The sequence below is a fragment of the Pseudopodoces humilis genome, chromosome 7, assembly GCF_049639895.1.
Source record: "Pseudopodoces humilis isolate 2021_Gansu_Grassland_sample_001 chromosome 7, ASM4963989v1, whole genome shotgun sequence".
Taxonomy (NCBI): domain Eukaryota; kingdom Metazoa; phylum Chordata; class Aves; order Passeriformes; family Paridae; genus Pseudopodoces; species Pseudopodoces humilis.
The window spans coordinates 53,031,317-53,174,525 of NC_142206.1; the positions used below are offsets into that span (position 1 = coordinate 53,031,317).

At 46.3% G+C, this 143,209-nt stretch overlaps 3 protein-coding genes across 5 annotated transcripts; 2 read left to right on the top strand and 1 right to left on the bottom strand.

The window, feature by feature from the left end:
• Nucleotides 1-42,930: 42,930 nt before the first annotated feature.
• EXOC3L4 (exocyst complex component 3 like 4) lies at nt 42,931-64,813 on the top strand. Of its 2 annotated transcripts, XM_005520106.3 has the most exons (12): nt 42,931-43,253; nt 44,732-45,122; nt 48,078-48,729; nt 51,260-51,377; nt 52,335-52,460; nt 53,691-53,791; nt 55,157-55,252; nt 57,235-57,349; nt 59,284-59,406; nt 59,677-59,829; nt 61,222-61,343; nt 63,453-64,813. In XM_005520106.3, the coding sequence occupies exons 2-12, from the start codon at nt 44,789-44,791 to the stop codon at nt 63,613-63,615; spliced, it is 2,103 nt and encodes a 700-aa protein (XP_005520163.2). In that variant the 5' UTR covers nt 42,931-43,253; nt 44,732-44,788; the 3' UTR covers nt 63,616-64,813. The 2 variants fall into 2 exon arrangements, with proteins under 2 accessions (XP_005520163.2, XP_014105206.2); XM_014249731.2 differs by lacking the exon at nt 59,284-59,406.
• A 12,362-nt stretch (nt 64,814-77,175) lies between these two features.
• Nucleotides 77,176-94,106, top strand: TNFAIP2 (TNF alpha induced protein 2). The gene is made up of 12 exons (XM_005520105.3): nt 77,176-77,236; nt 82,450-82,801; nt 84,450-85,077; nt 86,355-86,469; nt 87,698-87,823; nt 88,410-88,510; nt 88,599-88,697; nt 88,875-88,998; nt 89,939-90,061; nt 90,927-91,082; nt 92,157-92,278; nt 92,638-94,106. The coding sequence occupies exons 2-12, from the start codon at nt 82,462-82,464 to the stop codon at nt 92,777-92,779; spliced, it is 2,076 nt and encodes a 691-aa protein (XP_005520162.2). The 5' UTR covers nt 77,176-77,236; nt 82,450-82,461; the 3' UTR covers nt 92,780-94,106.
• A 23,030-nt stretch (nt 94,107-117,136) lies between these two features.
• LOC106628060 (tumor necrosis factor alpha-induced protein 2-like) lies at nt 117,137-140,094 on the bottom strand. Of its 2 annotated transcripts, XM_088057894.1 has the most exons (12): nt 139,740-140,094; nt 137,805-138,399; nt 136,033-136,150; nt 132,408-132,482; nt 130,153-130,253; nt 129,398-129,490; nt 127,956-128,088; nt 126,889-126,999; nt 125,035-125,190; nt 121,968-122,089; nt 120,246-120,431; nt 117,137-118,308 (listed from the first exon to the last, which is right to left on the bottom strand). In XM_088057894.1, the coding sequence occupies exons 1-11, from the start codon at nt 140,023-140,025 to the stop codon at nt 120,251-120,253; spliced, it is 1,971 nt and encodes a 656-aa protein (XP_087914020.1). In that variant the 5' UTR covers nt 140,026-140,094; the 3' UTR covers nt 117,137-118,308; nt 120,246-120,250. The 2 variants fall into 2 exon arrangements, with proteins under 2 accessions (XP_087914020.1, XP_087914019.1); XM_088057893.1 differs by lacking the exons at nt 129,398-129,490; nt 130,153-130,253; nt 132,408-132,482; nt 136,033-136,150.
• Between the last annotated feature and the right edge of the window lie 3,115 nt (nt 140,095-143,209).

Below are 143,209 nucleotides of genomic sequence, written 5' to 3' on the forward strand. Positions count from 1 at the left end.
GAAGCAAAGACATAAATTCCCCATACAAGTTCTTTGAAAACTATACCCTTTTTGATTCATTGTTTTTGAAAGCCTTTCTGAGCCAGAAAATGCACACCTCTTTGGGATATTCATTTTAAAAGTTGAACAAAGGATAGAAGCATCATTTAGGAAGTCCATTCAGCACTCCAAAAGATGAACAACCTAATATATGCAACTGCATATATTATCTTCCTTCTGACCGAGTGACAGCAGCCTCTCCATCACACAAAAAAAATGCACATGAATACTTCAACAGGGGCCAGCACTCAGGAACAGGAATGTTCAAGTGCCTGTTTCAAGAAATTGGAACAGCTTTTGCAAAATACATTCCAAATTGAAGATACCTGTATCTGTGCAGATATTTGCAAAGGCTGGGTGGTCTAGGCACAAGGACTTCTGAGCCATAGAATTGTCATCTCCAGGTGTTCAAAAGTTCTACAGTTTTAGCTTAAAAGTGCAAGACTCAAAACAAGTGAATCTTGGCTCCCTAACTGCTTTTTACAGCAGGGGAACAGGAGAGATGCTTCATATTCAGACATTACTGCACAAAGGGTTGAGAACTACCTTTAGAAAATTACCAAACTGTGATTCTCTAATTTGCTGAGTTGCTAGACTTCCACAGAAATAATGTGATCTAGAGAGCAAAAAACCTTAGCTGGTGATACTGCCTTGCAAATTCATGTTCTGTCACCATTTCAAGCTGACTCTGTGATGCTGGGCCAGTGCCTGAGAGCCTCCGTGCTAAAGAACACAGGGACATCAGCCTCGGGGCCAGACTCCTGCGCATCCTGCAGACTCACCAGAGGGCTCACAGCAGCTCCCCAGGAGGCACAGGGGAAGATGCAGTGCCTGGGAAGCAGGACTCATTACAGCCAGCCTCATACACACCAGGAAGCTCAAGTTGTGCTGCAGGAAATCCTGAGGAAAGAGGTGGTTCTGGTCCAGCCTCTCACAATGACTTACACTGGTGTCAAGGGGTGTTGCTTCTGCTCAGCTCCTGCAGCCAGGAGCCTTCGTGGAGCTGTGGCAGCCTTCCCCACTTCCCAACCTGACAGGGGGCAGCCCTGCAGGGAAAGGAATCCCAGGGCCTCCCCTTCACCAGGTCAGCTGGAAAACATAAAGCTCAGGGATTGGTGTCTGGAGAGATTTGGAGACAAGGGGAAGTGAGACTCCAGGATTTCAACCCTTGCTCTAGGGAATCCTCACTGAAAAATATATTTTAATTCACATTTACATGCCAGCTGGCTGCCCTGAGCAGCAGCATACGGGGTCTTTCTTTTCCTTTTGCAGATGAACAGCTGTTTGTGTTGCGTGCGAAGTGTAGCAGGTTTTTTGCTTTTTAAGGTAGAAAATAAACTGCAGCCTTGCAACTCCCTAGTGTTTTGCAGAGAAATCTGAGGCAGGAAATGTGGTCAAATCCCTCAGGCAGACATGAAAACTCCTGAGGCTTCTTCACATTCCAGTGTGTGCACCAAGCAGCTGAGCCCCGGCTCTGAAAGTGATGGCTTTATCCTGATGCTGCCTCCTGAGGACAACACTGAGCCACTCAGGCAGAGTGAAGAGCACGCCAGTGACCTTTTTCAACTCAGAAAAACTATGGAATAATTTAGATTGGGAGGTATCTACAGACTTTATTTGCTCCAAGCATGGCTACCTTGGTGGTAGAGCAGGCTGCTCGTGGCTGTGTCCCATTGAGTCTTGAACACCTTAAAGGAAAGAATTACCACATGAAGATGTCTTTTTTCCTTATGGTCCCATCCCTTTCTAGAAGATGGGATTGTTACCTTAAACCTTTTCACTGCACACACCTGAGAAAAGTTTGCCTCCACCATCCTCTGCTGGTTGGATAAGATGAGAAGGGAGCCTTCTTTAGCCTTCTGTGGGTTGGAAAGGTGGGCTTAATAAAAAGATTAACCATTGTCCTAGCCTGGTGTTCAGGATGTCTTGGCTTAGTGACTTATCCAGCACCAACCTTCCTGACACAGGAAACCAGAGGAACGTGGCTCCAAAGTGTCTTGCTCTCAGGGGAACCCCTTTGTGTTACTACAGGAGGTCAGTTTCTCACTGCTGACATCTGGACACTTCAGAGTAGATTTTTTCCATGTAGTGATCACCTGCCATGAAGACTGTGCTTGGAAATGCAGGTGTTTCTTTGACAACTAAATAGAAAGTTTTTTAAAAATATGCTGGATCTGGTAAGTATGGGGCAGATGGTCTTTGAGGTCTCTGTGCATAACCTCTCCAGCCATAAACTGGACAATAGAATACTTTTTGTTTTTCCTTTATCTGTCTTCTGCAGAGACATTTTCAAGGTCTTTGTGAATGAGCTGTCTTTCCTGAGTCCATACAATATTCAGCAAATGGCAACTCTGATTCTATTTGAGTCTTGTGTGACATAAACCATAGAAAGAAAGCAGGTGGGACTTTCTCTCCGTGGTTGTTGCTGTAGCTGTGCTACCGGTGACTCACAAATCAATACGCTTCACTTCCACCAGAATTTCCATGGGTAAGGGAGGTGTTTCCACAGCACAGATGTGGAGGAAGCCATGGTGACAGCGTGTGTGGGAGGGGGACTCTACAGGTGCCTCTGCTGCTCCTTGTCACACCAGCCACACTGTACACTGGCATTGCTAAAAAGTGGTGGATGACAATAGCTATTTCTGTTTTCTCCTGTTGGGACAAGTACCCCCTTGTTTAAAAATCCACACTTCTGTGCACACCTACACAATACTCCAAATCATTGCAGTATGTGGACTGTGATGATATGAATAACATAAATATTCCTTTGTACTTGTTAAAAGATTTAAGTTCTCCCCTCCACCCACCCACCCCTGTGTGCCTCTATATATCTGATAATATGGGATTATAAAACAGTGCTGTTATTCCTGTGGGGTTTGGTTATTTAACATTGTACTGAGCAAAGTTATCAGAGCAATCCCAGCAGACCAAAATAACTCTTTGTTTCTGATGTGGTGTTTGCAAAATGGGAGCCAAAAATAGCTATTGGCTGGTTGACTTGAAACATTGCTGACCTTTCAGCACACCCAGCAGAATGCGCCAGCGCAGAAATCCCTGTGCGCTGGGTGTGCAAGCAAACCTCTACTCATCTCTCCAGCATCTGACTCCTAGAGAGCTTGGGTCACTCATGTCCAGCCCCATTTGCTTTCAGTCCCCTTGTGACATGTGCTGAAGGGGACAGAGGTGTCAGCCCCTCCCGGGAAAGACTGTCCAGTCTTCCAGAAGGGGAGAGGTCTGCAGGAGTGCACCACTCTGTGATAGCTTTAGGGAACCCAGAGCCAGTCACAACTCTAAATATCTTCTGAACAGTTCCCCCCTCCACACACAGACACAGATCTGGACCTGGATTCCAGATGGAAGTCAGAAGACCATTCATGATTATGCTCATGCACAGTGTCCAAGTTTCTGCCCTGTATGCTCCTTTTTCCTCCCTGGTTTTCACTCCTCCATCCAGCCGAAGACTTTGCTGGCCAATGCCTTGATGAACACTTAACACCCCTTAAGAGGCAAAGTGTGTTCATTAAAGGTCAGTCAAAGTCTCATGAAGCCCCAATCTCTGTAACTCTTTCATTCCTGTATAGCCAACTCTCTAACTGTTCTTGTCTTCTGTGATTGAAGAGCCTCCCATGATGGTCCTAGAGTGATTCAAAATTTGCCCCAAACCAGGACAGTGAACAAAGGCCATTTTATCCTCTGTCTCACTCTGAACCTACAGTCCCACACCAAAAGTCAAGGGCTTTGGAAATTCCTGCACAGACGCCCTCTTCTCCTCAGCCATGCAGATGACTGTGACAGAATTGCCTCCTGCTCATCTCTATTCCTTCTCACAGTGTGTTCTGTCCATTATTACTCCTTCTCACCGTTCTCCCACCTTCTCAGCTGAGAGAAAAATCCCAGGGCACACAGGAATGAAGGCACCTGATAAATCAGGGACCCAAGTGAATGTGCAGAGACATCAGGAGCAAGTAAAGGCATTACCCAGAGATAAGGGGAGATGTGCTCCTTTTCCAGGGGTCTGTTTCTGCCTTGACCCATGGAATCACCAGTGGGAAAGTCCAAGAGGCGGGGACGACTCTGCCAGGTTGATGGGGTCACACTCAGAAGAGAAGCCTTGCAGCTCCAATTTTTTTCCCAACCACTCTTCCTTGACTTGACACAAGGCACAGCACTCAGTTTGCAGGATATAAAACAATACAAGACATCATCACAAGGCACAAAGTGGAAAATCCCTTTGCTGGCACTGTTGGAAGAAAACATCTGCTCCTGCTGGATCTTGAGGGAAGCTCCAGACTGGACCCAGAGCACTGGTGATGTGTAGAAGTGATTGTGAGGAAGTGAGACTGAAACACTGCTTTGAGTTTTGAGGCAGCCTTCCCTACAGTGCACAGAGCTCGTGGAATGGAGAGGCTTGAAGAAATCACCTGTGAGATACATGAAAGCTTGTCCTGTGCAAACTGTGAATATTTGAAAGTTCACAAATTTGGGTTTATTTAGGTGATTTTTTTTACAGAGTAAGACCATCCTGATACAAGACACCCATCAAATTTCAAATAACTCCTGGCATTCACAAAATGGGCAAAACTTTATGATTTCTTATGTTTATTCTCGGAATCTGCTACTTTAGGCTAACATTTTTAGGTATACAGTAAATATATTCTGACCCATCTCAGTCAGAATGCTCTTAAAGTTACATTTTAGCCCAAACAGGAAAAGACTGCAAACTAAACAAAAAGAAAAAAAAAAAGGTCTTATAATCAGAAGCATCAGCCAAGCTTTGAATGAAAAATAGCCTTAGCAGGACAGCCCAGAGCAGAATGCTGCTGGACCTTTCCAAAGACAATGCTCTCAGCAAAAATATTCCTAAACCTGCTGTAGGAGTACAAGAGTAAGAAGGAGGAACCTGAAATTATTAATAAATTCTACTGATTTGGATATTATACACTCTTCTTGTATTCTACAAGAAATGCACAAGTACTGGCAAGACATTGAAAACTATCTTACTGTGTATCTGCTGGGAAGGACTAGTCCTACTTTTAAATAATTTTCTAGTGGTGTTGGGATCAGACTGGCTGTATAAGGGATGTTACATGTCAGCACCAAACCCACCAGCCCACCTCAAATTTATTTTTATGTAAAATAGACAAAACCTGTGGGAAAAGAGGCTGAAAGCAGAAAGAGATCAGCATCTAACCTGTGAAACTCAACCAGTTTCAAACCTGGTTTGATCCACATTGCTGCTCTGGATCACTGTGCAAAGTTATTACTCCCCACTTGACCATCCTGCTGATAGCAGCTGGAGTCTCACTTGGTGAACATAAGCAGAAATGGGCAGCAGATAGATCTTCAATAGTGACTGGCTCTTCTATTAACCCTTTCAATGGTTATGACAAATTCTTGTTTTGCTACTTGATCACAAGCTGTTTTCAGGAATTATCTGCAAGGCAATCTGGCTCAGGCAACATTGATCTCAGATTTGTCCTGCTTGCCTTTTGTTACTTCACAATCTTATTTTATCATCCTTCAAAGACAAGTGTATTTTCCCTGTAACAAGACCATCTAGTAGAGGGTTAGCACACAAAGGGCAGATTATTGGAGAATCAGGAGCAAAGCCCTTTGGGACACTTGTGCAAATTGCAGCTGAGGCAGATGGTATTTAAACAGAACGTGTGGGCACAATTAGGGGAAGAACAGAAGCCACAGAGGACCTGGAAGGCAGACAGACAATATCTTGTAGCCTTGACAACACCTCCTCCTGATGGCCCACATCAAATGTAGAGGATAGGGCATGAAGGGGGTCGCTAATCAAGTGCCATCTTTGACAACCTTCTTAATTTCTGTCATTCTGTTCTGAAGGGCTCCTGCCTTTCTCCCAGACAATGGAGAAATGTTGTGCACTTGCCCAAAGAAGCACTGAGCAGCTTAACTACCACAACAAATGACTATGAAGCTCCAAGTTGCTCCATTAAATATACAGGACACACAAAGTTTTCAGATGTACCTGTGGGCAGGGAGGGCTTCCTTCCACTTTGTTTGCTCACTCCCTGACCCATGGTGATGTGCCAGGTGACACCAGGCTATTCTTTTTGAAGTCATTGAGGAAAAAACAGATGTTTCTATAGGAAGATCCATTTATATTTGAGATTCTGGGTGTTCAAGATAAACAAAACATCTCACTGCATAAGATATGAAGAAAACTACATGGAAAACTTGTGGCATCAGAGTCTTGAGGGATTTCCACAAAAAATGAAGAGAGCATAGAAATATTTTCTTTCTACCCTCTCTGGCATAATCACATTGGGTATTGCATGGAAAAGCATTCATTTATATGACAGAGAGATGATGTTTTTAATTTGATGTCACTACATTTCAGAGTAAAACTTTCTGTGACACCTGCCAACTTACCTAAAATGTCAAGTTTCAGTATTTTACTTAAAAAAGTGCTTCTAAGGTTTGTCAGCTAAAGAAAGCAGCGAAAAAACAACCTGAATTCTAATGTTTGTGATTCTTATTACCCTGGAATTGTAGGAAGAGTAAATAAAAAAGAATATCTACTGCAAGTGTAAGCATTTAAAGGGAAAATGGGTAAATATGGAGCTAAAAAATCTGAAGGGGAAAAAAAATCAGTTATTTTCAAAATCCTCCTTAACTTGCACAGAGCAATTGCAGGGAATATGAATTCAGCTCCCTTTTGCAGGCTGTAGTCCCTGCAGGACCAAGCAGCCATGCTCTTTACCTCTGCTCTGGTACTTACAGTCCAGAACTTTCTGACCAGCACAAGGATAAACCTTCTGCATGAGATTTCCCCAGACATTTGTCTTTCTTCCTTCAGTGACATCTGCCCCAGTCTGCTCCTTTTCCTCCATAAGCAGCACTTTCTCAGCAGTATGGATGAGCTTTTTTGCATTCCACATGTCCCAGTCACGAAATCTTGGTTGGCATCTGAGCTCTGATCTTCATTGACACTTTGGCCTCACCTTTTAGGACTCTCCTGCTGCTCAGTTTTACATGTGCCTTAAGGCTGCTGGGGGATGCTCTGAGCACACCTGTACCCCTCACCCTCACCTCAATACTTGAATGCTGAGCAGCCAGCTTCAAACAAAGCCTTGTAAACATTCTCTAAGAGCCAATATGGCTGTAAACAACTCTTTTTCTCTCCCATTATGGTCTATTGACACAGCTGTTCTCTTTCATCATTCGGACTATGGAGAAGAAGTATAATTTCCACATGAAAAGAACGCTAATAAAGTTTTCACCTCTCCTCACAAAACTGCTCTCCCATGCAGGGACAGATTGGAACAAGTGTCAGTGCTTGCAACATCTGGAGCTTGAAAAATACAGGGATCCCTCCACAGGCAGCTGGGAAGGCGATGGGCAGGACAGCACGGGAGCAGGGGCAGAGGACAAAAGCCTGGAAATATCTCCTACAGCTCAGGGCCTGGCAGTGCAGGGCTTTGTGTGGCTTAAAAACCAGGGGTGAACTGAGGGGCTGTGCAAGCCAGCACTCAGTCCCTGTGTCCAGCTTGACTTGATGTGAGCTCAGCTTCTCCCTCGCAGGAGCGTTCTGGGGCTGTCTCACAGGGATGGGGTAAGGATGTGAGCTCTGTCAGAGCAGGCACTCTGCTGGCAGGAGGAGCTGCGCCAGACCCAGAGCAAAGCTCACCAGGCAGCTGGCAGCTCATGATCACTGCAGTGAGGCCAAGCCACAGCTCTTTTTCTGCAGGAGGAGGATCCAAGAGGCCCCATGCACCCCACTCTGCCTTCTCTCTCACAGCAGCTCCCTTGCAGAGAGCATCCCTTCGTTCCCCGGGCACCTGCCCTGCCACACACAGTGCAACATCTGTGTCTCTGTCCCCAAACTGGGGTAACGTGCTGGATCCCCCGGGAGCAGGAGCAGGGCCGAGCCGGCACCATTTTCTTGATATCTTATCAGACTTTTTATTTTTAAAATATGAGAATAATATTTCTCTTTGCTTGTGTCGTGAACATTCTGGGTGGGTTTGCAGCACTGCTTCTGGGAGAGCATCCAACGTCCTCGGCCGTGTTTGGAAAGGGTGGCTCCCGCCAGCCCTGCCGTTGATGACATTGGCAGCTGCGGCAGATTTGGCCCACAGACCTTGCTCTCCTCGCTGATTTTCATCCCATCTCTCATGGTTTTTTCCACCCGACCTCCTCCCTCCAGGACAAAGACAATTGTCTCCCTGGCTGCTCCTTGCGGTTGCCCTCGCTGTCCCCCCAGCAGCTGGTGCCACACACGTGTCCCCACCACAGCCACCACGGCTGCTGTTTTCCACACTGCCACCAGCCCAGGGACACAACCTGAAAGCCTGCAGGAAGCTCGCTGCTGTTCCCATCCCTCCCCAGCTGGGAGTCTCCTGGTTTTAGCGGCTTTTTGCACAGCGGTGAAGGTAAAGCACAGTCTCTCCCCAGCCCAGGACTGGTTTGGGAACCCCACATCTCTGGCTATAATGGAGTGAAAACTCATGAGCTGGAGGTTCACAGCAGCCAGAGCAGCCCCATCCCGGCAGTGGCTGGGCAGGGAGACAGCTTCCCTAAAGCTCTGGGAGGAGGCAGAGAGCAAACTCTGATGGAGCAACCTGCGGCCTGCCCTGGCCAAGGAGCGGCAGGGAAGGATGGAGATGTGCTCCCTGCAGGTACAGAGCAGGGAGGAAAACCAGAAAAAGTGAGTTAGCTCCTGCACCAATGGCTCTGCAAGCCCCCTGAGAGAGCACGAACGTGCTGCCTTCCCGGGGGGCTGGATTTGTGTCCAGGCCAGCTCTGACCATGTCCATGCTGGTGGCAGAAGTGTCCTTGCAGCCTGGCTGCCCACGGGGCTCCCAGCCACCCCTGTCAGACCTGTCTCCACTGGTGTCAGCACCTCTCGTGACAGACATGAGACAGACAAATCTTGAAGGGACCCACCTGGTCCTTTTCCCCATCCTGAGGTCTACAAATACACAAAATTTGAGAGCCAGGTTTTGTGAGCAGAAGAGAACAGAAACCCCTTTGGTGCAGAAAAACAATCAGTCAGCATAGAAGTAAATGATGTTTTCAGTTCAGACTGCTGCTGCAAAGATGTTTTTTTTTCCCTGGGTTTCTCCAGTCCAGCTTTGTCTTCCTGCATGGAGACCAGTGCTTTCTGGGGATCAGCCCTCTCTCTTCATCGCCTCCAAGGCTGGGCTGTGTGCTATCCCTGTCTGTATCAAGCAAACAGAAAACTCTGCTCTGTGTCCTCCCTTATACAATTTATAGGACAGACAATCCCCTATAAAGAGACCATAAATCTCCTGTCATATATTTTCTGAACCTCAGCACAGATTTAGCCTGGTCCCTCCTGGTCACTGAGTCTCCTCACCAGTGTAAGCAGTTTCCTGCATTTGTTGCTGCTTTGAAAGCACCTAATTCTCAGATGTCTGTATTTCCCATGATAGCAAACCCAGCTGCTTTCTTTCCCCACTTTGGCACTCAGAGCTGAACCAATATATTGTCCAAACAGCTGAAGTCAGCAGCGCTGTCCCCCTGTTTAAGAGGCAGCCACTTCTTGCCAACTGCTCAGAGCAGCTCAGCACCTCCAGGCTCATCCCCATTTGATGTGCAACAGCAGCAACACTGAAAGTCCCAAATCTGTCCTTCAGAATTGAGGAGGTGGCTTGGAAAGGTCGAGATATGCTACACTGGCGACTCAAAGATACATTTGAGTTCTTTTAAGTTTCTTTTAAAAAGATGTGAAGCTTCTGCATCTAAGATCTGAGACTTCAAGAAAACAGGGAATATTAAAATCATAAGACCTAGCAACACTGTCATTATTAACATCCATTTTCTGAGAACACCCAATGGCTGGGCAGCCAAAGGCCAGGTTATGAGATCTGTGTAGCAAAGGCGTCACCCTACTCACAAAAACATGTCTTTCATAATCCCTTTTTGTGTGCCAGTTGGAAGAATGCTCTTGTAAGGAAGATACTTACCTGGATTGCTCTACAGCTCAGGATCTGATTTCCAGCTCTGCTGTGGTTTTTATCCTCGGGCTTAAAGAATTGATGTTCAAATGCTCTCTGTTTCAGTTTCCCCATGTGAAAACTAAGGAAGCCACCTATCTCTCAAAATGGCCAAGATACTAAAACTTTCTTTTCTTTTATTCAGGCTTCCAAAGAACTTAGAAAAGTCACATAGACAGAACTGTAAATTACAAAGAATTATTTTTATATCAACTTTTTCTTGAACCAATCTCTCCACTTTGACTCACAGTCCTTAATTGACACTGGCACATTCTTTCCTTCATGCCTTTTAATTGCTTCAACATAAATTAATTAAAATGTAAATTAAATGATAGCTTGCAGGGAGATTGCAATTACCATTATTTCATCTTTCACTGCTGCATCCTGTGGTACCAACAGGTCTGTGCAACAGGTATGCCAGTTAATAGCAGACAATAAAGATGTCTGCAATCACTTACCTCTCTGTTGTAGGTTATTCAGTAAATGTTATCTTGCACAATCACTATATGAGTATCTATCCCAAATCTCCACCTCAATCAGATTGAGAGGTGAGAGGATGAAGTCTTCACTCAGCAAGAAAAAAGAAAGGTGACCAAAACATTGGACAAATCTTTAAGAAACCTTACAAAATGTTTTCCACATGGTTGTTGAGATAGTTAAATTAAGAAGAATATTTAAAGTTTGTTTTTTTTACTGTGCCTTCACCAGGGTCTAGCTGAGAATGGATCAGCCTCTCCACTATCCCTGTGTGTTCAGAGCCATCGAGCTCAGAATGTCTTTAGGCTGAAATTACCAAGTATAAAGAATGTCAGCCATTAACTTGATTATTCCAAATCTGAAGACAGAAATGGGAGAGTCATGTTCTTGCTGGCCTACCTAGAAAAGGAAAACAAATTATTTCTAACAGGGACATGAAGAAAAAATCACCAGGGCATTTCCAACAAATAAAATAAGTGCAAGTTATCTGAAATAAGTGCAGTTTATCAACAGCCATCTTGAAATCCATCAGGTTGTTTGAAAAAACAGTAGTGGAAAATCAAGCTGTTTATTTTCAGAAAAACCCAGGGCTTATGATCTTTACTGTCTGACAAGCCCTAGGGACAGCCACAGATCTGGCAGTGAGCCTTCAGCAGGGCAACAGCCACAGCCAGGGCATGGAAAGTGTGTTACTCAGGGCCACTCAGGTTCTAAACATCTCCAAGGATGGAAACACCACCACATCCCTGAGCAGCCTCTTCTGGTTTTCAGTCACAGTTGAGGCTGAACTCGTGGGAGAGTGGGAAGAAACAGCTGCCTTGTGTTCAAGACATGAAGAATCATAGAATCACAGAACAGTTTGGGTTGGAAGATCTTACAGATCATCTTGTTTCAACCCCTTTTCATGCCAGGCACACCTTCCAGGCCTTAAACATTTTCAGGGATGGGACATCCACAGCTTCTCTGAGTAACCTGTGCCAGTGCTCACTGTAATGAATTTCGTCCTGTTTCAATGTGGCAAGAAGGGTCTTGACATCCTGCCACCCCCTACAGTCATCCTGGCAGCCAGGGAAGTGTGGTAGGTTTTCCCTGTGGGATATGGGCTGTAGGCACAGCTGCAGCCTTTAATGCAGGGTGTGCAGGCAGCTCCAGCCACAGCTCCAACAGGTCGCCCAGAATAAGCCCTCGGTGTCTCTGGGTGCATGTGGAAAAATCAGTTCTTGTGCCATGGTGCTACCTACATATGCTGCAATTTGTCCAGGTCCTGCAGTCAAACAAGCCTATTTTTGTAGGGCTGCTGAAAACATGGCCCTTAATTACTGCCTTCAGCAGGGAGTGGGATTATCCTGCAATGAGAGAAGCAGCCTTGCTGCTCTCAGGGATGACACATTGGCCAGCTGAACTCCAGTCAACAGTCCTGCTCTGAGTCACAACTTGTGCCCTCTCCAAAAGTAATAGTGCTGTTTTTTAAATTTATGGAAGAGTTTATCCCTTGTACTTTTGTAATCAGTTCTTTCTTGGCTCTTTGCATGAAATGTTAGGAAAAAAAAAATAAAAGGACTGGCTTTCATCCTGTGGCACGGTCACTGAAAATTCTTACTGCTGCTATGGTATGAAAATGATACACCTAGTCCTACACAGATGAGACAGAAAGCTACAGGGAGCCTCAGAACCTACCTGTGTCACAGGCACCCCCATGGGAAACAGAACCAGACTGAGGGGATACAGCCCATCAGAACCTGCTCAGGGCAAAGGAAAGAAGGAAAAAGGGAGATTATCAACCCTTTTCAAATGGTGAATCTGTTCAGGCATTGCCAGCTCAGAGCAGAACACCTCCCCTTTCCAGCCTTTTAATGCATTTTGCTTTTGCAGTGCTTTCCCTTCTTCCCTGTTGCTTGCTCTCGGCCACTGAGTGACGTTAATGCTAGTTTTTCTTAACTAGGACTCTCCTACTCGTGTCCCTGCACAAGAGTGGCTCCACACATGTCCTAGAAAAACCAGCAATTTTTGTTTACACTGTTGGTTTTTTTTTTCCGTCCTTTAACTTTTCCAAATTGAAGTTTTGAAAGGTTAGACAGTGGAAAAAGGAAGATTTGGAAAAAAAAATCTGAATATTGTACTTTCCCTGGCAAGCATATAGAGGAAAAGTTGAGAGGAGGTGGTGATGTGGGTAGGGAGCAGAAAAGAAAAACTTGACTGAAAGGAAAAAAAAAGAATTTTTTATTTTGAAAATTGACAAGCGGAGACAAAATCAATATTTTCATATTTCCTGAAATTTCTCATTAAATTGCTGTTTTGCCAAAAATGAAACTTTCCAGTGAGTCCCCTCCCTTTTGTCACAGTTAAGTATATTTCCATTGAAAAATATATGTGTTACAAATCTAGGATGAAGAACAAACTAATGCTGGAGTGCCATGTCCAGAGCACAGTGTAGTGGGAGTAGTGGGGAGCTGGGATAGAAAAGATGCTTATTACATTTGCAAATAGCTCCAGCATGGGACAGGCAAATCCATGCTGGATCATAAGCGAGTGTAAAGTTACCTCCCAAAAATCAGAGAAATAGTCTGGAAAAAAGTAGGATGAAATATAATTAGGACAAATTCGAACTCTCAGCTACAGGAAGAAACAAGCTTTTCTGCTTCTGAGAGATAAGAAGCAACTCTGGTATCAGCTGGGTAGGAAAGGACCTGAAGGTTTTAGTGGGTCACATTAAAGAAAAAAAATCAATGTTGCTGTTGTAAAAAAGTCAGATACTGTACTGTGAGATACAAACAGGATTGCTGCTGATAAGACACATGAAGTAATTCAAGTCTGTTTAACATCAGTAAAATTTTAGCTTCAACTGCTGCATTCAGCTGGGAGGCATTTTAAGGTCTTTAATTCACTGGAGGGAGTTCAGAGTAGACAACAGTTGGGATGAGCAAGGACCCAAAACCACAACTTGACCTTGGGAAGGTCAGAAGAGGTGAGTATGTTCTTCCTGGAGAAGAGAGGAAGAATTCAAATGATGTAAAGAAAAGAAACAAATACATTTTTCCCCATTACAGCTGTGGGTAGGACAACAAAAAACGTGCTCAAGTTACAGCAGGGAGATTCAGACAAAACCCAGAGGAGCTTTGGGTTGGTGCAGCTGGAGCTGCTGAGCAGAGGCAAGTGGGGTCTCTGGATATTTAACAGATGATTGGACAAGTACTTTAAGAAATAGTACAGCTATGGCATCCAAGATGGCATTTTGTCTGTGCCCTTCCACTCATTTTTCTGTGATTTTTAACAGTTCAGCAAGTAATGATTTAAACAGCTCCCAAAAGACTTGGAGCTTCCTGAAGACACCCAAACCTTCTGTTGTTCTGCAACCTTTTCCCACTGCCTTGTATTTCCACTGGCTTCACTGGAACGAGAGTTTGCTGGCTGCAGCTCTTGGACCACATCAATGACTGCTCACAGTCAAACATTTAATTTACCTCCCAGCCACACTCAGAGCCTTGGGAGTGAACAGCTATTTTTAAAGCCACCAGCCTGCCACACTGGAACATTTGGTCGTCAGTAGAGAGTGTGCTCGAAGACATAATGACTGCCTTTTTATCCAGACTATTATAACTTATGTTTAAAGAACACTAAAAAGCATGTTTCTGTGTATTTATATGGAAGGTATATTTAAGGCAAATGTCCCTCCAACTCTACTCAATAAGGAAAGAGCACACAGCAATACTCCACTCCTGACATTTTAAAAGCTCTCTGATGTTCTTTTCTTCCTTTAACAATGGGGCAAATTTTCCTTTCCTGGCTGCCAGCCTGCCTCCACTTTTTCTTTTAGCATCTCTTGAAATTACCTTGACCTCACCTTTAAGCACTCCCTTCTCCAGGACACTGAGCTCAGTTGGTGTGGGAGGTGTTGTTGATGGAGAAATGAAAGAGCAGACATCACCATAAGGATGAGAATATTATCAGCACCTGCTCTAATGAGGACCCAGCAACACCCTGAAGCTACCATTAATATTGATCCTGGGTCTCTCCTCTGCCCTGTCCCTTCCCAGGACTGCAAATCTCTGATGCTTTCTGGCCATACCTCTCCACAAAGGACTGAGTGACTGACTGCCCCTGGGCTTGGGAGGGGACAGAGTATGGAGCACACTCAGTCTAAGCACCTTTCCAGCCATCATCTTCATGGCATGGCTTGGTCTCTTGATGTTTTGCTGCTGACCTGGCAGAGACAGATACAGATTGCAGCTGCCACACACTCATCCTCACCAAAGAGAATGTACCCCCTTTCTCACAGCTGAAAAGTAAGCAGTCTTCTCTTCTCACCTGGAGGTTTAAGCACACCCACAACAAATAATTAAGAGCCTCCCCTTGACAAAAAATAGAAAAGTCATTTACCAGTCCAAAACTCTGAGTGTGTATGTGCCAGGGGAATTGCATTCCCAGTTTGTAGGTACAAGGCCAGAACAGCTCTCCAGCTGCATCAGTTTCATTTCAGGCCAGGTCTAAAACAAGTTTGTCATGCCCAGGGACACCTGGGTGATGGACTTTGAGACCTGGAGCAACCAGCCATGCTCTACCCATAACTGCTTCAGTAAATCACTGCCCTGAGCTCATCTCCTCATCAGTAAGTCCTGACAGAGCTAAAAAAAAAAATTGCTTCAAAAAAAAAAATGGCATAGCCCTGAAGCTGGTGAAAGACTTCTCTTTTACTATTGCTGTGAATGAAAACCTCTGTTTCTCCCTCTGTCAGCAAACACCACTGATCCAACCCCATCAGCATGGCTCACTGCTGCTACAGCAAAAGCTTCCCTCTGGGGCAACCAGCCCCACTGGCTCCTGGCCTGATTTTTGGGCCATGCCTATACTTGAAAGACAAATCAGATTTAAGTAGGGTGATACAAATAAGTGCAATCCCCATGCTTAAATATCTCAACTCATCTCAAGTGTGTTATGCTAAAACAGAAAAGGGCATTCAACACAGTATAAAATGTTTCATGCATAAAAACAGGTAACTGCTATGGAAAAAGCTATTTCTGGGTAATTCCAGACCAGCTCTGAGCACACCAGTGGCCTTGGAAAATGGCACATTTGTGAGGTGCCAGGACACCCAGCCCATATCCATGAGACTGAAGAAACTTTGTAGGCCTGGAGGAGAAAGTTTCTGCACCCTGTTAACTCATAGCCAGTGCACTTCTGAAGGCACTCTCCTCACAGTAATTAGTGATTCCCCACCTGGTCAAAGCTCAGACAAGTCAGTATTCCATTATTTTAACATCCTGGCCCTTCTGAATTACAGCCTAGGGACATTGTCTACAGGCAACTCCTACAGCTGCTTCACCTTCCAGCTGGTTCAAAGGAGCAAGGAGAGCTGGAAAAGCAGCAAAGCCACTTTGCTTCAGCTGATTCAGCAGCTGTGGTGTGCCAGCAGTAGGACCAGGGTAACTCTCCTTTCTAGTGGGAAATCCCTGCACATGTGGCTGCCACTGATTTGGGGCAACTTTTAGAGTCAAGTCAGCTCCAGAGGGTCCATAGTTTTGCTCCCAGGAGGATGTGTGCCAGCAGTTAGCACAGCCGTGGAAGTACAGACGATGGAAGAGGAGAGAGGACAGACCCAGAGATGCAGACAGGACTTTCACAGCTGCACAGTCACATTGCCATGCCCTCAGCTCTCAGCAGGTGCCCGAGATGCACACATAAACACCGCCAAACACGCACAGGGGGAGCAGTCCCACAGAGAGGAAGACAGACCTTGAGAGACTGGCAGATGCACACAGGATGTGTGGTGTGGGGTAATGTTACACTGTGGGTGACAGCAGAGACATGTTTTGAGGAGATTTGAGCAATGAGACTTCGTAGGTTGATGAATCATCTCTTTTTCCTACTTTTTCTGTAGACAGAGGCAACACCCCACTCCTGAGAGCTCAAATTAGGGCTGTGAAAATAGCTGAGGTTTTTTGGCTTTAATCCCAAATCAAAATATTTTAAGAAATCAGAACAACCTGAAAAAAAATTGTTATTCTTTTGGGCTAAGTAGGCTGGTTTGAGCCACCCATCCCTCTCCTTCTGTATGGCGATACTGCAGAAATATTTGTGTATAGAAGCACTTATTTTGGTTCACTTGAAGAAAAAAAAAATAAAGAAATAAAGAAAAGAGAGGGCCATCTTCCTCCCTGCTACAAATAACTTCAGGAGACTTTCCTCCCTGAGCTCTTCACTGCAAGTGGTTGGTGTTCTGGAGCTCTCAGCCCTATCAAGATGTTACCACGGTGCAGATCAGTGACAGGAGCACTTGAGGCAGGGCTAAACTCACAAGTACACAGAAGGTAATGGCAGCCTTGTAGGGTGTCCAGAGAGGGGGAGAAATCAAGACTGACTCCTTAGAGGAGTCCCTTGCTCACTCATCCAAAGGCCAGTGGGGTTTGTACTGCCATCACAAGGTGATTACACAGGAGCACTGCTGTGGAGTCAGAATTGAGCCACCTGAGGAGGAGAGCTTGTCAGTACTGGGCAGGAAACCAAAATTCTGCTTTATAGCAAATGTCCAACTTAAAAATCTCAAAAATAGACCAGATTTCAATCAAAAATTTCAGCCAGATTCTTAAAAATTGAATTTTAGAATTGAATTATTTCTTAAGAAAGAATTTTAGGGCATCTGTTTTGATATAAAATTCAAATTTGCCAAATTCAGGAGCAAACCTTTCTGACCTGTTCTCCATTCTCAGCAATTTCATTCAAGTAATATCAGTTAGATTATCAAAATATAGTCATTAAAAAACCTGTTCCTGCAAAAAAATTCATCTTTCTAGTGGAAAATCATCTATTAGTACTTTTTCCAACTTGATCTAGAGCTAGGAGTTACTTGGTGTTCTCTGTGATGAACTGGGAACCCATTACAAATGCAAGCATATGACCAAGTCCACAGGAAAATATTACTAGGAAGAGGGAAAAACAGTTACAAATTTTATTTGTTTTATCATGAGTTCTGGTTATTTTTATGGAGTAATAGGATGCTGGCAACATGATTTTTTTTTTTTTTACATTATTAAAGCAAAATCCAGAAAGCAGTGCTTAACTGGTATTTATTAAAACTTGTTTTAAGCTTCTGCTTTAAAATGTAATTGACTTTTCAATTTGAGATCTCTCAAAGAGGAAAAAACCTCTTTAAAAGCTATTTACATTGTTTTCACAGAAGTGTGATTTCTGCCTTGTCAGCAGGCCCTTATGCTCTCAGGCAAGGCTTGCTCCAGTTGGAGCTTTGCTGTCCTGTCTCTTCAAGACTGAAAAAGGGCAGTTTCTTCCCTTCTCACCATTCCAGTTGTGGTAGTGGATGGTTAAAACTAGGGGAACAAAAACGTTTTTCTTTTAAAACCCATCATACTCTGGTGCTGGAGAATGGTGTGAGGAGCACAAACAGCTTCATGCCTTCCCCTAAAGCAGTGTCCCTCTGCACTGGTTAAATTTATTTCCCCCTCAGGGCCCTTTCTAGCTGCATATCCATCACCTCCTCTTCTCCCAAGCATTGCTGTTCCCCTCATATCTTGAATGGTCCATGCACCTCCTCCCTGAACACCAAAACCTCCTTCCTGGCCCTTCATTTCCTCACCTGGAACCCACATCCACACTCTGCCTGACTTGGCCTCATTGATGTTGCTGTATTTGGGACTGCCATGGTGCCACAATCATCTGTCCCTCTTCTTGGCCCTTGGGGGACCATGTTGGGGAATGCACATCCCACCTGGGGCCATCTCGGCTCCTGGCTCCTCTCCCCTCACACAAGGAGCACATCAGGAATGCCTTTCTGTCAGGAGACTGCCATACACAGCACCATTACAGTCTGAGCTACAGATAATTTTGAATTGGAGGAGAAAGGAAAAATATTTAGCAAAATTATGTAACTGAAGTTCAAAAATAGCCTATTGCCATCTGGTTGTGCTATTTTGACAACCAAAAAAACTCTTAAGTCTTTATAGAGCTAGATATACTGTTTGCAAACTCAGCCAAATTTTTAACAAAATCTCGAATTTTACATGCTTGATTTACCCCTGGAGTTTTTTGAACCAGCTTTGCCTATGCACAAGCCATACCCAATCATACATCTCCATTCCAAGCCTGCTATGAATATTTAAACTCTCTGTCATATTCCTATAAAAGCAAGCACACAGTGTCAGGAGACTCCAGAGGAAAAAAAAAAAAAAAAAAAAAAAGCTTTACAAAGAGTAAAATATAAAATAAAATAATAATTTAAAAAAAAATGCAACCCTCTGAAACATTGTGGATTAATCCCCAGCCTGCTGCCCTGCCTCCATTGGCCATCAGGAGACAGCTATTTTAGCAGCCCAAGTTGTAATGGAAACATCATTCTCAAGCTGTTCCATGTGCTAAAGCAACTGGGAATTGCAAAGAGCCTGAAACAGTGCCCAGACATGACCTTCCCTGTTAAACAGAGGACAGCTTCATGCCATCTGCACCCAGCTGAAATGTCAGCATGGAAGGGAGCATCACCCTTAAACTCCTCCAGGCCGGCAGGATGGGGACAGAGCCGAGCACGGGTGGTGAAACAACGCTCCAGGAGGTGTGGAGGTTACCCAGCCTGTCCTCCATCAGACACACAGCAGCACTGCTTAGGTCCACTGTTCCTGTGACTACCAACCTTACCAAACCCCAGGAAACTGCCTTCCTACAACTGCAACTGCATCTCACAAGTGAAGGTTAATTATCCCCAAGTTGCTTCCTCTGTACCACCTGGCATTGCACACCTATTGCCTGTCCTGGTGCTTGGCAGCCCTCAGCCCTTTTCACACTTGCCTTAGCTAGGGACAGGGAGTGGTGTCAGCATAGACCTCTGTCACTTCTGGAGACATCACCCACCTCCACTGATGCTCACAGGTGCCAAACGTGGCCCAAGGCAAGGCCTGGGACCCACCCATTTGACTCCAGGAGCCTGACTGATGTGGCGAGTTCAAGATGAGAATTCCAGTTGACAAGAAGTTTTTAAAAAGAACAAGGTTTTATGCTGGTATTTCTGACAAAAAGCACTAAGCAGCATTTTTAAGTCAGTTTTTAAACTGCCAGATTTTAAAAGCAGTTTTAAACTGATTTTTTTTTTCCTTAAAAAGAGAAAGGCAAGAGGTGAAGAACCACACAGTCAGACAGAAGTTTCTCTCCCTCCATCTTCATATCATGCAGCCTTCACAGTACATCACCCTAAAGGCAGAAGAAGGGAGAATCTGAATAATAAAATGTTAAAATTAAACAACCAAGACCTGACAAAGCACATAATGTTCTTATGGAGCACCATCTTCCCAGCAAATGCTCCACTGCTGGTGGGGATTATTAAAATTCTTGATGAAGTTTCTCCTTTGGTCCAGGACAAAATTTTCTGCCAAAGCCAGATGGCTTGGTCACTCTCAGAGCTTTCTAGTCCCCTCTGCTTTTAAAGGGCTTGATTTTGTTTCAGGAGGGAATCACCTTTTCCCTCTGGTTTCAAGCCAGGTGGAATGCACATCAGCCCCGTGCTCTGTCACCACAGTGTACAGTTCTGTAAGGCACCATCATCTCCTGTGTGTGTAATTAAGACAAACGAGCAGCAGTTAACAGTGCAGAGGTTAATGGCAATTCAATTCACAGCACACCACGAGCAGCGCAGCGGCGGTGGAGAAATGCAGTCACACACTCACTCATCACCTCCAGCCTGCTCCCAGGGAAGGTGGACGTGCACAGAGATGCTGCCTTCCCCTAACTGCTTCGAGAGCTTTGGGATGGGTGCTGAGCAGGGCACCACAGCCAGAGTTCTGCCTTAGGGCTGAGCAGAGGGGGATCCCTCTCTCTCTTAGCCAGCTATACAAGGAACCCTGCTCCTGCCTTCAAGACCACACTTTGGTGACTAATACTAGGCAGGATGATCTCTGAGCCTTGTGCATGGCCTGTCTCCTATCTATCCCTCTAATTCCCAGCAGGCAGGATAGATCAGGAACCCCAACATTTAACATTTAACTCCAAGCTGTCAAGTTTTACTTTACCAGCTAATCAAAAAGGTCAGGTCTCCAGGGCTGTTCTAATGTAGTTACCAATGTGATTTCCAGAGAACAATCACCTCAGGAAGGCAGCAGCCACCACCTCCAACCTGCAAACTCACAGAAAGCATTTCTGGACATGCACTCTTTGTACAGCCTTTGTAATGGGGAAGAAAGGTCCTACCATTGGTGTAAGCTATCAGTGATGGGGGCAGTTTTCACCTATCCTTCCTAAAGTAATGAAATTTCTGTACAGATTTGTGAGTTTAGCCTGGAGGCTTTAGGGTGGCATCTGAGCTGTCCTGGAACAGGTCTGGATGACATGGGATGTTTGTCAGGTTGCACTGTTTCTTGTGGAAAGGTCGCAAAAGAAGTCAAGCTTGAAGCAGGTTTCACATAAGTGGGATCAAAGGGTAATTGAGGAGAAATTGGAAGAGCAGGGGGTGCTGACATTTCATTTTCCAGTGGATTGGACATGTGCTGAATTCAGAGATGTACCAGGACTCTGCATTCCCCTGATTACCAGATACTGGAGATTTTACTTTGCAGCACCTGATGAGTGTCTCATAAGAGAATCAATTCACAATACTTTGTCAAGAGCTAACTGGAAATGTTGGTATTTCTTGACCATCAGTCAAACTATGGCTGCAGCTGCCCATGAGGCAACAGTAGCAAGACAATGAGTTTGTAAAGCAAATTCATAGGAGTGTATCAGAGATTTCTCATGCAAGAAGGCATCCTACAACATCCTCCTTCAGGATGTCTAGAGACTGGAAGCAATGTAGAGGTGAGCCCACCTCCCAGGCAAATCTGCTTTAAATTATCCCAGACAGTACCTGCAGCTTTGGCAGAGACAAGCTGTGCAATGTGAGCAAGACACCAGAGCTGTTGCTTGCTTGTGGCAGGTGAAGTCTGGAAAGAGGTAACAGCTATCCTGGAAGCTGTGATCTTATAGGTAAAGAAACTTGTGGACTAAAAAAAAAAATTTTAAAAAAATAAAATTTTTACGGTCTTCTTGGAGCTGACACTGCCTACACGTCAATGGGAACAGACTTGGCTAACTTCTCATGTGTGGCAGGAAAATAGACAGCTTGGCTGCTGTTAGGGCTTAGGAGCCTGCAATGAAGTTTCCCAACTGATCAGCAGGTTTTAAGGAAAAGAGTTTCTAGACAGGAAAAATAACCTCTTTTAAAAAGACTACTATTCCATTTTCCTCCTGCTGCTGGCTCTGGTCTGGCATTTGCAGGCTGCTGCCCTGCAGACTGCCCAGTGACCCTGGCACAGGCACTGCCCCACACCAGCCAGGGACATTACACAGGGCTCATTCAATTGTCCCAACTGGGACCTCACCCACGGGCTGGCTGGGAGCCTGGGCTGGGAGCCTTTTCCATTTCCTCCACGCAGACTTTGCCCTCAGTGGAACAGGAGTTCTGTTCCCAAGCCCTGGGCACAGCCCATTTCACTCCAGCACAGCCTCTCCCTGATCCTGTCAGGAGACTGTGGGGCAGATGCTCCCTGCCTGCCACCTCCTGGGAAAGCCTTGGGAAGCCTGTCCATGCTCCACTTCTAAAAACCCTCTACACCCACAAATTGCATGAGAAATGGTCAATGCCTGTAGAAACAATGCCTACAAGGAGGAACCAGAGTCTTCACTGTGGGCTGGTGTCATCACTGAGGAGTGTGTTTCGTGCTCACAAAGACAGCATCTCCTTTGTGCCAAACATTCAGCAGCCTGGGAAAGTCCCTATTTTGATGCCCAGCCTAAAGAATAGAGGCACATTGGAGATAGCTTGATACAGAGAGCCGCAGCAAGGCTGGTGGATAGAATTGTAGCAGAGAGCCTTGGTTGCTGCTGGGAGAGTACACATTCAGAAAATATAGGAAGGGAAACAAGTTGGACTCATGCCCTGTTCTGATTCTTTGTGTATGAGAAGCTGGAAGTATTTTGTTTTCTGCTTTTCATACTTAAAAAAAAAAAAAGAATTCAACATCAAGTTGTGTTTTGGCAGAGGTCTCCTTGGAAGATCTAGAGAAGTAGAGTGGGAGGTTTTGCAGCTTCTAGTGAAATGGGGAGAGGAGGAGGTGTTGAACTGCAAAGATTTTTTTCTTCCAACTGTTGGATGGGAGTGGAGTTAGATAAATGTTAGCTAAATACAGATTGCTTAAAACATTTTGTAGGAAAAGCAATTCAAGTTGAAATTCATCAGCTTTTACTTGCACTGTCATAATACTATTAATTCTCCAGTGAAGAAAAAACAAACAGGATAGACAAGACCTGAATTGCTAATGTAAAAACAAGAAACAAAACAATTTTTGTACCATCTTCACAAAGAAGATGACTGAGTGCCCATTTCTCCTTAACTTTGCACATTCTTTGCTACTTTTCTTCCAGTAAGCATAAGAGAAGTAGCACATGGGACTTAAACGTCAACCCATTGTGTACAAGATGCCTCACCCTCTTCTCAGTGCACTCACAGTGCGCAGGACCAGGGGGATTTCTGACCTGACAGTGGCAGGGGTTTAGGAAATACAAGTATACAGTCTGGGAAAAACTGATTTCTCAGGCCTAAAAATGTGGATGAGAATTGGAGGCTCTAGGTGGAGGACAAGGCTGACAGCTCAGGCTGTCAGAAGCTATCAGGAGTCTATCAGGAGCCATCTCTTAGATGGAAAAGAAAGCACACTGATGCCTTATGAGCTAGTTAGTGGTCCCCTACTAACTCATCTTAAACAGAAGTCAGTATGATGAAGAGCAAGCCTAGAGAAACAGACTGCAGATTGGATTCCACTATGAGCCTTCAGGAACACCAGCTGGAAATCCAGCTTGAGTCACCAGCAGGATGGAGAGAGCAGTGACCTGCTCAGCACCGGGGAGCACGGCCAGGAACAGCTTGCACGACACTGAGGAACAAAGAAGTGATGAACCTCTGAGACACTCTGGCTGGAGGAAGAGGGGACACTGCCCTGCCTCTGAGAGACACCAAGAAACAAAGACCAGCAAGAGGTGAAAGACCCTTGAGATGGGCTGTGCTGTTGGAATCATGCAGCAGTACCCATTAACAAGAAGGTGCAGACAAGTGCTGACATGTCATCAAAGACTCTGTTACAGCGAGGTTCCAATACCAAACCTTCCACACACAAGGTGACTGCACAAGGAAGTACAGGTAGCAATGAACTAAGCAACATCAATGGGCATCAACAACAGGGAATTGTTTCACACATTAGAAATAACAACAGGAACTTTGCCAGTCAATCATTGGCAACTTCTCACTTTTCTCCCCAAGAAAAATTAAAAGTGAAATGTGTATTACCAGAAAATTTTTCTTATAATTTCAAAGAGCTTGCCTAAGTGCACAAGGCAGGTCTGGGCAGTGTTACCAGGTGCCCAACTGCTTCTCCTGCTCCCCAAGTAATTGTCCAAAAGAAAATAAATAAAACTTCTAAGATGCGCAAGAAAACTTGAATTCCAGCCCTCAGACAACTTATCCGCATGGGATCCAGTTCTCAATAATGTATGCCAGGCACATGCATGTGAATATTGCAGAGTTTTGTGATTTCCCTAGGACAGGAGATAAAAGGCAAAAATTATGTCAAAATACCATAAAAGAAGTTCTCATGAAAATAAACAGGCTGCTCTGAATTCCATCACTATTAATAGAGAGAAGAAAAAGACTGATGAAAAGTGTGCTCCAGATTGAAGCTGCAAAGGATCAGCTAGAGAAAAAGCTAAATATTATTGACAGCTTTGTCCCAGGAACATGAGATAACAAGCACAAAGGAGTGTGATATCCCTCCCAAACCTCCAGTTGCAACCACAGTGACTCAATCACCACTGACATGGAAATACTCTCTCTGCCTTTGAAGGACAAATAATACTTTATGTAGACCTTTTAATTCATTATGTTGAAGAAATATTACTTGAATCAAAATTCATTTTTATCATCATAAAGGTAGACTTTTATATTAATCATGAGCAAATATCACTTTAGAGGATTTCAAAGTGATTGTCAGCAAAGTAGAGACTTAAAGAGCAACACACCATTATACTCCTGCCATTTTCTCTCAGCAGCTCTGTAAAGATATCTTTTTCACAAAGATAAATCTCCTCAGTTGAACCTGGGAAAGGAATCCACCCCAAGGATGGGAAAATTAAAAATTTCCTCAGCAGCTTTAAAATACAGCAGCCATCATAATGAAGGCATGCTGTTGCCTCTTCCAAGACCATCCTTCTGGAAAACCAGCACTAAGCAAAGCCCACAACACTGTCAAGAACAGGCTTCCAATGCAACTTGGGGTTTGTCCTATTCTTTCATTGAGCATATTTTCCACATCCTTTAAAGAAATGGAAGAACAGCAGCTATCATGTGACCATTTCTTTTTGGCTCTCAGAAAGCCTTTGTCAGGGCAGACAGAGACTTCACCTGGCAGATGTTGTCCAACACCAGTCCCAACAGGGCACGTGGAAGGTCCATCCAGCCTAATGTCCTGGCTCCAACAGCAGCCAACAAGATATGTTTAGGGAAAGAGCACAGGCATGGATCATGCATACAGCAATTTATCTTCCCTCCCAGGGTATCCTACTCTCATTTCCCACCCCAAACACCTATGATTTAAAGTTTCACTGAGCCAGAAAACCACCCTCTCATTTAATTGCCTTCAGTGGATTTTAATTTTCCTTGACTACCTACTCACTTTGTGAGTCCTCGTAAAATTCTGTCATCTACATCCCTTGGCAACACAATTCACAGATCAACTGTGTGGAAAAAATTAACCTCTTTTACATTTTGAGGCAACCTCCTGTTAATTTCAGTTGATGGTCTACAGTTCTCCCACTGACAAGAGAAAGGGTATGACCCTCACACATTCAAGTCTCCCATTGCCTCCTGTGATTTCATAGATCTCTCCTATATTCCCCATTTCTCTCTTTCAGGCTGACGTTTTGTGGTAAGCTTGAAATATTTAGTTATCTAAATCTAGAGGAACCATCCAGACACCTAGAAGTCTTCAGTGCTAGTACTGTGTAACAAGATCAAATGCTTCTCCTTCCCTGTGCTGGAACCAATACTCACTCCTTGGAAGGAATTGGCCTTTCTCATGGCAACTGCAGTTCCAGGTTTGGAACAGTGAGCTGGGCTTATCTAACAACATTTATGTCCTGAGTTATAAACAGGATGCAACAGCATACCAACAGCCTAGTTTGAACCAGCCAGCAGCAAACAAAATCTTAAAATCAGAGGAGAAAAAAAATCAGTTTGTCCTCAAAGGACCTCCTAGAAACAGGATTCTTGAGATTTTCTGATGCATTTACTTAGCTTTGCAGCAGTTTTCCTAAATCTGGTAGCTTCATCCACTGCAGATAGCACTTTTGGGTTATTTTTTTCACCCACTATCAGTAGTGGAATTCTAGCACTAAGCTGCAGCTCTTTAGGAGTAGTGCACTAAGCAGAGGTCAGAGTGCTAAGAGGAAAGGTAAATCTGGACAACAGCAGTGAAATACCTTTTTCCATGAATGCCTGCTGCAGATGTTGAGTGGCCAGGCACAACAAAAACTGCTCAGATCTTACAGTGCACATGTCCACACACAGCTGTATGGGCAGCAGGGGAGGGAAGGAAATCTTGGGCAACAGGGTCTCTGAACAAACCCTGTTATAGGCAAACCCCAAGTGAGAACCAGCCTAGTGTCATCCCTGCAATATAAAAGCAAAGACGTCAACACTTTTATACAAGAACATGTTGAGAAAATAAAAAGCGTTTGTCCATTGTAGGACTGCCTGGCAGGGAGAAGCTCTGCATCCTACATCTGGCAGGTGAGATACGTGTCGAGGGGGTGGGCTGGAGCTCAGCAGGCTCATCAGAACCAAACTGATCTCAAGTAAAATGACTCCTGCAGTATCAGTAAGGCTCTTACACGCTGCCTGAACTTTCTGGGTTCTGGCTAGAGCCTCCTTGTTACAGCTTTTGGGTTTTGAGATGCCTCAATCCTGTGTCCAGTCTCATGACACTCAGTGTTAATGATACCATAATAAAAAGAGTCTCAGCTGTTCATATGGCCAAAGAAAAGGCCTAATTTTATCTATCTGCGAAGTGTTAAATATAATCCTAAAAACACCTATCTTTTTCCCTTTGAATTGGAGCATTGATATTAGTTAGACTTCTATCTCCTGGTATAGCATTAAGAGAGCAAAGAGAGACAATTTTTAAAACATTTTCTATTGCAAACTTATATAACTTCACAAAATAATGTTGCTAGACAACTTTGTGCAATAGTTTACAGATTTGTAGGCTTTTTAGAAGCAGTCCAAAATTATTGTCTCCCAATATTGCCTGATTTTGGAGGAGCCTTGCCAGTTTCTATCAGCCAGAAAATCTGTTCCTTGGGCTCATTCACAGAACATTCTGAGTATCTTTGGCAAAACATTTGGATTTAGGAAGAAGTAGTCACTGTGAAATAAACTCCAAAGTATATAGGCAGCAGTAAGCAAAATTCTACAGCAAATTCATTTTTATGTGGATAAACAGGCACCAAAATGTCTAGAACCTGACATTTCAGCATCCTCACGCCCCTAACACAAATCAAAATAGAAACTCTTGTTTTCTCACCCCAAGGTCCTCTGTTCCAGCTGCCCTTTCACACCAGAGCTTTCGGCATCTTTATGCACACACCACCCCAGAATTTAGCTTCAGTTCTCCTTCCCTCTGGCTCCTCCTGCCTTTACAGAGGGTCAGAGAAGAATCACTCTGGTCTCCAGAAGGTTGAAGGAACATCACAGCTCACTTCACTCTAACACTGTCACAAAGCACAAAATAAAGCCATGAGAGATGCCTCTTTGTTGGTTTGCTTTAATAATTACTGCACACAGCTATGGAGAAAACAGCAGTGCCACCACAGTTAGGGAGTTTTGTTGGCTCACATATTTCAGCTGCAAACCATCAGCTGATCATCATTAGCACCAATTAATAACCTCAAGGAGCTCTTAGTGACACACACACAAAAAAAATACTGTGAGGGATTTCATCTGCTCTGTATTACGTCTCACCTTCCAAAAATAATGTGGCTTTAATGAGTCCTCTTCAGTGGGGCTCTTTGCTGCCCACTGCCAGTTACACTCTGGCTTTTTACAGATGGCCCATGACAAGAGAAAGATGATTTTTTCCTCAGACAAAATGAGAAGTAAAGCCCCTGGGCAGAGCTGTTTCACAGGTTACCTGTGGAGCAGCAGTCCCTACCAGAACACCCCATCAGAGGCCCGTCTCCATCCCCATCCCCAAGGTCTGACACCTCCCTCACCCCCTCCCTCGGCAGTGGTGGGGCACAGCCTCGTTGCTTGCAGCCTCTTTCCTGCCTTGTGGAAGGAAAAAGAGCACGGAATAGAGTCGAGCTTCCTTTTGTTTGCCTCCCCCAGCATCCCTGAGTCACCAGTGGAGAGCGCGTGGTGCCTGCGGTGACACACCGAGCCCAGCACGGCAGCCAGAGCACGGATTGCGCACCAGCAGCGGGAGGAGGCCCCATACCAACAAGTCATGACTGTTTTCCTTGCATTACAACGTGATCCTCACAAAAGTGACATAAAGGACACTCTCTGTTCCAAGCCTGTTTACAGCACATTCTGCAACAAGATCCCAGAGAGCAACCAGCGTTCTCAGGGCCTGGAGCACACCACAGGAAATACTGGTGATTTAAGACAAAGGAATGGGTTCCCTTTTGGCAATCCAACAACTGGTTTATTGAACACAGCCTCCAACAGGTGCAGGGATGAGAACCAAGGATTGGGCTAAGGGCACAGGGTTCAATGAGGGGCAAAGGGGGCAGATCTGAGGGTTGAGGTCCAAAAGGGACAAGGGAAAGTAGTGCAAGGGAATGGATAAGGGTTGGGAGATCCAACGGGATAACAGGGATGGAACAATGTGGCAAAACAGAGCCTATGGGGGTTAAGGGAAGGAGGAACATTCTAGGAAGGGTACATGAATGGTAAATTGGGGCTGAACAAGGGTGACATCAATGCCCACACACTATCAAAACACCAGTACACAAAAGGCACCAACATGTGGCTGTAAAAGGCCCATGGGAGGGAGGTCTTTTCTTACACTATTCTACAGGAGTGTCTCACCCCTTTTGCCTCTGCCCCTCCAGGGTTGAGACATTTTGGTAACAGTCCCCCGGGCCTCTGCACAAGCCCACATTTTTCTCCAGGTTAGCAAATCCATGCCATCACCCAGTCTGTCAGCAGTGGCCCAAGGCCATTCCCCACTCCTGCTCACCACATCCCACAGGGATGCTGCGGGAGCCTTGCTCCGCTGCGTGTGTGTCACTGCTCCCATCAGGGTGACCCTGGGGGATCATAGGACAGGACCACCTCACAAATATCTCTGGGGAGGAGTCAGGTACCAGAGGGTTTGCCACCCACACAAGGTATAAACACAGCCTCATCATCCTGCATTTACAAAGCTCATCTGGAAATCCTGAAACAAGTCTCAGAAAACCCTGTGTGCCTCACACTTTCTTTAGATACCATAAAAAAATAAGTAAAATGTTTATGTGGTATCTTCTTTTGGCTTTTGGTAGCCGGTTTCTCCAGTATAGATAGAAAAAATAAACAGAGATCTATAGGGAAGAGATTACATTAAAGAATTTTTCTATATCACTGATCAGTGAAGGAAGTAAAGGGCCTTAGAGATTGTTGTTCACTTAAAGCAAACAAACAAACAAAAAGATCATTGATTTTACTGGGACTCCTCTAGACAAAGCATTTACCTAAAGTACAATATATTTTTATTGTACCACTGGGAGCTGGATGCAAATATTTATAAATCTTCCTTTGAGGAGGTTAGCACTCAGCTGTTTTAAATAGCTTTTTGTGTTACAAAAATCTTTAAACCAGACATCCCTCACATTTAAAAGATGCCTGCAAAGAGGCATGAGCCCGCATTTGGAAAACAACACATGTCCTCATGGATGAAGCCATCCTCCCCAAGAGGAGGCTGAGGCTGAACTACCCTGCAGCAGACCCTCAGTGATGGTGTGTGGATGAGGACCCACTGGGTCTGGACCAGCCCTGAAAGGGCAGAGCAGAGCTGGGCATCAGTGGAATCCCCTGGGGCAGGCTGGGGAAGCAGCTCCCCAACCCAGGTGCACTGGATGCTGTTCCAGGCAGAAGCACAGGGGCTCAAGGATACTGCAGCCTGGTGGGGTTAGCTGCTGGCCACTGCTAACAGGAACAAAGTTCACTTGTTTAAAACTCATTCAGGTATCTCTGCACTCACCATGCTCTCTTTGGGACTGCAAAGCCAGCACACTGTTGGTAACATGCAGCTGTGCTAAGGCAGTGGCAGACCCAGGCTGCAAGTGAGGTAAGGAGTGCAGGAAGATGTCATTTTATATTGTAACAGCTGATATGTTGGAAGAACTCTGGCCCAGAAACTATTTGTATACCCTACAACTTGTCTTTTTTGCAGTTGTGTTAATTTATCATCAAGGATGGAGCCAGCAGAGGCTGTGGAGAGCACACAGGGCTGTCGTGAAACCTGCTTGGTGCTGCTTAGCTGCACTGAACCGAAATCAGTGTCACTGGGACAGTATAGCCCACTGTTCAGGCCACACAGTAACTAATAGGTGTCTTTTGAAACCATTTTCTCCTGTACATTAAAGGAAATATTCTCTGTCTCTTCCAGTACAGGAATTAGGGGCAGAAATTGAAGCCCACTTAGTAGTGAAGCCCAGCTTCTAAACAAGCAAAAGCAAGTTGCTCTTCAGAGAGCAGATGGCCTTATGGGACCCCTTGCTGCTGATGTTTTGCATGCTAAAAGTCTGCATGCATTCAGGAGGAAGCTGGAGAACTTCCTGGGAAAGGAACCTACAGAATGTTGCTATATGCACACTGCAAACCATGTTTAGCTTAGGAAGCCCTGAGCTGAAAATGGTTGGAGGCTAGAGGAGTATCTGATGCATCTGTTTTCTGCTTGCTTTTCTCTGTACACCCATTTATGATGCCCTTCAGAAGTGCTAGGCTGGATGGACCTATGGCCAGGACTGGTATTGCCAGATTTGTGGTCTTTTAAAGCAAGCCACCCTGATCCAAGTCATCTTTTCACCAGTATGACAGTGTCTGTACATTGGGACAAAAATAAACTACGTGGGACACATGAAAAGGAAGAGCTGAAGGATGCAGGAATCTAAAACAAGAAGTGAGAAGAGAAGCCAGCTCCCAGGATCAGCCATACCACGAAATGAAAAGTTTTCTCTGGAAGATGGCCTGGCCCTTACCTTTCATCCCTGGGCCCTGATGAACAACTGCAGCTCATCAGCTCCTGGACCAGGATGGTCACAGTCCCCCTACCAGCCCAGAAGGAAAGCCATCTGCAGGGACATAAAAATATGGAAAGAAAAGAAGCAATTCTATTTTGGTCCAGGGTCTCACCACTCCCGCTGTTCACAGGCAACCCTTTTTCTTTGCACTGGGCATTTTGTCCGTGTTTGTCTGGGAGAACCTGCCCTGGGTGGAGGAGCAGAGGGGCACATGGATGTGGACTCCAACCATACAGCTAATCCACAGCCACAAACATCAGCAAAATAAAGCATTAGGCTGGTTTCTCTTGGTTTTTCAGGGTTTTTTTTTTGTTGTTTTTTTTTTTTTCTTCATCTTTTGAAACTGGCAAGAAGAAGTATTTTCCACTTCTTCTGCTCCCTGTGCTGCTGCTGCTTCCACTGAGCTTTCCACACCTCAGCTCTCCAGGGTAGCAGTGCACATGCCCCATTTGGAGGCACTAAAGGGAGAATTGCTTGGGCAGCATCCCTGTGAGGGTGTCTGTCCTGCCCAGAGTGGCTCAGCAGGAACACTGGAACCTCCTGGCCTGCTCCCATGGGCAGGGAAGGCTCAGAGGCAGGAGTTACTGGGAGTTACCAGTTGCCATGTTCAGCAGCAGCCCAATGGTCCGAGCATGGGCACATTTGAAACACTTTGACCTTTCAGGAGAGTCTGAGAATAACAGTGATTAAATGTAAACCAGCATATGCACATGTCCAAATATTGCTGGCCTGAAGGGCGTAATGTAGGAAGCCAGCAAATGTGTGTCTTGGTGTCAGAGTAGCATGGGTCTGTCCCTGCACCACAGCGAGTCTCACCAAGGTCACCGAGCATGAGTGAAGCATGAAATCCAGGTGACAATAGGCAGTCAGTCACAAGGAGGCATCTTCCTGGGGGCTGTTGACATTATTATTCTAGATCAAGAAGCAAATTCTACATGTTAGTTACTTAGCAGATGAAGTTACCATGCCAACTCATATGCTACCTTTTTAAAAAATTATTATTATTGCAAGAGTAGGCAGCGCTCCCTTGAGATTTCACAAAAGGGGAGGAAAAATGTCAAAGTGCCAAGAATATAATGGAATTTCTAGCCTCAACCCTATTTTCCATAGATCTGTTTTTCAGCTTGCATCCTGCTCCTTCTCACGGCAGCAGCAAGGCTAAGCCAAGAGACTCTCTGAATGGTAATTTAGTGGCCAGCCCACGATATTGTGGTGCTACACTCCAGTAATCCACAGTTCTCTACCCCCGCTTCACACAATTTTCAGGGAACTAATGCAAGGAGCTGATGCCAAATCATTGCACAGCCTTCCCCCAACCTCTCTTTGACTTCTCTGCATTTCTTTCTTTGTTCACTGTTTCTCTTTGCCTTCCCATCTGTCTTTATTCCTTTGCTGAAATGATTTTTATTTCTGGCAGCTATTTTAATTTTTTTCCTCTGTTGTCTTTACATGTTTTCCTTCAAAAAATGTATTATATTCTTGTCTCTTCCCCCGACTCAGTGCTGCCTCTTCTGCTCTCCATCATCTCTAGGGCCCCCTTGCAGAGAGTGGACCCTCCAGGGGAGCAGATGTGGGGGCCACCAGTGGGATGCTGGGAAGCAGGGAATTAGCTGTCCATACCAGTAACAATTTCAAATATGCAGTAGTTCAGCCAAAACACGAGAAGGCCTTTGCCTAACAGACTTGGTGTGTTAAATCTTCCTGGAGGTAGAGCAAAAAGTCTCCCTAAACTTAGTGCACTTTGCTTTCTGTCTTGGGATTAAGAGCCACCCAATTCCAAGAAGCATGGGTGCTGTAGCCTCTCCCAGGGAAAATCCAGTGGTGGAGGATGTATGAAAGGAGAAGGGCTGCAGGGAGGAGGTTGGGGGCAGGATATGACTGCCAACTTCCTACACCTCTTTGGGAACACGCCTAGGATTGGTGTGTTGAGGCACAACAAGACTCTTGAGTGTCTCCAGAAAGAAGTGGATTCAGCTGAGTGCAGCCTCTGCTGGCAGTGCCTGCTGGCACAGCCGTGAGTCCTTGGCACCGCGCTCCTCTGGATCAGCGCAGGAGCCACTCGTGCCCGGCGGCTGCTTGTGTCAACATTGCCGTGTGTTTGCTCGACACGTGGCGGCCATGGGAAAGGATTCCTGGCAGGAGCTGTGCAGCTGCTGGGGGGACATGGGAGGGGTCTGGAAACTCGCTATTCTTGCAGCAGACATGGGCAGGGTGACACCAATCAGCACTGTCAGATCTTGGTCCAGACCTTACACCTTTTGTAAAATGACATTGAACCCTGGGTTCACCTTCACCAAGGGACAGCTCCACCTCCTAAGAAGCAGAAGCACTATACCTGCACTAGTTTCACACCCTATTTTCTTTAAGACCTCTATGTGAACCAGAAAAACGGGGCACAGACCTTTATCCCAAGTAATGGTTCTTTCACGACTTGCCTTGCATGGCTTTATCCTGCTTATCTGTCCACAGTTTGGGTCAGTAAAGTTCAAGGATGTGATATGGGCTGTGACTCAGCAGCTGGCTTGTGACCAGAACCAAACAGGATGCATTCATTTGTCCTGGTCAATATCCATGGCCAAGTCCTGCTTTTTATCTTACTGAGAGATCTTGGCTATTGACCATTGTATTCAAATGCTGTCAGGTGCACCGGCCATCCAGAGATGCTCCTCAGTTGTTGACAGTCAACACAGCAGGTAAATATGAATAATTACTGCACTTCTATCTTTCTACAACATATTCTTATGCTTGGTTTTTCAAGGTCAGGTTTTACACATCTATTTGAATGTTTCTGTTGCCACTGGACTCCACAACATGCAGAATCCTGATTCAGTGATCTGTAACAGGACTTTCCAAAAATGCCCAGTGTCTGGCAGCTGTGCTCCCACCAAAGCTGCTGGGCATGAGGCAAATCCATACTAATTTCATGCCACCTGCTCCTCAAAGATATAAAAAATACTTTGGAAGTATCAAGCAGAAGCAGGAGTAGTCCTTAGACTTTGGAGAGGCTGCTCACAGGGATGAGGATTATCCCCACGCACCAGTGCTGCAGAAGGCATGGAGAGATTGGAGGCTGTGATTCAGTAAATTATACCAGTGCAATTACTGGTTTGCGCATAATGACCCGAGTCATGGCTTGTGCAGGAGATTATTTTCATCTCAGTGCAGTGCTGTAGCACCGTGGGTTGTACAAGGTGATGCAGTGTGTAGTAAATCTGAAACCAAACTGCACTTGCACTGCGTAACTCAGAGCCCACAACTGCAGCTTGAGTGGAATGTGAATTGCATGTCAGAATATGATGGTGAAAAGAAACAACAAACGCCTAACAGGGAAGGAACAGAGAAACTAAGTAAGGAAAATCCTAAAGGCTAGTTGGTTGTATTCTTTCAATCTGATAAAAGTCAATAATATATTAGAGACAAGTGCTTAGTAGGTCAAAGAAGAGGAGATGACTGACATTCCTCTGTGATGTGGTACAAAGATAACCACCACGAGGCCAAATTTTCTAAACATCAGTCTAGCAGATGAGGCCAGAGAGGCAATTAAAATGCAGGAGACAAAATGGGCCATAGCCATATAAGCAATACAAATTTGGCTTCATTGTTTATCCTTCGACTTTCTAGCAGGCTGGGGAAGATATTTGTGCTAGGACTTCAAATGTGATTTACTGCTCCCATACTATTTTGCCATCATAGAGAGGGAGGATTTACACAACTTAGTGTGTCATCTTCTCTCATCCTCATTCACACCTTCCAAGAAAATGTATCTCAAATGGCTGATTAGAAAACAATGCAGAAGAGTCAATGCCCTTGGAGTCTGGTTAATTTAAACACATCTATGTTTGCTGTTCTAGAGAACTGCTAGATATGGACTAAAATCCAAATTCCTGCATGAGATAGGACTGAAGCCTGATGCAGAGCAAAGCTCTGTGGTTCCAGCATGCCTGCCAGGCACTGCCCTGGGGCAGTGGTGCCAGTATCCCTTTTGGAGCCAACAAAGCAGTCCCTGGTGCAAGGGCAGGCAGCCACCTCTGCCTGGGCAACTTAGTACATATCTGGGTGAGGGTCTGGCTGCCAAGGTGTGCTTGCATGATGGGGGACGCCAAAGAGGACACGAGGCATCATCTGCCACCTCCTGCTGGCCAGTTTTAACCACAGAATGAAAGTAAAAAGTGGAGAGGAGCAGAAGAGACAAAGGAAGATTTTGTGTAAAACACTTGGAAAAAACCTAAGCCAAAACAATAAAACAAAACAAAACATTGAAAAATTTAAAATTTGGTTGAATCATAAATTGATTTCTCCCTTTCCCCCATCAGATTCCTCAGAGTGGCTGCTGGCCTGGGAAATCAGGGAAGAGGGATGTCCCCTGCTCCAAGGTGTCCACCTGCACCGCCAAGGCAGAGCTCTGCAGTGCTGCTCAGTGCGTGGGAAGAGTGTTTGAAGCAGCTGGGTGCTCAGGAAAGAGTTGCTGCTTCCCTGCAGGGAGAAAGGAAAAAGTCTCCCTCTGGGAAGGGATGTTGCTGATAGCCACCAGGAGCCAGGAACTCATGTGGGGCTCCATAAAAACAGACAGAGCTCAACTCATTCCCCTCTGATGAGCTCAAAATTGTTTTTTTAATTATTCTTTCTTTCCTGTAGTGTCAGTGGAAAAGCTGTGTGACACTTGCAGCATTGAGAAGCAGACAAGAGTCCCAGGCTCTGGGCTGGGGACTCTGTCCCTGGGGTGGTATGGGTGCTGTGCCCACAGCAACGTGACCAGCAGGGACACAGGCAGCACTGCAAACTGCAGGGCTGGCTCCAGGACAGTGCCCAGGCAGTGGGAACAGAGCTCCCTGGAGATCCCAGCTCTCTGGTGGCACAGCTGAGAGGGCTGCATTGACAGCACGGAGAGCTCCATCCATCTTCCAGCTTTCCAGCTCTCACCAGACCTTCCAGCACACCCTGGGCTCTGCAGAGGCGAGTTTGGCTCAGTCCTAGGAGGGATGTGGAGTTTTCCGCATACCAAGGCTGTGCTGTGACTTGTAGGGCATGTTGTGTCCTCAGAACAGTGTCAGTAGCATTAGGTCAAATTGAACTACATCTGCTGGTGAAAGAGGAAAGAGGTTGGCAGGGTTTGCCCAGCTAGGAGGTGTCACAGATGATGCCAATTGCTCAGTCTCATCTGTGTGTTTGATGCTGCAGGAACCTCACAAACACTGCCTGGAGGAATTTTCTGTGGGCTCGGGGATAAAGCCACGGCTGTGTTGCCTTGAATTTGACCCCACCTCAGCAGAGGGGTACAGAGTAGTCCAAGGCACTGTTGGGCACAAGGATGAGGACAGCAGTAGGGTCTGGGCTGTCAGGTCCCTGAGGAATGTGGGTCTCTGCAATCTGTACCATTTACTCTCATGCCTCTGCAAGAGCTGGATTTTATCCCTTTTCCACAGAGAAAAGTTTAGTCTTAAATTTGTATTGTGGTTTGCTTCCATTCCTGCAAGATTTGCTGGGCAGAGTCAGACTGACTTTCAGTGACTTTCAGACTCAGAAGCAGAAGATGTCTCATGAACACTATGCAGAGAGTAAAATAAAAAATTATTTTTTGCTTTAATCCTCACCCTGCTGGCAGTAGAGCATTGCAAAAGGAAAGAAGCAGAGAGGAACACTACAGGGGGGTGAAATGTTCACTGCAAGAGCTGGAATAAAGGGAGATGGGATATCCTGGGTTCCTTTGCTGTCCCCTGCACAGACACACGTGTGTGAACACAACCACCTCTGTGCAAACACACGCAGACAGGTTACAACTACAACTACAGCATGCATTCGGGTGATGTAGTGGAGGTAGCGAAACACTGTAAATCTGAAGCCTTTGTTTCCCAAGCTGGAAGAAAGTCAGCTTTGTCTCCCCAGGTCCAACACCGCCTCACTGATTTTTGATGCTGGAGCAGATAGAGGCAATTAAGCCGATCGTTTATTTTCAGGTTCCGGCTCCGGCATTGCGAGGTTTCTGCAGGAGCACCCTGGGGGCCGGGACACCCACACATCCCAGCGGGAGCTCTGCCCTCCCAGCGGCACCAACCCCGCGGCGGGGGCAAGGCACCCCCAGCCAGCTTCTCCTTGTTTCACCCTGGATACACCGCAGCTTCCCGCTGACATACTCACACAGCCAGCCCAGCACCGCACAATTACATCTGCTCCACTTGCCTTCTTGTTTTTTCCCCTGGGGAAACGGGATGTATAGGCTTTCTTAAAGGGCCAGGCGGCACACGCAGATCGGAGGCCGGGTTGGTGTGACAGCCTGCGGCACCTGTGGGCTCATCGCCACAGGTGAGGAAGGGCCGGGGATGCGGAGACAAGGCCGGCTGAGCGGTTTGCAGGGTGTTTGCCAAGGCAGCGATGCCGGAGGAGCCGGGCTGCTGCCGCCCTGCGGGAACAGAGCCCGCGGCCGAGGGCGGAGCACGGCTCCCCACAGGCAGCCAGGGTGGCCCACGGCCACAAAAAGCCTGTCCCCACCCGGGTCCCTGAGCACGAGTGGGCTCCCCTGTGACCCTGCAGCTGGAACTCGATGGAGACCCGGCGTGTGGCTGCTCCGACAGCCGCTCCAGTGGCACACGGGCTGCCACACACTGCCCTTGCACCCATTCCTGCGGGAGCCACGAGGAGGGGGCGTGAGCAACGCTCAGCGGTCCTGACACTGCTTTAAAACAAATAAGACCTTACAAAAAATAAGATGGTGGTTTTTGCTGCAGCACCTGGTATGCAATTAGGGATCCATTATAGGTGCCACATTATGGCTAATAAATCCTCTTGGACTGGGGAAGAAAAACACTGCCAGTGAACCGTCCCACTCGAAAGGACGAGCAGGATTGACAGACACCTGTCAGGGCCAAGTGCTTTGGGGCTATGCAAATTACACGCCTGCATCACTTGACTGCCACAATTACATGCGGTTTCCCACCTATCTCCTTGGCAGCTGCCCACACTCCTGCCGCTCCAGGGGATTCTGGCACTGTTTTCCACTGGCCTCCAGTTTTCCACAGGGATTATACATTTATTAAAATGAAGGACAAGCTCCTAGGTTTACAATAGCATCATTAGACAGGTTCCAGTCAGCCAGAGGAGGTGCCCAGTGTTTTGCAGCAGAAGGAGTAAGGGTTTGCAAACATTCTAATAACTGGATACTGCCTTTGTTGGCTTAATAACCAGCTATGGCTTAACCAGTTCACTCTGAACAAAATGACATCATGATTTCTACACCAACTGGTTCCACTCACCCCAGCATCACACAGAAATGATGCCCAGCTCTCTCCACATGATGGCAAAGATTCTGAGGGTCAGACTGATGGACTGCACATGAAATAGTCTGGAGCAAATCAACCAAAAAAAGTGACTGGGCTCTAATGCTTGCCCTGAGCATGGCCCAGTTATAAAACCTTCAGCTGCCTCACAGAGATGAGGCCCCTCTGCCACCACCGACCACCCACCCTCATAGGGGCAGCTCCCTAAGTGAATTCTCTCTGCAATGATGAGCCCCTGCAAGCATTCATTAGCACAATAGGTTTGAGCAATTTTAGCAGATTTATGCGTTTAGGGTTTATGGAGTCATTGATATGTGAATTAAGCACTGACTGACTGAGACTAACTCTTCAAAAGGAGTCATTATAATCTCTATAGAAATATAATGATTACAGTGACAACATCTTCAATGAAACTTCAAAAACACTCATTTTAAAAAAAATGGTACAGAAGTATATATTTAAATAAAGCACTAATTCTCAGTTTTTTCCTTTCACCAAAGGTAAAGAAAAATCAGATTTCCAGAGGTCAGGCTTCATCCAGGGAGATGTTCAGTAAAAGTTGCTTCCCTCTTCCCTGGGGCACTGCTATGGGCACCAAAGATCACACTGGTGTGGGCAATAAAAAGGTGTGATAAAAGAACCCTTCAGCACTGGAAGAAAGCCAGGAACTCAAAGTGTTATACAGATAAGAACCAGCCTGCACCTTTCCTCCCTCTATCAAACCAAGCCTGGGATTAATCTGGAGAAAGTTCAGCCAGGAAAAGGCCAAAGAGGTTTCTCCCAAGGCTCCATTGGTTTTTCTCAAGGTCCTTGTGCTTTAGAATGTCCTGCAGCAATGTGACAAACAGATGTTAATCTGGCTTTGGTAAAGATTTTGAGCACTGTAGAGTGGAAATTTTGGTGCATTAAAGCAAAACCCCACAAAGGAGAAGCACGAGCTCCTGCTTTATGCAACCTCCCCATCATCTGCAGCAAAGGCAGTGCTGAGCTCCCAGCTCAGTCCTTGGCCTCAATGACACATTTTCAACAGCAGACATCTAGCTGTGGTGACAGGCACAGCAGGCAGGTGCCTTGGCTCCAGAAGTGGTCTGCTCTTAGTCACCTAATTTAAATGACAGAGTAGTCTAACTTTTCTTGAATTGCTCAGCAGGGCTTTATTCCTGCTCAAAGGTTGCTATCCACCGGGAACATTCAGCCCTAGCCAGCTCCAAGGGGAAACTCTCACTGTTAAGTTCGATGCCTCATCTCCAGGAGATGGGGTCGGTTAACCCCTGCCCTTTTGGCCATCAGACTCCGTCCCACTGAAGGCAGTGGAATCGCACCACAGTCAAAAGCTGTGGCAGCAGGCTGGTGTTTTGGCAAAGCATAGGGTGAATTAAGAGCTGAAGCACAATCACATAGATAATCTGCTGTCAGTGTCACAAAGAACTTCTGCTCTTTGAGCTCTGGTTTGGCAGCTCTTGTGATGAGAGGGATGAGGGCACCCTGCTCAGTAGGACACAGCAGCTTCCTCCTGAAACCTGTGAGCTGTGACATTTCAGTCTCGAGGCTGGGGTGAGGGACTCCACCCCGGCCTTGCTGATGCTCACTGCAGACTAATGGGCTACATTAGGAGTGCACAACCTGCACGGCCAGTTTTTAGCAATTACCGTCCCTCTACTCAACAGCTCACAGCAATCACAAACAAGCAGAAGGAAATGCTCAGCAGGCACTGCCACAGTGCATCCCTGATGCACCAGCTGAGCATCCCCAGGAGCAGAGCTGCTGCCAGGCTGGGGGAGCACACAGGCACTGCCCCAGCCCTGGCTGCACCACACAGCTCCAGGGCTAGTGGGGGCTGGTCTGTGCCTGCTGGCAAAATGTGCTTGTGGGGCTGTTGCAGCAAGAATCAGGAGAGGGGAAGCCTGTCTCCCAGATCTGCCATTCCTCTTGGGCTCACATGGGTTCTGGCATGCTTCTGCACGGCTGGCACTGCACATGGGGCTGGTGGCTTGCTGAAAGCGTTAAAACAATTTCACTTCAAACAAGGAAAACCAGTGTAAGAGATCCTGCTTGAACAGGCCTGTTCCAGACCTATTCTAGGAGGAGAAGAAAGAAAACTTTGATGCTTATCTTTCAAAAGCACCCAGGATGAACTTCCATAGCAGTGGCAGCTCTCATGGAAAATCCTCCTGGGCCACCTTTCTGCAACAAAATGAGGACTTGTGATTTTGTTCCCTGGTGTGATGTATACTAGTTCAAGTGGTCTCCTCCCATGGCTACACAGGAACAGAGTAGGACACCATCCTTAGGTCTGGAGCACATCCTCTCCCAGATGTGGTAACACTCTTGTGTTTTGCAGAAATGCACCTTCCAAATTCTTCCACTCAAACCTGGGAGCCAGCATCCCTTCTGTAAAACCCAGCCTCCAAATCACAACCTGCTTCTTTCCTGCAAATGGACTTTTCAGCTTAAGGCTCAATCCTCCTTCAACCTAAAAGCAGAGAGAAAAATATTTCAGGTGAAACAGTATCTCATTTCCCTGAAATCACCCCTCAGGAGGAAATGGCTGCATAGGCTTGTGCAGCCTCCGAGCAAGTTGTTGTCTCATCCATCATCAGTGATGCTGTTAAAAATATCAAGCCTCTCTGCTGCAATAAATCACTGCAGCTCTGGGGTCTCCTCCACCCACACAGGCTGAGATTTCAAATGAAACCTGCAGAAAGGGAGTGGGTCGCAGCATGCCCCACCAGGGCTGTGCCAGTTGGGCTGCCGAGGCTGTGAGGGGGCATATGGCACAGCTTTCTCAATTTGCATCACAGCAGCATTCCCCTGGAGCCCCAGAAATATGTTTTTCTCCTGGCCTTTGGAGCTGATGGAAATCTCAGTGCTATAGAGGGAATTGCAGGGCCCCCCCAAACCACTCTCCCTGCCCCTCACCTCTGCCAAGGAGCACTGCACCTCTGGAGTCTTACACTGCCCCATGTGTTATTGCAGGAAAAGAAATAAGAAATAAGACAACAAATATGAGCAAAAGACACAGGGAAGAGATGAGGGATCAAATAAACCCCAAACCAAATATTCCAAAGGAGTCAGGAGGAAAACAGCAGTTGAAAGCCTCGCAGAGGTTAGTGGGTGCAGGGCATTAGGGAGCTGTTAGACAGCAACACCCCTGCAGATTTTAATGCACCTACAACTTGACAGAACATTTTGCAAAATCAATAATTGAAGAAAAATGGTAAACAACTGCAAAACCTAGTACATTTTTAAATTCCCATGACCTTCTGTGGACAGACACCTAGAAACAGTATTGCCCTGATGGCATTTCCAAGAACAGGAGCATTCCTTGAGAGCTGCTGCTGGGACAGAGCACCAGAAAGGGTTGTGGGGAGAGAGGTGACCTAGACTGTGAGATTCAGAGATCCCTCAGGATTGTGTTTATTAATATCCCAGCAGGCCAGGATAGCCCAGGCTAGCTGTGGTTTGGAGTAGCTGAGAGCCCCAGAGAGGCTTAGATCAGACCCCATCCGTGCTGGACCTGCTGCCTGCTCTGGCAGCACCACAGTCACAGTGAGCCTGTCTCTACAAACCAACACCATGTAAATATTTTGTGGATGAGGCAATTAAAACCTGGATGGAAAGAGGTTTAGTTGGACTTTGTGTCCAAAGGGGCTTTCCACTCCTCAACCTATGCCTGAATAAATAGCTCCTTTCTTTGTTCACATTGTCAACCTGCCAGGTAGCAGAAGCATTATCAGTAATGTTTTACTGATTTTCCCCAGTACAGAAGGGCAGTCTCTGGCTTACCCATGACTTTGAAGAGCTCAAGGACAGAAATCTCAGCATGACACTGCCTGGCAGAGGGAGGCTTCAGGCAAGACTCCCCCTGCCCCATGGGGCAGGCACAAATGATGCTCTGCCCAGCTCCATCTTACCATCAGGGAAATTTCACACCAAGTCCATGCTGCCACGCTTCCCTGTTTGACATGATCATAATTATTCCCATCCTGCACATTTTCCATCTCGTGGACACACAGTCTCTGTTAGCCTCTGTCTCTCTCTCCCTCTGTTCTCCTCTGCACAGCACAAAGTCCAGATGTCATTTATTGCATCTACCCATCACTAACCCCTCCAATGTCCCTTATCACACTGACAGGTGCTATGTTGGCAGGCTCCTAAAGCAAAGAAGTGCACACTGCCTATGGCATGGTGGCACCTCCTGATTTACCCCTTTTGCTTTACACCAGGACCTTGGACACCTGACAGCCTGACTTGCCTCTGTCTGGGCACTAAAGGAGCCCCAGGGTTAAATCATCTTGCACAACTCAGTGACAAAACAAGTGACTGTGTTTAATGTTGTTTAAACCTTCAAGGCCCCTATTTTTGTGTTCTTTTGCTTTGAGTTCCCTCCAAAGTTCCTAAATGCTCTGAGAATGGAAGGATCCAGAGCTAGCAACCCCATGGAAATAAGTGCCCACAGGGCAAAGTGAGGATGTGAATATATAAATATTTAACCAGGGGACACATTACTCCCTGTCCCTCACCCACGTCTGGCAATCATTACTGGGACCAAGCCACCCGTGACCTGCAGAAACAGTGCAGAAGGGGGTGAGGCAGCTCTGGGGCTGCTTTTGAACCCCTCTACCCAGATAGTGTGGGGCTTCAGCCCATCAGGACAGGACCTCATCCTGAAATCCTCCTTCCCCTCATTGCCCCAGGCCATCTCAAGGGAGCAGCTCAGCCCATCATAGAACTTCTGGTTCAAGGCCCCATCTCCACTTGTAGGGTAATAATTAACTTGAAATTATTTTCCCCACCTCTTCTTTTAAATGCTCAGACATAGTGAAAGTGAAACAGTGGTACTGAGTCTTTTCCAGAGATCAAACAGGTGAAGGTGCTGGAGCTCTTGGGCAGGTGCAGACAAGGCTTTTTTTACACTTTTAGCATCCCTTCTCAGAGGGTAAAGGAGGATGGAGAGCAGCATTCCCAGAGGGAGCCCCTTAGCCGGCACATGTGTGAGGGATGGTGCTCCCAGCTGAGGTGGGTGAGCTGGCCCAGACCTCTGTCCTGCAGCACTGCTCACCTGCCACTGCATCTGCACTGGATTTCCTGCATCACGGAGCTGCTCTCTCTTCTGTGGCTCACACCCGTGCTATCCCAGCTTGCTGCGGCAGGGATCACTTCAGTCAATACTGGGGTATGTATTCCTTTCCTTTCTCATGGGCTCACCTTTAGTTCCTTTTCCTCTGGATCTCTCCACCATGTAGGTCACCCCTTTGACCACTGCTGCTGCTCTGCTCTGTCTGCAGAACCCCCATGGAGAGCCTGAGCTGAGATCTCAGCCTCCTTTCACTGAAATCCCTGGGCAGTGGGTGCCCTCCTCTCCCTCCCACCCTCTGTATGGGCTGTGATGGGTGAGCTCCTGAGCAAGGCAGTGAATGGCTAAATACTCCCTCCTGTGAGAGTGTCTGCGGCAGGCTCTGAGCCCCACTGGGGGAGCAGCTCAGCAAACCCATGGGAAAATGCCATCCCTGCAGTTCACAGCCTGTGAAATAACCGTGCACAAGGGAGAAAAACCCTGACTGAGGCAGGATGAAATCTATTTCCAGAGTCCCAACATGTCTATTGATTGCAATCATTTTTCAAGCTCTGGATTCTATGGGCTGGACAGACCCAAGACAGGCAGTTCCTGTGTCACCTCAAGCAATAGCTGTTTCTAATAATTTTAACTGTTCACTCAGCTGCTTAAGCCTGCTCTGGAGAAATGTGGCATTTTCCATCCTCGGGGCACTGCAATGTACAGTGAATGGGCTGTAACAGCTGGTGGTCCCTTTGCAAGAGAGGGAAGGCAAAACCTCTCTCCTCCCTCCTCCCAAACACCTGGGCCAGCCTTCAGGGTGTGCAGAGGGGAGTTTGTCTGCAGCAGGGCAGGAGCTGAGCAAGCACAGAGGCTGTGGCTGCAGCCCAGCAGCACTGACAGGAGCACTTCTGCTGGAATCTGGAATCTCCTGCAGCATCCCCTCCCAGCTTGTGCAGAGGCTTGTTTGGCCTTGGAGATACCTGTCTTTGGCCTGTTGGGATGCAGTGCTCTGAGGCCTCATATTGTCTCCTGTGCTGTAGTCATGATGATTCAGAGTGCAGAGATAGCTGTGGCTTTGGTGGAAGGGGCTAAAGCAGAGCTCAGCCACCTGCTGGGATCCACTCACCCCTGGGCCACCTCCAGCAGCAGCAGCTCGGGGTTTGAGCAGGGCAGAAGTAGCAACGAAATCCACAGTTGCCATACTCACATCAGGAAGTGGAAACAACACAGTGAGATTCAGGAATTTCTGCAAGTCTGGAAATGCATCTAGAAGAATGGAAAGTAAAACCATTGAAATAGTACATTTACACAGATTTTAACATCTCTGACATCTCATGATTCCTTGGTGCTGGAGAAATAGTTGCCACTTGCCTGGTTTATGGAGTAAAGTGAAGCTTTCCAGAGTACCAGGCCAGCATCTGCTGTCTGTGGGTAGAGAGATTGTTTCAGCAGCTCCAGGTTACAACATCTTGCTCTGTCCTTGTATTTAGGCACAGGAAAGGAATGGGTAAGACTTTCAGTCTAGGACTCCACTTTGGGGACACACTAATACCCTGTTAAGGACATCTCTAATTCTGATTTTTTATGCATTTCAGTGATTGCCATCAACCTGTTTGGGAAACCTCCTGTTGAAAAACAAGATAAATAGAAATATGGAGTTAGACATAAGGAGTGTGACCTCAGAACCAGCCTCTCCAATGAGCAGTCCAGGGGAGGAAAAGATGGAGATTGCTTCTGAGCTGAGCACCTCAGATTCGCAGAGGAGGGACAGTGGGTTCTTTGAAAGAGGTATTAAAACAATGTTAAGTATCCAGAAATCAAGACTAAGTCTGAAAAAAGAGAGAGGGAAGGAAGGTACTGGCACTTGGAATGCAAAAAGACTTCTGCAAACACTCAGGAGCTGCGAGGAGAACAAACCCACAGTCTGTGACGGCGTGGAGAAGGTTGATGAGATATGTGAGCCCATTGAAGCAAAACCTCTTTCAGGTAAGACACAAAACCACCAGTGCCATTTTATTGCCAGGATAAATATAACAATAATTTACAGTGTGCAAGGCTTGGGCCCAACAGAGGTGCTAAAGAGCCAGGCATCCCTTCACAAGGGAGAGGTAACTGCACCCCGTGCATGGACCCACTGGGTGTTACCTGGCCCAGCCTGGGCAGGCCTCTGTCACTGAACATGCTGCTCTGTGGCCTCCTCTGCGTTAGCTTAGCCATACCAGCAGCCTGCATCAACCTGTCAGAGTGACATTGCCCATCACACATATCAGTCACCAAGCTGCTGAGCACGGTTTGGGAGCTGCTGACAATACCTACGAGTGCAGTGTGCTACTGCCTGCATTGCTGTCCTGGACAATTTGTGCTCTTCAGCTCTGTAGGGTGCTGCAAGGCCTAGAGGGGAAGAAAGATGGTTTGGCTATGATCTGGTTTGGAAGCTCCACTTTGGTTCCTAATCTTAGAGATTGCCTTGCAAAGAGACTTCCACAGATATTTTGCTCTCTTGCATTGACTTTCCGCCTGTCCTCACAACAGCAGTGCTCCAAGTGTTTGATTTCTGTCTTCCTCAGGCTGGTTGCCTCATGTGTTTTGTCAGTATTTTATAGATTGGTCTCAGACAAATTATAACAATTCCCTTTAGCATAGCTCTCACCTTTCCCCAGGTGTGAGCAGACTGCAATGACTTTGATCATGGTACTGTCTTCCACCTTCTCAAGGCAGAGGTGCTGCAATGCATTCACCTGGAGACAGACTGAGGTGAAACAACATCACTTGGCCTTTCCTCAGTCTGAATTTCTATAAAGAAATTCTTGGTCTACAGATAGTGTGCCACAGGGATCAGATGCATGGGCTGACACAGCCTCACTGCTGTAATACACTTTACTGTGCTGGGAAGTGATTTACTGCTTTACATTGATACCTTGTGAGCTTGGTAAACTGCATCTGAGCTCATCTCGTAAACTTTGCTTGTCTGATCTCCAAGGGTCATAGATGAGGAGTGGCAGAAAATGTTACCACAAGCTTTCTGATCTCTGAAATAAAGAAGCTGAGAAATTGCACAAATAAGGCCCATTCTCTGCCCAATAGCTTGTGTTTGGCCTGGACTAGAGCAGCTCTGTTGGAAACATATCCCATCCTGAGATAATATGGCAAGTGATGGAGATTCCACCACGTGCACCATTAAGCTGCATAATAGTTAATTGCCTTTCAATTGTCTTCTTTCCACCACCAGCTGGCTGATCTTGTATTGCGGAATTAAAGATCCATTTAGCACCCAACATCACCTCCCTGAATAATTATCCTAGATGGTGATTAAATGGTGTTTTCTCACTTTGATAAACAGAACAGAATGTATTCCTCTAGTCTCTCACTGCAAGCAATTGTGTAAACACAGGTTTTATATTAATTTATCTAGAAGAGACTAATCTAATTGGTAGAATTTTCCTCCCTTCTGAGTGCAGAAGCAACTGTAGCACCATATATGCACTCAAAGATCTATGTGTTTTGTGATGCATCAATAGTTGGGTTATTTGGCATATTTCTGTCTTCATACAGATACTCTTATGCTACAAAGATTACTTGGTACATATGGTATAAAACCTGTGTGCAGACAAGCCTACGGGCAGAAATTATGTGCTATGAACCAGCCCTTCTTTGAGTGCTCTCCAATTTTTCCACATAAGTTTGTATGTGTATGCCCCAGAAGCAGTGGTCACACTTGCCTAAAGGACACCCTTTCCCATCTCTAATATTTTTCTTCTGCCCAGTGTCAGAGTGGGATCTCCTGTTCAGAGCATCTGTTACAACACTGGAGATGGTGAGAGCTTCGCAGGGTCTCTCAAAATCTAAATGCTCTTGGATCTCCTCAACACATGGCAAATATTTCTTACCTTACTGGCAAATAGGCAGTGGTTCTTGCATGAGCAAGACTTTGCAAAACAAATGGGAAACTCAGTAGACCTCAGCCACTTTGGGGGTAGCAGTATTGGGTGACTTCTCCCCAGCCAACACCAGCCAGTTCTGGCAGTAGGTGCCAAAAGCAAAGGAGGTGGAGAAAACCCACGTGAGACCTGAGCACCAGGAGCATCACAAATCCACAAGTTTAGGCCCCTACAATGCCCACATCTCCCCAGACCACTGAAGGACAGCAGTGCTCAGCACTTGGGAGATAAACATCACTGGTGTGAGGCTGTGCTTGGCACCTGACTATGGGCATACATACAGGAGGCTCCCTCGGGGCCCCAGCATCTCTGAGGACATGCTTGTGGGTAGTCTGGGACAGGCACAACCATCCAGAGAGAGATCTGACCCAAGAGGTCAGGACACCCAAAGGGGTCTGTCCTGCTGTGCTCCCTCCCACTACCCCAGCCAGAACCCTGGGCACTCTCCCTGCCCTCTTGGGCAGCACACTGAAATGCCCTTTCAACCAGACATGCCTGAGCTGGGCTACACCACCATGGCCAGCACAGCAGCTGAGTTGTGCTGAGCACAGTGGTATGCAGGGACATCCATGCTAAAGGAAATCCTGCTGGTAAGGAATATCCTGAACCATTCCTGCTGCCAGTTCCACCTCATCTCCACTCCAGAGGCAGTTTTATGCATCCTGAGCCTCCAGCATCCCTCTGTGCAGCCTCACCAGCCATTGCTTGGGGCCTTCCTGCAGGGCTATCAGCAGGTTTTTTTGATATTTCCTGTCTCTGTAACCAGCTGTTTAGGGATGTGCCTCAATTTGCAGTGATTGCTTTCCCACTGTTTTTCTCTCCTGTGTCAAACGGGAGCTGGAGAGATCAGGGAGGCCCAGGGGCAGTCTCAGAAGCACTGCTGGGACCTGACTACTCTGAACAGCCCCCTGCAAGTTTCCCTGTCAGGCATCTTATCCTGTTACCAACCTGTCAATAGCCTAATGCCTGCTTTGTCCCAACCCCTTTCCCCCTGTTTCTGCAGTAATGGAAATCAATGAACTTATTCAGAAAAGACAACTTTTGGAAGCATTTGCAAGTATCAAGTTAATGGAAGACGAGACTATCTCTGAATGGGATTCTGAGAAATACAGTGATAACCCCCAGGAGTTTGTACGGAAATCCAAGGATGTGGATTTACTTTATAACTCCATCACAAATGCAATCCAGTCTATAGTGGAGGCAACACTGGAGGATCCCACTTTACAGCATACCATGCTGACCTCCATGGTGACTTTAATTGCCCACGAAGAAGCAGCTCATCCCAAGACAGACAATACTGCTCGTCCTGGGTCGGATTTGCTTGGCAGGCCCAGAAAGTGGAGGGAGCAATGGAAGCAAGCTGTCAACGAGAGTGCAAGGAAAAGAGTCCTGAAGGCACCCATGGCACCAAGGGAAGACGCAACTTCTTGGCTTGATCTCCATTTACATTTTCTCCAGGAACACCTGAGGGAAGATTTACTGAAAGTCAAGTCATCAGTGAAAGAATGCTATCCAGAGGAGTACCAGGTGTGTGACACATATGTGGAAGCTTTTCACAATGCCATTGCCTCACATTTGCAAGAACTCTCCCAGGGACCACTGGACTTCCATGAGCTCTACACCTTGCTTGACTGGGTAGCCAACACCTACCACAGGTGAGCTGCTGGGTTTGCCACAGTGCCTCTGCCTCCTCCAGGGAGCCATGGGGCTGTGGGGTACTCCAAAATCACCAAGCTGTTCTCAGTTTTCCAAGCAAGTGGAGTCAGATAGCAAATCTGTTAATAGGTGGGGACAAAGGTCTGTGGATAAAAGTCTTGCTGTTTTTTACAGATCTACATCACCCCATTTTCCCATCCCTCTCCCTCCTGCTGTTCCCATTCCCAGGAAGCTCCTCCCTTCATTTGATAAATCTGCTCTGATAAACCTGTTCCTTTCTGTATATATTTTGCAAGATCTAACAGCTGTTCAGTGACTTTTCCAGGCACAGGCAGGGGCCTGTGGGGGAGGTCTTCTTCCTGTTTAATTAAAATTGTCATGCATTTGGAAATGGGCCACGTTAATCCCCATGCATGGGATCAGAGTCCCCTTAAAGAGGAGTCAAGGCATCATCGAGGGTAATTAGACACATGAAAACAAAGGCTCTGTCTCAGATGTGTCCGCTGGTTGAATGGGAGGGGTTTAAGAAACAGCTCCTTGCAGTTCAGGGTCTGGAAAATAAGCATGTGAAAACAGTTACGTCAAAGAAAATTGGTGTCTGTCCTGGTAGGTGACTTCCAGATATGGCCTGAACCAGATGTTCAAGGCAGGGACAAACACAAACCCATTGGCAGCCCTCAAATAAAACAAAGAAGGAGCGAAGGCAGGAGAATCAGCGCTGAGCCAAACAGTGGGTCCAAATGGTCAGAAAGGGGGCAGTGGCAGAGCAGGGCAAGCAGCAGCACCCTGTTTCAAGAACACCCCTAGCCTGAGGCTGCTTTTGGGTAAGAAACATTTGCACTGCAGGTGGTCTTTGTTTTGAACAGCCCTCAACAGGTTTCTCCTGTGAACTTACCCAGTTGTTCTTAAAACCCCACCTAGAGTGTGGTGACCATAGTGATGTATGTAACCCTGTCAGCATCAGAAATCCCTGCAGATCTCATCTGAAGGGAACTCATGCATGGCCCCACCCTGGCATCGCAGGAGAGCAGGGAAAGAAATGAGCTTCAGCAGCCAGGTTCTGTACCAAAGAAAAGTGCCCCTACCATATTTCTCTAAATTGCTGTGGAGGGTTTATTGAGAGTTTGCAATTGTTTTGGGCACTCCTTGCAATCACCTGGCTGTTCTAGGCTGCCTCCATTTGATTTTCCCATTCAAAAAAACTTCATTGTCTCTTGGAATAAATAATCAAAAAGGAAGAGATTGATTGACCCAAATTCATTATTGATGATAAAATTCAAACAAATGAAAAACAAGAAAAAAAAAAAAGAGGTGGGAATAAGCCCCTTGAGTACACATTTGAGACTGTCCTTTGAGTTGTGGTGGAGAGTTTGTTGTCCTTTAGAATGAGCAGCAGGCTCTGGCAGCAGCTGGGTTGTGCAATGCTCCACATGTGGAGATGTTCCTCTCTGGGAAATCTGAACCATGACCATGGAAACACTGACTCCAGGACACTATCAGCAGGCTGAACTTATCTTCTGCTGAGCAGTCACTCTGCAGCAGCCTGACCTTTTACACTACAGTCCTCACTTGTATCTGAACCTAACTGTGGGTGCAGTGCTGCTGTGGCAAGGGGAACCCTTTTCGGTGGCTGAGCAAATGTGCAGGCTGTGTGCAGGACACTGCAGCCGTGTTCCCAGATTAACAAACAACGCCTCAAAACTTTGGCCCCACCTTCATCAAGTGCACAAATATTTTCTTCTTTCTCTTTTCTGCCTTCACAGCCCTCCAAAATGCAGTGCCTCCAGAGTCTGCAGCAGGTTGCAGGAGTAGCACATTCAATTGTACAGGCTAATAACGCTTTTCCTGCCCCAGAGAGAGGAACACATGCACTCCCTCCCTTCCCTTGCTTCTGTGCTAATCAGCTGGCTTGAGTAAATGTCAGTCCAGAGGAAAGTGAGCAGCAAAGTCACATGTCAGCTGAGCCCTCTTTGGAGTCAGGCTCTGTAGCTGCACGTCCACCCACCCCTTCCATCTGCAGGGGAACATGGCTCGTGTCCCAGGCATGGCAGTGCCTTCCAGGTCCTGCTCTGCCACCTCCCCTGGCTCAGGATAATGCACGGAGACAAATCACAGGCTGACACGAGCTGTGACACCGCAGAGGAGGCAGGGAGATGGGCTAACTCCAAAGCAACGCACTACTACAGGAATTACCCTGAAAGGCATTTTGCAGGCTTCTAGTCAAATGAATCAGCTTCACGTTGTTTACTTTAAAAAGTAAATTCTCATAGCACTTTTCATGTCCAAACAACTCAGAAGTCTCATGATTTCTGAAGTGGGCTGGAACCTTAGATCATTTTGGGTTTGAATAATTAGGATTTTGAATAGAAAGGAAAGATTTTATTGTTAAACCTTGAAAACAAGCAGCACAATTTAAGCTTTAAGTATATTTCTCATGGCTTAATAATTATGTAGCTCACGCTGCATGAATATTCTATCAGTTTATTCACACTCTGAGCCATTATAATTTGTTCATTTGATTCTTTCCAGTGAACACTTTCTGGGTCATCCCCAGCTCAAACCAGAGATTAAGACAGAAAACCTGTCCTTGCTGTTAACACCAGCTGATTGGGATAAGCTGAAAAACGACTACATTGCTTCTGCAAAGGTGAGAGTTTTGACCTAGTCCCCATGTGCCCCCCAGGGAAGGTACAGGAATCCCAGCCTCCCAGACTTGGATGACTGCATTGTGGTTTCCAGCCCCAGCAGGTGCTGAGTCCTACTGGCCCCACACAGAGTGGACTGTACTCTAAAGCAAAAAATTCCTGAATACCACCTTGGGGACCCAAGCAGAGCCAACAGGACTGTACCAGACCCACTCAGTATGGCAGACACTTACTGAAAGGTCATAGCTGGGCTTCAGCAGATTGTACACGTTGCAAAGTTAGGGGCAAATGCGTTTTAGCAGCTACTGCCACTCTGTGGGATCTCCTCCAGGACATCTGAGGTTTCCTATTGGCAGACTTTGGGCATCCCCACCAGGGGACACACTCATGGTTTGTGTCCTCAGATGAAGCCACTTCCCCATTGTCTTTCTGCAGTCCTTGTCTGGCATGCTATGTAAGACTTTCCTGGCTCTTTGCTGGGCTCAGACATTTTCCTGCAAATCATTTCTGAATCAGGGCACAGCTCAAGGTGAGCTCAAGGTACCCAGCTGAATGAAATCAGTATTTCTCCACTGTGCTTTGTTTCACCAAGCAACAAGATTGATTTTTTGGCCAGGACTGAACAGTGCTGCTGCTTATCTGACTGGCTGTACCCTGGACAGGACTGGTTTGATCTTTAATCCTGACCTGGTGCATTCCACGTGCGGGAGGACTTTGCAATCAAACAGCTGACACAGTTTCCCTGCCAGGAGAATGACTGCTTTGGGAGTATCTTGCACAAACATAGCGCAGCTCCTGATTTCTCCTGAGGTCTGGAGCAAGGCCTGTGACTGCTCACCTTTCCATGTGGTGCATGGTGCCTCACCACGTGCTGATGGAGCAAAATGCAGCGAGGTACTGTACTCCTGCTTGCTTCATTATCCTGAGCTGCATGTTTCCTTCCTATGTTTAATGTTTAGGGGAAAATCGAAAGTTATTTTGGAAACATCCTGACACTAGAGGTCACAGAGAAGTGGAAGAAGGAAGTTCATTCAGAAGAGAAGGAAAACCTCTACCACACCTCACTCTCTTTTGATATTCAAACGGTATTTAATTATCTGGGGGAAAGTGGTGGTGGTGGGGGGTTCTCTGTGGCTCCATAGAAGCTGGATCTTTTCCTTCAGGGGTGGAGGTACTGCCTCCTGTGATAATTTATGTAAGTCACATACTGGCAGAATACATTAGAGCAGAAAATGCCATTTATTACAACTTTTAGCTCTCCCGCTTGCCTTCTAGCTGCAAATTAAACCTGCTGTCAATTGTGTCAGCAACATAATAGGCAACTGATTTTAAAGTCCCTAAACCTCTTTGATTAGGAAGAAGAAAGAGAATTGGAAAAAAGGTGGAAAGAAAAGGTTTCTTTGAAAAAACCTTTGGCTTAAAGAGCAACTTTGTCCCAGGGCTGTGGAAGCTGGGGAAAGGCTGTAGGCAGTGACAGCCACTCCAATTTAAGCAGTACAAAAAACAAAAGCCCCTACTAGCTTTAGGGACTACGGGGTAATAAAGGCAGGAAGGGTTTGGATTAATTCTCATCACTCAATTGATTGAGTCACTTCAATTAAATAATACTAGCAGAAAAAGAGAGGGAGAGAAAAAGAAAGAAAATCAAAGAGTTTTTTCTGCTAATGTGACTCTTTTTCCACAGAGGAATATTACACATTATGCGATCATAGGGAAGGCCGGTCTGAATTGATTTAGCAGATGGATAGAATGGCATGGGATATACCAGAATAGGACTGCAACACACCTCAGTCCAGAAGTGTAGCTGGAGTTGTGGGAATGGGAATCTGGAAGGAATTCCAGTGCAAACAAGAGCTCAGGGTGATGTCTGACGTTCTGTGCTTTCCTGAGAATGGAGCTTGTGTGGACCCTCAGGGCTGGGGCTTATAGTCACCTTTATCGTGGGGTCATACACAGGGACAGCTCAGCTCCCCTTGGGCTTTGGGTTGGGATCCCTCCAGCAATTCTCCCCAAAAGAGGAGGATGACACCAGGACACCTCAGAACTCCAGCCAACACCACCTCTAACTCACACTCAAACAAAAAAAGGGCACGAGGCACGAGGGGTGAATGATTACATCACAAATCATTTGGTGCTCCTTGGTCCATTCTGCATTATAATTTTTTTAATTGCCAGAGATTAATGAAAATCTCCTGGCAACAAGTTGGCTGTTTGCCCCTTTGCTAGGTGAGCCATTCTTACTGACCAAAGCTGCATGAGATCCTTGTGAAAGATGCTTGTCCCACTCACTGGAGTTTCTTCATCCCCTTTTCTAGATCATCGGGCAGCACGTGAAGTTATCTGGAGCTATCAGCAGAAGCCTGGAAACAAAAATGCTTGAGTTGTGCATGGCAGAGCTGCTCGAATTCATACCAAGGTCATCACTGCTCTGGGCAGCACTTTCTTACTAAATGAGTCCCACATTGGTAAAAATAGAGGGAAAAGATCCAGGCACTGGATCAGACACTGGCTGCTCCTGGGGGAATTAGAGATCACAATGAGCCCAGTTATAAGCAAGCTGCAAAACAACTTGGAGGGAGTCATAAATAGACCCAGATGGGACTCTTGGAGTCCAAAGATCTAATGTCAGAGGTCTGGGAAGTGTCTGCTATGTGGAAAGGGACAGGACCACTGCAGTCCCATCCACCCAGGACTTTTGTGACATTGGGTGCTAGTCACTTGCAGCTTCAGTTGTGAGCAAGCAATTGTTATGGACCCCTAAGACCAAAAGCCTGTTTGCCCAAAACATCATCCAGGTATCCTGGGGTGAGTCCTGCTGAGTGGTTTTCTCTGGCATCCCATGGCTGTGGGCATAAAAAATTGCTCATGAGACCCTCTCTGCTATACCCTGGCAAAAATACAGCTGGGCTGCCTCCTGAGTCCATTAAAATTTGCCCAGTATCCAAAGGAAATTGCTGAAATAATGATTTTTCTTTTTTTCTTTGTTCTTCTTTTCCCTTTTCTTTGTTCTCTCTTTCTTTTTCCCTTATTTTTTTTCCTTTTCTTTCTTTTTTTTCTTTTTTTTTAAAAAAAAAAACTGTGTGAAATGCAAGCTGGGGCAGCCATGGCTCTCAGATTAAGTGAACAGTGAAACTTAAGCTTTTACTTAAACAAACTTGAGATGCCAGTAGCTGGGGCCAGTTCAAGCAGGTTTCTTTTACCCTAACAAAGAATGGAACCACCAGACAAAGCCTGCCTGAGCACACTGCCTTCAGCATGGACCTGGCTGTGAAACAGCTGTTAACCCCATGAAATTGGCAATACACAAAAAACAAACCTAACAGCCACGCTGAGGTTTTGGGGTGGGGGGGAGGGAAGGTAGGTGTGCTGCCCTATTCCTATAAACCTGTTATAAAATCAGCCCTGTGTGCTTAAAAGGCCCCAATATATATATTGCCCCAAAAGCCAGAGAAATTAAGGCTCAGACTTATAAACCTGTGTACCATACCTGCAATTAAACCCTCAGCATGAGGAAAAGTCAGAGATTTGGCCTCCCAACATCCCTGGCATCTCTCCAGAAGTGCTGCATACCTGCTCAGGCGAGCACATCCTAAACCATAATTATCTGCCATCTATTCCCCTCCACTGCACACACATTATGACAGCTGGAAAAAACTTGTCTGCATACAGAGGGGACAGGTTGGGCCAGCCACGGGTGTTTCCTGGCACCACCACGTACACAGAAGATGAGGCATCCTCAGTGCCCCCACTGTTAGTGATACCTGGGTGTATTTTCCTACAGGTTTGAGCAGGAGTTCATGGAGTGGAGCACTGCCCAGGACAGCCCCATCTTTGTGCCCTATCTTGTTGCCTACATCAACAGTTTCCATGACCTGGTGTAAGTCTGCTCCCGCTGAGCTGAACTGCGGCGTTTCTGGGGTCTGGGGGAGGGTGGCTGGAAAGACCAAGTTCTCCTTGAGGTGCCCTAGTGGGTGCTCAGCCTCCAGACCTTCTAATCTTATGGGAGGATTTCCCCAAAGGGATGCGAAAAAAAGCCACAAGGATGAAGAGACAGAAATTTGGATGGATGCAGTGCTTGCATGAGAGTTTTGAACTCATTTTCAGAGCATCTTTTTCATCCTTGGGGGCAGTTTTTCCTTTTTTTTTTTTTTTTCTGGAGGTTAGCAGAATAAACTCAGAATCATGGCCTCAAGGCTGCCTTTGGCACTGGGCTACAGGAAAATCTATGAAAGCACTCGACCTGAAAATAAATGCTTGCCATTGCCACTGGCATCTGGAATTACAGGGCTTTGCATGAATTAGTTTTTCAAGCCACGTGTTGGAAAGTGCCTCTGATGAACAGGTATCATCAGGCTGGCTGTGAAAGGTCTATCACTCACCCCATAAGTAGGATGGTGCCAGTGAGTGCATGTCCCAGGGTCTGGTCCATCAGCCCCGTGCTGAGGCCCAGAGGCTCAGCAGCATCATCTCAGCATCATCTTTGCCGTGCAGATGTGGTGCTTTTGTTTGTCATTCTGGCAAATCACCACAGGACTAGCGCATGGGCTCTGGCCACCAGAAAGATTGGGTTGTGATTTGCAGCCCCTGCTCCGGCTGGGAATCATCTATCAGGTATTCTTCAGGGCATGGAGGGGATTTCGTGCTCGGTGTCTCCCAGGAGCAGACGGCTCCAGCCGCAGCGAGCACTACCGCCAGGAAGGCTCTAGATGGCACGGTCTCTCCAGCAATGCTCACCTCGCCGAGGAAATGGCTTTCCCTGCCTCCTACTGCCCCCGCGGGACATTGCTGCCCCTTCCTGCTGAGCAGTGCAGAGGGGGAGAAGGGAGACGCCAGCCCCGGGCAGGGAGCTGGCAGTGTTTGGGTGATGGCTTCATCCCTGACTCAAGTTAAACGTTTATCAGCCTGGGGTGATGAGTAGTGGGGCAGAGGTAGGTGTCCTAACAGCACGATTTTTGGCTGCTGGACCCAGACTTCAGGTGTTCAACCGGAGTTACAGTCCTGAGCTCCAGCCTGGAATGACAGGGAATGGTGCTGGGTTCTTCATAGTCCTGCCAGGGCAGCCTCAGACACATAAATCTGGGCAGTGACAGGAACCTTCTGGTCTCTCTGTTTACAGCAGTGGATGTGGCACATCCAGGGATGCTCAGGCATCACTGGTGATGCCTTTTTTTGTGGTGGTGCTGCCTCAGTTCCCCCCCTCACCAACACTGAGCATGTCACAGTCGGACAGGGATGGAAAGTGAGAAGAAAGTTAGGAGGTCACAATGTCCCTAAAGTGCACACACACACACACTGGGTATTTCATTAACCTCTCAGAAGTTTTCTTTCTCAAAAGGTGAAACATTGCAGAAGTATGCACTGTCCTTAGGAAATTCCACAGGTTTCCATCCCTGTAGTTACCATCCCAGCTGCTGCTGATAGACATTGTATGGAGTGAATCAGACAGGCTCTGGGGGACACAGTGTCAGCAGCTTTCCCTTCTATGGCTTCATTATTTACTTTTTCCCCACAGCCCTCAGTTCTCACCCAGGTACCAGGAAATCATTTCACAGAGGTGTTGCTCGAGTGAAAAAGCAACTGGCCTATGCAACTGCTCCACATGGCTGCACTGTCCCCCCTGATGAGGAAATCTGAGGGGGCTTTTAACCACAGTTACTCATCTATGATTAATTTTCAGTGTACAGGATTGTGCAAAAAGAGCCATTACTTTGACTCAGCAAGTGTTTCCAAGAGGAAGTAGTAGAAACACAAGTTTATTTAAAAATAATATCCAACATGCCAATCCAGATAACACCCTTAGAGCTGTGTAATAGTTTATATTTTAACATTAACTCATTGGTGATCTCTGTCCTTTTGTAGGTCAGGGTTAGAAACAGCGTTTAAAGTCAATACTGAGGAACTGCAGAAGATTTTGGCAGCTCTGACAAGGAACTTCACAAATCATTTTTTAACAAAATTAAGAACAAAAACACAGGTAAGGGGATCTTGGCCACATTATTTCTTCAATATAAGGGTTATGTGCAGCAGCTGAGGGTCATTGTCCTTCCCTTATCTCACCAACTAAACCTCATTTTGCAGCATATGACATTATGGTCCCTCCAAAATGCATTTAACACTTGTGGAAATCCCCATTAAAAATCAATACTTCCAGCATCCTGGGAATTTTTTGCCATGAGCAATGACACATTTTTTAAGCTGTTAATAACAATCAAAAGAAAAAGATATTTAGCAGCTTCCAGTCTCTCAGGCAAAGCAGCGGGGAAAATCTTATCCAAAGTGAAGCACTGGAGAGGCAAGCTGTACACCACCAATGGGACACTTTTCCTTCTGTCAAATCATTGGATTTTTTTTGGACTTTGACTTACTGATTCATAGATCTACCGTCACAGTCTGTCAGAAACCTCTTTGGATAGGACAGAATTCATTCTGGCAGGGGTGGTTTTTCTCGGCTGTTCACATGGTGACAAAAGACTGATTGTTCCAGAATGAGGATGCTAAAGGTCTTGTATCAACTGATAAAACTCTGATAAAATTTGGCTTGTGTTAAAAGAACACTGTGCTGCAGTGGAGTTTGTGCTTCTCAGAGCCTTTCTGCTCTCAGCCAGCTGGGGTCTGCTAGCTCCAGCTGGTATTATAGAAGATGGGGGAAATCAAGCCTTTGGTCCCATCCCTTTAATCTTATCCTAATTCACTTTCTAAATCCCCAAATATAACTTCCAGAAACCAAGACAGTCATGGAATTTCTCCAACCTAAACCATGCCCTCCTAGCCAAGGGGACTTTCCAGTGACTGCAGATCTTGTCTTGGAGCTAAACAGCAGGCAAGGAAAGGCCCCAAGCCAAGGCATTGAGCAAGAAAGCTGAAATGTCGTGAGAACTGAGAGAGGCAGAGTCAAAGCATTTCTAAACAGCTCTCCAGCAGGCTGGGAACACAGCAAGGGGGGAAATAATTGGGAAGGAGATTGCCAGGAGTCTAAAAACAACAATCATGAGAGTTAGTAAGAGAAAAGGGGACATGCTAGAGGAAGGATATTTTGCATATGGCCTTTAGGGAAGTCTCCTCCAGATGCCAGAAGTTTTTTGCAGATATTGCTGTTTCTGTATGAAGGTGCATTAGCTCTAGGGACCCAGCAAAGGGAAGTACTCTTTTGAGGACACATGGTCAGAGTACCTTGTATCCAGGACAGATGGGAAACAGTGCCATCACTCCCATGAGGCATAAAGCTGGAGATGCTCCCAGCTGCCATTCCCCCCACCACCACATCAGAGCAAGGAGCAGAAGGAAAACCTCAGCAAGACTTCATGCAGGTCTGCAGGAGTACAGACAGCCTCCTGGAAGGGCTGTGAACACAAAGAGCTTGACTTCCTTATGGAGAAGGCTGTAGAGGTGGTGGATTACAGGGCTAATTTCCAGGAGATTTACTATCAAGTGACTTCTTGTTTCCATAGCTGGTGCAAACCCATGTAACAATGGCTTTCACAGTTGCTCACCACAGCCTGTTCTAGTCATGCCTGAGTTGCTTGTGATTAACATTCTCATCTCTTTCTTCCCCAATACCTTAGAGAAACAAATTTATTTACCTAAAGAAATAGAGCTGGTGGATCAGAAGGTGGCACAGAGCAAGGAAATGAGGTATCCCAAATAAGGCTTTAATGTCAAAACATCTGCTCAGGGTGTGATGCTTCTCCTCTCTGCACTGGGATGCCTACCCAGGAAGGGGAGACATGGGTGTGAATTCCCTGGGGTGGAGAGAGAAACCCAGCCTGCTCCTCATGCCTTCATGCAGAGGGGGTACTCTGTGCTTTCAGTTCAAGCTTGAGATCAGGTGTATAGGTGGGTGCCTTCAGCTAGGACATCATCATCTAGTCTGAATATACCTGTGCCATCAGTGAGTTGGTCTTTTTTCAGCCACTCCTTAAGAAAATCCTGACCAAGAACTGGATTTTGGAGACAGAAAGGCCGGTCTCACTGGCGTTGGCAGTCTCGCAGTTCTCTGAGCACCTGCAGCACATGAGGGAGCCCCTGGGCCAGGTAGGCAGCCGGTCCCACACCTGGGCACAGGGATGCTGAGGGGTTACACCATCATTTTCAGGCTGTGGTAAGACCTGCAGACTCCTCTGCAACAGCGGTTGTTCTTTATAACTGTGGGGGCTGCAGGTATGAGTGAGTGTGTGCTGCCTTCCTGTACCTCCTCTATGCCCTCAGGTGCTGCCGAAGACCTGAGGGCTTTCCCTGCCCTCTCTGACTGCCTTGGCCTTGAATGGACAAAAAAAAACGTGAGGTTTGCTTCTTTTTAACCAGGAGCTTCTACATGAAGTTCATAAATACATGGTGAAGGAATACATCACACAGGTCATCAAACCCAGATGGAAAATGAACAGGGAGACACGTCAGCAAGTGAGCAGAAAGATGAGCCTGGAAGCTGAAATCATTCACAATACACTCATGGATCAGGTATGTGAGCTGTCTCCTGGCATCCCCTGGCTGCCCCACTCCCAGAGGTTCCCACTTGGCTTCACAGAGATCACTTCTCTTGAGGAGCACAAGCCTCAAGAAATAAAAGTGCTGAAAAGAGAGTGAGCAAAGTGGTTACTTGCAGGTTTATGGTGTGGGTTTCCAGCCTGGCAGCCTCTCTGCATTGGCAGCTTCTGCATGTTCAGCCAGCAGCTCTCTGATGGCAGCACCTGGTTTCAACATGTTCCCAGGGAGCTTTGCACAGGGTGGTTCATGTGCTGTAGGACCACACTCATCCTGTGGCAGCTCTTCCTGGGCCTCTTCCCTCAGGCCATGGGATGCACTTTGTCACCAAAGGATCCTGAGAAGTTCCATCTGGGTACACAGTCTGTGTACAGCAGGGTGTAGGGAGAAAGTGGTGGCAGTCTAAGTGTTTTGTGACTGGACAACTGTTACAACCCACCCCTGAAGGTGGGGTAAGTGAGGTACCTGTTAATAAATCCCTAGGGCCAAATTAGAGTGGCACAACACTGAGTGACCAGTGTGAGATATATAGATGGAAAGAGAGAGAGAGATTAGACAGACAGACAGACAGAGATAGATAGATAGATAGATAGATAGATAGATAGATAGATAGATAGATAGATAGATAGATAGATGGATGGATGGATGTGTGTGTATATATGGCTGGTTTATTTTAAAACAATTTGATTACAATGGAAAGGAGGTATGTAGCAATTTTGGTTATTACTTATATTAATATAACAATATAAGAGTATAAAAATATCACTTAGGAAAATATATAAGGAAAAGAAAGAAAGGATAAGAGCATATAGCAGAGGGGAAAGGTATCACCACCTGTGGATCCAGCAACAAGACTTGATTGCTGCAGTTTAGGTGTCTGTTGTTCAAAACAATGAATGCAGTTGGTTGATTCATTATCCCTTAACATTTCTGTCTCTCACAGCAACATCAGTCAGGGATTTTCAGAAAAGGAAGTAAAATTTTAATTAATTGGGTTTTGTGGAAAGTCAGGTATCCAGGGCACTAGTATCCCACCTCAGAGATGAGGCACATGAAACTGTGAGGCAGCAGGAAGTATCTGGCTTCTACTGCTATGCTGGACCAAAGCCACAATGCTGTGCTCAGGGTCTGGCTTGCTTGGGTGCTTGTGGGTATCGGGAAGTGCAGGGTCAGGCTTGGGAGAGCTCCCAGGGGTGCCTTGCCATTGCTACCCAGCACCCTGCTGCCTGCCTGAGGCATCCTGTCCTGCCTGCAGCAGTCCTGGCTCACACCAGTAAGTACATCCTGCTGCTGTGCTCTCGCTGCAGGGAAAAAGGCATTTAGCAGGTGCTGCTGTCTCTGAGGTCCCATGGGATTCTTTGTTCACAGGGCTCTGATGCCAACTGGCTCCTCCCTTCCATAGAGCACATTGCCAATATCATTGGGGAGAAGACAAAAGACAAGATCAAGGCACATGTCAAGGAGCTCTGCCAGGATTATCCAGATATCAGGTATGTGAAGCAGCAGATGCCAGAACTGTTGGGCTCCATCCCAAAAAGCACCAGCTTGCCCTGTGCCTGGGTTGAGCTCTTCAGCTTCTCTTTGTTCATGGCCACATGTTAGAGATCAGGATGCCAGCAATTGTGGGAATCTCAACTTATTTTTCTCCCTTTATGGCTGCATACTTTTTTCTCCTGTGTGCTGTGTCTTAGAATGCAGACAAATTACCTTCAAAGCCTTTTCATTTTGGAATGGAATGGAATGGAGCTATTTCAGTCTATTAGGAAGGAACTTACACAGATAACCCATCCAACTTCCTGATCATTTCAGGCCTGACCAAGAGTTAATATAAATTATTAAGGGCATTGTCCAAATGCCTCTTGAGCACTGACAGGCTTGGGACATCAACTACCTCACTATGAAGCCTGCTCTAGCACCTCATTAAAAAAATACTTCCTAATGTCAAGTCTAGAGCTCCCCTGACACAGCTTTGAACCATTCCCATGCATCCTATCACTGAACTTCAATTTTATTGCTCCAAATGATCCTTATTCCACAGTAAAGCTCCAGTTCGCTTTCCACTGCATCACCAGTGTCAGCCCTGTTTGCCAATTTGCAGGCTCCAGATTTGGAGCAAATAATTTTTCTCCTGTTCCCAGGCTCAGACCTCAAAGCATGGCAGCCAGTGACACTGTTCAGCTGCAGTTTCTGAAATGGCCTCAACACAACCATTAAATTTTGGAATAAATTACAAATTCTTTCTTTTGTACTTTCCGTTTGCTGTTCCAAGGCTGCATCTGGAAAATTTAAAACTCCTGGAAAAGTAAAGAAAGTGACTAGCTCTGTGCATGGCTAAGCAGCCCTTCTTCGCCTTACCTTCTCTTCTACAGCTCTTCTTTCAACCACTGAGAATGAATATCAGTGGTACAGACTGCAATAAATTCCATTTCATCAGAGTAATTTCAGAAAAAAAAAAACACCAGAAGTTTCAGCACTGACATTTATGATGATTTAGGATGACATTTATGCAACCAAAATAATCTATAAGATTTAGCTAATCGCTAGAATACTGAAGTAGACACTCAAATATTGAGAAGAAAGATCACATTAAATATATTCACGTCTCCCCAAAACTGAGGCTCAAAATTTTTCATAACTAGATTTACTTGGGTGGTTCAAATATTCTTCAGGCTTGTCTGTGTGGGGGAATTCAAGACATGGACATGTAAAGGAACAATTGTTCCTGAGTAATTCCTAGGTGAACATACCTACCTTACAAAAAAATTCCCTACAAACAAAAAAACAAACAAAACCAAACAGATAAATAAACCCCAATAAGGGTTTAATTCCGGTGGCCAGACTAAGATGAAAGAGGTTCTGGGAAGGATAAGGGAGGTAAATGATGGCTAGTCATCAACAATGGCTATTTGAAAACCATTTTCCAGTCAGAAAAGCCATTTACAAGGCTGGGATTTGTGGTACTTTTTCATCATTAGCCTCAGACCCAAGCCAGGTTTTAAGGCTTGTCCTCTTGGTTTATTTAATTTCTGATTTTCCATTATTGAGTAACATTATTTTTAACAATGAAGTTCAGAAAATGAGGCGGAACCTGCTGGACCTACATTTCTTCCTGTTCAGGTCCCTGTTAATTTTTCCCCTGAGCTCTCAGAGACATCACTGAATTTGTATACACTGAGATTACTGGAACAGGTTATGTTTCCAAGTTGGCTTTCCAGCTCTAACCTAATTAGTGCCTATCAGCTTCCTAAATATTAGCACTTCCATTACTCATCTCAAAATAATCATTACACAAAAGGTCCACAGGCTCTCTGGAAAACATACAAAGGGCATCATGGGTGTGGAGGGAGAGGAGGAAATTCCCCGAAGCACCAGCAGCAGGAGGCTGTCTCAGCAGTGTGGTGTGGCAGGAGCTGCTGCTCGCTGGTTTGGTACCTCCAGAGGCTGCCGACTCCCATCCTGGTGGCTCCTCGGGTGTGGTGAGGGGCTGGTCCTGGCACTTTGCTATAGCCTTGCTCAGTCTCCAGCACAGCTGTTGGTTGCTCACCTCTGGGCTGGTTTTGCTGGTCAGATCTGAGCCAGGTCTTGTTTGGTTTCTGCAGGAAGGAGCACGTCCTGGCCATCCTGGCGCTCCGGGGGCTGGGCCGTGCCAGGAGAGCGGCGATCTTTCAGCAAGTGCACCATGCACAGGAGAGCTCTGATGGAGGGCAGGGCTGCACACTCTTCGCTGAAATTGATGTTCCAGTAATCATCAGCTGCTTCTAGCACAGGCCCAAAGTCAGCATCCTGCCTCCTCCCCCACTGCCTCTACATATGATCCAAAATCTGCTAACCAACCTTGCTTCTCTGCAAACCCAAATTTTTGACTGCTGTGGAAAAAAGAGAAGTTTCCTGAATTTGCTACCCCAAGTTCAGAACCCAAAGGCAACGGATGCACCAAAACACCAACCTCCTGTGAGAGGTCCTGGGCAGCAGCTCCAGCCCAGGCATGGTGTCCACCTCACATTCCATATGGATTCTAGTGCTAGGAGGCTGCTCCACTATTTGGTATGAGATTGAATGTATTTTCAAAGAACTGGAGAAAACCAAAAGCAGTTCACTCAGAGCTATATTAAGGCCTCAGCACTATATTAAGGCTTGGATTGTGCTCTTCATAATTATACAGCAGCAGAGCAAGATCCTCCCTCATAATTAGTGCCCATGAGCAACCAAGGGGCAGAGCTTGGGCAGGGATGTGGTAGCACCCAAGTTTTATTTCCTCCCCCACAAACCAGCTGGCTGAGCTGGCATGACACAAGGTCATGACGTTGTGACCTGAGGCCACAAACCACTCTCTGCCTGGGGAGGAAAACACTGGGAAACCGAGCCCCATGGCCGGGACACGCAGCACACGGAACACTCCCCTCCAGACTGGCCCCCATGGACCCTCTGGCATTTCAGCAGATCTTCCTCACTCGAGGGCTGCCTTGCAAAACTCCTGTTGGACTGAAGATCTGTTCATTCGATCACATGTCTGTGTATACAGACATGTCTGGATCAGATATGCCATGTGGAGGGAGGCTCCAAGTTCTCCTTGACTTGGGAAAAGTGCCACCATGCCTCTAGTCTATTTTCTTGTGTGTTTCAGTGCATTTTAACAAATCTGTTACAATCTGACTGCAGTATGAAACCAAATGTGAGGTGGACAGACAGTGCTAGAGATGAGATCCTCATCTGATGTAAACTAGCATAATCCCTTTGATGGGCATGGATCACCATAGGGTTAACTCCATGAAGGATCCAAAGCATTACATCCAGCATCTGCAGGGGAGACTGAAAGAGACATTCAGCAGCCTAAACCTGTATAAATTGGATTTCATTTAATTCAATTTATCCTTTAGCTTGCCCTCCACAGGATTTAATCTAAGACTTTACAGAGATGTGTTTATGATCTATTAAAATGATAAATGTGGACATGGCATAACCTTGAACACTATTTTTTTTCTGGCAGCTGAGCTTACAGCATCAGTAGTGAGGCTCTTTTGTTTCCTTTGCTTTGGGTTGTACCAGCATAAATTTCAGCCTGTGTGAGCAGCAGGTGCTGGTGACAGGCCAAGGGAAATGTTCTGATGGATAAAGAAGCATAGAGTGCACCTTTAATTCATAATCATCATATGAAACTTTTTCTAAAAGGTAGACTTGTTACCTCCACAGTCAAGATAAGGTGTTTTTCTAAAGGTGGCTTTGAAATATCAGGTACAAATTGAGAGCTTGAAGCATGAAATCCTGGGAGGAATTTCTGGCCTGAATCATTCTTCAATACATCTCATGACAATTCCCAAAAACCCTCAACTTGGTGACTCCCTGTATTTGCTGTGGAGAAGGAAAAGTAAAATATCATCTGATTCTCCCATTAGGTGTGCAGACCACATGAACTCTTCGGAGCTCCCCTCCCCTGTCCTGGGGACGTGGTGCATGCAGGCAGCCCTGTGATTGCACCTCCCATGGGTCTGTAAGCTACGTTTCCCCTCCCAGCAGCAGGGAAGGGCATCAGTGCTGAGAGACTTACATTTATTGTTAGAAGGATTGACTGAGTGGGAGAGATACAAAGAGGATTTAAACCTTTGCATGCTAGGTCTGAGACTTCTAAAACTGCACTCCTGGAGTGCAGGATTTGAGGCACTAAAGCCTCAGGGAGAGATTTCATGCAGCAGAAATTTCTCTCTACAGCATATGCATCTCTCATCCAAGCACCTCATGCAGACAGCTGTGGCATTTTGCTAAGCACATTATTTAAATGTATACTGGGGTTTTCAATCTTGTATTTTACTGGCAGACCCTCCACAAAGCCTCTCCTTGGGCTCCAGCTGCCTGTCCGTGGGATTAGATAAGGTGCTCAGTTTCCATTTCTAATAAAAGCAAGTAACTCCCTTGAAGTCATGGAGGAAAGCTGGGCACAATGGTCTGTCTTTTGTCACAGCCTCTCCTGGGACACTCAGATCCTGCAGCCTGGCATCCTGTGAGTGAGTGGCAGGCACACGGCCAGCTTCCTCTGGGAGCTGCTGCTCTGTGGCTGTTTGCTCCTGAGCAAATCAGTTTAAGGTTAACCCCATTATGGCCAGGCCATGGTTCAGCCCTGCCCCAACAGCTGTGCAAGTGGAGAGGGGGCTCCAGGATAGGTGAGGAGCAGAGGTGCCTCTGGGCAGGGGGATGCTTGGTTGGGGCTGCAGAGCAGACCCTGAAGCCAGTTGAGCAAGCAAAAAGGAAGAGATGTGCTTTCCAAAATGAGCTGCTGCTGTCCAGCTGTCTTCTGTGGAAGACCCAGTGTTCATTACAGGCATATTTCACATTCCAAAAAAAAAGAAAAGAAAGGCCTCCCAGGGCTCTTAAATGTGGAATATGTGGGTCTTGTAGGAAAGTGCCAAGAAGCTCAATTATTACCTCGTTAATTCCTTCTGCTTGTTGTTTCTCTGTGAAGAAAAACATCATCCCTCTTCCTATCCCAGCACAGTTACATTCCCTCCAGGACACACTTCTCACTTTTACCCCAAATGGCCCAAGCTGCTACGTGCAGAAGCATCTCCGGTGAATAATGCTACTTCAAAAGCGTCAAACTAAATGAAAAAGCCAAACTCTTTCCAGACTTAGCTTCTCAGAAGTGAATGTTGCATTTGGGAGGTGAGGAGGGAGGCAGATCTGGCACAGCTGACAGTGCTGTGTGGGTGGTGAAAGACATTTTATGTGTTTCAGAGGTCTCTGATGTTTCACAATACTGTTTGTTTCTGGTTTGGGGTGAAAAGCAAAGGTCACTGACAGCAGCCAGGGTGCACGAGCTGGCATTTGCCATCTGACACCAGCCATCAGGAGCCACCATTTCACCAGTTTTACTCTGTGAGGTTGTTCTTTCCTGGAAGGAAGATATGGGAAACAGACTCACTTGAAACAAGAAAAGAACAGTACCAACACATTGCAGTGAATGCCCAGGAGTCTGTCCCTCAGCTGGGGACCATAATAAAGCAGTAAAAATATTCCTGAAAAGAGCCTTTTAGTGCAGCACCACTATAATGTTTAGCTCCCTGTCATGTGGTATCTTTCAGAAATTATCTTCCAGTTGGTTTAAAATACTAAGGATGATCAGTAAGAAGAGGAATGATGTACTGCATCCACTTTACAGGCTGGGTGACGTGGCCTGACACCACCCCAGCACACACAGCTGGGATGACAAGAGGTGCCAGGGCATTATTATCTCAGAGATGGTTGAAAAGCAGTTATATTACTTTTTGGGTTCAGTGCTTTAGTAGTTCTATATCACGCTTCTCCCAAGTTCCAACGTTTAGCAAACATTTATCTTCTGTATTTTGCATCTTTCTCCCTGAAATCTTGTTTTGGTTGGATTTACTGCCCCAAAGCCAGTCATTTTCGTTCTTTGGTACTGGGCAGATACAGGAGTGCTCTGCTCAGCATCACTGTGATCACCTGAGGACTATTTTATGTAATACTGCTAATGACACCATAACATTACTTCTGGGATTGGCCCACCTCCCCCAAAAATATCTGAGCAACAGAGCAGTCAGGTTGCTGGAGCATTGATTTAAACAATTTGTTATCACTGTTACAGCAAAAAGACAGTACTGGGAAAAGGCAAAGGCTGATGTACATTAATGGGTAGCAAAAGTGGATTAACTTTTAAAAATTACTAGAATTTTCTCTAGTCTTAGCTTGAGGACACTGAGCACATGAACTTTGCTTGCCTGCCTTCATCCCTGTCACACAGAGCACTGCAAATAGCTTCTAATACTCTTCCAGTGTAGTACTCTCAATTTGTATTTGTAAATTCATATGACACCATCAGAATACATTTTCCCAAAAAGAATATGTAAGGCAGAGAAAACTCTGGGAAAAGGCTGTTGTAATATTTCTGCCATCTTCATACTACCTGAAAGTCTTGAATTGTTAGTGTAAGGCTTTCCTGCAAGCTGCACAGAGATTGTAGCTTTTGCTAAATAAGGCAGAAAGAGTGAATGGCAGATTAAAGGTGAGCACCTAAGCTCCAAGACATTTGACCTGGCATAGTTTATGTTTGGCCAGGCATGAAATTGTGCCTGGCAGCAGAGCAGGCCCATAGCCTGAGCTCCATAATGAGTATGGGACTGAAGACATGCCACGGCTTCATTAGGGGATTCAGGATTATGCCTCATTTCCCAGGACTGTGGGGAAACTGGCATCAAGTGAGACAGAACTGCTTTTGTGTGAACAGTGCTACACAAGTGCAGAAAAAGCAAACCAAGCCAGAAGGCAGAAAGGGGGCTGCACTCAGCCCCTGGGAAGGGAATGGCAAACTGCAGCTGGGAAAGAGAGGCTGAGAACCAGAAGACAGCCCAGAAAACAGGAATGATTTCACTAACTGCATTCACAGAAAAAGAGTGCTTTGCTTAATATTGGTAGGTGCAGAGCAGTGACCTTCAACTTTTTTCTGTCTATGGACTAAGGAAGTACTTCCAGGGGAGGCACAGAACACAGATGTGATAATTGTCTTTCAGCTGGTTAAAAAATGGCTGCAAAAGGGAAGGAATGTGCTCCTCTCCATTTTCTGTGAGGGTCAGGCACAGAAAAGCTTCTACCGAAGTAGATCCAAGTTAGCAGCCATCACTACTGCTGGCAGGTCTGGACTGCTGAGAACAGTGTCATCCCTACCAGCAGGGACTTTTACAGAATCACAGAATGGTTAGAATTGGAAGAGATGCCAAAGGTCAGCTCATTCCCTGCCATGAACAGGGATACCTTCCACTAGACCAGGTGGCTCATCTCCAGCAGCACTTCCTGGTGAAGCACAACATGGCTAATCCCAGAACTGGAATGAAGGGAAAATTAAACTAATCACAGTCTGGCACTTTGAGCAAGGCACAAAGTGCTGGGGATCATTTCCTGAGCAAGGGAGCTCACAACTTTTCAATACTTTTTTTCCAAAACTTTGGGGAAAAATATTTCCTGAAAGAACTGTGCTATGAATAGAAGCTCATTGAGTGCATAAGAGGCAATCATGGAATTAATCATCAGGGATTCATGAGGAGGCACAAGGCCAAAAGTCTGGTGGCTTTTGTCTCCAAAAGCACGTCACGCACTTGTGGACCGTCATCTTCCCCTCATAGCCCCAGCTAGAGTGCAGGAATGAAGGGCACATGCTTTCATCTTGAGAGCTCTTTAAACAAAGGGGCCTTGAGCCTCCAAAGCACCAGCCAAAGCCCACGGTGCCTCTTTCCCTCTGATCTCAAGGCTGAATCCACCCTGTGCCTTGCTCAGCAGCTGTTAGTCACCCTCTGAAACAAAGACCATTCCCCGGGATGACGGGAGTGCTGTCTGACAGCAGATGTGGAGAGAAACAACAGCCCAAAGCCCAGGCTGGATTTGCCTGTGGCAAGATGTTCTCCCAGTAAGCTTAAGAAGGAGCTGTTATTTGGAAACACCACAAGGAATTCCACGTGAGACATTTCAGCACTACCTGTGGGGAGAAGGCTGAACCTGAACACATCATTTCCTCTGCTTTTGGCCCTGACCCTTGGGTCTGGGATTCCTTATTTCCACCAAAATGCCTTTTTCAAGTGATTAAATACTGAGACAGCTCAAGGTTGTCTCATTCTCCTAAGTGAATTAATTTTTTAGAAAAGAGGATTTCTTTGCCTTGCAACGGGGCAGGAATAATTGAATGGGTATCTAATTGTGTTCTCTTAAACATCCAAAGCAGAAAAAAATCTTGAGTTAAAAGACTGCCTGCAGCTAGGCATTACAACTCACAGCAATATTGTTCCATTTCCCAAAACTATTCACAATCCATTGCAAACAAGAGCTGCTATGTCTCCATAATCGGTCAACCTTCAGTCTTGGTGTGTGGATTTAGATGCCATTGTTTTAGTCACAGCAAGAAAAATGAATTGCACTGTTGCTGTTCCAGCTGTATTTCTGGGAAAATGTTTGCATGGGGTGGACCAAACAGAACCCTCAAAGGAATATTATTTTCCCCAGTTAAAATATATATATATATATATATATATATATATATATAACTGCCCTTTCAACCTCTAATGAGTGAAGCAGCTTCTTCCTGATGCAGGTAGAGAGAAGCCTGAAGGAGTTAAAAACAGACACACAGGACGTACCTTTACATACTTCATCCAAATTATTTGGTTTACATTGCAGCATTGAATTTCATATCCAGCACTCATTTATTTACTTTAGATATTTTTCTCTATACTCTGAAGGTGATGTTCAAAATAATTATGACAACCCCATCCATGTAGGAAGTGGTTTAGGAAGGATTCATGGATTCATGTCTAGCCACTGTGTTATTGGGAAAAATCCTAGGAGAAAAGCACCTTACCCAGCCCTATGGTTCAGGCTGTGCCAAGGCAGGGAAGGCAAAGGAAAAGGTTATTGCCCTGAAAATCCAACAAGATTCTTCAGATTTCCTTTTGAGAAAAGGAGTATTTCATTGCATGATCTGTGAGAATTTCAGTCAGCAGGAGAATTGTAGATCTTGTTCAGAAATATGCCCCTATTTACAAGGGCTGTTCTCTACTGCCAGTAAATTTGGCAGCAACAAACCTGTTGATTTCAGCAGTGAAATATAAAGCAGTGAGCTCCTTACTGAGTCAGAGGGCTTGAAACACAGGCTCATGGCTACTTGGATTTCCCCTGGAAATTTCCCTCTGTGCTAATCATCAAACCCAAGTTTGCCTGGGCACATGGGCATAATGCCACAGCAGAGAGGCCAGGAACAGGCAAACCTTGCAGACCCACAGGGAAATTCAAAACAGAAGAACTTCTTGGTGTTTCACTTTCAAGACTTCAAACAGAAGTATTGCTTTTGCAGTTTCCTGGGTGCTTTCCCCCAGTACTTTCCACTGCCCTGTGATGGGGAGTTTATGGGCAGCCTTTCCTGCTGGGCAAAAAGAGAGTCCCCAAGGGAGACTGCATTGGGGCAGGAGAGGTACCTGGGTTAGGGTAAAACAACTGCAGTGAAAAGAGGTCATGAGTAGTTCCACCAGGCCTAAACACGCTGCTGCCATCATGACAGCCAGATGGGATTTAGTCCCATCCAGTGACCTTTCCAGTGTTGCATTCCCTGATCTAAAATTAGGTCTCTCATCTCTTGCACACAAGCCCTGTGCCAGCCTGGATACAGCCATGGGTGACGGGAGAGGATCCACCAGCTGAGCACTGGTGAGGACAGGCATGGCCCAGCCCCAGCTATTAAATATGGATGAGCACATTCCTCCCACACCATGGGAGCTGCTGACAAGGATGCCACAGGGTGGTTTTGGCAGTTCCTGGGCTCAGCTGACAGAGCAGGTCTGTCAGGACACCCAGCCCTGTGCTGTGCAACACAGCTGTGCTATCACATCTGGAGCACTGAGCCACATTGCAGAAAGCACAAGTGTGTGCTGCTGCCACTCAGGATGTGGCTCCTTGCACCATTTCTTGTAGCTTAACTGATGAGACAGTTCCCATTTGCCTCCCCTCAGCCCATGGCTATGCTAGCCTTTGAGGACATATGAGTAAAAAGTGTCCCCAACTTAGAGATCCCAATTTAATGCAGGAGCACTGTAAGAAAAGCGGCTTGTATTTTGGAAGCACACATACAAATCTCTCTGGCTTCACAGAGAGCTGCCCCTTGTGTTGTCATGCTGAACCTCAAAGTCATTAGGAAGCTGTAAACAGGGAAGCAGTGTTATAGAAAGAAACAAGAGTAAGCTGGTATAAAGAAAGGACTATGGGATGCTGGAGTACCTTGAAAATGGGATGCTAAAAGTAATGTAGCTTTTCTGTCAAAGGATCCCTGAACTATCAGAAAAAGAGCACTTGTGATTTTCAGAACATCTGTACTACAGGCAGTTGTGAATCCCCCACAATGGCCCCAGTCAAGAGCTCTTCCAGATCTGCTCTGAACCCAAATCCCAGTGCTGTAACCCCCACAACATGCCCTCCATTTCCCAACAGGAGTGGAATAGCAGGAAGTGTGAGTTCCTGCTCCTCTAGGGTGAACTGTGCTTAGATGACTGAACTTCCACAGAGGAAGAACACTTCTGCTTTCCTTCAGGTGAAAAGCAAAAAGCTACACCCTTCCCTCAACACCTGTTGTTCCTCCCCGAGTCATCACATGCCAGATATTGAGGATGCCCATCAGACTGCAAGCAGCATCAAACACAGGGACATTATCACTCCCTCCAATCCATGGGGGAGGGGTGGCTTTTCCCAGGCTATGAAGATGCCTGGCTGAAGGTCCAGGGATAGCAAACTGGGAACAGCTGGCTGCCAGGTCAAGGGGACTTCCCTTCCAGCACGTGATGTCTCCTGCCCACTGAGATCATGTCAGGGACAGCTGCCCCCAGCCAGAAATCGCTGACATGAATCCCTCCTCCCTCTCCATGTCAGAGCAACCACAGAAATGCACACCTCCCTCGCTCAAATGCCAGGGGAGGGTGCCAGGGCAGCCTCAGGGGCAGATGCCTCCTCCACCAGAATATCACAGTAAAGGTGTCAGCAGCCTCAGCTACAACCACTCCTCAAGAAGAAATACCAGGATAGGGATGCAGACCATGCTTGAATACAAGCCCTTCCTTTGATGAAGATTTAGGACATTCCTGTTAGGTTTGAACTCCTGGCTCATTACTCAGGCAAGTAGTATCTCTAATGCCAAAAGAAACCCAAATCAGGAAAGCTCTCTGTGGCTAACTTAGTCCAGATGTGGCCAACATAAATAGGGGAGAGGAAGACACCTCAATCAGTTGGAAATGATGTTGCTGCAAGCTGACTCAAGTGATCAGAGTCATGATGCCAATAGTCTTGAAAGCTGGATCCACCTCCTCTAGACCTCCAACCACTTACTGGCTGCTCTGCCACAGCTGCTGAGCAGTGACAGGGCCTTTGAAGCCAGCAAGTTCCTCCACAGCTTACTGACCTGCCACATCCCTGCACTCAAGGAGAAGAACTGGACCCCCTCATGACCTAGCTGATATTGCTCTGACCTGCAAAGCAGAACCTAAACTTCCATTATTTTGCTGACCTCAAACTCTATAAAATTTTGGAAAGGGTCAGAGAAATGTGGCAGGTGTGATTTCTTGGTCTTTTACATCACATTTTAATGAGGACCCCAAATCCTCTTCTGCTACCCCTTTTTGCCCATGATCCAACTTCTACAAAATTATCCCACAGTGAACAGAAATAAAAGAGCTATTTCCTAGCACAGGAGGATGAAAAGCAATCAGTGAGCAGCTCAGGTCACAGCACATGCCTCCCCCAGCACAGCAGGGAGGTCAGCCACCCTAGAGACATCCTTCCCTATTCCCCTCCTCAAGCTGCTGGATACTACCTGACCCTGATATTCCAGTCCAACCCCACACTGAGAGTATTTTCTGACTCTCCCAAGCACCAACTTGGGCACCTCTGCTTGGGCTTTGTGTGCCCCACCAGCTCCAGGAGATAGCCACATATTCCCAGCAGAAGGCAGCAAGGAGTGCCTGCTTACCCAGAAAGCTGCTTCCTGCCACCTGCACCCAAACCTGCTGCTTTTCTATTCTGAAACATGCACAGCTGGAATTGCTTAGTGCAAATGAGATCAACTCATAGAAAAACCCACAGGAAAATTACTATCTTCCCTGTCTGGAAATAAAGGTAATGGGAACAACTTTGAACAAAAATCTCAAATACCATTCAATGAATAAGCATATTGAATTAATGGACTCCAGGAAGAACATATTTACCCTCATGACAATCTGCTTCTTGACACACCTTTAGCTGGTAATGAGGATAACAGCTCTTCAGCACCCTGAAAGAAGAAATTAAAACTGCACTTCAAAATTAATCTCCTTGTAAATTCTTCTTGTTGATAGTATCTTAATTTTTACCATCCCAAACTGCAAGATTCTCCTACAGTCAGGGCCCACAGTGCTAATCTGGGGATGAGACATTTGTCTGAGCCAAGTGCAAAGACCCTCTGAATATTTAAAAAGAGGCTTCAGTGGGTCTGAGACCCATCACTGAGCCAGTTCCCAATGCAGATTCCCAGAACATCTGTCATAGACACCCATGCATCCTTCAGGAATCACATAATTGAAGATGTGAGGAACCAGCCCCAGGTTCCCCCCGCATCCAGAACAGCATCCTCTGTTTTCAGACAGTCACAAACACTGCCTTTCCAGCCATGCCCAGAGCTGCATGTGTGTCTGTGTGTGTGTGTATGTCTGTGTCTGTGTGTAAGCCTTGAACCACACCAGGCACCCTGGTTCCTCCCAGGAGCCATATCCTTTCACCTCCTGCATGAAAAGGATGCAGCATCAAGCTCACCTCCAGCTGCCCCAAACCAGCTCTAACAGCAGATTTCAAACTTTGCCTCCTCTCCCTTTCATACTGGCATTGGAGGAGGTGATGAAATACAGGGGAAGTTTCAGCACTCCAGGGCAAAATCTTGCACTGTTACAAATTTTCAGGCTCATGTGGCACCCAGAGTTTCCATCCCATGAGCATGGTTATTTCTGGTCACTGGTTGTCAAGGAGCAAGGGGACCCAACCCTGGGGCAATCCCAGAGGGGAATCCTCCACGCAGCACAGCCAAAGGCTGGCATGACATGAATCAATGTTTTCAAGAGACTGGAGACCATGGGTTTGCCCATCAGGGCGGCCCCTCTGCTTCTGCTTCCTGTCTTGGCAGACATTGCTGAGGGTGACGTTTTTCCCTGCTACCATGGACTTTTTAGAAAAAGAGTGCCAGGGAGGAAAGTGGCAGTGCCAGCAGATAGGTTGCCTGCCAAAAAGCACAGACCAGGAGAGGCATCTGTTCTTCAGCACTGTGCCAGCGCAACTGGGCACCCTGTTCCAGCACAAAACATGGCCCCAGACCATGGGGGATGTCCCCACACAGGACCTGAATAGCCCCTCCAAAAGTTGTGCAGCCACACAGGTGCTGAGTGTGGGCATCAGGAGCACATCATTCACACTCAGCTTTAAATTCCTAGACCATTTTTTTACATTTTGCATTAGACCAAAGCTATCAGATGCAAAACAGAAATTGTCCCAAGTCCAGTAACCAGGCTTTTGCATTTTCTACCTGCTCCACTCCCTGCCCCACAGCAGCTTCCCTGCAGGGAAGGGGGAAGAGGTAGGCTCTGCAGGACCACAATATTTTGATTTTCTGCCTGCAGGGCAACTGCTTCAACCCAGATCTCATCCAGATGTGTACAGAAGATGCTTCCCATTGAAGCTATCTAAGCAAGGGACAGCACAGCCCTCATAGCCCTCACAGCCCCTCTGCAAAGGCCCCCCATAGCCACTGCTGTCACCCAGGCATCCCCTGGCTGCCCTGCAGCATGCTTCCCCAGATAACAGGCTCACCACACTCCATGGCCAGGGATGCCAGTGGCTAGAAATCAGGAACAGAAATAAGGAAAACAAGTCATATAATCATGGAATAGTTTGGGTTAGAAGAGAGCTTTAAAGGTCATCTGGTTCAACCTCCCTGCAGTGAGCAGGGACATCTTCAGCTACATCAGGTTGCTCAGAGTCCTGTCCAACCTGACCTATCCAGGGAGGGAGAAACTCACCTCTCTGGGCAACCTGTTCCAGGGTTTTACCACCCTCATCATAAATCATGTCTTCCTTTTCCACAATCTAAATTGACCTCTCTTCAGTTCCAAACCATTACCCCTTGTCCTATTGCAGCAGGCCCTGCTAAAACCTTTGTCTCCATCTTTCTTATAGTACTTTCTTATAGTACTTCAAGTACTGAAAGGCTCAAGAAGGTCTTCCACCCACAAATAGAACAGAATTTCAGAGGCTTTGGGGTAAGGAAGGAAGCCTGTCTCTTCCAGTCTCTAGGCAGCAAGTCCATCCCCACTCTGAAGGTGCTGGAGGGTATTCATGTCCCCTGGGAGTGCCGTGAGCCCTGCTCTGGGGAAGGCACGATGCAGGACACAGATACAGAGAGCTGGGTTTTCAGGCATGCACCTCACCCCCAACAGCCTGCTGGTGGCAGTGCCCTGTTGCCCTGAGAATCAGGCCTTTTGATATTGTTTTCATAATTTCTAGCCATTTTCCCAGGAAAGTAACTATAAACATAGGTGTTTATACATTCCATTAAAGATATACCTTTTGATGGACGTGTCTCACTGCCAGTGTGGTTGGGAAGGTGGTAACCTGACTATCCAATCCCTGGTCAATGTCAAAAACCTATAAATACTAAAAGAACAAATAAATTTATCTTCTTTTTCACCACACTTTGAGCTGCGTCCATGTGAATCACTTTGTGTCTGACAGTGACAGTGCCCTGCTCAGAAAGCAAAACTTTAAAGAATCATGGAATATCCTGAACTGGAAACGACCTACAGGGATTAGGAAGTCCAACACACATTTCTGCACTGGAGAACCTCAAAAGTCACACCATGCCTCTGAGAGCATTGTCCAAATGCTTCTTGATCTCTGGCAGGCTTGATGCCATGACCACTGCCCTGGGGAGCCTGTTCCAGTGCCCAACCACCCTCTGGGTGAAGAACCTTTTCCTGCTATCCAACCTAAACCTCCCCTGACACAGCTTAAGTCCTGTCACTGGTCACCACTGGGAAGAGACCAGTGCCTGCCTTATCTCTTCCCCTTTGTGAAGGGGCTGTAGGCTGTGATGAGGGCTCCCCAACTCTTGACTTCTCCAGGCTGAACGAGTCAAGTGACCTCAATTGCTCCTTGGTATGGCTTCCCCTCCAGACCCTTCACCATCTTTGTTGCTCTACTTTGGATGCTAATAGCTTTATGTCTTCCTTACATTGTGGTGCCCAAGGTGCCCACAGAATTGGGGGTGAGGCTACTCCAGCTCAGAGCAGAGCAGGACAATCCCCTCCCTTGCCCGGCTGGTGATGCTGGGCCTGATGCCCCCCAGGACAGGATTATCCCTCCTGGCTGCCAGGGCACGGCTGGCTCATGTTTAATTTGCCATCGAGCAAGAGCCCCAGGTCCCCCTCCTCACACCCCAGGCTGTTTGCACACCCAGAGATGACCACCGCAGGTGCAGAACATGGCATTTTTGGAGGCACCGGCTCTATCCCAGGCGGCTCGTGTCCAAGCCATCACCCAGCCAAGCCCTCGGGCAGCGAGCCCAGGGTGCCGCATTCACCGGTCTGTCGCGACAGGGCGCCGGGGCTCAGCTCCTGTGGACCCTCGGGACTCCGAGAACTCGGCTGCCGGCCGCTGAGGGGATTTCTCGGTTCGCTCCGCTCGCGGGGAGGTGCGACTGGAGTTTCCCAGCAGCCGGGTCCCGCCCCCGCCCTCCTCCCCTTATAGCCGGGCTGCCCCCGCCCGGGCCAGGGACCGTCTGACAGTGCCGGTGCCAGGGTCGCTGTCCCTCGTCCAGCCCGGGAGCCGCCGCAGGGTAAGTCAGTCCGAGCTCCGTGCCCAGTGCCGCCCGCCCGGAGCTCGGCTCTTTCCCCTTCCCCTCGGGCCGGCGCCTCCCGCTTCTCCCGAGCCGCTGCCCCGCTCCGGGCTCACTCGCTGGGGAGCTCGGGGCTCTCTGCTGGGCCCGAAAGCGGGGAGAGAGTGGCAGATGCTGGACGCTGGGTTGTCGGACTCAGGGACAGGTTTCAGTTAAAAATTTCATTGTAATTATCAGTATGGGCAATAAGTCGGACCGCTGGCAGGACAGCAGCTCCAGGCATACTCCTGGGCTGGGCGCCACAAGGATATGTGCCTGATAATTCCATTGTGACATCTGGGTCTGATTTCTGCTGCTTTTCCCCTAAATTTCAGGGCACAGGCTTAAGCAGTGACTACTGCAAACCATTCCCCTCCTTCTTGCCCCTCTGCCTTCCAACACCTTTCTCAAAATCCTGATGTAGGTATTGGGCACCAAAGCATCCTAAACCCAGATGTGGCACTGGGTTCCAGATACAGCGTGGCACTTCTGCCCCCTCCTCTTTGTCTCTTTTTAAAGGAAGCTGTTTTCACCAAAACCACGGGAAAGTAATTCCATTGTGATTCACTCTGTTTGGCTGCACTGAAAAAACATCGTTTCAGGGCCCAGACCCTGGATGGCCCCGGGCAGCCCCTGTGACTTGCACCCTGCTGGGGTTACTGTGCCAAGCTGGCACATTTCTGCATTGCTGTTCTTGCTCCTTTGTGACTGCTTTTTCCTAGTCAGGGATGTCCCACAGTTCAAAGGACTTGCCTTTTCCCAGAGCACTGAAAAACCTGTAGAAATTCCCTTCTATCTTTGTGCAGCAGTCCCATATCCACTTCATCAGCTCATCAGCACAAATTGAAAAATTCAGCCCCAGGGTTAGGATCCTCAGTGTGTTCAAAGTAGAATTTCTTTTTGAGGCTGCTGCCTCAAAAGTGAGGAAAAGACTTTCTGTGACTGGAGCATATGGCTGATCTAGAAGCCATGGTGCCTCTCTTTGACACCCAAGTTCAGAGCAGAAAACCTGAAGAAACACTCATTCTCCAAAGTATCAGCTGCCTGACCCACCAAGGGACTTTGAGGCTTTCCAGCTCTGATAAAGCAAATGACAAGGGAGCAGAGAGCTCAGGTGTGGGTTTGCTTCATTCACCCTCCCTAAAAAAAGATGCCTGGAAAGCCAAAGAATTTGAAAGTGATGAGACAAGCTCACCAGGGAACTTGTTTATCTTCTCAATCACTGTTAGCTCTAGCTGTGAACTGTGCAAACTATGGGCCTTAAAGAAGGATTTGGCTTTGGAACTGTATTATGAAAACAAAACTCTAGACAGCAGCAGCTGGTTGCTCTTTCAGCAGCAACAGTTCAAAATCATGCTGCTCAGATTTGAATCTAGAAGGAAAAGTGAGGGTACTACGTGCATTTTCTCTGCTTTTTCCCAATAACAGTGTATATATATAATTTTCTCTTTCTCTGCCTCTATCCAGGCAGAGCCAAGTGGGAGCCCCCAGATTAGTGGTGTCTGCACTCAGTACTTAACCCAGATAACAAAAATGGTAGGAAAAAACCCCTCACCTCCTAGGAGGGCTCCCAGATTGCAGAGGTTGCGTCTGGCATCTCTGTGAACTCTGCTATGATGAATTAGCAGAATCGGCATCTGCACATGGTCTGAAGTACACTAAACTCAAACTGTCTGCTCCACTCTACTGATTCAAAGATGGCCCAGTGCAATTTTCTTGTGTGGGCAGGGATATCTACTTCTCCACAGGGAACGGATGGGGAGAGACATGGCTGATGCAAATGCAGAGAATGAACTTTGCTAGATTACTCTGGATTTCTGAGAGGCTGTGGGAGAATGGAGGATATCCACTAAAATGGGGTATAAATCCTCATGACCTAGAATGTCAGCAGGCTGGAGAGGACCAAAAATCCAAACAAAGGCTTGTTAATACTGGCAGCAGCTCAGGAAAAAGAAGTCAAGAAAAAGTTCAGCAAAAAAATTCAGAATAGGGATAATTAACAAATCTCTTCCCATATGTGCTCTCTGGCACACCATGAGCTGCCCCTCACCAATGAAATCATTCTGTATGAAATCTGTTTACTTTGAGGAGGAAAAGGAGAAAATGGGAAGCCACAGTGCCCAGAGTCTGAGCTGGGTCCTTCTGTGCCTTGGCTCTGCTCCAAGAGTTTCCCTTTCCCAGGAAAGCTCCAGCTCTGAGGTAGGTGCTGTGATCAGCAGAGAGCTCACCGTGTCGCACTACAGCTACACCAGCAGTCACAGCACCACGGTCCCAGGATGTCTGGACAGGGTGGCAGAGGATGCTCTGTGAGCTGTGCTGCTCTTCTGGTTCAAAACCAGAAGGTGAATATGCCATGTCAGAAATAATTGGAGCTAAAAGCTCCCCTGGCACATTGCCACATAACAATAACGAGGATGATGATGATAACAGCAAATTAGTAGTAATACTGAGTTGGGAACAATGTCAACTCTTGACCTCAAATCATTACATTTCCCAAGACTTGAATTTGAGTTCTGTGTCTGGGAAATTATTTAGCATTACTCCTTCTAAAAAAGTTAGGAGCCTGCTGGAGTTTTAGCAAGCTGTGATTTGTGAGAAGAGCACAGGCACAGAGGAGCAGCCTGTGGCCAACCAAGCCAGAGCCAAGCTTCTGACATGTCCTGTCTGCTGCATTGGGCAGGAGCACATGCTCATAGAGGCAGGAGATGCAGTGCTAGCGCAGCATCTCCTGCCTGTGCCCCCTATATATAACCAGGACCACCTCCTTTTAGCTATTTCTTGTAGAAAGTGTTGTTATTTTTTTCTTTAAGTTTCTGAAAAGCATTTCTTACAGTAAGAGGTAAGAGCTTGGCTATCTAACAATAAAGAGGAGATGGACAGAGAATGTTTGGTACCCCCTGACATTAAGACTGGGGCTGCATTCCAAGGTAGAAGTGGGAGCTGGGGTTTACTGGTATTTCTTGCTGCAGATAAACAGGCCACCCAGCAGTGGCACATGATAATCACTGGACAAGAGTTCAAGCTGGCCAAATGTGAGTGAGCATGACAGCCTTTGCATTGACAGCCTTACCTAGGCACTTGAGGCTGGCTTTTTTTGAGCATTACTAGGACAAAGTTCTAACAGATGTTAAAAACTCAGCTTTTAACCAGCTTAATCATTCCCGTATGGACTCTTGTATGTGTAATGTCACTTCAGTGCTTTTCAAAGATACATTTTATTCATCTTGGCATTGAAGAAGAACCAAAACTGTTTGAAGTCCACCTTTGTGATCAGCATTCATCAAAATGAAAGACGTTAGCCTTTTGGAAAGGAAAAAGTAGAAAAGTTTCTTTGTTAGAAAACGTGCAAACAAAAAAATAAAAACCAATAATGCTTTGTTTGAAATAATAGGAGAGAGAGAAAGGACTCAGCTGAGTTCAAGTCTGTGCTTGAACAAACAGGAAGGAAGGGATTTGACAGACTTAATCTAAACACAATGTTGTATTGGGAAATGCAGGTTACGAAAAGAGCCCTACAAAAATTAAGAAAGTCCAAATCACTAACAGAGCATGCCTGTTGCCATTTTCTTTGATTGGTTGGTTGTTTTTCTGGGTATTTTTGTAGTGTAAATGTAAAAAAAAGGAGCTATTTTCCTCTGCTTTCAGGATTCCAGTGGGGCATCCTTACTAGCATAGCGAGTGAACTGCAGGGAGTTTCCTTCCCTGCCCCGTCTTCAGTAAATGTGCTAGGGAGACGTAGGTGCACAGATTCGGCCATGGCACAGCTGCTGGCTAGCCTGGGATTAGCCCAGTTAGTTAAGAGTATGGTGCTAATAATGCTTTGGTTGTGGGTTCATTCCCTGTATGGGCCATTCACTTCAGAGTTGGAATTGGTGATCCTTGTGGGTCCGTCCCAGCTCAGACTATTCTGTAACTCCTGTCAGCTGAGCTCTGGTGCTCAGGCCCCCTTTGCTTGCTCAGGCAAGCAGAACTCCTTCCCAAATGAGTTTTCTTATTTGTTGTGTTTAGAAAGTAGTAGCATCACTAATCCTGAGCACAGCCTGTCATCCAAAGCAGGGAGAAGGAAAGCTCTCAGCAAGGCCAGGCTCTCACAGCTCTCTGTACCACTCAGCTGCTGTCACTAACTTGATGCTTCAAAGCTCTCCAAGCTGCCAGGAGCCAGCAGGAGGAAATACAATTAGAATGAAAAGCCGTAGTCTTCCAAACAGTTTTCCCAGGAATAAGTATCATGTTTTGTATCAGCATGACACATATCAACATTATAAATTTAACAAGGGTATTTGAAGATTTGAAGGCCACATTGTGGCCTTATAACTAAGACAAACTCTTCCTTTATTTAAAGTCTAATTCTTCTGCTGTTACTCAGTACAAGTAAACCAAAACTTCCCTGACGGTTCTTCATACAGATGTGCTTCAGTCTCCTAGAAAGTCACTTTAAATAAAGTGTTATTAGAATAAGGATTGGAAACTATGAGTCACTTTATTTATTTACAGTAATTGAATAATTATAATAATTATAAATATGGTTATAGTTATGCAAATAAATATGTTGCAATATATTGAATTATAGAGGAAAATAATTCTAAATATGGTTTCTGAAAAGCAGTTGTAACAATAACAAGTTTCTGTTAATTATTTGTAGTGTGGGAGTGTTGGTGGTAAGGCAGGACTCTGGCAGGATCATGTCTGTTTAAACAAGGCTAAACTACCCTGATCCTCTTGTTCCCACTTACCCTGAGCACAGATCAGGAAAAAAGGCTCTGAGTAATGTGGGAATTGATCCAGATGCCATATCAGAGTATGAGAGTTTTGTGGTTGCTTTGAAGGCACAGGACACTTATCCCATCCATGTCATTCATGGATGACATCCATGCTCATGTCCATAGACGCACAGCATCCCATGGGAGAGCTTGACAAGCTCAAGGTCTCAAATCAGGACATCTGAATCACCCTCAAAATGGCTCTTTGATTTTCTCTAAGTTAGACCAGAGAGCTTGCTCTGTTCTCTGCGTTACCTGGGATGGTTTTGCTCAGGAATTCTCCTGTGCTCATACCAGACGTGTAGCATTCTCCATGTTGCCCACACATATGCCTTGCCACACTTTCTCTGTGGTATTTTTCTTCCTAACTGTTATAATCTTATCTTTTTTTTTTTTCCCCTCTGAAATTTACAGGTTAGAAGGAAAATGATGAAAATGTTACCTTTTTTCCAAAGTGGTCCTTTTGGAATGCGCAGTGGATCAGAAGGTTGCATTGATGCAAACAGGCCATTTGAAAACACTTCAGCATCAGTAGCTGAGCAAGTCCCTGCCTGTCCTGAACCTTCTGCAGATGAGATCTGGTCCAGAGACCAGGAGAAGATAAGAGAAGTGCTGGGGGCAGCCTGCAGAGCTTCACGTGCCTCTTCCATCACAAGCAATGAGAGTTGCATCTCTGCTGGGGACAGCCCTGAGAAGGGGAACAAAGGAATAAAGGGAATGCTTAAAAGTGCATTTAAAATAGTTAAAAAAACCAAGCCACCCAGTGGTAAGTGCTCCTCCATCTTCCTTGCACCACTTCATGGGCCATAGTTACCTCTGGAGGGGCTGTGTGAGGTAGAGAATTGTCCCCTAGGGGGAAAAAACTATACCAGTAGATTGAAGTGATTTTTCCAAGAAGCCTGGGGAAAATTGGGCTGAGGGAGACATGACCTCAATCCCTTGTCCTTTGGTTCCACGGCCACAGTCCTTGAGGAACCGTCCATTTGCAGGTTGTCTGTCCAAAACAAAACTTATTTCTACCTCTCGTGGGCACAGGGAACTGTGGGTGGGTAAGAAACCAAGGTGTAACTCTCAGCTCTATTTCTCCATCTCCTTCAAAATCTCATTGTTTTAGTACAAATTATTTCATTTCCAGACAAGCCTTTACCTGTCTAATTGGCATCTCCTCCTCCATGTGTCAAATGCATTCCCTAACTGGTGGTTTTCCTTCTTGGCCTGGAATTTGATGCTGAAAACAGGCATTTTGTACCTTTGTTCTTACTGCTGCATTGTCCCATCCCCAATGTTTTTGGTGTTTTTTTTAGTTTTTTTTAAACCAAGCAATTTTTTAAAAGCAACTAGAATTGGAGAAAATATCCCAGATGAGACACCACCAGTGTGTGGTACAATATATTCCCATTTTCCCATCTCAGCTGGATATTCCTCACTGAGTACATCCTGGGGTCATAACTGATATGTTCACTATCACCTCCCAGTAAGGATTTACTAATTCTCCAGGCATCTCTCTTCCTCCTCCATCTCAGGCTGATTCACACCCAGCTTGCAGCAGAAAATCCGATTTGTTGCTAAGTAACTTTTGTTCTGTTGAATTTCTATCTTGTGTTTTGTTCCATTAAATTTCAGCCTATTTACTATTCAAGTTATCTCATTGTTCCTGTAAAATATACCAAGCCCTCAGTTTCAATAATGTCTCTGAACTTTGTGCAATCAGCAGATGCCAAAAGGGCACTCCCAGCTTTTATGCCACAATCTCTAAGGACAGATGAAGTAAGATGAGTTTCATGAATAATGCTAGCTTTCTCCACCCAGGATCCTCCATGCAAACATTACACACCTAACAAATCTTATTTTGGGATATAACTTTGCCATTTTAACTAGTAATTTCTCAGGTTGCCCTGTCTCAAGTAGTTGAGATAAGATAGTTCATTTGTATTTGTCTTGCTTGCTAAATGTGTCCTCCCAAACAATTTCACAGGTCAGGTTGTTCCAAATCTATTTCTGGAAAACCCATGTGGTATTTCCTTTAGCACATCTTTAGTTACATTTTTCCATCTACATTATTTCTAAAGCCATGCTTCTGACTTGAGATCATATTAATGGGAAGGGGGATGAGCAATAACTAACTAACTCCACAAGGGTAACTTTTGAAAAAAAATATAGGTGGCTCATGAATAGCTGCCCATATACAAAATACTGGTGATGGGTATTCAAATTTCCATTGCCCCAGTTAGAGGCAAGCCAGAAATAATCTGAACTTTAAATAAGCAGATTTTCTATATCGTGTAGGAGCCCAAGAGATAGCATTTTGGAAGTATAAGCATTTTTAAAAATATTTTCCAGAGACATAATTTTTAATAAAACAGAAATCTAAACCTTCACTCTTGGTTAAAAAAAGGCTGTTCTTTTTTCACCAGTCAAACAAGTAATGGATCTCCTTGGAGAGCAAAAGCTTTGTGATGCCATTCAACATCTGTTTGTCCTGGAGAGGAGCCTGTCTAGCAAAAGTGAGGAGGGACTGAACACCAGTCAGAAAGACATTGAGTCTGTCTATGAAGTTCTGAAGCACAAAGTCTTCAGCACCTTGAAAGATTCTGTGCTGCTTGCAAAAACAAACCCAGATCTGTTGCAGCAGGCAGTGGAGGCTCTGAAAGAGCAGGAGAAAGAAGATCAGAACTACATGTCAGAGAATCCACCTGACCAAAATATGCAATTCAGACCTAGAAAATGGAAAGAGCTTTGGATGGCTACAGTAAAGGAGTCTGTAGAGGCTCGAATGAAAGACACAAGCCGTACTCCTAGAACTGAGAACCTCTCTGCAGTTGGCCAAAACCTTCTGCACATGGGAAAGACAATGAAAGAAGATTTGACAGTGGTTGCCAAGTACATTAACAAGCTTTATCCTCCTGAGTTTAATGTGTTCAGCATATATGCAGAACTCTACCACAATTATTTTGCCTCCCAGGCAAAAAAAAATGCTGAGTCTCATCTGGAAGACAAGGATATTTATCTTCTTCTCTCATGGGTGCACAACTTTTATCCCAAGTAAGTGGGCTTTTGTACGTTTTCCCCTGGCAATCAAAACAGGCTCATTGGCTGCAAACGCAGGCATTTGCTTGATTTATGAATTGGTATTACTGCCGTGCAGTCCAGCACCTGGCTAAGTTCTGGTGTTCCTGATGATGTGCTGATTTACACTCCTGGCCAGAACAGCCAGAAGGGACACACTCAAGTCTGCTTGTGTGTAAATGAAGGGCTGTTCCACCATTCTGGCTTCTGGGCAACAGACATACAGATGTTTAGGGCGTGTTTCATTTGTGTGGTAAATTGGTCAGGCTCATTGCCTTGATATCTAATCCAGTTGCAGACCTGGGTTCACTCTTGGAAAATTTGGAAATTTCAGCTTTTTGTACCAGTGGAGATAAAATATATAGAACAACCTGAGATGCAATTATCCTGGGCATGGAGGATGTTGCTTAGCAGTTACCCACAGCCTACATTTTCCTCGCCTTTATGAGAGCCAGGGGTGCACCCCTGTGAGAGGACACCCAAGATCGAGGGTCCCCATAAACCCTGTATGTTATGAAACTGAAAATATTGCTTGTTGTGGCTAATAGTGCTGGGTGGACAATTGAGGGCTTTCACTTCTTAGGTGGAAGCCAGTAAAGACATCAGCAATGTTTCTTCTGTTCTAAAGTCATTCAGCTCCACTTTTTCCTTTTCATGTTTCACTAATGAGTGTAATGATTCAATGTTGATCCCGGAAGTTTTCAGTGTTGTGAAGCCAGTGTTGTGCTCAGGTCAGGATATTCAGGCCTGAACCAGCCTGTGTTAGGAAGTGAGCAGTTGTGGAGAGTAGGGCCTAGCCCAGCACTGCAGACAGTGTTGGCCAAGGTAGCAGCTGCTTTGAGAGTGTTCCCAGAGGCCACCTCCAGGTGTCTGCTGAGGGACCACGTCCCAGCCATCAAACACCAGCTTTTCATCTGCTCACCTCTCTATATTGATGAAGAGAGGTCATGTCCAGGTGCTAGACTCCCCTGCTTGCTTCAGGTCCCCCATCCCCATGAGCACAGTGGCTCATACTCAGGAGTTTGACAAACCATGACTCTATTCCCAGGGTTGCTTGTGGTCCCACCCTCACAGGTCTCACCCCTGGCACATATTCATTCAGCTTCTCCAAGTCCTGCCTGGACTGAGGACAATGTACATTTCCATCTGTTTTTTCACTGATATCCTCAAAAAGTGTTAGTGATTTGCATCAACAACTGTCTTGAATTATACTGCCCTTGGAAAATATAATTGTTTGGCTTTTTTCATTCCAGAGACATGAGAAAAGATCATGCTTTAGCCATGGAGTTGGATAAAGTTAAGCTTGGAAGCCTTTTGCCTTCAAGTCTGAGCAAAGAGCTTGAAAATAAATACCTTGACAGTGAAGAGGTAAGAAAGGTTCAGTCACTCCTCTTCCTCCTTTCACTGCTCCCATATGACTCCTCAGAGAAGCTGTGACTTGTCCTGCACACACACTTCTTCACCAGTGAGCCACACACCCTACACACCCTTCCAGGGAGAAGCAAAAGCTTTTGTTTGTTTTCGGGGAACAGGTCACCTTTCTGCTAGATGGGACTTGCTGAGCAAACTTCTGCTTAGCCCTGGGAGTCATGAAAAAAGAACTGCTCTGTTCTTGTAAATCATGTGGACAGGAACGGGGAAAATCCAACAACAGATCTTTATGGGAAACTTTCCAATTGTCTGATAAATCTCCAGAGGGATTTATGATCCCTTTCACAAGAATCTCTGAAGGATCTTGGATTAATTCTGGTCTCTGCAGAGGTGCCAGACCTTGGGTGAGTGCAAAGCATGATGATCTGGTCTCGACAAATCTGTTTCTTTGATGGAGAATGGCCTGGTCTGCAGAAAATAAAAGTTGCTCTGTTTTTTGAATCACCCTTCCCTTAATGGAAACAAGAAGCCACTTTTACAGTACTCCCACAGCTTAGTGCTTTTGGCATTTGGGGCTGGAATTCCCGGAAAATGAGAAGATGAGTTCCAAGTTTAGATGCAGTCTGTGATGTTTTGCATATGGGAGAGGTGGTGTGAGGTCTGCAAAGCGCATGAACAGGGCACTGGGGGATCAGCAATATGTGCCAGACGCTGCTCAGAGCGTTTCCAAAGCCTCACTGCAGCACAGAGGGGTCAGAGCAGAGAAAACCTAGGACCACTCTGTTTCCCTCTCCAGCGCTTGTGTGGCGTCAGAAGAGCTCATGAAAAAGGATTGCAAAAGCAGGTAGCTCTGAGTGTGATGCACACACAGTGCGTGGTTGGGGGAATTTGGGCTCTGGCACACTTAGCTGCTGGAACCTTCCTACCCACTGCTCCCCTCCCTGCCCTCCTGATCCCCCTGATGTGGAGGTGTGATGGGATCTTCACTCCTACCTTAGAATACTCAACTCACTGTTGCATAGGTGGGTATCGTGAGGGGTTTGTCCTTGTTGCTGGGAAGTCATGGGTCAAGCATCTCCTAACAAGGAGCCTTTATTTCCCAGACAGGGCTGAGGAAAACATCTGGTGAGCCAGACAACAGGTGGATGGGCGAGTGAAACCTGCATAAGGCAGGAGCTGTTGCATCCATGTTGCAGTAAATGCCATTGTTCTTCCTTTCCTAAAGGTTACTGTCAAAAATTCACTGAGCAGATGCTTAGATAAAGAAATCCAAAGATGGAAAGAAGACAAGGAACCAGAGAAGCTAAATGGGCATTTTCAGAGTGAACTACTAGGAATATTTGTTATCCAGGTAATACAGAGCTATATTAAAACTAAACATTTTTTTAATAAAAATTAAAAGTTGCATCCTTTACATACTTAGGATTTGAGATCCACTATGGTCACTGCAGAAAAGGAAAAGGCCACTCTACTTGTGTAGAGTGGTAGCAGAGGTGGGAGATACAGAGACCCATGATCTGTCTTGGGCCCAGTGTACCATGTGATGGAAACGGTATAAGCAAATAAAAAGACAATATAAGCAAAACAAGAAGAAAAACAGCCTTCGTTCTTCCTGTGCAATTTCTTCTGCATCCCCAGCAGCAGAGAAACATGAGACAGGCTCAGTTGATTGAGAAATGGGGAGTCTGTTTCTTCCTCCCAAAGAAAGTGCCACAGGCAGAGCTGCCCCTTTCCCTCTGGCTGCAGAGGATTAGTTGAGTTTATTTTTAAAAAATAAACCTCTCATATGTTGAGGTGTTGTCATTAACTTGCTTTTTTAAATGCAATCTAACAACATTTAAAAAAAAAAAGAAACAAAACCAAGTGTCAAATTGCCTACTTTCTCAGCTGTTTTCTGGAGCAGGTGTCATTTAAAATTGATCTCACTTGTTTGTTAGAGTATTTACAGCGGCCAGAAGCGAGCTGAGGACATCAGCGAGGCCGTGGGTGAGGAGCTGTCCCGTCGGCTGCTGAAGGAGCTGCCAGCCTTCCTGAGGAGGTGAGGTGGTGAGGGGCTGTGGGCAGCGGGGCTGGCCAGCACCTGGGCAAACACTCAGCCACCTCTCCTCTTCCCGTCTCCCCTCCAGCTACAGGGATGCCTTTGAAGACTTCAAGGAGAAAAGCAAGAAGCACAGATACTACAAGCCTATACTGATTGCAAATATTAACACCTGCTGGAATTTTAGGTAAGGATCCAAAAGAAAAGGTTTTGCCCCTTCCCCTGAAGGCAATATATAGAGGGGAGGTACTCCACAGTGAACAGAGGTAGGTCCATCTGCCTGCAGAAGGTTTGGAGACCTCAGAATTTCTTTCTCTCTCCTCTGAGGATTGGCTATTCTGACCTGTCTGACATTTCCTTGCAGAGAATACACACAGAAGTACGTGGCAGAAAAGGACAACAGTAAAGCCGATATCCTCAGCACTCTCGCTGATATTGAAAACAGTGGCTTTGATGTGCTGCTTCAACAGCTCTTTGCCCAGCTGAAGGTACCATATCTGTGCCCCACACCCTCCTGCCCCATGGCTCAGCTGATACCAGGGCAGGGCATGTTCCCCTGCCGTGCTATCTGTGGCTCAAATCTCTGATTGAAATCAGCCAAGTTCAGAAGGGACAGGATCGGTCCTAACCCACACTGCTGCCGGAAAACTCCCACTAAGCTCTCCTTGAGCTGGTCCTCAAGTCTGCAGGCAAAATGGGTGCAGTGACATAGGCATGACTGCACAGGTGAACATAAAATCTGCTGATGGCATCTGAGACAATGGCTGCGGCTGTTTGCTCTCCACACTGTAGGAAGCCATCACTAATGGCATAAACTGCAATTACACAGCTCTTGGCTTCCCCATAAAGGTGACCTGAAGGGTATTTTTGTGCTTTTGGTTTCCTTCTTTTTTTGTTTGTTTATACATATATATATATAACACAGTCTTTTCAAGTTAAGCAATTTCGGTGGAGGAAAAGGAAGCGTAGGAGTCAGGAATGTTCAGCCACAATCTCTCCTGCTTTCTCTGTAGAGCATTTTGGAAGGCACGAGAGAACAGGGGTGTGGTTTTTTTCATGTTCGTATTTATTTACTGTGGCTGAAAAAAATTATGATTGAAAACATCTCCTAAGGATTCATTTTTTTTCCGTGATGGTTCTGTAATTCTTTAATCAGACAAGATGGTGAGGAAAATTTAAAAAAAAAACAGAAATAATAAAAACACGTCCAATATGAACCTTTCAAGCCCTTGGTCTTCTTCACCATGAGGAACCAAGAAGGGGACACAGCCCCTTGTTCCCTCATCCCTGTAAGGCATCACCACACACCCTTGCGCAGGACTACATGCCTCACTTTCACTGCATGGGATACTCTACATGTAGAAATGACAAATATACATGTGCATAGAATTTCTTTGAGGTAACTTAGCAGATTTTCCTTTTTTTCAGCCAATGTACAAGAAGTTTACAGAGAATAAGTGGGACTCCAGCAGTGAAATTATGAATGAGATCATTAAAACCACCAGCAAACATATTTCAGACTTCCAGACCTTAAAGGACCCTTTTTACCATGTAAGTCCGAGAGAAATATTGGAGGGATTCTGGGGTGCTGAGGCTGCATTTTCAGCTCTGATCCTCTGTGGCTTGATTTGCCAGTTCTGGTGAGCTGGCCTGGCATCAGGAAGCCTCTCAGGCAGGGGGTCCATCAGCATGCAGTTTACCCAGATTAGGCACATAAATCTTACCTTCCTCTGACAGAAGCAGACTCCTGCAGCTCTGCTGCACTGTTTGCAGAGCAAACCACCCCTGATGTAGAGAAAGTGCTTTAGAGACCACCCAACACGTGGCTTTATTTACAAATTTGGTCTAGCAGTCTTGAAATACAGATGCAGTTGGATGGTTTAGTCTCATTGCTGCTTTGATTGCCCTAGAGACTGGAGGACATAGATACAACTGGAACAAATCCCAGAGAACTGAGCCAGAACCACATCCCCACTGGTGCTGAACTATATATGAAATAAGACAATATTTTATTTTCTGCCTTTGCCTTTTTAGTAGCTGAGACAAGTGATGATGTTTTATGTGTTAGAGAGAAGAAAAGGAAGAGCACCATGAATTCCTGTTTCTCTGCAATACTGTTACTCCTCTAGCACATGGGGATCTTTTCTGTGAGATCTTTAAACTCTTCCCAGAAGGAAACAGTATTTGGATACTTATTAGAGCACAGGGAAATTCTCAGCGTCTAGGCTGTGGCATAACCAGTCTTGGGAGGTTGGCAACCAGGACTGTTCCTGCTGTGTCATCAGCAGCAGGCATTGGTGGGGCACGTCTCACAGCACCCAGGGTGGCTTTGTCCTCCATCCACACACATGGTTTGTTCTGTCCCCCAAGCAAAAGAGAGTTGGATTATGATTCCCCCCCTCTTCCTTCCCACTAGGCTATCATTGAGAAGATCCATGTCCATTTGGTTAAAGAGTACATCATGAGGCTGCTGAAGAGGAAGGTCAGCCTGAAAGCTTCAGCACAGCAGCAAACTCTGGCCCAACACATCTCCAAGAATGCTGCTGACCTGGAAACCTTCTGCACGGGCAATGTACGTGAGTGCTTGCCACGAACATGTCAACACAGGGCATAGACACACTGAAAAACAGGAAAATAATTCTGGGAACTTTTGTTAACTTTTTCAACTCAGCTTAATTTCTTGGAAGGCAAGACCTTAGGCAGAAAGAGGTCTTTAAGTGCCTGTAGGCAGAAAGGCTCCCCTATTAGCAGCTTGCTCCTCCCTGCTTAGAGATACACGATTTCATCCTCCTTTGTCCCATAGTCAGTTTACTTTTGAAGGTTTATATTAATAGGGTCAGAAGACTTAGATAATATTTTCCAGTTTCAGTACAGCTTCCATGGAGTCTGGGTTTCCTCTCACCCTTGATTTCCCCCACCTGCAGCTTTTAGGTCAGCCAGGGGCTAAAGCACACAGCAGGCAGTGTGGGGTCTGTGGTATGCAAGGAATTTCTCCATAAGAGGCACAGCTGGAATGCCCCTCTCTGTCCATTTAGATCACCTCCCTCCTTCCATGCCTCTAATTTTGCCTGCAAAAAATGCTAAAAGCTAAGCCAAAACCTTTCCTCCAACACCCCATGCACATTTGACTGGAGAAGGAACAAGTCTGAGTTTCACATAGGGTGGGTAGGAGGTCAGGCAGCTGCACCTTGGAAATTCCAATGGTCAGGAAAAAGCTCCAGCTGGGGCTTCTATCCAATTTTGGCAATACCTGGAGATACTAAAGGTAGGCCTGTGTTTGTAGCTGGGGCAGAGCAGCACATGGCAGTGACTTACCTGGCCCATCAGCCCTTGTACACACACCAGGCAGTGCAGAAACCCAAGGAAAGGGAAATGAGCAGAGAGAATCTACTGAGGTGGATGTGGAAGTCCCAGTCTTATAGCAAACCACACACCACTTGTGTAAGAGGATTAAAAACCATCAAAAAACTAATCCAGTTTTTCCAAGGCTGCCTCAGGCAGAAACATCACGGGAAACAATGAGGCACCTAAAATCACTGATGTGTCCTTTCCTCTTGCCAGGAAACAGCCTCAGGACCCAGCTCCCAGGGTGGGGGGGCATTTTGCACCCCCATGATGTCCTGCTAACCACTTTCTCTTCTCACAGGGATCTCAAGCCACGTGGCTGAATTCAGCACTCCCCAAACTGGCTGAAATAATACGACTTCAGAATTTAGATGCTATTAAAATTGAAGTTGCAACACTTGCCAAAACATACCCAGACATCCGGTAAGAGATGCTGAAAAAAATTTGCTAACACTCATAGGAAATTTTAATTGATCCAGAAAGCAGCCAAATATGAATGTAGGTGAGGTTCATATAGCCTGAGCCTATAAACCTGGGTGGGGGCTGCCTTCCAGGCTGTGGCAATCCCAGTCCTATCAGAAAGCAAAGGAAAATAAGAATAAAAGCCTATTGATGCATTCTAAATTCTGGCCTGATTTTCTCCTTTAGCTTGGACTGCCAGATGCTGAGCTGGCACCCACAGGGGACATCAGTGTGTGCCACAGCGTGGGAGCCACATCCTGGTGCAGTGGCCCTGACATGTGTGTGGGAGGAAATAATACCTGCCTGTTTCTCTTCCACAGCAAAAGGCACCTGGAAGCGTTCCTGCACATCAAAGCCAATTTGTCACGCAGTGAACTCAAAAGCATCCTGGGCTACTTGGCGGACAGCACAGCATCCACACAGCCCAAGGCTCCGCTCTTCTCCTACATAAACGTGTCCTAGACCAAGGCATGCCTTGGCACCACCCTGTGCTGGACTGTGGGGTGAGCTGGGGATGGACACTGCCCTCTGGAGCAATGCACGGCTCACACTGCCACCTTTCCCTATGGAAAGAGCTTTGCCCCAGTCTGGTTCTCAGCATCTCTGTGGGAATCATCGTCCTCCATGTGGGGCTGGGTGCAGGGTGCACCCGTGGGAGATGCAGTGCTTGCAAGGGCTGCGGCTGCTCCTCACACCAGTCATGGATTCCCCCTGAGGTCTCCTTCGTGCCACCACATTCTCTGCCTGGACACTGCCCTGGTGCTCTGAACTCCATCTACCTCTCAGGGTGCCACAAAGGCCACATCACAGACCAAGCAGGTGCCACCTGTGTAGCTTTTGGTCTTCTAAGGAAATGAAGGGAAACAAAAACTTAAACCAAAATTAATAGATGTTGTAAAAGTCCCATGTAAGCATGCTTTCAATCTGTCTGCCTTCCTCAGAGCTAGGCAGGGCAGCTGTGTTAGGCTGGTGGGAGAGGCATGAGGTTCATGGTGAGGAGCTGCAGCTCAGTCATGGCAGGGCTCCAGCCAGCCCCCTTGGAGCAGCTGCCTGCTCTGACCCAGGGCAGCAGCACTGCCAGCGCCTTGGGGTTTCCAATGGAGAACTGGCTCTGGAGAGCGTGTGCTTCCTTCACCTCTGTGAGGTGGGAGCACCTGGGCCCCTGGCCACCAGCCCCTCTGCAGTGACCCCATCCAGCACATCTGCACAGAGGGACCCCTGCTAACAGAGGCTGGGAGCAAGCTGCCACTTGCAATGGACTGTGTGGGCTAAGCCAGCATCTAGTAAGCACTTTGGATATTACTGAAGTCCTCCTTATCAAGGAGAGGACTTTTCCAGGCCCCATTAACAACATGGGCCTTGGATAAGGTGTGGAACTGGTCTCAAATGCCATCAATACTTACTGAGCACCCTGTATGTGTCACCATTCTCTTGCTCACTCCTTCCCCTCTTGCTGTGAGGTAGATGGGAAAACACAAATGGGTCTCTTGTGAAACTGTGTTTTGTTTCTTACAGCCCAGTTTTTTTGGGAACCTAATCACTTGCCAAAACAACACTGTGTATATTTGGAGACCTTTCCCTTCTGTTTTCCTCTATTTGAACTTTTGTATCTGTCTCTGGAAATTCAGTCCAGAAGGAAGATGCCTGATGACTGTGCAAACTATATAATGTATTTATATGTATATGCAGTATATCACTGGTGTATTTTTGCACCCAATTTTATTTTTTCTCAGTTAGAGATGCTATTTTGCAATGTTTATAATAAACAGTATTCAAATATGCTAGAAAACTGACTCATTTATTCTGTCTCTGGCTGTTGTTTACTGTGTTGCCACAGCTGTCCTCCTTCAAAGGGCCATTTCTCCCAGCCTGCTCTGGTGAGTATCACACACTGGTTCCAATTAGGGAGTCTTGCTGGACTATAGACAGGCTGGAAGAGCATTCTGCTGCCCCTGTAAGATATTCACTGAGCATGGTTGGCTGCTTACTAGCAGTGGCCAGTGGCACACGCTCAGAGGAGTCTTCTACCAATAGCTCCTGTGGCAAAATTGTGCCCTGAGCGAAAAACAGTGCTTTGGTTTTAGTCTGCTGCCTGGCCACAAGCACCTTCTCCTTCCTTAAACATACTCACACAAAACTCATATAGACACATGGGTTAAAAATTTATTATTTAAACACTCGTCTCAGCTACAGTTTAAAGCCAAATGCCAAAATGACTTCTGACTGTGCTGAGCACTCATGACAACTGTCACCTATTGGGTAACATTTTCTTTCCCAATTAGTGAAAGGTCATTTTATTGCTATAAAAATATGTATTTTGATTTAGAGATCTGTTAAAGGCCTACAGAAATGCATCATACAAGTGATTGCACTGCTCTTTAAAAAAAAAATCCAGCTAAGTAAGCGCCCAAAGGGAAACAGTATCTATTTATATATCATAATTAGCATGGGTAGGAGAAAATGGTTTTCATACACATTTCATAAGCCATATGGAAGTGCATTGTGCAATTCTCTTCATCCTGCTATAAAACCCCAGCTTTCATCTCTAATGAGCCCAGGAAACTAATTTATTTATCTTCCCATATGACTTGACATTTACAATGGCATTTATTTATAGGTGGTGTATTACACATAGCCAGGTAGTTTCACGAGGTTGCATGAACGTCTTCTGATAACAGTGTTAGTTCAATATGACAAATAGTACTTCTAAAAACTAAGTAAATAAAATTTTCTGAGGTCAGTGTGGCTTAATTTTCTTTATCATGCAACCTCTGCTGATGCTGATGCCTGCCCCTCCTTTGAGGCAGAGCAGACAGCCAAGATTAAAAAATATCAATTTTACAGAACAGTTAGGAAAGGTGGTTCCTGAGTACAGCTGCTGTGGCATTACCAGCTTTCTCTCTTTGCTACCATCAGTGTCTCCAGCACATCAGTGCACAACAGCCACCACTCTGGGCATGGGCTAGCTCAGTCCCACACTCACACACACTGCTGGCTCCCTACCCATCCATCCCACCTGGCTCTTCCACCATTTGATAGAAGACTTGCAATTTGCAGTGCAAAAGGACACAAACCACAGCATAGCAGGGGCTGGTCTGAGGCATTACTCCCTCCTCTGTTCCTGCAGGAGCCACCTGTGGTGTGCAGAATCCCCAGGGACACCTGGGGAACCTCTGCCCTTTCTTCAGGGGAAGCCCAAACCTCCAGAGAGCTCACGGACTCTCCTCAAGTGTGAGTATGATGGACAATAAAAAAAAAAACAGGAATGTTTTGTTAGAACTTGCTGAGAAACTTTGGGAACTGCTGACCTGGAAATGAAGAGTTAAGAAACAAGAATGCCAAAAATTCCTTCTCTTTGAGCCTGGACCCTCCCTCTGAAATCCACTGAGAAATGACAGCGCTGGACTAAAGGCCACAGGATTCACTGGTGTGCTGATTTTAAGAGAGAGATGCACTAGAAAAAAGTGGTTTGCTAGGTGGGCTTTTCCAGGTGGACAGTCCTGGCTTCAGTGACATGCCTGGGTGACATATTCCTCACCTACTAATTGCTGTAAAGCAGGAAATGTATGTGCAATTACATCTTCATCAAGGATGTGGCAACAATTTGCCAACATACATTTTCAAATCCTGCATTTAATAGCTAATACAAACTTTAATAGAAGAAAACCTGGAAACCCCGATCCAATGGGAAGAGGCAATGCATGGAGCATCCCAGAGGAAAGGCACAGTGAGTGGGGTGGCAGAGCCTCCTGCCCAACAGGAATTGGGGCACACAGGCTGTAAGTCCTGCATCTCCCAGGATGGCTTCACTTGCTGCTCAATCCTCTGCCTCCTGCTTGGGTTAAAAGCCAGGACAGGAGACCAAACAGGCAGGAGCACCAGGAAGGAAGGATATTTTGGGAATGGACTGGAGGTAAGCAGGCTTGAGTGTGGCTCTAGCAAAATCATGCTTTCCCATGCTGTAGATTGAAACCCACAAGAGTAATTGCTGCCTTCCTGCATGACTTAGAAGAGGATGTGGCCACACCACCACTCTGATATCCTTGAAACACATAATAGTTTTCCTGTACCCACGATAATAGAGATGGCAGATGATGTCTGGGGATTTCAAGAATTACTCATCAATGCAGGAAACACAGATTTCCACCCTAGCAAGGAAACAAATCCATAGTGATGGGAAGAGAGGTGAATCCCACTTCCTAGGGGGAAGATGGAAGAAATACAATGGAGCAGACACACATATTAGGCAGTTCAGGGGCATATTACAGAGGAAAAGTTAACTGGGTTTTTTTAAAGCAGTATGAAGTTTTTAAGGTTACCGTGAAGTGAATGTTCACACCAGCTGGGCACCATTTGTCCTTGCTACCAGGGGCTGTCTCCTCTTGATATCCAATTTTAAAAACCCCTTTTGAATGGACCAGCTTTGGAAGCTTCTCTACAGAGACATTTATCATGTCTTCTCTGAGACTTTTCCTTAGGTACTCACACCTCTCCACAAGTCTCCTGATGTCTCCCAACACTACCCAATGAGGCCCTGGGACCATATTCTCCCAATTTTCTCAGCCTTCCATTAGATGGGACACACCAAGGCAAATGATGTATCAGGGCCCAGAAAAACCATCATTTGAGGTCAAGGAATTCAGTGCTATTTATCCAAGTAGTTTTTATCCAAATAGGACAGAGCACTTAAGCTGTAATAGCTCTCAGAATAATGGACTAATAAAAGAGGAAAACCTATTATTTAGCAGAAAAGCTGAGCTCTCAAAAGTACTCCTCTGAAATGGGAGGAGGTTGTAACGAGCTCTTAGGTAGAACAATATTGGTCCTGGAGTCTGCAAGAGATTTTGAGCCCTATCCCAAAGGCATGAGGCCAACCCCCAAGTCCCACTGGCAAGAGCAGTGTATCTGAAAGCTCAACCAAGTGCACAGTTTGGAGAAAATAGCAGGATAAAGTTAACAGTACTATATCCTAGTTAACAGAGGGCTGTTTCCGCTCTTTGGTTTCATTGCAGCCCCCTTTACAATAAGACTGTAAGACGAGGTGAAAACCATCAGAGCTGTGGGACAAGGACTGTCATCTTCATGCTGCTGCACAGCAGACCCCTAGTCTCAGCCAAGGTCCCATCCCCAACTTCACTCATTGTGACACAGCCCCTTCACGATCTGCATGGGGCTGTACAGAACCAAAAACCTTGTCTGAAGCTACCCACTCCCCATGTTCAACATGTGGGGAGTGCCAGAGGTATTTCCAATGCCCCAAGAGAGGCATTCATTCCAGCAGGATCCTGGCAGCATGAGCTTGTGACAAGCTTGTGCAGACACTCCTGGACCACACCAGCTTTGAGGCGAGTGGGTGTGAAGGGAATGCCACCTGAAGAGGTCACGCTGCATTCAGAGGTGTCATTGCTGTCCTGCCTGGACACGAGTGGTTTGCAGTCTGAGCAGCATTGTGTCCCTCCACCAGGATGCAAAAAGACCCTCCCTAAGATTTACTGGAAAAGAGTTACTGCAAAAGAGGAAGAGACTCTTGCACATGCTGTGTGAGGTAGACCTGCTGCTGGAGCAGCCTTGGCAGCTTGCAAAGATATAGCAGGTAAGATCCTCAGGTTAGTCCTGGAGCTGGCAAAAAAAGCCCAGCATGAGTAGTAATCCAGATAACCATAGCTGAATGTCAGTAAGGGAAACACAGGAGGCTGCAGAAGCAGAGACTGATGTGGGAGAACAGCCTTCAAATATATGCCATGCCTCTGGCCATGTTCAAAAATCTTCTGTAGGTCTTTGTTTAACTGTCCAGCTCAGCATCCCATTCAGATCCATTAAAAATATCACCAAGACTAAAGTATTACTGTGGAATGCATGAACTGCCCAAGCTCCCATTTTTGTTTGATTTGATTTCTCTACGAAGCTTCTCTCAAAGGGCTCAGATTGCGTTTACTTGGGGAATATTTTGTCAGATCAGCATGTACAGCATGAAATCAATAGCAGCTTTTGAAGAAAGACCAGATTCATGCATTGTCCAGAACAACCTCTTCAGCCAGCTTTTCTTGGATGAAAATCACACTTAAGAAAAGGACAAGTTCTACCTTCCTTCCACCTACCTCAAAAGCTTCCCCTCAGTGTTCCCTGAAGACCAGAGGCAGAACCCCATCTCGTCATGTAACATTATCTTTGTATAAAAGCCTATTACTGTACAAAATAACACTGCATCTATCCAGATATGATGTTATTCTTTCCAGTGTAATTTTCTACTTTCTCATATGAACAACTCTATACTGCAAGCTTCAGCTTATTATTCAAAATTATAAATTGCCCATTTTCATACATTTCAGTATAGCTTGAATTGAAAAGCAGATTCCTACTTTCAGTAGTACATGAGCAATTCTTCCATGTTAATGTGCAAATTGTTATGAAGAGAATCAACACACAGCAGATTTCTGCAATCTGTTTATCTCTCTACATACACAGAAATATCCTCTACAGGGGTGCTTTCCAGGCAGAAATGGAGGCAATACAATCTATAGGTTTTTGAGAGCAGATAACTGGAGTTGTGATGAATACACAGATAATTTCTTAATCAAAGGCTTGTGCGTCACACATGCACACAGTGCCCCCACACAGATGCTACTGCCATAACAACTGCTTTTCTTACACACTCCGTATCCAGCCTTTTGCCCAGTTTCAGCCCTTCAAAGAACAGTTTTCTGGAAATTCAACACTTTTCCTCCAGATAAAGTGGGAAAATCAGGATATTTTGTTTGACAACTCAACCTGTGAGGACTGGGACCCAAGAGCTGGTTGTGCTGATGTGTGAAATCTCCTTTCTCTTCCCATGCTCTGCCACAGTGTGGGCTTAGATGAGTCCCAGCATGGGTTGTGATCATAGTCCTTCTTCTAACTTTCTCTGCAAGGAAAACATCAGAAAATTCAGGCCATAAGAGCTCACAGGGTTGTAGGAGCTTTAACATATTATGACAGAAATGCAAACAATATGCAGAAGACTTTTCTGTCCTGACCAGGTCCATCAGGAATCTCAGTGTTCCTGATGTGCAGCTCCTAATGTAAAAAATTACTCAAAAACCAGTAAACATGCTATCATCCTACAGTCTTTACTATGGATACTTCCAGTATTCAGGACTGCCAAATGGGCAGTCCTGAAATTCTGAATTCTCTTAATTCCAAAGCTTTTGCTGTACAAATATATGCAAGAGATGTCCAAAAGGACAAGGTGGATGTCAGTCACTCAGTGGCTGAGGTGGCTGCTCTCTGGAACCAGTGATGAGATATGTGGTCAGTTTTTTAGGTGTTTTACCTGAGTGTCATTGGGACAGCCTGTGAGGTCTGGTGCAAGAGGTGTTCTCCTTTAGGACAGGCTGAGAAGTCACCAGGGCCAGAGGCAATGCCAGCTCTCCTCATAGCAGAGCTGTTTATCAGACTGCTGCTGCAGGAGGGAAGTCTCTGCCTACGTGTGTAAGATGAGAAACAACCAGCACTGCAATCAAGTGGGTGTCCATCTCCTTGATAAGGAGGGAACAGGAAGGGTTCCCAGGAGAAAGGTGATACATGTCTGGCCATCCGGGGAGGATGTCAGAGGATGGCTGTGCTGTGGAAGGGAAGGGTGACTTAGCATCAGCACCAGGAAGGGAACCCAGAGCTGGTCTCTGAGTGAAGTTCTTTAAATATTGCCTCTGTCAGAGGTTCCTAATAGGCATAAATCACAGCAGGAAGAGAAAGGAAGCCTCTCTGGTGGAGCATCCGTGCAGGCTGTGACTCTAGCAAGCCTTTTGTACCTTCATTTCCATCTCTCATGAGTACAAACCATGGAGTTCTCAGGTGCAAGAACAGATTATTAACACCTGGCTGTGCTTGTGCTCTGACTTTCACCTTGCTTGGGTGACTGCAGCATGAGGTGACTGGATAATAGAGCTATCCCAAACAAACCATGGCATTCCATCTCCAAAGACACAACAAAACCACGCTCAGAGGCTGAAGCACTGTAACACAGTGTCTCAGCTCCCCCAGATACTCCTAGCCAAGGGCATGACACATGAGGTCAGCAAAGGTATCTCCTGGGGGCCTGGGTGTGGGTCTCCAGTACACAGCACGAGCTGAGGGCAAGTGGCTGGACACAGGCAGAGCTACAGAAGGGATGTCAGAACTGTAAGTGAAAGCCAGGGAGTCAAAGTCTTCAAGGTCATATATGCCCAGCCTAGGACGTGTGGATCTATATTTGGCAGTGATGCAATCAGCTGGAAGCATATACTCATTTTCCCTTGAACCGTAGGCAAGGCAACGTCTGCCAGAGCTCACATGAGCACCATCAGTGACAGATGATATGTTGTCAATGTTCAGACCATCTGACTCTTCTGGGTTTCTCTTCTCTTTAATGCAGCTTCATTTCTTTTGGAAAAACACAAGTGGAGAATGGGTTATTTCCTCCCTCCCATATAGCACTAAGCATGGCAAGAAATGATGTGGTGGATCCACAACGTGAGGCAGAGTTTTTTTTTCCAGAAAGGATTTCTTCATCAACCTGCAAATCTTCAGTGCTGTCAGCTGCAGCTGTGCTAAGCACAGAAGCCAGTCTGAGGCCAGAATTCTGTTGAGGCTGAAGATTCAGGTAACAGTGTGTGATAACAGCCAAAATTGAGCTACATAGCAGAAGAACATGGAGCAAGGAGAGCCCTACCCTGCCCTCCACTGCCCCTCTGCCACAGGAACCACAGCCCTGCAGATACACCTTCACCAGTCCGTAAGTGATCAGTCCCACAAACAGCATCTTGTCCTAAACTCAGCCCTGCCTTCAGTCACACCATCCAGAAAACAGAGCTTCTTGTCGAGCTGCTTGGCCAGAGCTCTTTCCTAGCCCTGATTTTAGCTCCCATCTACCCAGATCAAAGCATTTTCTTTAAAGCAGAGGCATGTGTTTAGCGCAGGACTAATCTCCCATCTGTCCTTCATGCAGCTGAATTAAAATAATGCCACTAATAAAGGTCATCAAGCACCACTTACCATCTCTTATAGCCAGACCAAACTGTCTAAATGCTGCATTTTATGAATATCAGTTGAGGGGGGAGCAGGAAGGAGATGACCACAGAACCAGAGAGTGTTCACATGCACAGCACAATGCTGGGGCAGAATGTCCCTGACTTACACCAAGCCAGAAATATGCTGAGCTGCGTCTGCTAGGGTCCCAAGAAACAACTCCCATTGGGCATTGATCCTGATGGTACAGGATCAGCTGAGGGACTGGAGATCATGGGGGTCAGCAGCCTCCATCCCCACAGGGTCTTGATAGATGTTTCTACTTGCTTACCTTTGACAACAACCCACCTAAGTCAAGAAGGAAAGGAAACAGAGGAATGAACTGTGTTTGTGCAGCATGGAGAGCTGGTCATGGGGATCTTGGAGCGTGCCCTGCTGAGGTCTGGGGCTCACTGCAAGAAGTGAGCACAAGGCTACCTCTTAAAGACAGTGTCAGGGACATGCAGTGTTGGTCCCAGAGGGGATCTGCTAGCCCTGGAAAGCAGACTGAACTTTCACATTTATCACATGGAAGAAACAGAGAATTCATCAGTGGTGTGAACACTGAAATCCCCAATGTGACTGCTCAGCTGTGAAGAGGAAGAAACCTCTGCAGTTGGAGCCCAGGTAGCAATTGCACATTTGGCTAAAAAACCTCCTCCCAGGAACTACCTAGAGAGATCATGATTGACAAACAGAGCTCAGAGGTACACAGGGAGCCTATGGCAGCTGAACATCCCTCAGACCAGCAGCTGCACAATTGCTATCCTCAGCCTTCTTGGCATCATGGGCACGGTGTTTACCCTGCAGAGAGCCAAGACAGATGGCAATTTCATCATCTCAGGAATGCCCTCTCAGCCCTTGGTCTCATGTTTCCTCTGCTTTCTCACTTTCCTTTCCTGTCCAACACGCTCTCTAGCCTGTATCTCTGTGGGGATGAGGCCATATCTGTGGGGAAGAGGAAATTTTGGTTCCCAGATAAGCCACCTTTCTTAGCACAAGCAGAGCTGTTCAGTGTCTCTGGCAGAGCAGTACACGTATATATCATCATGTCCCAGTCCAGCTGACATCACAATGCGTGGCCAATAGGTCAGCCCATATCAAGCCAAAAATAAGGACATAAGCACTATTTTTATTGGCTTTCCTCCACACAGTTGGATTGTGTTTGCTTCACTTTGAGTTTGTTTGCTTTAACTTTTCCCTCATTACAAAAAAACATTGGCAAGAGAACTTTGAGCAATCTCATTAACAATGGCTGCAAGAAATCAGATGCAAACAGCCTGTAGAGTTCTATAGTGTAAAACATGCAAGTTGGCTTAATATAATACAATACATATTTCTATACATAGACCTGGTTTTAGCTACACAAGTGATTTTGAGTCATTTTTTTCTGCATAGATTTAAGCACATAGATTATCTGGACAGGACTGGCCTTAAAAATCTTTGCTACAAGGTGCTGCCTGCTTTATATCTCCAGTACAAAGCACTTCCCTGGTACCACTGAAACATGCTTCCACTGCCAACATAAATGGAATTAAGCCAAGCCAAAAAATTCTTCAAGAAGTGGACTATTAGGACCAGATTCACAGCAATAGCCCTGCAGAAACCACACTCTGCTCCCACCAACTAAAATCCCACTGCTGTTTCAGTGGAAGAAGTGTCCTCCTTCCTCCTTGGACCAACCATATAGAGGTGATCCCTCATGCCCAAGATCAGAGCTCAGTGATAAGTTCTTTTTCTCTCTGTGTACTGGGAAAAGGGGCTGTTGTGCATTTTACAGAGCAGGACATGTTACACAGATGTGGCCAGCCCTAGGACATGTGGTCTTGCAGCTGGTTTTTGAGCCCAGACCCAAAGGTCCCTGAGCACTCTTTGGCCACCAGGCTAGCTTAGATTTTCAACCAGTCTATGGCTACTAGTTTGGAAATGGAGCAAACTCTCCCATCACCCTCCCTTCTGACATCTGCTGTGCAACACTTGGGGCATTGTGATGCAAAAGGCACTAGAAAGGAGAAGCAAGATGTGACTTGGAAAGTCCCAGTGTTGCATGTTGCTGGGGTGTGGACATGGCAGAGAGCATCCCTGCAGGAATTCTGCATCTCACATTCCTTCCCTGACCACCATGAATGGCTGGGTTTTGTTTGATTGCTTCTTCAACTGTTGCAGAAATGATGTGCAGGGCAGTGCACATGAGGAATGGACAGCTCATGAATTGTGCAAACCACTCTAATCACACTTCATGGATTGTTTCAGTTGTTCTGGACCACAGCCACTCCAGGACTCTCATCAGACAATGCTGTTACGATATGCTGCCACCATTCCTGTTCATCTCATCTCCTCCCAGCACCTCTATCATCATCCCTGTCCAGATGCATGATGGAATCTGTGTGAAAAATGAAGTGTCAACCTGGAAGAGCCGTTCCTGCTCCAGCATGACGAAACACACCTCATCACCCTTTCAAAAGGACCTAGAGATAATATTTGCCTTCTGCTCTTGCTGCCCCACCTGCCTCTGCTGCCTACCTAGTGCCAGTCTTCACCTTTAAAAACAGTCATATCCAGGGAATAACAGAAATGATGGACACAGGAATCAAAGAGGGTGTAACGATCCTTCAATATCTTGTTGGTGCAGCAGGACCACAGCTATGCCACAACAGGTCACTTCCCCTGTGTTTTCCCTGTTACTCCATTGGAGTGGATAACTCCAATTTTTCTCTTTCTTTCAGTAAAACTGAAACAAGTTTCACTCAGTCCAGTTTCACTTCTCCATCTGAAAGTTTCCAACTTCAAACAATCAGTGAATCCTTAACACGGGATTTAACATCAAATTTTCCATTTTCCCTGACCATGTCTGTTCATGTTGAGCTGGGATGGCTGTGATACTCCCTGAGCTGCTGAACATACGCTGAACCTGCATCTCAACCAACACAGCTTAATTGGCCAGAAAACACAGGGCAATTATTTGTGCTGGGAAAAGACCAGGATATGGAAGGTCATAGGTCTTGAAACACTGTATTTTCCTTCAGAAGGTTATCTCCAGGAAGTCAGTGCTTTGAGGCAAAATTTTCTTCCTGAACTCCTTGGTGTATTCCAGAAAGGGGCTGGTCTTGCTGAAGGCTGAGTGTCACAGCCCTAGAGGTTTTACTTCATTTGTAAATTAGCTTTTGCAGACTGGAACAAGCAAGTTTTTAACTACTTTATGGAAAGGAAGTGATGTAGAAAGGTCATTGTGTCCTTGGCCAAGGAGAACAACTCAGCCAAGGAACCCTGGAGGAAATAACCCAAATTCCACCCTATGCTCCAGGGCAGCTGGCCACTTCCTACTCTGGGCCTCAGGACCCACATAAAGAAACCCTACAGCTTTGGAACAATTTTGTTTCTGGGAGGTCCTGTGAATCTGGCTATTTAAATCACTTTCCTATATTCAAAGTCATCTGCATCTCACTCTGGAAAGTCTCCCTGGAACCCATGGGCTTTGCACTGCTGTAAGCCAACAGCAGGGGCCAGCCCCACATGGGACACACCAAGAGAGGGTGACTGTCACATGAGCAGCAGTCCCAAACATGTGCATTCCCTCCAACTCACAAATGGGTCATTTCCCCACCACATCAAAAATTACTGTTTTTACCATTAAGTAACCCCAGAAAATCATCTGTTTTCCTCAGCTATAATCTGCATGTCATTTCCACAGACACACTTGCTCTCTGCCACCATGTTCCCCTCATGTATTGATATCTGGATTTGGGTAAAAACCATCTACAGGATCTAAAGCTGGGGACCCTCTCTGTACTCACAGCTTTTGTTTCAAAACCTATCTGCTTGAAACTGAGTGAACAACCTCCAGGATTATCAGAAGGAAGAAGGAATGCCATTGTCATGGGTGCTTGGACTATCCCCATGGGCTGTCCTCCAGACCACATCTGGGACATGTCTGTTGTAAGGCAGCACCCTCACCATCTGCTGCTCTGTGATTCTCATGAAACAAAATTCAAAACACTGGGGACGACAAGAAGGGAACCATCTGCCCTGAGATGAAAAGCTCAAATGTAATGTGTGGAAGAAGAAAGAGTGGGTCTGTCATATGCTTGGACAGACAGGTGTCAAAGACTTAAGAAATCTGGCAGATCTGTCTCCTTTTGCACCAGATTCAAGGATTCAAGGTTTATGGAAGGCCATAAACCAGTTGGGTGAGCCTTTGAGGAGCACAAATACATCTGTATTGCCATTGCAGTGTGGCTCCATGCCCAGGAAGTGTCCTTCACTGGAGCAGGGACCAGCAAGCTCCCTCTGGATCAGGGTCTGCAGGGTGGCAGGCACAGACCCTGCAGCAAGGACAGCCCTTGGATGCCTTCAAACAGCCTGGAAGACACCCAAAGGGTCTGGGCCCCTGTGTCAGGTGTCACCAGCACCTGGCAGGCACCTTTCTGGCCACCCTCATGGTGATTCACTGGGGAGGAACCAGCCCAGCTTGGCACCTCAGCATCCCCAGGGGTTCTGTGGGGGAGCAAGGGAGCAGAGGGGAGAGGCCTACTGAGATTTCCAAAAGGCATTTGGAAAGTTCTTGCCATAGGCTCAGAGAGAACAACAGGCTAGTGAGAGGTTCTCACAAGGACAAGTAACAGAGCAAAGATGGGAAATAAGGTGCAATTTTCATATTGGAGGGCTGTGCTGGAATGTCTGCAGAAACCTGGGCAAGGTGGACAGGCAGGTGACAGCTGTTGCAGATGATACCAGATGGCTCATGGCAGTAAAGGTGACCTTATGATGCTTAGCAAACAAGTGTTCAAGTGGCAGAGGAGATTATGTAAAGGGAAGAAAAGTCTTGTTTTACATACAAAACAGGGAAGCCAAATGAGACCCTGGGCACTAGGTAACATCTCTAGCTCTGTAGAAATGTTACCTAATGCAAGGAAGAGAGAAGAAACCTCAATTTAAATGTTCCTAAGGTGTTCCTAAGGGGGGGGGGGGGGGGGGGGGGGGGGGGGGGGGGGGGGGGGGGGGGGGGGGGGGGGGGGGGGGGGGGGGGGGGGGGGGTGAAGTGAACAAATCTGGAGCAAAATCATGTCATAATAAAAACTCATGGCAGCCCCAGCTCAAAAATTGCACCATTTGGGTCCCTCCACCTTGAAGAGGTGATAGCAGAGAAGGCCCAGAGCAGAGATATGGCAGAGCATCTGGATGAGCAGGACAGGACTCTTCAGTCTGGAAACGGGCCAGCTGAGGATGGGAGTCTGCAGAATAGTGAAAGACTAAATAGGATGGAAAGAGGAAAACTGTCTCTTCCCACACAAGAGGTATCAGATGAAGACAGTAGGTGCATAACCCAAAAACAGAAAACTGAACCTTTTTTTTGCACAAGGTGTAATTAGGCTGCAGCAGCTCCTGCTGCAGGATGCTGTAGTTATTAAAAACTCAGCTGAAAGCAGGAAGCAGTCAGAGATGGAGAAGAGACAGGAGGAGCAAAACAACATTGAGTGCTCTCAAATACAGACATTGCTCTGGCTCAGGAAATGTGTAAGCTGAAGTGTTGGGGTATGGGAGAGTATAAGAGGGTGGATTGTGCCTCTCCCACCACTCCAGATATCTCAGGGCATCTATTTTTGCCACTGGCATGGGGAAGATGCTGGGCTGGAGAGATGTTTGGGTTGATCTGTGCTGCCATCCTGCACCCACTCCCAGATGCCCCAGATGTTTGAGGTTTGAGGATTGGGTCATTTGGCTCCATACTATCTGAAATCTGTATTTATTTTAGTAATTTTGGTGTAGTGCCCAGAGATTCAAGAGAAGCAGCGAGTGATGCTGTGAAAGGTCACTCTCAGACATTGCCAAACCTCATTTTCAATTCCCAAAGCAGTGTAAGAAGTCACACTGGTAAATCAGTCTTCTCATATTTCTTCACAAAAATCATCTTCTGTTCTCTTTCTTCTTGTCACCCAACAGAAAAACAAAACAAAGATGATGCTATGTTAACTATAGAAAATGTCTTTACAAGAGACCCTTTATAAATTCCATAAATTGCATTTATTAATTCCAGCCAACTTTACCTCATAAAAAACCCCCAAATCTTTTTGCTCTAGACTTAATGGGAGCCTGGAGCTCTGCCTCATGTCCTTGTGTGCAGCTGGGACATGTGTTTATTCTTCAGTCATGTCAACAAGAACAAACATCCCAAGCAAGCACCACTTCTTGGTTCAATGATTTGAGAAAGCAGGGCCTTATGGGAAATTCCAGCCTTGCCACAGCCTCTTGGGAGGCCTTGCTTCCTAGGAAGCAATACAAAAATGTAGGTCCTTGATGCCAGCATGCTTTAGACTGGGAAGGACCATTCAGTGACACAGGTAAATTCCTGTCCTTCAATTCTGCTCTTATCTGGTCCCTAGTAGGGACTTTGTCCCACATGGTGTGGGGTGAAAAAAAAGACTCCTGCCTTTGAGGAGACGCAAACCCCTCTAATCTATTATGTTTTCCCTCTCTTTGTTTGCCCTTTCTCTTAGTACAACATGTTAATGTTACACAATTACAGATGTTCCTTCACCCCAGCCCTCTGCTCCATCCACCTCCCTGCTGCACCCTGCTTGGAAAGAAACTTGCCAAAGCTCACAGAGCCCTCACCTCCTGTTTATTTTCAGGCAGGTGAGAAGTGATGCTCCATTACACATAAGCACTCACACAAGCTGTAAGTCAGTTTGGCCTGGCCATGGGGCTCACAGGATGATGGCATTGCTGGAAGGGGGCTCTGGAAACTCCACTCCACCTTCCCATTCAAAGCAGGACCACTGCCAATACTAGTTCAGGTCATCCTGTGGTTTTGCCTAGAGAAGTCTTGAACAACCTTAAGCAGCAAGTCTGCCACCTCTCTGGGCTGAATCCTCTCCTAGGGAAGAAGTTTTCCCTTGATATTAAACTTGAACTTTCCAATCTACAACCTGTGCTCGTTTTCCCTTGGTGTATCACCTGCTGATACTGAGAAAATTTTGACTCTGTCACCATCATAATGACCCTTCATGTGGGTTGCTGTCAAACTGTTCTTTGTTTTCCTTTTTGCCAGGTTAAGCAAGCCCAGCTTCTGCAACCTCTGTTCATGGTCTAGAACCATCTGCTGAACCCTCTACTGACCACACATCCATTACTGGGACATGTAGTTCATGTAGGCATGGAGTGGAAACTTCACTGGAGATCATTCTGGCCAACAACAGTGCCTTTCCAAAACCAGTGGCTGTCAGAGGACAGGCTGCTGGCCACGTGTCCAAGCCCCCTGACATCAGCTCTGAGCACAGGCCTGTGGGAGATGCTGGAGGTGTCAGCCCAGGTTGGGAAACAGCCTTTGCTCTTGGTATCAAAGTCTCAGCACCTCAGTGACACAGCGGTGCTGCCCTGCCTGTGTTGGCAGAGCCTGGCAGTCCCAGGAGAACCTGGCCAACACAGGAATCATACCCAGCCTTCACTTATGGCCAGGAGAGAGGCACTCATCTGCACCCTATCTGAGGTGAAAGGGAAATTTCATCAGTCCTGAAACTATAGCAGCCCAGCATTGTGCAAAAAACCATTTGAGGCTAACATAAACATTTCTGCTTTTATGAAAAGAGAAATCAAATGGAATCTAAATGAACCCACAGTGTTGTTCCTCCAGTGCAGTGTTCTGTCATTTGTCCACAAATGGAGGAACTAGCATCTGTTGACTCATTCCATGCTCTGCCTTTGTTAGTTGCTACAGCCTTGCTTTGACACAGTGCTTAAAGCATGCTGAAATCTGAGCTTGTGTCATGTCTGGCAGCCTGGAGAGTTTCAAAATCCTTGAGACATGTGATTTACCAGAATCACTTCTTTTCCCGCATCCTTACAGCCCTTCAATAAAGCCCCAGCATTCTGCTGCTATTGGACTGGGACAGCCCTAAATACACAGCTTAACCCCAGGGGTTTGGCAGCTCAGACTCTGCTAAAGACCAGGACACAAATGAGCCAGACACCAGCTTAGGTTTGCCTGCAGGGCGTTGCAGTGAGACAGGACAGAAAAACCTCCTGCGCATTCCCACAGCAGGGACACACCTGACAAAACATGGCAGGACATGCAGCAGCAGCACTGCAGCTTTAGAATGGAAACTGAGGCACAGCATTGATGTGTGACATCTATGCCCAGGGCCATATGCCTTAGTGTTCCCAGGGATCCTGCAGACTTTCCAGCCTGAAGCTCAGCTGCAGAAGTGATTTATCTGGAGTTCACCCATTCAGGGTAGTTCCTATTCCCAAAACAGCCCTGTGCTGTGCAGACCCTGTCAGCACTGGAGGCACCCATGTGGGTGAGGCACGGATAGCCTCTGTGCTATCCTCTTCCTCAGACCTCTTATATCCCCCAGTCTGATGTTTTGGAGAGACCTCACTTTCCCTCCAGGGTCCCCTGCTCTGCTGTTTTCCCCCCCACTCCTTCCAGAGAAGCTCAATTTAGCTGTCCCTGGGGGCTGCCCTGCTTCAGCTCTAAGGATGCCCCCTGTGAGCCTGAACCTCCATGGGTGGCCTGGGAAGTGCTCCTCATCCCTGCACTGAGTACACAGGGCTCAGTACTGCTTCTCTGATCCTCTCTTCATGGGTGGGAGAAAGGATCGAGCTCTGGGCAGAGGAAAACAGGACCAGGTATGGGAAGACCAGAGAAAGGTCAATTCTCAGGACAGAAGGAACTGAAAAAATAAAGTAAGTGAGGGCAGATTACAGACACAGGTAAAACAGGGAAGACGCTGGGGCAGGTTGGTCTAAGAGGAAAGAGGAATTTAGAGGAGTAGGCAATTCCTCAGGACATAATATTAAAGACATGAAGAAACCTCCCAGTGCAGGAGGGTATGCAGCATGTTGGGAATTCAGCTGAATCATAAATTCCTTAATCCCTTGGAGTTCAAGAAGGAATTACAAGAAAGAAAACAAGCTATTCAAATTCCAGGAGATGAATGTAAAACCATGGCACAGGCATCTGGGGAGCAACTGGAAAGCTGAAGCACAGATGCTGGTCCTGAGGCATGAGAAACACCATGGGAACACAATTTTAAGTCTCAGGGGTGCATCTGCTCCACCAGCAGCCTTGGCTTAAGCAACCTCTATCATTCCCCTCGCCACTTGCCCAGCCCTCAAGAGCTGCATTAGCACAGGGCAGGTCACACATGCAGAGGGGGCTGCTTATGCCAATGATGCTGCCAAAAAGTAAATGAAATAAGATAACACTAACAAATTGTGCACCCATTGCAGCCTAAATAAACCAGAGGCTTCCAGAGGTGGATTTCATCCACTCAACTTGTCCCAGCACAACATATTTGGAAAAGCCCTCCTGCAGCCATCCACCTCAATGACTAAGAGGGAGGTGGCTCCCTGGGCAAGAGCAAGCTGATCTTAAAAGACATTTCCTAGAAAAATATCAGTAGAATTAAAGAGTTTTCAGCATGAGAATGATACCAAGACAATACACCAAGACTGTTTTAAATCAAATTTGTTTTGCCTAAATCTATTTGCTTTCCCTCCAGGACAGGCGCTTCACTTCCCTGAAAGCAAAGCAGCTGTGGATTGCAGAATCATGGAATGGGTAATGTTGGTAGGCACCATGAAGATCATCCAGTCCAATTTGCCTGCTTCAGCAGGGTCCCCTGGACCATGTTACTCAGGATTGTGTCCAAGCTTTTGAAAATCGGTGCTTAGTCACCCTTACAGTAAAGAAATTTTTGTTCATGGTCAGGTGGAATGGTTGGGACTGTTGACTTTAACAAGGTTTTTAATACTGTCACAAGTACCATTCATGTAAATAAGTGAGGGCTGACTGTGTCTTGGCACAGGTCTGGGAAGCACCACACCTCTGGACATACAGACCTTGGGCTGGGGGTCTGCTCTTGCAAAGCTTCTGAGAATCAGACACAAAACTGGATAGAGATCCATGATCAGACCAAAACTGTAGAGGTTATTGAGTGCAAGTCCACAGGAGCCTCGCCTGAGCCAGACTCATTAATGATTTGAATGCTGAAATGCAGAGAATGCTTAAGAGAGAATGCTTAAGAGAGATCTAGGAACTGCAAGTATGGTGACCAGAGATGGGGGCAGAATCTGATCTCATAATTATCCAGGAAAATAAAAACAATAGGATGCAGTTCAAACACAAGAACAGCATACAGCAGTGCAACAGAAGTAAACAACTGTACAAACACAGGGAGGAAATTGCCCATTCAGTAATAACTACAAAAATTCAAACACTCCCGAGTAATGACAGGTCATGAATGGGCTGTGTCAGCACATTGCTGTGAAAAAGGAAGTCTCCAGCTGCGAAATGCAAAAAAGTGACACCAGGACAACACTGAAAGAAACTCCCCTACTCCATATGTTATTGCCAGAGCTCGGCTACTGTGTAGTGTCCACTTATGGCATTCCAGAGTTCAAAAGGCAAAAGGGAGAATGACTGAAAGACCAGAAATGTGATGTGTGAGAAAACTCTGAAGGAACCAACACAGCTTAATTTGTAAATGAAAGTTGGCCTATACAAGATATTGGCCCTCAAAGAAGTAAAAATTGCTTCTAGAGAGGAATGCAGCAGTGAGAAGGGAAGGCAAGGCAAAGCAGAGCAGGCAAAGCAGGGAAGGCAAAGCAGTCTTCAGGGAAATTCAGCTCTGATACCAGGCTCTGGTCATGTGATTGCAGTTCTTCCCTGGTTAGTCTCAGGAAACCACTCATTCAGCTCCCTCCTCCTGGGAAAGGCTGGCAACTCCACATTCCTCCAGGGTCCTGTTTTTTAGAAGCTGTAGGGAAGATGATGCAAGAGCTGTGCTTCTTGAGCCTCAGTCTGTCTCACAGGACATGGGCACTTGGCTCCTGCAGTCACTGCCACTTCTCCTCCTTCCCTGCAGTAAGTGTTTGGTATGCAGAGACATTTCCCACAGTGCCCACAGAAATCCCTGTCCATGTGGCTATCAGGCACTCTTGGGGAAAACATTTCAGGCATGACTATTTTTGATTATGATCTTGTGGCATGAGCTCCACCAGCCTGGGCTTGTTTGGTTTAAGAAGGAGCCAAGAAAGTGCTGCTGACAGGGCAGTTATCAATGACCATGCAGGACATGAAACAGCAAGAGGCTCATCCCACTAGCCCAGGAAAACCTTTATAAAGAAACCACCACAGGTTTGAGCTATGACACAGTGCACCCTGTTCCTTCATGGCATTCTCCCCTTGCAGCACAGTCCTGCCACAGGACACCTGCTGCTCTCTGGGCACAGGGCTGAGCCAGGGACAGCCGGGACAGCTGCAGCAGCCCTGGGGTGAGCAAACCCCACTGAAGCAGGGGACCTTGGCTGCAGGGCTTTCCCCATGGTAGTGACGGAGACTAAGCAAGGATGGGCACAGCACTTTTGCCAGGGCTGACATCCCAGGGAGGAAAGACAAGTAAATTGGTGGGAATTTTATGGGAGAAGTGTAAACACGGCAGGAGAAGGAAGCCCCCCAGGCTGAGGGAGCAGGGAGCCATCCTAGGGCCTAGATGGGTGTTAGGATAGGACTACAGGACTCATGATGGTCTGAAGAGGAGGCAGATTTGTCTCTGCAAGTGAGCCCAGCTCCTCTGTCCTGAGTTTTTAAGCTGAAACTCGGTGGGACAGGGTCCAGGAGAATCAGCTAGCAGTTGCCAAGGGGCGGCAGTGGGCACTGGCTCCGGGCCCGTGTCTGGCAGGAGAAACCCTCCCGTGCCAGCCCTGCGGGGCATTCCCGTTCCGCGGCCTCACGCGTGGGCTCGGCTGTTCCGCAGGTTTTACTCCCATCTAGCGGCGGATCCCGGCTCCATGCGGGCCCCGGCAGCCAGGAGAGGACATCCCGCGGCTTGGCTCGGCCGGGGCAGTCAGGGCCCCTCGCTGTCGAGGGGACCAGGTGACACAGGCGGGGGCTGGGGGCTGCCCTGAGCGCGGGCCCTCTGCCAGGGGACCTGCACGGCTCATCCCTCAAGGGGTCATCCCTCAGCCTCTGATCCCAAGGGCTCTCCCACCTCTTCCACAGAGCTCTCAATGAAAAACTCATTTTTAACATCTACCCCAGCTTCTTCCTGAGCCGCAACACCTCAGTTTGGGCTTATCCCTCCCCTTCCCAGGCCCTCCTCTCCCCGCAAAGTTTGGATCCTGCTGGATGAGACCCCAGCAGACATGGACAAAATGGGCCATGGACCACCTGGCACCATCAGCAGGAGCTGCAGCAGGCATCCGGGAATGGAAATTTGAATCTTTCTCAGCACTGGGCAGCCTGGAAGGGAATAAAATGACACCATTCCTCATAGCACAAGCTCATTTTGTTAGGCACAAAAGGTCAGTGTGGAGAAGTTCAGAGGGTAGAAACCAGTGAAGAAAAAAATCTAATACTCATTTGTGAACCAAGATTAGCTTTACAATTTCTCCAAAACCCTGCAAGAGTGTCTGATAGAACAAACAGCTCCAGACAGTCTGCTCTTGCAAATACTTTGTCCCAGCCCTGAAACACAAGGGTTTTCCTGGCAGCTGCTTTAAACTTTGTCCATTTTTTTAAACTGCTGGCAGACTGGCACTGCTTTTTGAAAAGCCCATTGGGGCAACATGCAATAGTCCCACACAGGCTGTGTGAGCCAGGTTGGACAGGAAAGGCAACCACAGCCCCTGGAGTGTGCAAGGGGGCAGCCTGGGGAGGGCAGCTGGGATCAGCCTGAAAACCAGGATTAGCAATAGGAGACAGGAGAGTTAGCAGGTGTGAAGCTGGCAGCTGGAGTTCAGAGAGATGGAACCAGGACTCCTGAAAAGCAAACAGGAGAGGCAAACCCATGCAGGATTATTTATTTTAGCTGTTAATTTGCTGTCAGTGGAGCCAGATGATGAGGTGGTGGGGAGGCACCCAGGCGTGAGGGCAGAAACCCATCTGCAGGTGCTCATATGGCCTTAGGTCAGATTAAGCCAACTAAAACCTTATCCTAAAGCCCTTTACTGCAATAGGAAGCCCAGCTGCTCTGAAGTGGGAAAAAATCGGGTCCTTGGGTCCTGGCTCTGCAGCACTGCCTCTCAACCTCTCCTCTCCACATACACAAGCTAGCTCCAGCTCTTTCTATAAAGCACAGGACACATACTGCCTATCCTGCTCATTACTGTCTTTCACAATCTTCCCATAAACCTGCTGGTTATTTGGCAGGCAGACATACCTAAGTGCTCTGTGCATTCTGCTTTACAGCAGAGTTGAGTTCCCAGCGTTTTGTTGTCGTACAAGTCTCACACTCTGGTAAGGGGCCACTCTCACAGCCCACATAAATGATAGATCATCTAGGCATATTTCCCTGTAATGCCCCATAATAACAACGTAAATGATAAACGTGGAAGAGCCATGGCTCTTTTCATGTCCCAGTGCCACTAGATGGCACCAGGAGTGTACCCTTCCCAGTCCGGGTGTTCCCAGGGCCACTGGGGGAATCCATCCCAGCCCTTCCTTGCTGCAGGGCCAGAGACCTCAGCGCACTCCAGTGCCTCCTCGTCTTTTCTTCTTGGACCGTGGGGTGCTGCTGTAAAGGCAGGCATTTCTGCCTTAAAATCTAACCTTCAGATGTGCTGGGGAGTATAGTCTGTGGTGGCTTTTGCCATGTTGCCTGTCACACACTCCCCCCTTTTCCCACCCGTGGACCAGGCATCACTTCCAGCTGGGTGCTGGAGAGGCCAGCCTCAAAGGTGGATGCAAGTTATTCTGATTAATATTGGGATTAACATATGTTTCCCATCATTGACAGGCTCCTCTTGGGAGGGATAGGAATAAAACACAATTTACTATATGATTTTGCAATCAGAAGGTCTGCCTTCTCTGAGGTCTCACAGTTTTAGGGATTGATTCTCCTCATGCACATTTGATACCCAACAGAGCTCAGCATGTCCAGAGTATTACCTGTGTTTTTCACTATCAAACCCTCTATTCCCCGTCACATCCTTGGCAAAGTCACTAAATAAACCAGGGAAGCACAGATGGCACCTCACCAAATGTCAGGTCTTTCCTCAGACCTTGCAGCATAACTAAGGAGTATCTACTTCCCACTGCCCTCAGCATCAAGCCCTGAAGGAGATGGCAGCTCACTTGAGGGAAGTGCCTGGCAAGGCCCTATAGCAGCACTTCAAAGCAGCCAGCCAAACCCTGTCCCCGAGCAGTGTGGGGGACTTGGGTGACAAATCATTGCTCATCACACAACCCTTCTGCCCAGAGCAGAGCTGGAGAGGTGATGGAGCACGGCTTCCAGAAGAGCCAGAGCAGCTTGTCATTCCTTCCTGCCCACATGCCAAGCCTGGCGTGTCTAGTTGATGGGTGAGCATGACAGTGGCACAACCCCTGTGGCAAGGAGATCCCAGTGAAACCTTGGGTGCAAAGGGAATGCGAGAGGGACTTTGTGCAGGGAGCCTCTGAGTGATCCTGTCCTGCTCACAGAGGTGGAGTCACTGGAAGAAAGGCCAAATGGGAGATGCATAGCACAGCTGCGTGGTGGTGTGGCAGGCTGGTGGCAATGGCAGAGCTGTCCCTGCCCACATCCCAAGGCCACGAGGTAATCCTGCAGGAGGATCCTGAGTGTGATCCTGCTTCCCAGCCCTCTGCAGAGAGTGGCACAAATCCCACACAAGCGCTTTAACCCCAGGTTAGGGTGAAAGTTAGAAAGAAGGAGGCTGGATCATTTGGGAAGTTCAGGTCACACAACAGAGTGGGTTAAAATCTGTCATCCATTCCATGAAACAAGGAAAATCCCTCATCTTCCCCTCCCATCTCCCCTCCCTGATCACCTCAGATTGTCCTAGGGAGTGACCCAACATTCCCTTGCCAGTGCCTCCCCTCCTGGGGAGCCGCCTGGAGCCTCCCTACACACCATCTGCTCTCTGCAGGTGACTCGTGGGCGCCCAAGGACATCCCTCCCACACCAGGCTGCCTCTCCCCATCACCCCCAGCCAACATCCCTGAGCCCTCTGGCTCTGACGAATTTCATTGAACCTCATGGGTCAAGTTTTTATTTGGTCTCTTGATGAGTGGATGCTTCACACATGGTGCAAAAACTTGCTGCTACAAAACCTCATTGATCTGCACACAGCAATGGCAAGCCTGGTGTCCCTCAGGGCTCCCAGCTGCTGATTCCAAGCAGAACGCACCCTTGTCTGGCTGCAGATGTCAAACAGCAGACACACACAGACATCGACATGTGCATGGCCAGAGCTGTCCGCACGCTGACAGATTATTTTTAGCCTGACAGTGATGGAAATGTCAGAGAAGGTTTCATTTATTTTCTCTGGGAGGCCTGTTGCTTGAAATCCCCATTGGCAGAGGCTGACCCTGACCCTGCCATCACAATAGGGTCTGTCATTCAGGTCTGACATCCCTCCCCACCCTTGAAAAAATGTGCAGTTCAGCAGGAGGGATGGGTGACTGGCTCAGAGTGCCTGGCAGGGCTGGCAACCTTCAGAAGGCAGGTGTTCATCCAGCCCTGCAGCCCAACCCACGCCCACCCAGCCAAGCTGTGGCTCCCCCAGATTCCCCAGCCTTCCCACATCACAGGGAAGGTCTCACTGAAGTCACAGTGGACAGCTACAAAATGTTAGGGACACTAGCACTGGCCTTTTGAGCAGCTTTGCAGTCAGGAAGGGCAAGCAGGCCATGGCATGCTCTCACTGCCCTTCAGTGACATGAGGGATGAAGTGTAGCAGTGCCAAGGTCTCCTGGTGCCCTGAAAGCACACAGAGGACTCTCTGGAGATGGAGCAACTCAGCACTGCACCAGGAACAAAGCTAATGATAATTACAAAACTGCCCTGGCTCCTTTCTAGCTCCAGGACCCCATCTGCACACAGGGCTCTGGGATGGGGCACCTGTGCCCCTGGGTTGATGGCACAGCACTGCAGAACGTGGCAGCACCCAGTTGGGTCTGCATTTCTCATGGTACCAGGGCATGACATGTCTGCTGCTACACACATTGACAGGTTTTGCACAGACTTTCTCTCTTGTTAGGGAAGCAGACTCGACGGGGAATGGCTGCTCAGAAAAACACTGGCCCATCTGAGGTAGTTTTTTGCTCAGTTATGTTGTTAGAGAGGAGCAGTAATGGCCTATATTCACACAATAGCAAAGGAGGGTCTTGAACCACATCCAGCTTGGCAGCTGTGATGCTGTGACCAGTCCATAGATAACCAGGAAGAAGTCAGTGTTTTTCCTTTGGAACTGCCCATTTACATGTGAAAACTAGCAGAGACCTTGCCCAGAGGCTGGGACAAATAGCTCCTTTTACTGCCTGCTTCCCATGAGGTTTTCCCCTCCCTCTCCAAGAGGAAATTTCCAGTAACTGAGGTATAAAAATTAATGCAAGACTATGCTCCTGAGCCAGCTGTAAAACTCATACAGGAAGAACTCCCCATCCCACACCTCACCATGGCAGGCTGCCCCCAAAACAAGTCACAGCCTTCATGAGAGAGGGAAGAGGCAGCTTTGTCTGCACCCTCCTGGTCCAGGTCAGGCTTTGGGGGGTAAATTGAGGTGCCTAGACCTGCAGGCATTGCCAGCACAGTCAGCCAGGCAATATTCCCTAACAGAGGTCTTGGATCCCTCGTGAGGTTGCAACGATGGGACACCATGTGGTACAGCAGTCCTTGGTTTCCTTAGAGATGTCATGGAACAAGGCATGGAAACAGAGAAGAATTTGGTGAGGTGAAACCTTCCTCCTCCACACTTGCCACATCCTGAGAATAACCACCAGGACTCAGTTGCATGGCAATCTCTAGGAAGTTTTGAAGAAATGTCTTTCTACCATATCCAATTCATCTTACTCCTGGATTTTACATATAAGATTAGGATTTGACCCACATGTTTTTGCTGCAAAAATGCAGGAATTTTGTCTTCCATGGCTGATAGGCTTCTCCATGCATCCAGCTGCATGTGAAGCTTTCAAGGAGCTTGCAGACACTGGCACAGGGGAGCAAAGCCTCATGTCTCTCCCAGCAGGCCTGAGGAAAGGCAAGAAAAAAGCTGGGTAATTAAATAGCACTTGCCAGAACATGTGCAAGAGTCAAACAGCAGAAACATCTCTCCACACAGAAACATTGGTGCACACTCTTGCATGAATGAAGTGCCTTGTATCGACACTTACCTGCTGATTGTGTTACCTGCTGAGATCCTCCACTTCCTTGGCTAAGCAGTCCATGGGCCCACAGCCATGGGCAGCACCCCTGCTGCTGCCTGCCCTCCCCAGCCAAACCTTCTCATTCCTCTTCTGGAAGGACATTTCATGCTAGCATGAAACAACCAAAACCAGTGCTTTTCCAAAGTCCTGCCACCTCCATATACAGGAGGGAGAAATGAGTTCCTGGCTAGGAGGAAGCAGCTGATTCCCAGAGAGCTTACAGATCACACCCCAGAGCACCGCAGCAAAATCAAAGGGCTGGGATGGAAGGGGGAAGGTGGCACATCCCATAACTGATTTCACCTTTACTGATACCCCTGAACTCAGGTGAGGCCACCAATCTGTGCTAGGCATGTGTGTGTGTCCACCACACTGCAGACTCAGCTGGGTCTGCTGGGATTTGGGAGCCTATTTACCCAGGGGATTTCAGCCAATAGGAGACTCACAATGCTTTAAAAACATGTTCCTCGATATCTTTACTAAAGCAAAGGTGACACTATGTGTAATTTCTTTAAAGCCAAGTATAAGCATGGGTGGCTGACAGCCGTCTTGTTATATCAGAATCAGTTTTCATTAGGAGGAGAAGCTTTTGTGCTTATTAATTGCTTCTATAATTGCTTGCTCTCCCTGCTACCAGGGCAGCCTCCTGTATGCCTGTGCCTGGAGGGCAGACTCCTGCATACCTCATCCCTGATCTGCTAGCATGGGTAACTATAAATAAATGGTGACACCTGGGAGTGGAGGAGGAAAGGGATTGTGCTTCTCAACCTCAGTCTAGTCAGCTTATGCAACAGAAGGTAACTGCTGACAATCTGTAGTTATTAACTGAGTGGTACTATTTCTGATAGCTGAGGGCTCTGACCTGACCAACATTAGACAAAATTCTCCACCTCTGAGCTGGAGCTGGATAACTTTGGACTAAGAAGAAGCTGTCAATCATTTAAAGTGAAGAAAATAGCTGCATTTTAAATAGCAGTATTTTAAAACCATGAGGAACTGCTTAACTTCAAAATCCGCTGCAATTTATCCCTCCAAAAAAATAAAATGCCCATTTGTGACTACAAAGGAGTCCCTCCGGAGACTGAAAGGTGATGGCAAGTGCTCCAAATGAGCTTTGGCAATTCTCACTATTGGATTTAACTCCTTACAATGACAGTCATCCTTCTGATTTTAATGCTCTTCCCTTCTACCATCAGCTGCTGCTGCCAGGACACTTGGGCACATTTGCCTCTGGTTCTCGTAGCACAGCACAGGCAACTAAATGGGACCAAGCCTGGTTTAATTAATGCAGCTGTCATGGAGGGGGCAGTGGTGGGGCTCCCATATCCCTCTCCTCAGCACCAGAGAAGCAGGAGGTTCACAGAGAGGATCCTCCTTGGCTTGTCCTGCTAGGAGGCAACAGCATTTGCCTGGGAGAGCGTACCCATGCAGAGGGTAAGAGCTGGAAAGGGGGGATGCTGCAGAGAGACCTTGCTGCAGGGACACACAGACAGGAGTGAAAGATGGGGAAGAAAAACCATCTTTCCAAAGTCTTCTTCTTTGTTCCTCCTGTAACCTGAATCACTCATCTAAGCATTCAGCACTCTGCACTGCCTACAGCACCATCCTCCAGGGTGTGGAAGTCTGCAGGCAGAGGGAAGTAGAGCCAGTGTATAGAGCAGTGAGGACCTTGGGGAGGTGAAGCTATAGCTCCACCTCCCTGTAAGCAGGGTGCCTATACAGGTACATGTTACACACAAGCACACTCTCACATATACCCACCTTTGCTAACAGCAGAGGCAGCCAGAGAGTCCATATTTTCTAGGTTTTACTTCTATATCTGCAAAAAGCAAGTTTGCTTCTGTTTCTGATTCCCTGCAATTATCGTGAAATGTCTTCAAGAGAGCAGCTTTGTCCTCTCGGCTGAGCACATCTTTGATGTCCAGCACTGCACTCAGATGTTCCTTCCTTTCCAAAAGGACAAGAGGACAGGTAAGTGAATGAGTCAAAAAAAAAAAAAATCTTGTTTCCTATCCCTCAGTTTTGCTGGACCAGACCAAAGATTGGAAGCTGCTTCTTGACACCCTCTGGCAACCTAAGGGGGAGGCCATATCCCAAGAGCTGTGTGGGATGGGGCTGAGCTCATGGGTCCCAAGCCCAGGTTACACAGCATCCCTGTGAAGTATTGAAAATGTTCAGCTCAGGTTATTCTTAGAAAAAGACCTGTATCTGACATAAGAGGTTTCATATAACTGTACATATGACCATTTGGAAGCATTTTTTATATATTTTCTCCCCTCAAATGGAGCTAATTATTGTTCATGTGGAAGGTTACAGGATTTATGTTCTACAGAGCACTGTTCTGCTGCATGGGGATACGCCATATTGGATATAATCCAAATGTATCCAAGCCAAACAGTTTAAAACAGAGAAATCTGTTGTAATCAAGAACTGTGCATCCACTCACACCAAGATGACCTCCTCTGAGATCTCGGTCTTGTGAGACCTTTCTATGCCCACTTCCTATACTACACACACACACACAGATAGATAGATAGATAGATAGATAGATAGATAGATAGATAGATAGATAGATAGATAATTGCTATGCTGTATCAGATAAGCAGCTTTTTAGCTCAATAGCACCTTCAAAAGTAGTAAAGTAAAAAAGAAGAAACCAGATGAAGCATAACATAATCTCTTTGTCTTTCTTTTTATTATTTTTCCTTGCCTACAGCAAAGAAAAATAATAAAAAGAAAGGTACAATAGTCCTTCCTACAGAAATCTAGAAACTTCCCTTGCTGCAAGTTTATATCATGACTGTCATGTTGAATAGGCACTGAAGTAATTATCTACCACAAATTGTCTGCCCCACGTTTGAAGGTATTTACACTTTTGGCCTTCACAGTATCCTGTGACAGAGAAGTCTACACTGCAATCATGTTAAGCTGGAAAAACAGAGGCACAGCACATCAGTACAAAAGATAGATGCAGTAAACCACAGGCTTTGGAAAAAATGCAGTTAGCTAAGATCTCTCCTTCCTAATAAAAGCAGTGTTTCAATTCTGTTAAGTTTCCTGTAAAAAATGTAAGTGTATATTGCTGAATGCACCTAGAAATTTGTGAAAATAGTTATAGAAGGTTTAGTGAAGTGTAGTGAAGCCAAGCATTTGGAAGTTATGAAATGGCCAAGGATGTTCTTGAAACCTACATTTGACATATATGTGCCTGTAAATTCTGCATTAAGGTAGTACTTTTCCACAGTATTTCTGCTATGTTTACAGCAATTTCATCCATCCTTCACCTTTACAGAAGGACCTATCAACTTCACCAGTCCATGTCTGGCAAAGACATAAACCAGGCACCAGCGAGTACATTCAAAGGGTCACTAGGCCTGGACCAACACACTGCAAAAGTATCACAGGACTAATATAGGGGTAGGTCTTCTGGTGTCAGGTAGTCATGTAAGAAAGTACAGAAGTCAAACCAATCAAAGACATTACCTGAAGTCAGGAAATTCTTTTAGAATGGGCAGAAGTGCTATTTTCATCCCCTCAGCATCAGAAGTTTGAATAAGTTCTAAAATTGCTTTTATGGGATCCTTGAGAGAACCAGCTGCAGGACCCTGGGGAGAGAAACAATGTTGTGTTCAGGGCAGAGGAAACAGCACAGCAGATTAAAAGCTGGACTCGTGTCAGACTGGGGATCTCTCTGTGTGGGTTAGGAGCTTTGCAGGAATGTCTGTGCATGTATAGAAGTCTGATTTTCCCCCAGGATAGCAGAAAAGAACCTGGGGAGTAGTCACAGACTACTGGGTAGCTGGACAACTATCTTCAGCAGCGCAGAATCCTCTCCTGCACTTCCTTTGGCAAAGCTGGCAACTGTCCCTCATTTTTCCCTAAATTACCTGTCCTTTCAGGGCCATTTTACCCTGTGGGAAGTGGTTTGCCTCTGGAGGTAAGTACAGCCTGTGCTTGACCTGTGTGAAAACAAGCTTTGTTGGCCAAACATGCTGGCATTTCTTCTGCCTCAAAGCAAGCCCAGGGACAGAAAAGCAACCTTAGGGAGAGAATGAGGGGACAGAGATCCTCTAATAGAGAAAAACTGGGAAACAGGGCCAGACAGTGTAAAACACATGACATGGTTTGTAGATGTTGTGTATGATCAACTCCCTCTAATCTGGAGCACACAGGAGAAAAAAAGTATCATCAAAAAACACACAGCATTTTTAGCAGAGCTGGAGAAGCACAATGCAGATGAACCACCAAGAGAGAGCTTCGGGTCTTGCTCACATTTTTCATCAGTGCAGTAATGCAATTAAATTACTTCCCTGAATTATTGATGCCACCACGTCAAAGAGACTCTGTGACAAGGCCAACCTGGAGAACGGGCTGCCAAACTAGGGCAGGAGAAACCCAGGTTCCCCTGATCTCCAGGGGGTGTTAGAAACAGCAGGTCACATTCTCCATGCAGCACCTCTGCATTAAACATGAATTTAAAATAATAATAATATTTGAAGACAGCCTTCCCCCTCTCCCCCTACACTGCAAGCACACAGCACGTCTAGCTCTGCTCAGTGTACAAGCTGTACTCAGCTCCTGAGGCACTGGTACTGTACAGCTTCATACTTGGCAAGCTCACTATTACAAAATGCTAATTAATTTGAAGGCGTCAGATTTAGTTAAGCACTTACATAGGCAGGCAAGGTCAGAGGTAAACAGCCTTCAGTCTAAAGGGAAAAAAAGGAGGTGTTTTGTCAGCAGTGTTTAAGTGCCTTTGACACATACTGCTCTTAGGAGAGAAGCAAGGTATTTCCTAATGTGTTTTGAGAACAGAGGGGAAGGAAGAGCCGAAAGAGGGGGCAGAGCAGGGCAGGGAGCATGTGCAGCCTGTGCAGCAACTGCACGATAAATTCAGTCTGCAGCAGAGTTCATATTTCACATGCATAACCGTGAGCCCCATGACTAAGGAGCAGGCTGTTCCCTGCAAATCATTTGTGCATTTCACCTCCAAGGCTTTCGGTGCTTTCACATCAAGTAAGAAAATGCACACATTGGGACATTGGGAAACAGTTCTAACCAGATGCAGCCCTTTTTCACACAAGCTTAGTGGGGTTTTAATAGATAATTAGATTTCCTGTATCTCCTTTACGCTGTTCCATGCACGTTACATCCAAAGCCAGTGCTGAACACAGTATTACTGGTAAACTTCAGAGTTAAGATTAGAGAACCTTCCTGCTATTCCCCATGTCCCAATTGCTGAAAGTGTTAATTCATCTGTGATTGGTCATTCCAAGAGAGGTGGATCGCGCTGGCAGCTTCCAGCCTTCCACCATGAAACTAATGCATTGCTTATAATGGGTCTGAGAGGATTCTAGAGAAGCCTACAGATGATAATTTTTATTTCATTTTATTCATTGGACAAGGTAAGAATTGCTGACATATGGCTTGGAAGGGACTCATCTGTGAGAAAATAGATATTCAGTCCCTAGCACTAAAATAGGCAAGTTGTGAGAATGACTCAGCATTTGTGTAATTATTAAAACCAGTGTAGCCAAGGGGGTTTGTATGCTGTCACATCTGAGTCCTGTTACCAGACTGACTTTGCAAGCACTGCTGTGTTGCTCAGCCCAGCCCTTTATGAAGCACCATGCCTGGGCACTCTCAGCCTGCATCTGCCAATGAACCATGCCAGGGACGTTGCACAGCAGTGATTCTCCAACTGGACCAGCTGCCAGTGCAATCCTTGCCCTTGGGTAATCAAGGGACTCATGTGACAGCATGGTGGCATCCGCAGATGCCATTTACACCAGATTATGAGGTGAGGCTTTTTAAAGCTTCTGAAGTTGTTTCTGCAAATCAGAACCAGCACTTCTGTACAAGTTTTCTTCAGAGGCGTGGCTCTGCTTTTACACCCAATTTTCTGCAATGTGCCTTCACCTCCTAATGGTGTGAGGTGTTTACCCCTGCAGGAAGACTCGTTCCTCCCCACAACCATCAGCAACCACAACAGCATCAGCATGTTTTTGCCATGAGGAAACGCCAGAGCACAGGGAAATGGCTCATCCCAGCTCTGAGGGGCGGGGAAGGGCGTGTGGGGAAGGAGGAGGCTGGATGGGAGGATGGACATGCTCCTCCCATGTCCAGGGAGGAGCAGCCTTACAGAGCAAGGTTGAGATCCACATAGCAGGTGGAGATGTGGAGCAGCCTGTTTGGTTCATCACTGCAGAGGCTCAAGGCAAAGCGTTGCCACCCCATGCCATGTACCAGAGGCCTGATGGGGGGAGCTGGCAGCTTTGGAGCTGTCTCACCAGCTCAGAGGAGCATGCCTAATTCTTGTGTCAGTGGCAGCAGTGCGAAACTTGCCTCCTCCAGTCACTCATTTCAAAACCATGAACTAACAGCTTCTGACAGATCAGAATGGCTGTCAGCACATCTGACTGTCATTTTGGTGAAGCTTGATACCACTGTGGTAAAAACTCTAAAGCTTTTTTGTTGCTTTCAGTCTTTTCCTCTGCTGGTTTTATTCTTGATGACAGAGAGCAAAACTGTAACCATATCACAGACTTACTAAGCACTCTTTAAAGATGGTTTGCATCATCCTATGATCTTCTTCTATCTTGTTGACAATCCTCCTCCTCTGCATAGCAGATGGTTTCCTGGGAGTGGTCAGGAGGGCCTGCATGTATTCTGTGATAATGATGGCATTGACAGCCTTGATGAGGGCCTGTTCCGGAACAAAGATACCCAGATTAACTTCCTTGCACTGGGCAAGGTTCAGACCACACCTATACCGGGGCAGGCTGCAGATATTCTGTCCATGCAGATGGCTGTCCCATTTCTTTGCTTAAGTATTAAATAAAAATGTTTGATCTAACACTTCTACTACTTCCAAGCTGCATGTGGATGACATAAACTTTGATGGTAAGTGTGGAGACATCAAATCAAAAGCAATAGGACCAGTTAGCTGAGCCAGAGGTCACTCACACTCCCAGGCTGCTGTGACACTTGGCTTGGCTAACGTACATCACCTGGGGAGAGCTTGGGCTACAAAGTCACATGTAGCCTCCCTCGAGCATCCACACCTGACACAGGGCCCTGTGTCCCTCTTAGCTCCCACTACCTGCTGAGGAAGCCCAGTGCAGAGGCTATGCAGTGCCCAACAGCAGCAGTGAGTGTTTCTGATGGGGGGTGGGCTGCTGTACAGAAACCACATTTTGTTAGCAATTGAAATCAGAGCAGGGTTAGGCTGCAGTCCAAAGGTACAGGAAATCCCCAGCTCTGCCCAAAACAGACAAAGCAAGAGACAGAGAGCTCTGGCACAGTGCTTCAGCACTGAGCTGCTGCTTGCCCCAGTACTAATGTGACATAATGTCCAGTGACAGGCTTTGAACAACAGCAGAATAGATCCTACTTTTTTTCTCTTCCATTACTTTTTTCCATATTGCAAAATGTTAATTAAAATCATCACTGAAAAAGAGACTGCAGACCTGGGAGTCCTGTGCTTAGGAGGACACATGGCACATGTAGCAGCAGCAAATCCAGCCTGCACTAAAAGAGAGGGTTCCCCAGGTACCAACCTCATTGCTGAAGAGGGTAAGATCCTAGACAAGTTGTTTAGGCTACTGTAAAGGTGAAAAAACTTGGGTACTTTGTGAGGTTGTTTGCCAATCCTCTGCATGTGACACCATGCCCTTTAAGAACCTGGACTTTTCACCCCTCTGTGTCCACTCTACATCAAAGGGATCAATAATCTTTACAAATAAGGTTGAAGCACATTAGAAGCTGAGAAGATTTCCAAGATAATGGTATTGGGGCAATGACGGGAGAGGAGGGAGCCCAGCATTCCCCTCTGTATTTGGGAGGTACATTAGTTTCCATATTTCTTCACTTGTTGATTTCTCTGCTGAAACTACAGAAAGGTCCCAGCTGTCACTACTCAACCCTGGTGGATAGAGGTACTAGACTGAGACCACTGGGTATTTAAAAGTCCATTTGACAACTGAGAAAACTGCAGTTTGAATTAAGGTTCTAATAGTGTGCCATCCAAAGGTTCAATTGCTAGTTTTAGTGATTTCACAGAATAGAATAGTTTGGGATGGAAGAGACCTTAAAGATCATCTACTGCCATGAGTAGGTACACCTTCCACCAGAACAGGTTACTCAGTACCCTATACAATATGGCCTTGAACACTTCCAGAGGTGGGGCATCCACAACTTCTCTGGGTAACTTTTTCCAGCATCTCACCACTCCCACAGCAAAGAACTTCCTCCTAAAATCTAATCTAAACCTACTCTCTTTTAGTTTGAATGCATTCCCCCTTGTCCTGTCACTACATGCCCTTGGAAAAAAACCCTCTTCATTTTTCTTGTAAGATGATTTCCTGAGTAACATCTTGTACTCACTTTCTTACTTATTTCTTACCTCATATATATCTGTTTTTTTCTTCCCAAAGGTCAAAAAGCTTTGATTTAAGGATTCAAGGATGTGGTCAAAACCACTGTCACACTTTTTGAAGTGGTCTTTCAGTGTTCCCTGAGGAAAAGAAACAGACAGAGTCAAAGGGTGCACATGTAGAGACACCACACAAACAACAGACACAGATTATTGTGCCTTTGCTCTTTCTGCCCTTGGAAACAGACTTCTCCACAAACTGCAGCATCCTGTGCCTTTATTTCAATGAAAATCAAAACATGAAAGAAAGAAAGAAACAATTCCAACTCAGGAAGGATGCACTAAGTTCTTAAGCCCAAACATGGAAGACTGAAAACCTGAGCCCTAGGTGTCCTGTTCCCCTTCAGGGTTGCCCGTGCTCTGTCAGAACAACCCCCAGTTCCCACACAGATGTGTAGGCCTTTGGGACAGACTGGCAATGAGTTCTGGAGACCAAAGCTGCACAGTGTAGCCAGAGTTTCTCTTGTCATTTGCCTTTTGCTGCCTCCAACGTGCTTGAGGGAGCCTGTGCAATGAGGCTGAAGATGCTCAGGGGAGCTTCCCAGGGAAATGCACAAGATCACACACTGTTAGGAACCTGGAATTCTGTGGTTTTTTCTGTATTTCACAAGGATGAAGGGTGTCTGGGCTAATAGGCTGATACTAGAAAGTGTGAAGGGAGGGGACCTCATCTCAAGGGAGGGACACATTTCTGGTCAGCCTTCTCTACATCCTGACTACCCAGCAGAGCCCTGGGCTCTGTCAGTTATCACTGCACTGGGAAGATGCCCAGCTGCTGGGAATGAATAAGTACCAGATGAGATTCAACTTTTGGGGTCTGAGCAGCACAACAGCAAACACTACAAACAGTGAAACTGGGGTCCCCAAACTGGAAAAGGTGAAGCTGTCCATGTACAGATTCTGACAAGGCAGAGGAGAGTACTCAGCTTGAAGGCTGAACAATGGCTTCACCTTTTCCAAATCAAGACATGAGAGAGAGAAGTGCATGCCAGCCATATGGTCTGCAAATAGTCAGAATTAAAATGGGTCTTCCATACCTTGACTTTAGAAGTGATGGTCTGCAGAAAATGCTCCATAATGTCATCTTCCATCCTGTGTAGAAATCCATTTACCTTAATATTGTGCTCAGTGCTGACACTGCAAATGTATGTTAGCTTATGCCAGACAGTTCTGTTAAAAAAAAAAAAAATATGGAAAGTATTGATCAGATCAAATCACACTATTCTCTCAGATCAAAACTCTTTCTACTGTAACCAACACAGCTGCCTGGGTAGTTGAATGGACACATGCTCAGGTCCAAAGGTAGGTCAGTGACCTGCATTTGTGTGCTCATTAAGACACTGCCACAAGGGCAGGAAAGCTCAGTGCATGCAAATGCCACTTGTACCCATCACTAGTGAGATCAGATCAGTAAAAAATCCTAGTATTTTTAAAATCAAGTAAGCATGAAGCAGCCTCAACAAACAGTATCGGTGAGCATCCTGTGTGCCTTTTGACAACATACAAATACAAGACAAACAATTATCTTCCATCAGAACAATCTTCCAGTCAGCAAATCCTGGTTAAAATTATCACCAGCTTGAAACCAGACATTTACATTCTGGAAAGGCTCAGTGTACAACTTCATTCTCAGTAAAGCTGTAAAGGATTACATAAAAGAGACTCATAAGTATTCAGTCTAGGATACAGCATCAGCAACATGAAAATACAACAAACAAAACAGATACCTAGGCTCAACGCAAGGCTCTGATGTCAAGTAATCACTGTGCATATGTTGGATTTTGGCATTTTGCTGACTGCAGAGATCCCTGGATAACTTTACATAGGAAGAAGAGAAGCAACCTTGTTTTCTCCATTGCTGCAAGTGCTTCTGAAATTAGCTCGTAGGTGCAAACATACTCCTCCACCCTTCTGTGCTTTATTGCTTCCCTCCTTCCTAGCAACCCTAGGGAGAGCCTGGCATATTCCATGGGGTTTCATTCAGCAAAGCACTTAAGATTGCACCTACCAAGTGCACCAGCACACACATCTCAGCACAACCTTTATGAGGCTTTCCTGCTGAAGGACGATCAGGCCAGGGAAAAGTACAACATCACAACCCACAGTGGGGTTAGCCAGGGCAGTGTCCCCACACATGACATAGAGCTGCTGCCTTCCTTCTGCTCAGTGCAGGAAGGGGGAGATGACTACAGCCCCTGCACCTGCCTGGTAACAGCCCAGAAGTGGCAGTACAGCCCTGTGGCCCTGGCCACAGCCCCAGCCCCCATCTTAGCCTCCCTCTTGCTTGGGCAGCCAGGGCAGCTCTGAAGGGGTATTGCTAACAGCAGCTGGCTTCCTCCATGCTTAGAGGCTGGTGTGCACAGGGTTGGATGACCATATCCAGCTGGAGGCAAGGTTGGCCTCATACCAGAGTCAGAAGGAGATGAGAACAGCAGAAAACTCGTTTCGCTCCCCATGTCATGAGGCTCTGTTTTCTAACCTTAGAAGACAGCAATTCTCCAGGATTTGTAAGCTGCTGCAGATCTTCAGGCAGCCGTCAAGCTGGAGAAAGCTTCTTACTTCATCTTCATAGCTAAATTAAAACAGGAAGAAGTACTTTTAATCTAACCTTATGCTCCATAACACATCAGCAATAGCAAACTGAAGAAATCTTCTGTGATTTTCTTTTTATCTCACAGATTCAATCCCCCAGGTGGGATCTACAGCATGACAAAGACTGTCTCTGTCCTGCCCAGCTGGTCAGGAAGGAAAACACAGGAACAGCAGAGAGAGCCCTTGAGCTGCCTGGGTACCTCTATCAGGGACCAAGAGGCAGGAGGTTGATTTGCAACACTTCCTTCTGAGAAGCAACTCAGGCTTTGCTGATAAAGCTGCAAAACAAAGTCTCAGTGTATATGAATAATACACAAGGTCTCTGAACTGCTTTGTCAGTCTCAGTCTCACAAATTGAAAGACTCAATTTTATAGCAATTTCCATCCTCTTATCATGTGGAGGGCCAGAAGTCCCCCCAAGGCTTTATCCTGTCCCAGCTACTCCAGATGCACTTTGTTCCCTCAGCTTTAGTCCAACAACAAATACTGAGCACACTAACAGCAGTGAAGTGCTGTCTCTCCAGTAACAGCTTGATGAAAAACAGCCATCAAGATCCAGATGAACACAGTATCACCAGCTGCTTCATCAGGATTTCTTTCTTTTGAGCATATTGCCAAGGAGGAAAACAGCATCCTTCCTACCTCTCCAGGAACCTCAGGCACTCCTCCAGGCACTCAGCTTCCACCTTCTCGCTCAGGCTCTCGCTGACTCGCCTGGCAGCCTCTGTCTTCTCTGTTAGTATCTGTGGATTTCAATGTGTGAGAGGAGAACTGGCCAAAGCCATTTGTTCCCTATGCAGGGAACAAGGATACATCCCACTGCTCATCCTGCAGCAAATCCCTCTGCCCTCTAGGCACCAACTTCTGCTTCAGTTTTTAGAGTCCTGGTGGAAATAAATGTATTTTTCATCAGCCTGACTGTAATGCCTGACCCTACACCTTTGCTACCACTGTTTTTGTTGTGGTCAGCAGGGCTGTGCTTTGGTAAAAGCCTGTCCCTGCAGATGTTCTCTGCTGCCCATGTCCAGCCTGGTAGCTCAGCTCATACATACCTGCCATCTGCAGGAGCACCTGTGCAGATAAACCTGACTCACTTTGCAGATAAATTTGGGTGCAGCCACTAAAAAGAAGGTTATGCAGACTTAGCTGTGTGCCCTGCACCTCTGTCAGGGTCTCTACACGGAAGGCCTGAAATGGGCAGGTATCACCTTCCCAGACACCACCACTCACACCTGACACAGCTCTGTGTGTTAAACCCTATAGCACATGTCCTGCCCCACTGACCCCATCTGGGTGGCCCAGGTGTCTGCAGGAGGTGGGCAGTGCCAGACAGCTCAGAATTCACCCCATATTGGGCAGGCTTGAGCAGGTGGCAGGTTAATGCTGCCCATTAGTTGCCCTGTGGAAACAAAAGCTTGCAAGGGGAGGAGAGCCAGATGGATAAAAGGAGACAGATGGACCCATATGCTGTGCCCTTACAGTGCTCGTGAGCCAGAGACAAAGGGTGACTCACATCATGAATGGGTTTTTCCTCTGCTCATAACAGATGTAAAAGTTCACCCAAAGGGACAGGATAAAATATGCCACCCCAAAGTGTCAGAAAACCACAGATGATGAGTTTCCATGACACCTTGTTCGTTTTCTGTCTGAAGTTTAAGTGTCAGCCTGAGAAAATTGAGGAGGTGGTAATTTCATAAGGCTTTCCTATTAATCCAGGCTTTTCCATCACCCGCCCCAGAGCATTCAAACCTGTCAGTTGTATACACAACAGAGTGAATCCACTCATGCTGAAGCATGGACAGATGTTACAGATATGAGAACTATGGGATTCAAAGCATGCCTTGTCCTAGTTCCTGTTAGAAAACTTTCCACTGTGAGCCAGGAGCAGGAAAAGAAACCCCATCTTGGTAGCTAAGTCACTCTAGCACAGGTACATCACTGGGCACATCACTGCTCCATTGCTCCAGCAGGTCCAGGGCAAGACAAGGAGGAAACAGCCCCTGTTGTGAGCTCTTCATTTGGTGCCTGGGTCTGAGATGGGCCAGAAAAGGCAGTGTTTGCCAACTAAAGCTCTATCCTCACAAGGAAAACCAGCTTCTGTTGATCTGTGATGCTTCCAATGCCTGAGGCTGTCTGCCATCCCAGAGTCCCATGGAGCTACTTCCCCCTATCATGACCTGAAACGGGACTGTCACTGGGGTGGTGGAAGCGGAGAAGAAAGATGCAGTCATGACAACCCACAGCCTGCTCCTGATCTCCAGCATCATTTGAGCCCACATGTAAACTCCAGGATTTATTTTAATCCTTCTGCAGGTCTTGATCCAAACACCCTCTGCCCACAGTATATGCTGCTCACAAATCAGCAGGGTGTGCTCCTGCAATGCCCTTGGAGCATTCGCCTTTGCTGTGCTCTGCAGAATCCCCCACACAGCCTGACCCACCAGGGCAGCAGCCTCAGTGGGGACAAGCAGGGAGCAGCCTGCCTGCATTTTGCACTGCCAGCCATGGGGCCCTGCCACAGCTCAGCAGCTCTCTCTGCTTTTATAGAAGTGCTCTGTAGAGCTCACACAGAGTAGACTGGGTAACACACACCACGACTTTCCAAAAGGTTATGTAAAGATCTAAGAGCATGTATGAAAATGCAGCTTCAGCTTGAATCAGCTCAAGCTTATCCTTAGTTTAGTAAGGGTTTTTTTTTTTTGTATGTATGCCCAGGACAAAAACAGGTTTGGGAGCAAACAGACACAGCTTAAGTATGGCAGCCAGCTTGCAGGCTTGTAACACATTGAGCTTAGACTGAGACATGCATAACTGGGTCTTGCCAAATACCACATACTTGTGGACAAAAACACGACTGCCCCAAAGTATGGGAGCTTTTCAGTTCCCCCCCAGTTTACCTCAATGACTGCAGCATCTGCACAAGGGGGTTTCCCAATATCAAAGGCTTCTTTCAGAGCTTCCCCTACTTCCTTCTAAATGATAAAAGAAAATTAAACAGTACAGTTAAGATACAATGGCATTCATAACAAGTTACGTTTCCCAGACTCTCATTATCCATTTGGACTAGATGAATTTCTGCCTCCATTTTTTGGCTGTCTCATTTAACCCAAAGCCTGGCTATTTTCCAGCTGACCTAATAACATTATTCTGTTTTGTTCTACACTGTTTGTTTGAGTTTAAATGATTTGCAGCTTTCTTTCATCCCAGTGTCAGCTTGGGTTATCTGCAGTCTTCCCTAGTTAGTTTAGCTCAAATGAAGGCGCCCACACAGCAAAACAATGCTTAGACACATCTCCATGCTGCCAGCTACTGTAGCTGAGATTTTCCACCCTTCCTCTCTCCAACCAGCTCCCGCAGAAACCAGCCAGCATTAATTAAAACCATTCCCTTGCTTGAGCCAGGGACTTGTGACTGCAAAGAGGAGCTGGGTTAGTGTTCAGAGCTACTGTCATGGTGAGATGGGCCCCATGAGGCTGGATAATGGGAAATTTCCCAAGACTTGGCTGGCTTATGCTAGTTTGAATGGCTGTAAAAACAAAATTAGCACTGCAGAGAAGGGGCTTGTTACTTAAGACATGATCTGACCTTTATAGAAGCTTTAAACTCAAAAGTCTGTCTTGCTTACTTATTCTTTAATTTCTGAATCTTCCTCCAAGGAATGTAAAGTCCCATCTCCCATTTTGGTCTTTGTTCTCTTCTGGCTAATAAATTAGGAAATTTGTGGCTGTCAGCTGAAGAATTTCATCAAAAGTATATTCAAAGCAACTGCTCTCCCATATTCACTGAAAAGTGTTAATCAAAGACAAATAAGCAGTTGTAAACAACCCAGAAAAACTTCTTTCCTCACAAGTGCCATCACCTGACTGTGAGCAAGTATGTAAGCATGATGTGCTGAGATAGCACATCCCAGCTGAGCTGAACAAACACTTCAAGCCTGCCCCCCACAATGGGACAAAGCACAGATTAGTGGGGAACTGCAAGGCAATTAATAACTTGTTGAGGACAGCACTTAGTTGTTTTGGATCAGATGACGTGTCTGAATTAGAAACAGTTTACTTGTCTGTAGCTCTTGTAGTGATACCAGCACATCAGGCACTAAAGCTCTAATGTGGAGAGGACCAGAACTTCTGCTGTAATAAACAGACCCAGTTTACTACTTGTTTCTTCAGTTTGACCAAGATGTTGCAAGGCTTCAGATCCATGGGTGGTCAGTACACCTGTGTTGACTGCAGAACACACTTCTCCTTTCGTCCATTTGAAAAACAGAGGGGTGGTGGGGAGAAGACACAGACCCAAGTGATCCTTTGCAGGTCAGTGTAAATGAGTATGAGAATGAGCCCTAGCATCACACTGGAATGACTGCATTGAACTCTTGTAAAATCCTCCAGTACAGCAAAGGCAGAGGTGACAGACTGGCAACCCAATCAATGGCATAAGCGTTTTCTGTTCAACAATTTTGTAATCTCAAAGGCACAAAGCTCCCTTGCCCCAGGTGTGTCCAGAGTGAGGGGAATGCTGCCTGCATGCAGAGCTGACCGAGTACCCCACATTGGAGTTTCAAAGTGGTTTTGAACCCTGCGTGGCATCTGGGCTCTCAGTGCCTTCAGACATGCTCACAGTTCTCACCACTCATTTCTGTTTAAAGTGTTTTTAGTTTGCACAGATATCAGGCTACCACACCTAGTGATAAGCCAGGTATTCATAAATAAAGCAGACCATGGCTTATTCTGGTCAGGTTCTTCTCATTCTAAAAAATTTAGTCACCCATTGAAGTGGCAAAACACACACCATGTGATTTAGTCACAATAATATATGACAATTGTTAAGAGACAGCAGCAGGATATTTGCCCAATAACAACTTCCTGTATATTAGCATAGTGAAGGGCTGAATTACCCTAGAAGTAGAAATAGAGGGATAAAGCAGGTTTCATAAGCTGTGCCACTGAGCTAAAGAGACATCCATAATTTTTCCATATGGAGTCAGCTTATGTCCACTTAAGCTCATTATCTTTAATCTGGAGCTGTTCCCAAGCTGCCAGGTTTGAAGCAAGCAGGCGCAATGCTGTGATACTCTGTCCAGCACTTACAGCTCTGTTCTTTCTATACAACTCAGCGCTACGTAGACCTGTGATGCTTCAGGATCCAAGGTAGCATGAAAACTCAGGGCAGCACAGCACAAAAGCTCATAACCACTGCCAGATTGAGGTGAGCCTGCTCAGCACATGGTGTAGCAGGAAAACAGAAAGCCCATGGTTAAGCAAAAGCATTCTTCAGCTATTACATTAGAGGGAAATAAAAAAAAGGTTCAAATTCCCATCACTGTTAGTCAGCATCTTTGAGGGTTTGTCAATGACTCAGTGACTTGCTCTAGGATAACCTCAGTGGCACTACCCTGAGTTAAGTCACTTCCTTCATTGAAACAAATGCTAAAAAAAGAGCTTAAGACCACATGGTCTTCCCCAGGGTAATGATTAAAAACAACCCATTAAGATACTTAAACACTGAAATCAGTAGGTTTTAAGTATATTGTCACCAACTGGCACTTCTACTCCCATGTTTGTGACTACCTTCATGTTCTTCTTCGGGGAGTAATTCTTGAGGAAAATCTCTGCAATTTAGAGAGCTTTCCTTGGGATGATTCAGCAGTTTGCCATGAAATTTCCCCTCCTCTGCTCCCCAGGGTCTGGTGGAAATGAAAAGCAAGAGAGCTGACTGTGGTAACTCCTGCTGTTGCATTTCAGCTTTAGCTGAATAAAAGAGGCCCTGCTGAGTTTTCCAAATAATGTGGTTTCCTCTGTAACTCCCCGTTGCTACAACACATCTTCCCTGCTTCATTTGTATTCCACATGTCTCAACAGAATTCTTCAAAGAGGGACTGTTGCTGAGAAAAGAAAGAGATGCTGCAGCCACAGGGCTGGGGTCACCTGTGCTGAGGGGCTGCTGGGTGGGCACCAGCTGCATGTTTTCTTGTGCTGAGCTCTGGAAATAATCTTTGCTCCAATGTCAGCAGTGTCAGTCCAACAGACTGGAAAGAACTGTGAGGGGTCCACACACAGACAAACTTAGCAGCCTCAATATCCTGCACAGCTGAGTCAAGGGGGCTGTAAAAAAACCCCAATTGTTGCACACAATGGATCATTAACAGACGGAGAGAAGATTAACAACATTTTGAAATGGCCTTCAATAAGGAAGTGGGTTTCACCTATAGTGTCTCTTTCCTCCAGATAAATGAGCTTCTGAGCAGAGCAGATTGCAGCTCTCTGAACATACAGCAATGGGATGAAGAGAGATCTGCAAATGTACCAGCATTTCCTTGCTAAGGAGCAAGGACAGGACAGCTTCCCTTTGGCAGCAGACAATCATGGATCTTCACACCTGGGCTCTGCAATGAAACTCAGTCAAGATGGAGACCTTGGGACTCACACATGCCTGAGCAGAGCTGGCTATTTAACAAGGGCAGCCCTTAATTTAAAACTATGGGAATAAAACAGGCAGATTGGGGTAAAATTCTTGAGTTCTTACCCGTGCGATTGCAAGTAATTTTTCCTCAGTCTTCAAAAGAATCCACACGAGGCACTGTGCACCAAGGGAAAGGCTGTGCTGGGGGATGTGCCCCGGTCTCACACATGCCTGGCTGCCACTGTACAGAAACAAGAGCTCAGCCAGAGAGGCAGCTTCCCGCGGGTCCACAGCATTGCCTGCCTGGCACCCCCTGCTTGGCACCACACTAAGCAAACAGGGCACCCTGCAAGAACCCAGCAGTGTTTGCCATGCTTGGGCAGCCACAGCACAGTAGATGATCTTTACAATGATCTTTACAATCTTTTGCCAGCTTTTCTTTTGTGCTGCTTCTTTTCCTTCTTCCTACATTTGCTGCCCAAGTTAAGGTCTTTGCTTGTTGTTCCCCTCTCCTCTTCCCTCACTGCTGCTACTCAATTCCTTCTTAAGCTTGGGGACAGTCTCCCAAGCACACTTGCATGAATGCACAATTTTGCAAGTGTCACATATTCTTTCTGAATGGAATAAGAAGCAGCTATATACCAAGACAACTGCACCTATGCATGAGCTTTCATAGAGGTTGTAACTGTATTTAGAGAGGAAAAATCAAATGCTGAAGTCTGGCATCTCTGCTCTTTTCCACTTTTTTCACTGCCATCTGACCAATACAGTCACTGGTCTTACTTGTTTCCCATTTTTTTTCTTGAAGGAATTCTGCATTTATATAATACATATTTTTCTATATTTTACTTTTCTTTATATAATTAAATTACATAATTTTTCACCTCCATTTTTTTTATGTTTTCAATGTTTCATCAATCCATTACTCCAAAGTTTTACCATTTTAAAAGCAGCAGTAAAAGGGATGCCTCCTGACCACATTTACCATGTTCCCAATGATGGCCAGTGTGTACCCACCACACCGCTTCCCTCCTTCAGGAGCTAACTGGGGGAAGAGCCCACCTGATGAACTGCTTATGAGCTAATTAAGCATTTATAGGTGTAATTCATACAAGGAACAGAGAAGCCGTAGGCTTGGATGAAAGCAATCAAATAATCCAAATAGACTGAGAACTGTTAGGGCATAAGTAGTTTGGAGCTGCCAAGTAGCAATTAAATCACAGACACAGAGAATTAAATGCTTTGGCCACCATAAAAAAAAATTAAATCGCAGGAAAGTTTCAGGCTTTGATGACACACACAGGCTTTGAATTCACATTGGGCCAAAGTGTCCTAGATGTGTCACTCTTCAGAGGGAAAGCCATATCTGTTTCCCCAAACTTGGGCAGGAATTTAATGATCTGCTACACGTTTTTCCTGAACTCTAACGAAGGAAATACAGAAACAACTGGGAAAACCACAAACCAGATAAAGCAGTGGGAGAACCAAGGGCAGAATAAGAGAAATTCATAGAGCACCATGCTGACATAAAGGCCAGGGAAAATTACTCGGAGGTAATTGGAGTATTATGAACCTTGTTAAAAAAAGGCTTGATGCAAGGAAAGAAATTGTTCAATAAAGCAGAAAACTGTGCATGTCTAACAGGAGTCCAGCAGAAAAATTCCTGCCCAACTCAGGTAAACCCCTGAATCTGGTATTAAGGATTTAGAAAGAGGAAGTACTGCAATGAAAAAAGGCTCTGGTTCTGAGAGCACAGAAGATAAAAGAGGCAGTAGGCAAACCTAAACTCAGCTAGAGTCTTGATCATCGCTGTGTTATTAGGAAGCAGGTACTGTTCTCAGAAACAAAAAATAAAGATATAGAAAAAATGTAGGAAAAAAGTCCCTCAGACGTACCTTTTGTACATTTTAATGCTCCATTCATAAATTAAAAGACTTTGGCTGAAACTGAAACAGTTACTGTCAGTAAGTGTGGCAAGGTGAGAACACAAAGAGGCATGACAGCAGCGGGCATAGGTGATGAGCAATCCTGCTTCCTTGAAGATATCACTCCTGTGCTCCAGGCTGGGGAGAAATGCCGTTTCCAGATGATTCAGGTGCTGTTTTAGTGCAGTCTCATCTGTGTTAGCAGAGGAACCAAGCAGGGGGATCTGCGCGGTCATGTATTGCATTAGCTTTTCCTCCAGATCTTTTCTCCAGAAGTTTGGGCTCCAGGTGGAAACAGACTCCATCTCTAGGCCATTACCAAGCCGCTCTGCTTTCCTCTGCTTCTCCCACTTCAGTGATTCCCCCACTGACTGCAATGGCTCCAGGAGCATCCTGTCACTTCCACCAAGTGCTTCTCCCACTACAGTCCACATTTGTTCAGCCAGCAGCACATAAAGTGATTCAGACTTTTTCATACCATCATTTCCAGAATGCTCCAGATTATGAATTTGTTCACAAGCTTCCAGAAATTTTCCTTGCTCAATGAATCTGCAGATGGTTTCTTCTGCAACAGAATAAGAACACAATTTGCTGTTTGTTCACATGTCTATAGGACCATAACTTTAATATGCAAGTTATGAAGTATCTTGTTTATATGTATTCCAAAATTCTTCAGGATCTACTCAAGATCAGCCCAGTTAAGGTCTAGCGCTAGCATCTATCCGTTTCCTCAGGGCAAGCACTTTTCCATTTCTAATGTTCTTTCATCCTTTCTTGTCCAGGTTAACCAAGCCTGCAGCTTAGTCTGCAGCTTTCTCTCATCATTCCAGAGACCTCATCATGTGAGCAATGAAGGTTCATTAATTTCAATCTTTCCTTAAGAAATGTATCTTCTGTCCAGAATAAAACATTAAAGAAAGGATATCTTCTGAACAAGCCAAAAGCTGAAGGTCAAGCCTGGAAGGAATTCTCTGCCTCCTCTACAGAAACCCTGACAGGACCAAAGTGCTGCAAGCTCCCTTGGAAAGATTTTCAGTGCTGCTTGTTTCCAATCTTACCTAGCACATCTAGCCAACCAACAAGAGTTAAATGTACTCTCACAACAGATACACAAAGCTGTAGGGTTTTTTCCATGTGTTTTATAGATTACAAGGCTGAGCAACGAAGGGTTAAGGTTTGTCCAGAGGTATCTGGAGCAGAGCCCAGAGGACAAATTGAACTTGATGAGAATGCAGGGAAAATTAAGTAAAGCCAGAAGCAGTGGAACTTAAATAATTCAGGATACAACTTTGGACGTAGAGTGAAGAATGAAAGGAGTATGAACTTCCACTGTGTTTTGCCAATATCCTTCCTACCTTTCCTCTATGAAAACATTTCATATATGAAGTAAGAATTAAATTGAACAGTACTGGAGGGAGGAACATGACATGAAATGGAGAAGGGTGGATGCAAGGATGTTCAGCAAAGCAATTGGCAAGTTATGCAGGAGGGGTCTACAAGCTGCACCTGTCCTGCCTCGATACATGCAACACGTGGGAAATGTTTAATTGGCACAACCAGTCTGTGTGCAACCCACTTCCCCCTCCCATCTGTGGAGGAACAGCACAGTCACACAGATGGGGTGTTGGTCATACATATATCGTCTTTCTCACAAGACACATCAGTAGTCTTACAGGTAAAAATAAGAAGAGTAAAGAGAAACATCTGTGAGGCAAATAAAAAGTGAAATACAGAACTGTCCAGAGTAGTTAGTGTAGGGTTCAGAAGGGACAGGAATTCAGGCGAAGGATGGGGAGGAGGAGAGTGGAAAGCATCTAATCCAGAAGCTAATGATAAACAAGAGCCTGTGGGATGGGAGGGGCAGAGAAGATCCAGGCCTGAACCCAGAGATAACTTCAAGGTTACCTGCAGGCATCCCTCTCTCCACTCCTTTCCTACTGGTTGGCCTCTTCAGCAAATTCCCTGTCACATCCTCAGCACCAACCTTCTCCACCATCTCCTTCCCACCAACCACTGTCTTCAGCAATTTGCCTGCCAAGGTTTTCAGTGTCCCTTTCCTCTTCACATCCTGCTTCTTTCTCTCCTCATGTGTGGCCTTAGGCAGTATTCTTGCATTTTCCCCAGCCATTTTCTCGACCTTCTTGTAGCCTCCTCCCACAAAGGCTGCCCAGGAATGCTTTGTCTTCCTCATGATCCAATCAGATTCAGGTGTTTTCTGTCCAACTGGGAATACTATCTGAAGAAAACATGGGAAGCAGTTCTATGCAAAGTAATCTTAGTGTCTATCTCCTAGAGATGTTCTCGCTTCTTCTGATTTATCTTTTTTTTTCTGTGCAGCTACAGGCTTCAGCTCCCTTTAAAAAAGTCTAAACTGGTTCCTGTCTGTGCCAAGTGAGGACACTTTTATAGGCTTCCAGCCCTCTTATGCAATCTTCCCTCTTCTGGGTAAATAATGTCAAAAACCTCATACATAATCTAACCACAACCACTGGGGGAAAGCCAGGGGGATTTTTGTAATTTTCTAAACAACTACAATATCCCGGTACTGCCAGTTATCTTGATGACAATCCTACCAGTTTAAGGGAGTTGATTAGTAATAATTTCTATGAAGCACACATACTTTTCCACCTACCTCACATGCCCAGGCTGTACCTGAGTTTTTCATCGGTGGGAAGATCACATCTAGGTTTGGGGCCAAGATTTCCCTCACCTCCCAACAAGCCTAGTGCCAGCCACCAGGGATGTAAAGGCCCAGAGAATGGGTGTTGGTTTCCATGTTTTAGTAACACCATTCAGAGGAGATATGAGCAATCTCAGCTTTCTGGAATGTGCAATATTCCAGAAACTATGTACACTATTATGTATTATTTTAAATTTATATACACACACATGGATATAAATGGCATAATATTGCAGCAATCCACCATATGTGTGTGTGTGTGTCATTACATGTATGCACACATATGGATCAGTTCACCAGCCAATACCCACAAGTGAAGAAAAAGGAGGTGTATGTCTGCTTGGCATGAGGTCTATACTGGGCTGCTAAAGGTTCTGATCATAAACCACAGAAAAAATTCCTCCACAGAAAGTATCCTTTAAATCCAGGAGCTTGTATTTAAAATAGATTTATCTTTTTTTTTTAAGTTCCTACACTGCTGTGAGAACTTGGAGGGGAGTTGAAATGCTGTCCTTACCACGCCCTTCTTGCAAGAGAATCAATAACTGGGTTTAATTCTCCATTCCATTATTATAAAGATTAAATCAAAAACTTGAGGATTTTCATCAGCTGAGGACAGTTTGTATTAATCATTACAAGCTGTATTGATTCAAAACCATACACTATGCAACAATGATTTCAGGGGTATAAATTTAAGGCGTTATTTTTCCACACATCATCTAGACTGTTTCAAATATATTAATTCATATTTCTGGGTTTAATGCCTGAAGTTTCTTCCAAGATTTTCTACATTTTCGTGATAGTAAAATTCCACTAGTTTCCTGCTTGGAAACCAAGTAAATGTTATGTTGTTCTGGCTCTTTTATCAGTGCTTAATTCCGCCAGCATGTTATCACAAAGCCGTTTGATTCATTAGTAACAATAGAGAGGAGGAAATAAATACATTTCATTTGGAAAGAGAAACAGAAATTCCAGCAGTGGTCACACATTTGAGCTGCTTCCAGTAGGAAATACTGAGGTTGCAAAATACAGTGTTTTCCCAGCTTGTGAATAAAGCTGAAAATTGAGAGGCTTTATACACATTACATTTTGACCTTAGTTTTTAATCAGCTGAAGTTAAAATGCTTCATTTGGAATGTTATAGCTGCACAGTATATGAATACAAGATGCAGTAAGAGGGTCATTACTCAGAGAAGAATTCCAGGCATGCTGAAACCCTTCAGCAATATTTTCCCATGAAAATTCCAACACAATATGTTTATGTTTCACTTCATCAGCATTTTTCCACCAAGCCCGTCTCTAACAAAAAACATTTCCCTAGATTTCTCTGTGGAAGGAAATTAGATGTCAAAGTGCCAGACCTGAAGGCAAGACTCTCTGCAGCACACAGATTTTGAGCACACTTAAAATTGCAGATTGTGCCCTAAACTGTGGCAGCATGATGTGTGGGAATTGCTGTGTTTTCCCAGAAAGCTTCTTTCAAGGGAATACAATACAAGCCTGGAAATACAAGTGGAAAGTGAGGAATGACTGCAGAGATGGACTGACATCCTGAGGCTAGGATCAACTCTTATTCCATGGACCACCTGACCCACTCAATCAAGGCAATGTCAGACACTCCCCAAGATGAGAGTGCCCTCGGGGCACAGTCCACCCAAGCACTGCAGCACCAACAACCCACTCTCCTCTGTGGCTCCTCTGTCCAGCTTCTCCTCACTCACAAACCAGGGCAGCCAGAGGCAGAGACATGGCCTCTGGCATCAGGCAGCCAGGAGCTCCCTGTGAAGGGACAGCAGGATGGGGATGGTCAGTCTGACCAAGGGTGCTGAGCCCAGAAGCAGCAGGAAGTGATGCCCCAGCCATCAATTGTCACCCACTCTGCACCCCCTGCCCACAAGTGCTTTGGGTTGAAGGATGTTGTCTCTGAGGGGAATGCACTCTTGCAGGAGGGGACATGCCACAAGGAGCTGCCCAGAGGCCACCAGCAGCCTGCTTTTCTGGGCCTGTGTGCCTTAACAGCACATGCATGGTGTACAGGTCTCTCCCCTCTGTCTCTAACACTATGTTACTGCTCAGGTTAAAATTTTGCTGTTAAAACATGGGGAGTATTTGAATCTCTAGGAACATCATCTACCACAGTGCTCCCATGGATGGTGTTATGCCAAGACAGGGAAAGCTCACAGGGAAGCTACACCTTTGCATAAATTGTTGAGACTAAACCAGAACAGAGGTTTTTCACAAAGAGTTTACATAATGTAAAGGGGATTCTTTACTGTCCAAAACCATTGTTTTGGGCAAAGGAACTGGGGCACAGCCACGTTTTATCTGCTCCTTCCATGGGCTCCTGAGCTGCTCACCCAAGGGGAGCCATTCCAAAGAAAGAAGGGCATTAGAAAACCACAAGGACACAGGACCAAGAACAAGGACAGTTCTGCCTCTGAACAAACTCCTTTGTCAGGTGTACCAAATTACTTTCTTCTTCCTCCAAAGCTACTTCTTGGAAGACAGCCCTCTCCTTCTTCCTGGTGTTTCAATGCCTCCATTTATTCACAGTGGGATGTTGTCTAGCAGGGTCATTCTCCCTGCCATGACCCTGCTATGCTTACTGTGAAAGAGAAGCAATTTGTCTCCTAGGAACATCCCTAGCATTCAGGAGTTTCCCTCATTTCCTGGAGATCCTGGAAAAGTCCACAGC

Bases quoted from the DNA above. Each gene is read 5' to 3' on its own strand.
- EXOC3L4 (XM_005520106.3), top strand. From the start codon at position 44,789: ATGGAGTTAGACATAAGGAGTGTGACCTCAGAACCAGCCTCTCCAATG. The intron at 57,350-59,283 runs GTAAGGGGATCT...GTCTTTTTTCAG, and splicing joins AATTAAGAACAAAAACACAG to CCACTCCTTAAGAAAATCCT. The intron at 59,407-59,676 runs GTAGGCAGCCGG...CTTTTTAACCAG, and splicing joins TGAGGGAGCCCCTGGGCCAG to GAGCTTCTACATGAAGTTCA.
- LOC106628060 (XM_088057894.1), bottom strand. From the start codon at position 140,025: ATGAGGAAGACAAAGCATTCCTGGGCAGCCTTTGTGGGAGGAGGCTAC. The intron at 130,254-132,407 runs GTAAACTGGGGG...TGAAATCCACAG, and splicing joins CAGATGCTGCAGTCATTGAG to ATACTAACAGAGAAGACAGA. The intron at 122,090-125,034 runs GTAAGTCTGTGA...TTCTCTCCCCAG, and splicing joins CCATCTTTAAAGAGTGCTTA to GGTCCTGCAGCTGGTTCTCT.
- TNFAIP2 (XM_005520105.3), top strand. From the start codon at position 82,462: ATGATGAAAATGTTACCTTTTTTCCAAAGTGGTCCTTTTGGAATGCGC. The intron at 86,470-87,697 runs GTAAGAAAGGTT...CCTTTCCTAAAG, and splicing joins AATACCTTGACAGTGAAGAG to GTTACTGTCAAAAATTCACT. The intron at 88,999-89,938 runs GTACCATATCTG...CCTTTTTTTCAG, and splicing joins AGCTCTTTGCCCAGCTGAAG to CCAATGTACAAGAAGTTTAC.